Source organism: Phyllopteryx taeniolatus, unplaced genomic scaffold, assembly GCF_024500385.1.
Source record: "Phyllopteryx taeniolatus isolate TA_2022b unplaced genomic scaffold, UOR_Ptae_1.2 contig_60, whole genome shotgun sequence".
Taxonomy (NCBI): Eukaryota; Metazoa; Chordata; class Actinopteri; order Syngnathiformes; family Syngnathidae; genus Phyllopteryx; species Phyllopteryx taeniolatus.
Genome location: NW_026903558.1, coordinates 1 through 117,713, shown reverse-complemented (window position 1 = coordinate 117,713; position 117,713 = coordinate 1). Strand labels below are relative to the sequence as shown.

Below are 117,713 nucleotides of genomic sequence, written 5' to 3'. Positions count from 1 at the left end.
CTTTATTTGCCAAGTATGTCCAAAACACACAAGGAATTTGTCTCCGGTAGTTGGAGCCGCTCTAGTACAACAGACAGTCAATTTACAGAACACTTTGGAGACATAAAGACATTGACAAAAAACAACAACAAACAACAACTGTGCAAAAAGATGCAGAGTCCTCAGTTCGAATGGCTAATATCGCAATAGTCCGGTGCAATGACCATTGTGCAAAGGGCACTGAGACTTCAAGGAGTGTATGCGGTTTAAAGTGACGAGTAGTGCGATAATCTGGGACAATGGTTGTGCAAATGTTACAGATACTCCTCAATCAGTGTGCAAATGGAGCAGATGCTACTCTGGCATGAGTGGCCACTATATGCAAATAGTGCAGCACGCCGAGACCGATGACAGTGGTGTCATCTGCAAACTTCAGGAGTTTGACAGTCGGGTTCGCTGAGGTGCAGTCGTTCGTGTAGAGAGAGAAGAGCAGCGGAGAGAGGACACAACATTGGGGCGCCCCGGTGCTGATGCTGCGTGTGGATGAGGTGGCCTCCCCCAGCCTGACCTGCTGTGTCCTGCCCGTCAGAAAGCTGTAAATCCACTGGCAGATGGCAGGTGAGACGCTGAGCTGGAGAAGCTTGGATGAAAGGAGTTCAGGGATGATGGTGTTGAACGCTGAGCTGAAGTCCACGAACAGGATCCTCGCGTAGGTCCCTGCACTGTCGAGGTGTTCTAGGATGAAGTGCAGTCCCATGTTGACTGCATCATCCGCAGATCTGTTCGCTTGGTAGGCAAACTGCAGGGGGTCCAGCAGGGGACCTGTGACACTCTTGAGGTGGTCCAGCACAAGACATTCAAAGGACTTCATGACCACAGATGTCAAAGCGACAGGCCTGTAGTCATTCAGACCCGAGATTGCAGGTTTCTTGGGGACTGGGATGATGGTGGAGCGTTTGAAACATGATGGTACTTCGCACAGTTCCAGAGATCTGTTGAAGATCTGTGTGAAGACTGGCGCGAGCTGGTCCACGCAGACTTTGAGGCAGGATGGGGACACGTGGTCCGGGCCTGCCGCTTTGTTAATCTTTTGTTGTTTGAAGATGCGTCTCACATCCTGTTCATGGATGGTTAACGCAGAGGTCAGAGGTGTGATTGTGGTCGCGGGTGAGGCCGGGTTGGTGTGTGGTGTGAAACTGTCCTTTTCAAATCTGCAGTAGAAGGTATTCAAGTCGTTGGCTAGTGTGCTATTGTTCTCAGCTTGGGGGGATCGTCGCTTGTAATTAGTCAGCGACTGGAATGCATGCCAGACTGATTTAGAGTCGTTTGCGCTAAACTGTTTTTCCAACTTTGCTGTATAGATCCTCTTTGCAATGTTAATTTCTTTGGTCAGCTGGTTTCTAGCTCGATTATACAGGGCCCTGTCCCCGCTCTGATATGCGTCCTCCTTAGCTTGGCGAAGCTGCTTAAGTTTAGCAGTGAACCACGGCTTATTGTTGTTGAATGTGCGAAATGATTTTGTTGGTACACAGACCTCTTCACAGAAACTGATATAGGATGTGACAGTGTCCGTATATTCATCCAGGCTGCCAGCTGAATTTTCAAAGACACTCCAGTCTGTGCAGTCTAAGCAGCTTTGAAGTTCCATCTTGGCTTCATTTGTCCACTTTTTGACTGTTTTCACTGTAGGCTTCGCACATTTAAGTTCTTGCCTGTACGTCGGTATTAAGTGAATTAAGCAGTGATCAGACGAGCCCAAGGCTGCACGAGGTATAGCACGGTATGCGTTTTTTACCGTGGTGTAGCAGTGGTCTAAAGTATTATTTTCCCTGGTAGGACAGTCGATGTCCTGCTTGTATTTAGGGAGTTCGTGGTTGAGTTTAGCTTTGTTAAAGTCCCCGAGAATAATGAGGGGTGAGTCGGGGTGTTTTTTTTTCAATTTCGTTGACTTGATCGGCGAGCGTTAGCAATGCGGCGTTCGTGTTAGCTTGAGGCGGAATATAGACGCCAGCGAGAATGAATGATGCGAACTCACGTGGGGAGTAGAATGGTTTACAGTTTAAGAATAGCGACTCCAAATGCGGGCTGCAGTGTGTGCTGAGCACCGTGACGTCCGTACACCATTTTTCGTTGATATAGAGGCCTATCCCGCCGCCCTTTGTTTTCCCCGATGATTCCATGTCGCGGTCCGCTCGATGAATGTGGAAACCGGGAAGCATAACGGCGCCATCGGGTACAGCGTCGCCGAGCCAGGTCTCCGTGAAGCACATGGCCGCGGAACGTCCGATGTCTTTACTGGTCTTTAACAGAAGATGAAGCTCGTCCATTTTGTTGGGTAGGGAGCGTACATTCGCAAGGTGGATCGACGGGAACGCCAATCTGTGTCCTCTCTTGCGGAGTTTTTCCTGAATGCCGGCTCGCTTCCCTCTGTGGCGCCGCTTCCGTCTCCATGCGCCGAAAACCGCGGACGCCGCTCCGGTGAGTAACTCGGGGAAAAAACTGAGCGGATATTCGAAAGTTGGTGACAGAAAGTCCGGAGTAGACTCCTTGATGGTTAGCAGGTCTCCCCTTGTGTAAGTGAGTCGTGTAAGGTCTCCAAAGACGGACGAAAAACACACAAAACACAAAAACAAAGACTATACTAGAGAGCGCGTTACCGAGGTGACCACACTGGTAGGCGCCATGGTTTTGACGCCTACCAGTGTCAAGGATTGCTGATTGTCTACAGCACTAGACAGGATTCCTGTACTCGATGCGCATGGTGCAAACCATTGTGCAAGGGGGGGGGGGGGGGGGGGGGGGGTATTGAGGCGTCTCAGATCTGTGTGGTGGGCAACACTGTGTATAGTGGGGATGGGGAGCTGCTGACCTCGACTCGGGACGTTGTGCGTCAGTGTGGAGAATACTTTGAAGACCTCCTCATAAGGAAGGAGAGTTTGGAATCTCTGAGGTGGGCTCTCCGCTCTCTGGGGTTGAGGTCACCGATGTGGTTAAAAAGCTCCTTGGTGGCAAGGCCCCGGGGGTTGATGAGATTCACCCGGAGTACCTAAAGGCTCTGGATGTTGTGGGGCTGTCCTGGTTGAGACGCCTCTGCAACATCGCGTTGACATCGGGGATAGTGCCTCTGGATTGGCAGCCTGGGGTGGTGGTCCCCCTTTTTAAGAAGGGGTACCAGAGGGTGTGCTCCAACTACAGGAGGATCATACTCCTCAGCCTCCTTCGTAAGGTCTATTCAGGGGTGCTGGAGAGGAGGGTCCATCGGGAAGTCGAATCTCAGATTCTCACCAGATCACTGCTTAATTCACTTAATACCGACGTACAGGCCAGAACTTAAATGTGCAAAGCCTATAGTGAAAACAGTCAAAAAGTGGACAAATGAAGCCAATATGAAACTTCAAAGCTGTTTAGACTGCACAGACTGGAGTGTCTTTGAAAATTCAGCTGGCAGCCTGGATGAATATACGGACACTGTCACATCCTATATCAGTTTCAAGCTAAGGAGGACGCATATCAGAGCGGAGACAGGGCCCTGTATAATCGAGCTAGAAACCAGCTGACTAAAGATAATTTCTTTAGTCAGCTGCAAAGAGGATCTATACAGCAAAAGTTGGAAAATAAGTTTAGCGCAAACGACTCTAAATCAGTCTGGCATGCATTCCAATCGCTGACGAATTACAAGCGACGATCCCCCCAAGCTGAGAACAATAGCACACTAGCCAATGACTTGAATACCTTCTACTGCAGATTTGAAAAGGACAGTTTCACACCACACACCCACCCGGCCGCACCCGCGATCACAATAACACCTCTGACCTCTGCGTTAACCATCCATGAACAGGATGTGAGATGCATCTTCAAACAACAAAAGATTAACAAAGCGGCAGACCCGGACCACGTGTCCCCATCCTGCCTCAAAGTCTGCGCGGACTAGCTCGCTCCAGTCTTCACTCAGATCTTCAACAGATCTCTGGAAATGTGCGAAGTTCCATCCTGTTTCAAACGCTCCACCATCATTCCAGTCCCCAAGAAACCTGCAATCTCGGGTCTGAATGACTACAGGCCTGTCGCTTTGACATCTGTGGTCATGAAGTCCTTTGAACGTCTCGTGCTGGACCACCTCAAGAGTGTCACAGGTCCCCTGCTGGACCCCCTGCAGTTTGCCTACCAAGCGAACAGATCTGCGGATGATGCAGTCAACATGGGACTGCATTTCATCCTAGAACACCTCGACAGTGCAGGGACCTACGCGAGGATCCTGTTCGTGGACTTCAGCTCAGCGTTCAACACCATCATCCCTGAACTCCTTTCATCCAAGCTTCTCCAGCTCAGCGTCTCACCCGCCATCTGCCAGTGGATTTGACGGGCAGGACACAGCGGGTCAGGCTGGGGGAGGCCACCTCATCCACACGCAGCATCAGCACTGGGGCGCCCCAAGGTTGTGTCCTCTCTCCGCTGCTCTTCTCTCTCTACACTAACGACTGCACCTCAGCGAACCCGACTGTCAAACTCCTGAAGTTTGCAGATGACACCACTGTCATCGGCCTCATCAAGGACGGTGACGAGTCCGCATATCGACAGGAAGCGGAGCGGCTGGAGCTGTGGTGCGGCCGACACAACCTGGAGCTGAACACGCTCAAGACTGTAGAGATGATCGTGGACTTCAGGAGGCATCCTTCGCCACAGCTGCCCCTCACGTTGTCCAGCTGCCTTGTGTCAACCGTCGAGACCTTCAAGTTCCTGGGAATTACAATCTCCCAGGACCTGAAGTGGGTGACCAACATCAACTCCATCCTCAAAAAGGCCCAGCAGAGGATGTACTTCCTGTGGCTTCTGAGAAAGCAGGGCCTGCCACCGGACCTGCTGAGACAGTTCTACACAGCGGTCATCAAATCAGTCCTGTGTTCTTCCATCACAGTCTGGTTTGGTGCTGCTACAAAAAAGGACAAACTCTGACTGCAACGGACAATCAAAACTGCTGAAAGGATTGTCGATACCCCCCTACCCACCCTTGAGGACTTGCACGCTGCCAGAACTAAGACAAGGGCGTGCAAAATCCTCTCGGACCTCCCCACCCCGATCACCAGCTCTTCCAGCTCCTTCCCTCAGGTAGGCGCTACCGATCAATGCAAACTAGAACTAGTAGACATTCCAACAGCTTCTTCCCTCTTGCAATCAACTTCTTAAACAGCTAACTTATAATTCCATTACAACAAGCTGGCAATGTTTTGACTTGAGTTCGTTGTCACATTTCTGTGGGGCCAATTATGTATTACTCGTGCACTCGCTGTAGTTGTCTCGCCATGCTGCACTATTTACATATACTGGCCACTCATGCCAGAGTAGCATCTGCTCCATTTGCACACTGATTGAGGAGTACCTGTAACATTTGCACAACCATTGTCCCAGATTATCGCACTACTCGTCACTTTAAACCGCATACACTCCTTGAAGTCTCAGCGCCCTTTGCACAATGGTCATTGCACCGGACTATTGCGATATTAGTCATTCGAACTGCTCTAAGTGCTAGAGGACTCTGCATCTTTTTGCACAATTGTTTTTTGTCAATGTCTTTATGTCTCCAAAGTGTTCTGTAAATTGACTGTCTGTTGTACTAGAGCGGCTCCAACTACCGGAGACAAATTCCTTGTGTGTTTTGGACATACTTGGCAAATAAAGATGATTCTGATTCTGATTCTGATAATGATCCAAAACACAACAGAAAGTCAACTTCTGAATGGCTTAAAAAAATAAAAAAAATAATGAAGTTTTGGAGTGGCCTAGTGAAAGTCCAGACTTGAATATGATTGAAATGCAGTGGTATGACCTTGCAAGGCTGTTCGTGCTGGAAAACCCTAAATTTTTGCTGAATTCGAATGTGTCAGATTTCGCTTACCCGAGGCTCCCCCATACCTTAGCCACTAAGGGAGTCCTGAACAGCTCTTTGATGAATAGAATTTTGCAAGGGCATAAGCATCAAACAATAACATTAAAAATAATTAAATTCACAAAAAGGAACTGTATTTGAAACATCGACTCACTCACAAATGTGATAAAATTTGAGATCCATCCATCCATTTTCTAAACCGCTTATCCTCACTAGGGTTGCAGGTATGCTGTAGCCTATCCCAACTAACTGCAGGCAGGAGGCGGGGTACACCGTGAACTGGTTGCCAGCCAATCATTAGGGCGCATATAAACAAACAATCATTCACACTCACATTCACAACTACGGACAATTTAGAGTCTTCAATTAACCCACTGTGCATGTTTTTGGGATGTGGGAGGAAACCAGAGTGCCCGCAGAAAACCCACGCAAGCACGGGGAGAACATGCAAACTCCACACAGGCGAGGCCGGATTTGAGCCCGGGTCCTCAGAACTGTGAGGTAGATGTGCTAACCAGTCGTCCACTGTGCCGCCGTGGGTATTTTCAATTGGGAAAATGTGAAATGTGGGTGAAAACTGTGAAATTTGTGTAATGTGGGAATTAGGGGAATGTGGGAAAATATTTTGTTGGAATAATTTCAATCGGTCAAGAAATCTTGAGGTGGCATGGTGTCCGCCTGGTTAGAACGTCTGCCTCACGGTTCTGAGGACTGGGGTTCAAATCCCGGCCCCGCCTGTGTGGAGTTTGCATGTGCTCCCCATGCCTGCGTGGGTTTTCTCCGGGTATTGGCTGGCAACCAGTTCAGGGTGTACCCCGCCTCCTGCCCGAAGATAGCTGGGATAGGCTCCAGCACTCCCGCAACCCTTGTGAGGATAAGCGGCTTGGAATGTTGAAGGAAGGAATAATGCAGAATGTCTGAATGTGGGAAAAATGTGGGTGATTGAATGTGGAAAAATTTAGAATTTGGGTAATGTGGGAATGTGGGGAATGTGTAAACTATTTTGTGGTTGGAATGGTTTAAATCGGTCAAGAAGTGTTGAAGAAGGAGGGAAAAATGTAGAATATGATGGAATGTGGGAAATTGTGGGTATTTTAATGCAGACAAATGTGAAATGTAGGTGACAAATGTGGAATGTGTGTAACATGGGAATGTGGAGAATGTGGGAATGTGTAATAAAGATGATCTGAATGTGGAATGGGAATTATGTGGAACCATTTTGTCAAATGTCGCAATGGGAATGTATGGGAAATATTGGGGTATAAAATGTGGAATTGTGGGAAATGTGGGTAATTTGGGAATTGAAGAAAATGGTAGCCCGGAAGCGGAAGTCTTTGGATATGTTTTCAGCACTTTTCTTCAAATATGTTGTATTTTGAAACAAAACACAGCTAGCCGCTTAGAGCCTCTACAAATGTTGGCCTTTTATTTTCACATTCATAGCTACAGACAATTTAGAGCAGTACCACCTCAAAAAAACAACAACACGTGGCTCTCCAAGTACGACCATAGACTTAAATCCAGTGCAGTACTGCCTTGAGATACGCATGCCTTGATTTACCAGGCAAGAGTTGTGTTTTATGCTCACATTTCATACTTCAACACCATCCATCCATCCATCCATTTTCTGAGCCGCTTCTCCTCACTAGGGTCGCGGGCGTGCTGGAGCCTATCCCAGCTGTCATCGGGCAGGAGGCGGGGTACACCCTGAACTGGTTGCCAGCCAATCGCAGGGCACATAAGAACAAACAACCATTCGCACTCACAGTCACGCCTAGGGGCAATTTAGAGTCTCCAATTCATGCATGTTTTTGGGATGTGGGAGGAAACCGGAGTACCCGGAGAAAACCCACGCAGGCACGGGGAGAACATGCAAACTCCACACAGGCGGGGCCGGGGATTGAACCCGGGTCACAGAACTGTGAGGCTGACACTGTAACCAGTCGGTCACCGTGCCGCCACTTCAACACCAAACGAGTCTAATATTATCCATAACAAAGTCAGTAAAAAACGATGACTGAAGTTCATGAGTTATTCTACTGCTGACACTGGTCTTCTCACCACGTATTTCCTATTTACACTATTATTTAGTTATTCAAATGAGAAATAAATAAATCAATAAATACATATATACATCAATAAACAAATATATTTTGGGGGGCAGGAAACAGGAGTCGCCGGAGAAAACCCACGCACTCAAAACAGTGAGGCATAACAATTAAGTAAGAACCTTTTTGTTTTATTATTGATCATCTGTCACCGCTGTTAGGGTGACTATGGCATCCCGTGTCTTTCAGTAAATGTAGGGTGAGTCCATCACAGGGGATGACAGGGGGGTCTGGAAAGAGGAAGACAGAGTGGAATGGTCATTGTGTCCCCGGATATCTGGATGACCTTCATGTGTCCTTCAAAACGACTACGTCTGGATCTAAAAATGAAACCACCATTATATAAGCAGGGTTACTCAAATACAAATCGGGTTGCAAAACATTTTTCAATAAGGTCATTTAATTAATTTATTAATGAATCATGTTTATTAATCGTGATTTATAAATCAAACAAAATAATTGTGAATACTGTAAATTCTCATGTATAATACACAGTATAATACACTCTCAAGTATAATGCGCACCCCCAAATTTGCCCCCAGGAATCACGAAAAGCCTTCTGCCTATACATAATGCGCACAAAACTTTCTATCCAATCAAATGCTTAGAAAGTTAATAATTGTCCTCTCGACCTTTCAGTATCTAATGCAAATTTTGATAAGCATTCAGTTATGAATTTATTTCAATATGCTATGATTAATTTACACAAAATTATTGTGTCAACTATTCAGACTTTGGTGCACCCTAATTTTACCCTATTAGCAATTTTAGCTTTAAGGAGATATTTCAATCCTTCGACCCAGCCTATCATGGATACGAGCCACGAACTTGAGCATCAATCTCGATACCACTTTCACTCCTCGAGCAAAATGATTTTAAAAAAATAATAAATCGTAGGATGCAGAGCAGTGATAAAAAACATAAGGGCTATTAACATTAACATGATTAACTATTTAGGGGATAATTATTAACACTAACTGGCAGAACAGCATTTTTAACAAGCATTAAAACGACGCTTTGCATGCTGGGATATTCTCCGATGCTGCGCAGTGACATCATCGTTAAAACATGGCGGCTTGCTATTAGAGCTGGTATGTAGCGGAGATGTTGTTAACTTCTTCTTAACTTGCAGTGTCAAATTGGTCACATTTGTGACCTTTTTTGTGCAATTAAAAATGTCATTTTGTGCATGTTTTAATGGTTGAACGTCGCTTTTTTCCCCCCATTGCAATCTCCTCCTCCACACTCTTTGAGAGAGAGAGAGTGCACTCCGAATCGTTGTGTTATGAATTCCACTGAGTTAAAAACGACCTGCTGCCGTATGATAGGCTCCCTGTTGCAACATAATTGATTGCTTCTTTCAGATGGTACACGCACTATAATCCACAGCGCCGTCGTGAACATGTGTACCACATGTGCGCGTCATAGACAGGTCAGTATGCAGTTGTGTCTGCCCAGTGGCCACCAAGTACCTATATTGACACTGGTCTGGCCGCTATCTCAAGGTTCAAGGTGCTTTTATTGTCAATTCTTCTATAAGCGTAACACCATACAGAGGATTGAAATTATGGTACTCAAGGGCCTGCTGTGCTACAAAAGGCAGAACAAATAATAACATCAATATAAAAAGCTAAATAAAATACATAATAGCAAAGAAGTCATTTAGCTCATTTGGCAGGGTGGTGGAGCTGTCGCAGGTCTGTGGTGAGGGTTTATAGTCCGTAATGGTCTGAATACCACGCCACAGACTCCTGGTGTCACTGCTGTCACTGAAGCGGTGGGCGATCTTCCTGGAGTACTCCCTCTTGGCCTCCTTGATGCCACGGGAAAAATTGGCCCAGGCTGTCCTCAGGCCCTCCCAGATCTAAAAGCCGTTTTGCGGACCTTCAGTAGTCTGTAGACCTCCCCCAACAGCCATGGCTTCTGATTATCACGGACAGTGATGGACTTCGTGGTGGTGACATCATCCATGCACTTGCTGATGTGAGCAGTAAAAGTCTCTGTTTACCCCAAACTGCAAAGATTTTCTGCTTAATTTGTCTCTTGTTTTCATTTCAATTATTATAACAAACAGTTATATGCAAAGGTTAGCTAACTATGCGTCCGTCTGTCTATTTATCTTTTCATTAGCAAGCAAATCTATCCATCTCGCTGCCCATCTATCTTTAAAGTAACAGTTACCCTCCAAACCCTGTTTGTAGTGTAGACATATAAAGATATGTGCAAAAGTTAAAAAAACCAGACTCCTTCAAAGAGGATTGTATAGGAAAACAAACTATTATTAAAATGAAGTGTAGTAATTGGGTGAGTAATGATTTATCCATGCTCTGTTTGGGACTATAATTTTAAATAGGTAAATTGGTTTGTTTTGCTAGCAAACACATTGTAAAATAGTGTGCATAATCATAAACGATACTTTTATATAGTGGTAGTACACTTATGCAATCGTTTTAAAATGTATGTCAATAATATGGTTGTGGTAATGCTAAAATTAGGTGGTTTTCCCTGGGACATCCCTACTTTTCGGCCATACTACATCGACAATGCCCGATCTCGGCTGATCATGTAAGGGGCCTTAACAGATGGGGACCAGAAATAGGCCGCTGCCTTTTGAGTGGCCCCAATGTAGTCATTTATGAACTCACATTTATTTCAGTATGCTCTGTGCTGTTCATTGTCATCCCAAATGCATTCAAACTGGCACTCAGGTGAGTGAACTCAGTAAGCGCTGATTTGTAGATGGACTACTACTCGGCTTCTCTCCAGATTGCGAATTTTACTGACTTCATCCTGCAATAGTTACAAAAATACATATTAGTTCAGAATGCATGTTTGAAGCTGAACAATGAGTACAGTTGCGGAAAAAAACGTACATACCTTTAATAAAAACAGTTTGCATGGGCACAGGCCATGTCCCATGCAGCCGCACCATCCTAACTGCATGCATCTTATTTGGGCCAAATAGACATTAAAATAATACCTGTAATTGTACAGAATGTGTGTGCGTGTGTGTGTGTGTGTGTGTGTGCGCTTAACATAAGTACTAAACTGTGTTTAAGAAAAGGAAACCGCTGTGACAATATGCAGTTTGAATATTTTATTGGGATTTTTTTTCAGATACCAAAAGAGGCAACCCGCACCATTCCACACTTTGAGAACCACTGCTCTATGCTGTTCATTTATACTTAATTGTTGTCCATGTGACCCTCAAGGTACACTTATTGATGCATTTAAAATTGGGGAGGGATAAATCATCTCCATCATCTGTCTTTATGTCTGTTACATAGGACTTGCTTCTACTGCTGTTTAAATGTCCGATTACGATGTTTTGAGCAAAGGCCGTACTGAACCAAGTGACTTAAAATGATAAAGGATCAAGGATCAATCCACTGTGATTATATAGTGATTTTGACCGAGCAATAAACACACATTCATTTACACATTTCTGCATTGTACCTGTGTTGAGTCATGCATGTGAAAATGACGACTCCATGTGGACCATAATAATACTGCAATGCACTTCAAATATACACAATGGTAACAGTATTTATTCGTTACGTTATTTGAAAGCATATTTATCTAACTTAACAATCATGTGTCAACTTGTACACACACACAAAAAAAAAAACTGTAGTTATTTGAACCGGTGACCGATCACCGGATGGCACCGTACAACGGCCACAAATAGAATCACGAAGCAGTTGGTCCGTGACACTGATGCAAACTAAGTACAGTAGCGGTGCTTGTGACTGCGACTGGGACTGCCAGGACAGAACATTTTATCACAAAAAGTGTGACCAAAAAAGAAATAAAAGGAGTGTGACCTTAGTTGGGTGTTAGTATTTTTAAACACAAAAGACAAAAGTGTCTTCATTTTTACATGTTTTGTTATTTAATTTCCAGTATTCGTATCATATTCTTTGACCACCAACGATCGAATCAATTCGATCTCTTACTCTATGTACTAATTCCAAAATAGTCCAATAGTCTAGTCAGCTGAGATACCCGCGACCCCAGAGAAGATAAGCAGGTCAGAAAATAGACGGATGGATATTTATAATATATATGTATATATTATAACCATTTATCGAAGTGTTCTGAATAAAGAAATATATTTTTAAAAATTCTCTTGCAACCCTCCCAAAAATTATCACAGAATCTGTGATATGTACCGTATCGCTAACTTGGTGTATGGATACAGACCTTGTGTGTGTGTGTGTGTGTGTGTGTGTGTGTGTGTGTATATATATATATATATATATATATATACGGGAAGCATCCAGGTTGGAGAGGTGGAACCACTACCAGGTCTGGGAGGAGTTGCTGCCAACAACTCGACGAGAGAGACTGTCAGGTTTCGGCGGGCCTTTGCCCACTATATATCATCCATTTCCTGAGCCGCTTATCCTCACAAGGGTAGTGCTGGAGCCTATCCCAGCTATCTTTGGGCAGGAGGCGGGGTACACCCTGAACTGGTTGCCAGCCAATCGCAGGGCACATACAAACAAACAACCATCCGCACTCACATTCACACCGAGGGGCAATTTAGAGACTTCAATTAACCTACCGTGTTTTTGGGATGTGGGAGGAAACCGGAGTGCCCGGAGAAAACCCACGCAGGCACGGGGAGAACATGCAAACTCCACACTGGCGGGGACGGGGATTGAACCCCGGTCCTCAGAACTCATTTATATTAAGATGTATATTTAACATTTAGATTTAATATTATATCTAAATTACCCATAGGTGTGCATGTGAGCGCAAATGGTTGTTTGTTTGTATGTGCCCTGCGATTGGCTGGCAACCAGTTCAAGGTGTACCCCGCCTCCTGCCCGATGATAGCTGGGATAGGCTCCAGCACGCCCGTGACCCTAGTGAGGAGAAGCGGCTCAGAAAATGGATGGATGGATGTTTACATTTAACATTTGGATATAAATTAACATTTTGATTTAAGTTTTATATTTAGATATATATTTAACATTGAAAAGTAATAATTTCAATTTACATTTAACATTTAGGTTTATGATTTAGGTGTAACATTTAATAGTTGGATTTAACTATAAAAAAGGCCAACTCAGCCTTAGGTAAAGCGCGGCGCTGTGGCCCCCTCCAAAAGTAACTGCCGTTACCAGGAGCTGACCACTGAGGACCCCAGCCGCATGTCAAGGTTGGAGGTTCTCCTCGCAAGGAGGCTGGGCCTGAGACTTCCCCCCACCCCGGTGGCACGTGAGGCTGGTGATCATAATGTCGGGTTTTTCCTATTTGGTTTCTTCTCGACCAGCGATGCGGTTACTTCTGGCCATTGCTCGTCACACGGTCATCGTCACAAGGAATATATAGTTGCATGACAAGGGCACCGGCAATCATTGGGCGATCTACATGCCTGCTCTGTCAGCCGTTTTGTGGACTGTATAGCAAAAAACAATGGCCTTGTGAGTTTCGCGGAATGGTCACCTCACTTTTTATTTTTAGTTTTTTGATTACATTAGGCGGCACGGGGCGGCACGGTGGCCGACTGGTTAGAGCGTCAGCCTCACAGTTCTGAGGACTGGGTTCAATCCCCGGCACCGCCTGTGTGGATTTTGCATGTTCTCCCCGTGCCTGCGTGGGTTTTCTCCGGGCACTCCGGTTTCCTCCCACATCCCAAAAACATGCATTAAGTGGAGACTCTAAATTGCCCGTAGGTGTGACTGTGAGTGTGAATGGTTGTTTGTTTGTATGTGCCCTGTGATTGGCTGGCAACCAGTTCAGGGTGTACCCTGCCTCCTGCCCATGACAGCTGGGATAGGCTCCAGCACCCCCGCGACCCTAGTGAGGAGAAGCGGCTCAGAAAATGGATGGATGGATGGATAGGCGGCACGGTGTCGACTGGTTAGAGCGTCAGCCTCACAGTTCTGAGGACCGGCCCTGCCTGTGTGGAGTTTGCATGTTTGCACAAGTCTTAATTGCACAATTTTTCTGATGAAGAGTAAGACGTAAAATGATAGCAGTTCCACAGCATCCTATGGGCAGACAAAAGATAACAGAGAGCAAGCTCCAGATAGCAGAGGATGGTTTCGATCCATCGACCTCTGGGTTATGGGCCCAGCACGCTGTTCGGGTTGTCTCATGGCTGGATCAGGTGACAAGACACATTTGGTCTTTCTAGATGACACTATGTCAGACTACTGCCACCAAATCTTGCCGTTTCTCGGGCAGACACGACTCGACATTTTTTCCGATAGCACCCTATCCCGTCTTTTACCATCACTGGGCTTTTTCTTGTCAAATCAAACACTGTCCGAGAGGTGGAAGCAGAAAACGTGTCACCGGTCAATGCGACGCGACACACTCGTTACAATGGTGACGACAACAACAATGCGCCGCACCAATGTCTTGTTTCTGTGTGCGTGTGCATGTGAGTGACTGTGGGGAGACAAAATGAGGAAAAACCTGTTCGTCGCTGGTGCTCGGGAGAGAACGTTCATTGAAGGATTGCTTGAGGTATGTTCACGTACTTTTCATACAATACGGCTCGCAAGCAGGCAACAAAATGTTATGTACCCTAGCAAGCGCAAGCACATACGGTTGTACATAAAAATGGCGGCGTCACGTCGAATCATGCCCTAAAGCGACGGTAAACATTGGTTTGTGCATGAGAATAAATGTGAACAACGGCGCGGAAGTATGTTGACAATGGCAAGCACTGGAGGAGATGCGCCGGTTACAATACACAATCCTACTGGTCTCCATCAAGTTGCGCTGCCGGAGAGTTGTTGATATGTCACACTGCACGGAAGATATCCAAAGAAAACAATTTGCCAGATCATTTTGGCGTCGTAGGGCCAAATCGTTTGTCGTGGATTATATCACACAACAAGAATTTTTGTCGTTCCCGACATATGTCGGGACCCGATCTGGAAAATTGGCTGCGATAGCTAATCGGGCCAATATTGGATTTAAAATCATTTTGTTTGATCTAGGCATAAGAAGAATATTCTCTCAGCCAATGAATTGCAGTTGTAGTCTTAAGAGATTTAGGAGCTCTGCTTTCCACATATTTCATGTCAAGGTTGGCTGTGATTGGGAAGTCCGTTGATCCCATTATTTTACCTTGGTCTGGCTTACATTTACCAATAAAATTCCCCTTACAAAGATGGGGTTTTCAGGTAGTGTGGCTGAGCGGTCCAAGGCGCTGGGTTAAGGCTCCAGTCTCTCAGGAGGCGTGGGTTAAAATCACACCACTGCCAGTTCCTTGTCAATATAGTTGATGTCTTATTATTTTGTCATTGGCTCCGACAAGGGGCTTGGGACAATAGATATTTTTGGCCACAAAAAAGTCAACCTCTTTGCTGTTCTGTTTGGATTGTTTGCTTGTCGCCGTAAAATATTAGCTCCCCTGAAAGTGTTTGCCTTAAAGTCAATACCTTTGTCTTTCACGCTGAACTGTCGTGCCACCGATATGGGTACTGACAGAGTGATTTTAAATTGACAGAACAGTGAAAAAAATGACGATTTTATTTTATTCAGCAAGAAGTGAATTGAGGAAAGGTTCACGACCCGTGGGCCTCAGCCAATGAGTTGACAAGTCTTAATTGCACAATATTTCTAACTAAGAGTAAGACGTAAAATGATAGCAGTTCCACAGAATCCTATGAGCAGACACGAGATAACAGAGAGCAAGCTCCAGATAGAAGAGGATCGTTTCGATCAATCGACCTCTGGGTTATGGGCCCAGCACGCTTCCGCTGTACCACTCTGCTCTCTGGTCATTGCAGTTTGTATGTACTCTTTTACCGTCTGACAAATATTAGCCGCCAGCAACGGGGATGCTCGGGTTGTCTCATGGCTGGATCAGGCGACAAGACACATTTGGTCTTTCTAGATGACACTATGTCAGACTACTGCCTCCAAGTCTTGCCGTTTCTCGGGCAGACACGACTCGACATTTTTTCCGATAGCACCCTATCCCGTCTTTTACCATCACTGGGCTTTTTCTTGTCAAATCAAACACTGTCCGAGAGGTGGAAGCAGAAAACGTGTCACCGGTCAACGCGACGTGACACACTCGTTACGATAACAACAATGCGCCGCGCCAATGTCTTGTTTCTGTGTGTGCGTGTGCATGTGAGTGACTGTGGGGGGACAAAATGAGGAAAAACCTGTTCGTCACTGGTGCTCGGGAGAGAACGTTCATTGAAGAATTGCTTGATGTATGTTCACGTACTTTTCATACGATACGGCTCGCAAGCAGGCAACAAAATGTTATGTACCCTAGCAATCGCAAGCACATACGGTTGTACGTAAAAATGGCGGCGTCACGTCGAATCATGCCCTAAAGCTTCAATATTGGTTTGTGCATGAGAATAAATGTTAACAACGGCGCGCAAGTATGTTGACAATGGCAAGCACTGGAGGCGATGCGCCGGTTACAATACAAAATCCAACTGGTCTCCATCAAGTTGCGCTGCCGGAGAGTTGTTGATATGTCACACTGCACGGAAGATATCCCCCCCAAAAAATTTGCCAGATCATTTTGGCGTCGTAGGGCCAAATAATTTGTCGTGGATTATATCACACAACAAGAAGTTTTGTTGTTCCCGACATATGTCGGTACCCGATCTGGAAAATTGGCTGCGAAAGCTCATCGGGCCAATATTGGACGTAAAATCATTTTGTTTGATCTAGGCATAAGAAGAATATTCTCTCAGCCAATGAATTGCAGTTGTAGTCTTAAGTGATTTAGGAGCTCTGTTTTCCACATATTTCATGTCAATGTTGGCTATGATAGGGAAGTCCGGGGATCCCATCATTTTACTTACTTGGTCGGGCTTACATTTACCAATAAAATTCCCCTTACAAAGATGGGGTTTTCAGGTAGTGTGGCCGAGCGGTCCAAGGCGCTGGATTAAGGCTCCAGTCTCTCAGGAGGCGTGGGTTCAAATCCCACCACTGCCAGTTCCTTGTCAATATAGTTGATATCTTAATATTTTGTCATTGGCTCCGACAAGGCGCTTGGGACAATAGATATTTTTGGCCACAAAAAAGTAGAGCTCTTTGCCGTTCTGTTTGGATTATTTGCTTGTCGCCGTAAAATATTAGCTCCCCTGAAAGTGTTTGCCTTAAAGTCATTACCTTTGTCTTTCACGCTGAACTGTTGTGCCACCTCTATGGATACTGACAGAGTGATTTTAAATTGACAGAACAGTGAAAAAAATGACGATTTTTTATTTTTTTCAGTAAGAAGTGAATTAGGAAAGGTTCACGACCCGTGGGCCTCATCCAATGAGTTGACAAGTCTTAATTGCACAATATTTCTCACGAAGAGGAAGACGTAAAATGGTAGCAGTTCCACAGCATCCTATGAGCAGACACAAGATAACAGAGCGCAAGCTCCAGATAGCAGAGGATATCAGCCGCCAGCAACGGGGATGTTCGGGTTGTCTCTTGGCTGGATCAGGAGACAAGACACATTTGGTCTTTCCCGATGACACTATGTCAGACTACTGCCACCAAATCTTGCCGTTTCTCGGGCAGACACTCCTCGACATTTTTTCCGATAGCACCCTATCCCGTCTTTTACCATCACTGGGCTTTTTCTTGTCAAATCAAACACTGTCCGAGAGGTGGTAGCAGAAAACGTGTCACCGGTCAATGCGACGGGACACACTCGTTACGATGGTGACGACAACAACAATGCGCTGCACCAATGTCTTGTTTCTGTGTGCGTGTGCATTTGCATGTGAGTGACTGTGGGGAGACAAAATGAGGAAAAACCTGTTCGTCGCTGGTGCTCGGGAGAGAACGTTCATTGAAGGATTGCTTGAGGTATGTTCACGTACTTTTCATACAATACGGCTCGCAAGCAGGCAACAAAATGTTATGTACCCTAGCAAGCGCAAGCACATACGGTTGTACATAAAAATGGCGGCGTCACGTCGAATCATGCCCTAAAGCGACGGTAAACATTGGTTTGTGCATGAGAATAAATGTGAACAACGGCGCGGAAGTATGTTGACAATGGCAAGCACTGGAGGAGATGCGCCGGTTACAATACACAATCCTACTGGTCTCCATCAAGTTGCGCTGCCGGAGAGTTGTTGATATGTCACACTGCACGGAAGATATCCAAAGAAAACAATTTGCCAGATCATTTTGGGGTCGTAGGGCCAAATCGTTTGTCGTGGATTATATCACACAACAAGAAGTTTTGTCGTTCCCGACATATGTCGGGACCCGATCTGGAAAATTGGCTGCGATAGCTAATCGGGCCAATATTGGATTTAAAATCATTTTGTTTGATCTAGGCATAGGAAGAATATTCTCTCAGCCAATGAATTGCAGTTGTAGTCTTAAGAGATTTAGGAGCTCTGCTTTCCACATATTTCATGTCAAGGTTGGCTGTGATTGGGAAGTCCGTTGATCCCATTATTTTACCTTGGTCTGGCTTACATTTACCAATAAAATTCCCCTTACAAAGATGGGGTTTTCAGGTAGTGTGGCTGAGCGGTCCAAGGCGCTGGGTTAAGGCTCCAGTCTCTCAGGAGGCGTGGGTTAAAGTCACACCACTGCCAGTTCCTTGTCAATATAGTTGATGTCTTACTATTTTGTCATTGGCTCCGACAAGGGGCTTGGGACAATAGATATTTTTGGCCACAAAAAAGTCGACCTCTTTGCTGTTCTGTTTGGATTGCTTGCTTGTCGCCGTAAAATATTAGCTCCCCTGAAAGTGTTTGCCTTAAAGTCAATACCTTTGTCTTTCACGCTGAACTGTCGTGCCACCGATATGGGTACTGACAGAGTGATTTTAAATTGACAGAACAGTGAAAAAAATGACGATTTTATTTTATTCAGCAAGAAGTGAATTGAGGAAAGGTTCACGACCCGTGGGCCTCAGCCAATGAGTTGACAAGTCTTAATTGCACAATATTTCTAACTAAGAGTAAGACGTAAAATGATAGCAGTTCCACAGAATCCTATGAGCAGACACGAGATAACAGAGAGCAAGCTCCAGATAGCAGAGGATCGTTTCGATCAATCGACCTCTGGGTTATGGGCCCAGCACGCTTCCGCTGTACCACTCTGCTCTCTGGTCATTGCACTTTGTATGTACTCTTTTACCGTCTGACAAATATTAGCCGCCAGCAACGGGGATGCTCGGGTTGTCTCGTGGCTGGATCAGGCGACAAGACACATTTGGTCTTTCTAGATGACACTATGTCAGACTACTGCCTCCAAGTCTTGCCGTTTCTCGGGCAGACACGACTCGACATTTTTTCCGATAGCACCCTATCCCGTCTTTTACCATCACTGGGCTTTTTCTTGTCAAATCAAACACTGTCCGAGAGGTGGAAGCAGAAAACGTGTCACCGGTCAACGCGACGTGACACACTCGTTACGATAACAACAATGCGCCGCGCCAATGTCTTGTTTCTGTGTGTGCGTGTGCATGTGAGTGACTGTGGGGGGACAAAATGAGGAAAAACCTGTTCGTCACTGGTGCTCGGGAGAGAACGTTCATTGAAGAATTGCTTGATGTATGTTCACGTACTTTTCATACGATACGGCTCGCAAGCAGGCAACAAAATGTTATGTACCCTAGCAATCGCAAGTACATACGGTTGTACGTAAAAATGGCGGCGTCACGTCGAATCATGCCCTAAAGCTTCGATATTGGTTTGTGCATGAGAATAAATGTTAACGGCGCGCAAGTATGTTGACAACGGCAAGCACTGGAGGCGATGCGCCGGTTACAATACAAAATCCAACTGGTCTCCATCAAGTTGCGCTGCCGGAGAGTTGTTGATATGTCACACTGCACGGAAGATATCCCCCCAAAAAAATTTGCCAGATCATTTTGCCGTCGTAGGGCCAAATAATTTGTCGTGGATTATATCACACAACAAGAAGTTTTGTTGTTCCCGACATATGTCGGTACCCAATCTGGAAAATTGGCTGCGATAGCTCATCGGGCCAATATTGGACGTAAAATCATTTTGTTTGATCTAGGCATAAGAAGAATATTCTCTCAGCCAATGAATTGCAGTTGTAGTCTTAAGTGATTTAGGAGCTCTGTTTTCCACATATTTCATGTCAATGTTGGCTATGATAGGGAAGTCCGGGGATCCCATCATTTTACTTGGTCGGGCTTACATTTACCAATAAAATTCCCCTTACAAAGATGGGGTTTTCAGGTAGTGTGGCCGAGCGGCCCAAGGCGCTGGATTAAGGCTCCAGTCTCTCAGGAGGCGTGGGTTCAAATCCCACCACTGCCAGTTCCTTGTCAATATAGTTGATATCTTAATATTTTGTCATTGGCTCCGACAAGGCGCTTGGGACAATAGATATTTTTGGCCACAAAAAAGTAGAGCTCTTTGCCGTTCTGTTTGGATTATTTGCTTGTCGCCGTAAAATATTAGCTCCCCTGAAAGTGTTTGCCTTAAAGTCATTACCTTTGTCTTTCACGCTGAACTGTTGTGCCACCTCTATGGATACTGACAGAGTGATTTTAAATTGACAGAACAGTGAATAAATGATTTTTTTTTTTTCAGTAAGAAGTGAATTGAGGAAAGGTTCACGACCCGTGGGCCTCAGCCAATGAGTTGACAAGTCTTAATTGCACAAATTTTCTGATGAAGAGTAAGACGTAAAATGATAGCAGTTCCACAGCATCCTATGGGCAGACAAAAGATAACAGAGAGCAAGCTCCAGATAGCAGAGGTGGTTTCGATCCACCGACCTCTGGGTTATGGGCCCAGCACGCTTCCGCTGCGCCACTCTGCTCTCTGGTCATTGTAGTTTGTATGTACTCTTTTACCGTCTGACAAATAGCCGCCAGCAACGGGGATGTTCGGGTTGTCTCATGGCTGGATCAGGCGACAAGACACATTTGGTCTTTCTAGATGACACTATGTCAGACTACTGCCACCAAATCTTGCCGTTTCTCGGGCAGACACGACTCGACATTTTTTCCGATAGCACCCTATCCCGTCTTTTACCATCACTGGGCTTTTTCTTGTCAAATCAAACACTGTTCGAGAGGTGGAAGCAGAAAACGTGTCACCGGTCAATGCGACGGGACACACTCGTTACGATGGTGACGACAACAACAATGCGCCGCACCAATGTCTTGTTTCTGTGTGCGTGTGCATGTGAGTGACTGTGGGGAGACAAAATGAGGAAAAACCTGTTCGTCGCTGGTGCTCGGGAGAGAACGTTCATTGAAGGATTGCTTGAGGTATGTTCACGTACTTTTCATACAATACGGCTCGCAAGCAGGCAACAAAATGTTATGTACCCTAGCAAGCGCAAGCACATACGGTTGTACATAAAAATGGCGGCGTCATGTCGAATCATGCCCTAAAGCGACGGTAAACATTGGTTTGTGCATGAGAATAAATGTGAACAACGGCGCGGAAGTATGCTGACAATGGCAAGCACTGGAGGAGATGCGCCGGTTACAATACACAATCCTACTGGTCTCCATCAAGTTGCGCTGCCGGAGAGTTGTTGATATGTCACACTGCACGGAAGATATCAAAAAAAAACAATTTGCCAGATCATTTTGGCGTCGTAGGGCCAAATCGTTTGTCGTGGATTATATCACACAACAAGAAGTTTTGTCGTTCCCGACATATGTCGGCACCCGATCTGGAAAATTGGCTGCGATAGCTAATCGGGCCAATATTGGATTTAAAATCATTTTGTTTGATCTAGGCATAAGAAGAATATTCTCTCAGCCAATGAATTGCAGTTGTAGTCCTAAGAGATTTAGGAGCTCTGCTTTCCTCATATTTCATGTCAAGGTTGGCTGTGATTGGGAAGTCCGTTGATCCCATTTTTTTACCTTGGTCTGGCTTACATTTACCAATAAAATTCCCCTTACAAAGATGGGGTTTTCAGGTAGTGTGGCTGAGCGGTCCAAGGCGCTGGGTTAAGGCTCCAGTCTCTCAGGAGGCGTGGGTTAAAATCATACCAATGCCAGTTCCTTGTCAATATAGTTGATGTCTTACTATTTTGTCATTGGCTCCGACAAGGGGCTTGGGACAATAGATATTTTTGGCCACAAAAAAGTCGACCTCTTTGCTGTTTTGTTTGGATTGTTTGCTTGTCGCCGAAAAATATTAGCTCCCCTGAAAGTGTTTGCCTTAAAGTCAATACCTTTGTCTTTCACGCTGAACTGTCGTGCCACCGATATGGGTACTGACAGAGTGATTTTAAATTGACAGAACAGTGAAAAAAATGACGATTTTATTTTATTCAGCGAGAAGTGAATTGAGGAAAGGTTCACGACCCGTGGGCCTCAGCCAATGAGTTGACAAGTCTTAATTGCACAATATTTCTAACTGAGAGTAAGACGTAAAATGCTAGCAGTTCCACAGAATCCTATGAGCAGACACGAGATAACAGAGAGCAAGCTCCAGATAGCAGAGGATGGTTTCGATCCACCGACCTCTGGGTTATGGGCCCAGCACGCTTCCGCTGCGCCACTCTGCTCTCTGGTCATTGTAGTTTGTATGTACTCTTTTACCGTCTGACAAATAGCCGCCAGCAACGGGGATGTACGGGTTGTCTCATGGCTGGATCAGGCGACAAGACACATTTGGTCTTTCCCGATGACACTATGTCAGACTACTGCCACCAAATCTTGCCGTTTCTCGGGCAGACACGACTCGACATTTTTTCCGATAGCACCCTATCCCGTCTTTTACCATCACTGGGCTTTTTCTTGTCAAATCAAACACTGTCCGAGAGGTGGAAGCAGAAAACGTGTCACCGGTCAATGCGACGGGACACACTCGTTACGATGGTGACGACAACAACAATGCGCCGCACCAATGTCTTGTTTCTGTGTGTGCGTGTGCATGTGAGTGACTGTGGGGGGACAAAATGAGGAAAAACCTGTTCGTCACTGGTGCTCGGGAGAGAACGTTCATTGAAGAATTGCTTGATGTATGTTCACGTACTTTTCATACGATACGGCTCGCAAGCAGGCAACAAAATGTTATGTACCCTAGCAATCGCAAGCACATACGGTTGTACGTAAAAATGGCGGCGTCACGTCGAATCATGCCCTAAAGCTTCAATATTGGTTTGTGCATGAGAATAAATGTTAACAACGGCGCGCAAGTATGTTGACAATGGCAAGCACTGGAGGCGATGCGCCGGTTACAATACAAAATCCAACTGGTCTCCATCAAGTTGCGCTGCCGGAGAGTTGTTGATATGTCACACTGCACGGAAGATATCCCCCCCAAAAAATTTGCCAGATCATTTTGGCGTCGTAGGGCCAAATAATTTGTCGTGGATTATATCACACAACAAGAAGTTTTGTTGTTCCCGACATATGTCGGTACCCGATCTGGAAAATTGGCTGCGAAAGCTCATCGGGCCAATATTGGACGTAAAATCATTTTGTTTGATCTAGGCATAAGAAGAATATTCTCTCAGCCAATGAATTGCAGTTGTAGTCTTAAGTGATTTAGGAGCTCTGTTTTCCACATATTTCATGTCAATGTTGGCTATGATAGGGAAGTCCGGGGATCCCATCATTTTACTTACTTGGTCGGGCTTACATTTACCAATAAAATTCCCCTTACAAAGATGGGGTTTTCAGGTAGTGTGGCCGAGCGGTCCAAGGCGCTGGATTAAGGCTCCAGTCTCTCAGGAGGCGTGGGTTCAAATCCCACCACTGCCAGTTCCTTGTCAATATAGTTGATATCTTAATATTTTGTCATTGGCTCCGACAAGGCGCTTGGGACAATAGATATTTTTGGCCACAAAAAAGTAGAGCTCTTTGCCGTTCTGTTTGGATTATTTGCTTGTCGCCGTAAAATATTAGCTCCCCTGAAAGTGTTTGCCTTAAAGTCATTACCTTTGTCTTTCACGCTGAACTGTCGTGCCACCGATATGGGTACTGACAGAGTGATTTTAAATTCACAGAACAGTGAAAGAAATGACGATTTTTTTTTTTTTTTCAGTAAGAAGTGAATTAGGAAAGGTTCACGACCCGTGGGCCTCAGCCAATGAGTTGACAAGTCTTAATTGCACAATATTTCTCACGAAGAGGAAGACGTAAAATGGTAGCAGTTCCACAGCATCCTATGAGCAGACACAAGATAACAGAGCGCAAGCTCCAGATAGCAGAGGATATCAGCCGCCAGTAACGGGGATGTTCGGGTTGTCTCTTGGCTGGATCAGGAGACAAGACACATTTGGTCTTTCCCGATGACACTATGTCAGACTACTGCCACCAAATCTTGCCGTTTCTCGGGCAGACACTCCTCGACATTTTTTCCGATAGCACCCTATCCCGTCTTTTACCATCACTGGGCTTTTTCTTGTCAAATCAAACACTGTCCGAGAGGTGGAAGTAGAAAACGTGTCACCGGTCAACGCGACGCGACACACTCGTTACGATGGTGACGACAACAACAATGCGCCGCGCCAATGTCTTGTTTCTGTGTGTGCGTGTGCATGTGAGTGACTGGGGGGACAAAATGAGGAAAAACCTGTTCGTCACTGGTGCTCGGGAGAGAACGTTCATTGAAGAATTGCTTGATGTATGTTCACGTACTTTTCATACGATACGGCTCGCAAGCAGGCAACAAAATGTTATGTTCCCTAGCAAGCGCAAGCACATACGGTTGTACGTAAAAATGGAAAATTGGCTGCGATAGCTAATCGGGCCAATATTGGACAAAAAAGTTTAGCGCTTTGGCGTTCTGTTTGGATTATTTGCTTGTCGCCGTAAAATATTAGCTCCCCTGAAAGTGTTTGCCTTAAAGTCATTACCTTTGTCTTTCACGCTGAACTGTTGTGCCACCTCTATGGATACTGACAGAGTGATTTTAAATTGACAGAACAGTGAATAAATGATTTTTTTTTTTCAGTAAGAAGTGAATTGAGGAAAGGTTCACGACCCGTGGGCCTCAGCCAATGAGTTGACAAGTCTTAATTGCACAAATTTTCTGATGAAGAGTAAGACGTAAAATGATAGCAGTTCCACAGCATCCTATGGGCAGACAAAAGACAACAGAGAGCAAGCTCCAGATAGCAGAGGATGGTTTCGATCCACCGACCTCTGGGTTATGGGCCCAGCACGCTTCCGCTGCGCCACTCTGCTCTCTGGTCATTGTAGTTTGTATGTACTCTTTTACCGTCTGACAAATAGCCGCCAGCAACGGGGATGTTCGGGTTGTCTCATGGCTGGATCAGGCGACAAGACACATTTGGTCTTTCTAGATGACACTATGTCAGACTACTGCCACCAAATCTTGCCGTTTCTCGGGCAGACACGACTCGACATTTTTTCCGATAGCACCCTATCCCGTCTTTTACCATCACTGGGCTTTTTCTTGTCAAATCAAACACTGTTCGAGAGGTGGAAGCAGAAAACGTGTCACCGGTCAATGCGACGGGACACACTCGTTACGATGGTGACGACAACAACAATGCGCCGCACCAATGTCTTGTTTCTGTGTGCGTGTGCATGTGAGTGACTGTGGGGAGACAAAATGAGGAAAAACCTGTTCGTCGCTGGTGCTCGGGAGAGAACGTTTTTTGAAGGATTGCTTGAGGTATGTTCACGTACTTTTCATACAATACGGCTCGCAAGCAGGCAACAAAATGTTATGTACCCTAGCAAGCGCAAGCACATACGGTTGTACATAAAAATGGCGGCGTCATGTCGAATCATGCCCTAAAGCGACGGTAAACATTGGTTTGTGCATGAGAATAAATGTGAACAACGGCGCGGAAGTATGCTGACAATGGCAAGCACTGGAGGAGATGCGCCGGTTACAATACACAATCCTACTGGTCTCCATCAAGTTGCGCTGCCGGAGAGTTGTTGATATGTCACACTGCACGGAAGATATCAAAAAAAAACAATTTGCCAGATCATTTTGGCGTCGTAGGGCCAAATCGTTTGTCGTGGATTATATCACACAACAAGAAGTTTTGTCGTTCCCGACATATGTCGGCACCCGATCTGGAAAATTGGCTGCGATAGCTAATCGGGCCAATATTGGATTTAAAATCATTTTGTTTGATCTAGGCATAAGAAGAATATTCTCTCAGCCAATGAATTGCAGTTGTAGTCCTAAGAGATTTAGGAGCTCTGCTTTCCTCATATTTCATGTCAAGGTTGGCTGTGATTGGGAAGTCCGTTGATCCCATTTTTTTACCTTGGTCTGGCTTACATTTACCAATAAAATTCCCCTTACAAAGATGGGGTTTTCAGGTAGTGTGGCTGAGCGGTCCAAGGCGCTGGGTTAAGGCTCCAGTCTCTCAGGAGGCGTGGGTTAAAATCATACCAATGCCAGTTCCTTGTCAATATAGTTGATGTCTTACTATTTTGTCATTGGCTCCGACAAGGGGCTTGGGACAATAGATATTTTTGGCCACAAAAAAGTCGACCTCTTTGCTGTTTTGTTTGGATTGTTTGCTTGTCGCCGAAAAATATTAGCTCCCCTGAAAGTGTTTGCCTTAAAGTCAATACCTTTGTCTTTCACGCTGAACTGTCGTGCCACCGATATGGGTACTGACAGAGTGATTTTAAATTGACAGAACAGTGAAAAAAATGACGATTTTATTTTATTCAGCGAGAAGTGAATTGAGGAAAGGTTCACGACCCGTGGGCCTCAGCCAATGAGTTGACAAGTCTTAATTGCACAATATTTCTAACTGAGAGTAAGACGTAAAATGCTAGCAGTTCCACAGAATCCTATGAGCAGACACGAGATAACAGAGAGCAAGCTCCAGATAGCAGAGGATGGTTTCGATCCACCGACCTCTGGGTTATGGGCCCAGCACGCTTCCGCTGCGCCACTCTGCTCTCTGGTCATTGTAGTTTGTATGTACTCTTTTACCGTCTGACAAATAGCCGCCAGCAACGGGGATGTACGGGTTGTCTCATGGCTGGATCAGGCGACAAGACACATTTGGTCTTTCCCGATGACACTATGTCAGACTACTGCCACCAAATCTTGCCGTTTCTCGGGCAGACACGACTCGACATTTTTTCCGATAGCACCCTATCCCGTCTTTTACCATCACTGGGCTTTTTCTTGTCAAATCAAACACTGTCCGAGAGGTGGAAGCAGAAAACGTGTCACCGGTCAATGCGACGGGACACACTCGTTACGATGGTGACGACAACAACAATGCGCCGCACCAATGTCTTGTTTCTGTGTGTGCGTGTGCATGTGAGTGACTGTGGGGGGACAAAATGAGGAAAAACCTGTTCGTCACTGGTGCTCGGGAGAGAACGTTCATTGAAGAATTGCTTGATGTATGTTCACGTACTTTTCATACGATACGGCTCGCAAGCAGGCAACAAAATGTTATGTACCCTAGCAATCGCAAGCACATACGGTTGTACGTAAAAATGGCGGCGTCACGTCGAATCATGCCCTAAAGCTTCAATATTGGTTTGTGCATGAGAATAAATGTTAACAACGGCGCGCAAGTATGTTGACAATGGCAAGCACTGGAGGCGATGCGCCGGTTACAATACAAAATCCAACTGGTCTCCATCAAGTTGCGCTGCCGGAGAGTTGTTGATATGTCACACTGCACGGAAGATATCCCCCCCAAAAAATTTGCCAGATCATTTTGGCGTCGTAGGGCCAAATAATTTGTCGTGGATTATATCACACAACAAGAAGTTTTGTTGTTCCCGACATATGTCGGTACCCGATCTGGAAAATTGGCTGCGAAAGCTCATCGGGCCAATATTGGACGTAAAATCATTTTGTTTGATCTAGGCATAAGAAGAATATTCTCTCAGCCAATGAATTGCAGTTGTAGTCTTAAGTGATTTAGGAGCTCTGTTTTCCACATATTTCATGTCAATGTTGGCTATGATAGGGAAGTCCGGGGATCCCATCATTTTACTTACTTGGTCGGGCTTACATTTACCAATAAAATTCCCCTTACAAAGATGGGGTTTTCAGGTAGTGTGGCCGAGCGGTCCAAGGCGCTGGATTAAGGCTCCAGTCTCTCAGGAGGCGTGGGTTCAAATCCCACCACTGCCAGTTCCTTGTCAATATAGTTGATATCTTAATATTTTGTCATTGGCTCCGACAAGGCGCTTGGGACAATAGATATTTTTGGCCACAAAAAAGTAGAGCTCTTTGCCGTTCTGTTTGGATTATTTGCTTGTCGCCGTAAAATATTAGCTCCCCTGAAAGTGTTTGCCTTAAAGTCATTACCTTTGTCTTTCACGCTGAACTGTCGTGCCACCGATATGGGTACTGACAGAGTGATTTTAAATTCACAGAACAGTGAAAGAAATGACGATTTTTTTTTTTTTTTCAGTAAGAAGTGAATTAGGAAAGGTTCACGACCCGTGGGCCTCAGCCAATGAGTTGACAAGTCTTAATTGCACAATATTTCTCACGAAGAGGAAGACGTAAAATGGTAGCAGTTCCACAGCATCCTATGAGCAGACACAAGATAACAGAGCGCAAGCTCCAGATAGCAGAGGATATCAGCCGCCAGCAACGGGGATGTTCGGGTTGTCTCTTGGCTGGATCAGGAGACAAGACACATTTGGTCTTTCCCGATGACACTATGTCAGACTACTGCCACCAAATCTTGCCGTTTCTCGGGCAGACACTCCTCGACATTTTTTCCGATAGCACCCTATCCCGTCTTTTACCATCACTGGGCTTTTTCTTGTCAAATCAAACACTGTCCGAGAGGTGGAAGTAGAAAACGTGTCACCGGTCAACGCGACGCGACACACTCGTTACGATGGTGACGACAACAACAATGCGCCGCGCCAATGTCTTGTTTCTGTGTGTGCGTGTGCATGTGAGTGACTGGGGGGACAAAATGAGGAAAAACCTGTTCGTCACTGGTGCTCGGGAGAGAACGTTCATTGAAGAATTGCTTGATGTATGTTCACGTACTTTTCATACGATACGGCTCGCAAGCAGGCAACAAAATGTTATGTTCCCTAGCAAGCGCAAGCACATACGGTTGTACGTAAAAATGGAAAATTGGCTGCGATAGCTAATCGGGCCAATATTGGACAAAAAAGTTTAGCGCTTTGGCGTTCTGTTTGGATTATTTGCTTGTCGCCGTAAAATATTAGCTCCCCTGAAAGTGTTTGCCTTAAAGTCATTACCTTTGTCTTTCACGCTGAACTGTTGTGCCACCTCTATGGATACTGACAGAGTGATTTTAAATTGACAGAACAGTGAATAAATGATTTTTTTTTTTCAGTAAGAAGTGAATTGAGGAAAGGTTCACGACCCGTGGGCCTCAGCCAATGAGTTGACAAGTCTTAATTGCACAAATTTTCTGATGAAGAGTAAGACGTAAAATGATAGCAGTTCCACAGCATCCTATGGGCAGACAAAAGACAACAGAGAGCAAGCTCCAGATAGCAGAGGATGGTTTCGATCCACCGACCTCTGGGTTATGGGCCCAGCACGCTTCCGCTGCGCCACTCTGCTCTCTGGTCATTGTAGTTTGTATGTACTCTTTTACCGTCTGACAAATAGCCGCCAGCAACGGGGATGTTCGGGTTGTCTCATGGCTGGATCAGGCGACAAGACACATTTGGTCTTTCTAGATGACACTATGTCAGACTACTGCCACCAAATCTTGCCGTTTCTCGGGCAGACACGACTCGACATTTTTTCCGATAGCACCCTATCCCGTCTTTTACCATCACTGGGCTTTTTCTTGTCAAATCAAACACTGTTCGAGAGGTGGAAGCAGAAAACGTGTCACCGGTCAATGCGACGGGACACACTCGTTACGATGGTGACGACAACAACAATGCGCCGCACCAATGTCTTGTTTCTGTGTGCGTGTGCATGTGAGTGACTGTGGGGAGACAAAATGAGGAAAAACCTGTTCGTCGCTGGTGCTCGGGAGAGAACGTTTTTTGAAGGATTGCTTGAGGTATGTTCACGTACTTTTCATACAATACGGCTCGCAAGCAGGCAACAAAATGTTATGTACCCTAGCAAGCGCAAGCACATACGGTTGTACATAAAAATGGCGGCGTCATGTCGAATCATGCCCTAAAGCGACGGTAAACATTGGTTTGTGCATGAGAATAAATGTGAACAACGGCGCGGAAGTATGTTGACAATGGCAAGCACTGGAGGAGATGCGCCGGTTACAATACATAATCCTATTGGTCTCCATCAAGTTGCGCTGCCGGAGAGTTGTTGATATGTCACACTGCATGGAAGATATCCAAAAAAAACAATTTGCCAGATCATTTTGGCGTCGTAGGGCCAAATCGTTTGTCGTGGATTATATCACACAACAAGAAGTTTTGTCGTTCCCGACATATGTCGGGACCCGATCTGGAAAATTGGCTGCGATAGCTAATCGGGCCAATATTGGATTTAAAATCATTTTGTTTGATCTAGGCATAAGAAGAATATTCTCTCAGCCAATGAATTGCAGTTGTAGTCTTAAGAGATTTAGGAGCTCTGCTTTCCACATATTTCATGTCAAGGTTGGCTGTGATTGGGAAGTCCGTTGATCCCATTATTTTACCTTGGTCTGGCTTACATTTACCAATAAAATTCCCCTTACAAAGATGGGGTTTTCAGGTAGTGTGGCTGAGCGGTCCAAGGCGCTGGGTTAAGGCTCCAGTCTCTCAGGAGGCGTGGGTTAAAATCACACCACTGCCAGTTCCTTGTCAATATAGTTGATGTCTTACTATTTTGTCATTGGCTCCGACAAGGGGCTTGGGACAATAGATATTTTTGGCCACAAAAAAGTCGACCTCTTTGCTGTTTTGTTTGGATTGTTTGCTTGTCGCCGAAAAATATTAGCTCCCCTGAAAGTGTTTGCCTTAAAGTCAATACCTTTGTCTTTCACGCTGAACTGTCGTGCCACCGATATGGGTACTGACAGAGTGATTTTAAATTGACAGAACAGTGAAAAAAATGACGATTTTATTTTATTCAGCAAGAAGTGAATTGAGGAAAGGTTCACGACCCGTGGGCCTCAGCCAATGAGTTGACAAGTCTTAATTGCACAATATTTCTAACTAAGAGTAAGACGTAAAATGATAGCAGTTCCACAGAATCCTATGAGCAGACACGAGATAACAGAGAGCAAGCTCCAGATAGCAGAGGATGGTTTCGATCCACCGACCTCTGGGTTATGGGCCCAGCACGCTTCCGCTGCGCCACTCTGCTCTCTGGTCATTGTAGTTTGTATGTACTCTTTTACCGTCTGACAAATAGCCGCCAGCAACGGGGATGTTCGGGTTGTCTCATGGCTGGATCAGGCGACAAGACACATTTGGTCTTTCCCGATGACACTATGTCAGACTACTGTCACCAAATCTTGCCGTTTCTCGGGCAGACACGACTCGACATTTTTTCCGATAGCACCCTATCCCGTCTTTTACCATCACTGGGCTTTTTCTTGTCAAATCAAACACTGTCCGAGAGGTGGAAGCAGAAAACGTGTCACCGGTCAATGCGACGGGACACACTCGTTACGATGGTGACGACAACAACAATGCGCCGCACCAATGTCTTGTTTCTGTGTGTGCGTGTGCATGTGAGTGACTGTGGGGGGACAAAATGAGGAAAAACCTGTTCGTCACTGGTGCTCGGGAGAGAACGTTCATTGAAGAATTGCTTGATGTATGTTCACGTACTTTTCATACGATACGGCTCGCAAGCAGGCAACAAAATGTTATGTACCCTAGCAATCGCAAGCACATACGGTTGTACGTAAAAATGGCGGCGTCACGTCGAATCATGCCCTAAAGCTTCGATATTGGTTTGTGCATGAGAATAAATGTTAACAACGGCGCGCAAGTATGTTGACAACGGCAAGCACTGGAGGCGATGCGCCGGTTACAATACAAAATCCAACTGGTCTCCATCAAGTTGCGCTGCCGGAGAGTTGTTGATATGTCACTGCACGGAAGATATCCCCCCAAAAAAATTTGCCAGATCATTTTGGCGTCGTAGGGCCAAATAATTTGTCGTGGATTATATCACACAACAAGAAGTTTTGTTGTTCCCGACATATGTCGGTACCCAATCTGGAAAATTGGCTGCGATAGCTCATCGGGCCAATATTGGACGTAAAATCATTTTGTTTGATCTAGGCATAAGAAGAATATTCTCTCAGCCAATGAATTGCAGTTGTAGTCTTAAGTGATTTAGGAGCTCTGTTTTCCACATATTTCATGTCAATGTTGGCTATGATAGGGAAGTCCGGGGATCCCATCATTTTACTTGGTCGGGCTTACATTTACCAATAAAATTCCCCTTACAAAGATGGGGTTTTCAGGTAGTGTGGCCGAGCGGTCCAAGGCGCTGGATTAAGGCTCCAGTCTCTCAGGAGGCGTGGGTTCAAAACCCACCACTGCCAGTTCCTTGTCAATATAGTTGATATCTTAATATTTTGTCATTGGCTCCGACAAGGCGCTTGGGACAATAGATATTTTTGGCCACAAAAAAGTAGAGCTCTTTGCCGTTCTGTTTGGATTATTTGCTTGTCGCCGTAAAATATTAGCTCCCCTGAAAGTGTTTGCCTTAAAGTCATTACCTTTGTCTTTCACGCTGAACTGTCGTGCCACCGATATGGGTACTGACAGAGTGATTTTAAATTCACAGAACAGTGAAAAAAATGACGATTTTTTTTTTTTTTTTCAGTAAGAAGTGAATTAGGAAAGGTTCACGACCCGTGGGCCTCAGCCAATGAGTTGACAAGTCTTAATTGCACAATATTTCTCACGAAGAGGAAGACGTAAAATGGTAGCAGTTCCACAGCATCCTATGAGCAGACACAAGATAACAGAGCGCAAGCTCCAGATAGCAGAGGATATCAGCCGCCAGCAACGGGGATGTTCGGGTTGTCTCTTGGCTGGATCAGGAGACAAGACACATTTGGTCTTTCCCGATGACACTATGTCAGACTACTGCCACCAAATCTTGCCGTTTCTCGGGCAGGCACTACTCGGCATTTTTTCCGATAGCACCCTATCCCGTCTTTTACCATCACTGGGCTTTTTCTTGTCAAATCAAACACTGTCCGAGAGGTGGAAGTAGAAAACGTGTCACCGGTCAACGCGACGCGACACACTCGTTACGATGGTGACGACAACAACAATGCGCCGCGCCAATGTCTTGTTTCTGTGTGTGCGTGTGCATGTGAGTGACTGGGGGGACAAAATGAGGAAAAACCTGTTCGTCACTGGTGCTCGGGAGAGAACGTTCATTGAAGAATTGCTTGATGTATGTTCACGTACTTTTCATACGATACGGCTCGCAAGCAGGCAACAAAATGTTATGTTCCCTAGCAAGCGCAAGCACATACGGTTGTACGTAAAAATGGAAAATTGGCTGCGATAGCTAATCGGGCCAATATTGGACAAAAAAGTTGAGCTCTTTGCCGTTCTGTTTGGATTATTTGCTTGTCGCCGTAAAATATTAGCTCCCCTGAAAGTGTTTGCCTTAAAGTCATTACCTTTGTCTTTCACGCTGAACTGTTGTGCCACCTCTATGGATACTGACAGAGTGATTTTAAATTGACAGAACAGTGAATAAATGATTTTTTTTTTTCAGTAAAAAGTGAATTGAGGAAAGGTTCACGACCAGTGGGCCTCAGCCAATGAGTTGACAAGTCTTAATTGCACAAATTTTCTGATGAAGAGTAAGACGTAAAATGATAGCAGTTCCACAGCATCCTATGGGCAGACAAAAGATAACAGAGAGCAAGCTCCAGATAGCAGAGGATGGTTTCAATCCATCGACCTCTGGGTTATGGGCCCAGCACGCTTCCGCTGCCCCACTCTGCTCTCTGGTCATTGTAGTTTGTATGTACTCTTTTACCGTCTGACAAATAGCCGCCAGCAACGGGGATGTTCGGGTTGTCTCATGGCTGGATCAGGCGACAAGACACATTTGGTCTTTCTAGATGACACTATGTCAGACTACTGCCACCAAATCTTGCCGTTTCTCGGGCAGACACGACTCGACATTTTTTCCGATAGCACCCTATCCCGTCTTTTACCATCACTGGGCTTTTTCTTGTCAAATCAAACACTGTCCGAGAGGTGGAAGCAGAAAACGTGTCACCGGTCAATGCGACGGGACACACTCGTTACGATGGTGACGACAACAACAATGCGCCGCACCAATCTCTTGTTTCTGTGTGCGTGTGCATGTGAGTGACTGTGGGGAGACAAAATGAGGAAAAACCTGTTCGTCGTTGGTGCTCGGGAGAGAACGTTCATTGAAGGATTGCTTGAGGTATGTTCACGTACTTTTCATACAATACGGCTCGCAAGCAGGCAACAAAATGTTATGTACCCTAGCAAGCGCAAGCATATACGGTAGTACATAAAAATGGCGGCGTCACGTCGAATCATGCCCTAAAGCGACGGTAAACATTGGTTTGTGCATGAGAATAAATGTGAACAACGGCGCGGAAGTATGTTGACAATGGCAAGCACTGGAGGAGATGCGCCGGTTACAATACACAATCCTACTGGTCTCCATCAAGTTGCGCTGCCGGAGAGTTGTTGATATGTCACACTGCACGGAAGATATCCAAAGAAAACAATTTGCCAGATCATTTTGGCGTCGTAGGGCCAAATCGTTTGTCGTGGATTATATCACACAACAACAATTTTTGTCGTTCCCGACATATGTCGGGACCCGATCTGGAAAATTGGCTGCGATAGCTAATCAGGCCAATATTGGATTTAAAATCATTTTGTTTGATCTAGGCATAAGAAGAATATTCTCTCAGCCAATGAATTGCAGTTGTAGTCTTAAGAGATTTAGGAGCTCTGCTTTCCACATATTTCATGTTAAGGTTGGCTGTGATTGGGAAGTCCGTTGATCCCATTATTTTACCTTGGTCTGGCTTACATTTACCAATAAAATTCCCCTTACAAAGATGGGGTTTTCAGGTAGTGTGGCTGAGCGGTCCAAGGCGCTGGGTTAAGGCTCCAGTCTCTCAGGAGGCGTGGGTTAAAATCACACCACTGCCAGTTCCTTGTCAATATAGTTGATGTCTTACTATTTTGTCATTGGCTCCGACAAGGGGCTTGGGACAATAGATATTTTTGGCCACAAAAAAGTCGACCTCTTTGCTGTTCTGTTTGGATTGTTTGCTTGTCGCCGTAAAATATTAGCTCCCCTGAAAGTGTTTGCCTTAAAGTCAATACCTTTGTCTTTCACGCTGAACTGTCGTGCCACCGATATGGGTACTGACAGAGTGATTTTAAATTGACAGAACTGAAAAAAATGACGATTTTATTTATTTTATTCAGCAAGAAGTGAATTGAGGAAAGGTTCACGACCCGTGGGCCTCAGCCAATGAGTTGACAAGTCTTAATTGCACAATATTTCTAACTAAGAGTAAGACGTAAAATGATAGCAGTTCCACAGAATCCTATGAGCAGACACGAGATAACAGAGAGCAAGCTCCAGATAGCAGAGGATCGTTTCGATCAATCGACCTCTGGGTTATGGGCCCAGCACGCTTCCGCTGTACCACTCTGCTCTCTGGTCATTGCAGTTTGTATGTACTCTTTTACCGTCTGACAAATATTAGCCGCCAGCAACGGGGATGCTCGGGTTGTCTCATGGCTGGATCAGGCGACAAGACACATTTGGTCTTTCTGGATGACACTATGTCAGACTACTGCCTCCAAGTCTAGCCGTTTCTCGGGCAGACACGACTCGACATTTTTTCCGATAGCACCCTATCCCGTCTTTTACCATCACTGGCCTTTTTCTTGTCAAATCAAACACTGTCCGAGAGGTGGAAGCAGAAAACGTGTCACCGGTCAACGCGACGTGACACACTCGTTACGATAACAACAATGCGCCGCGCCAATGTCTTGTTTCTGTGTGTGCGTGTGCATGTGAGTGACTGTGGGGGGACAAAATGAGGAAAAACCTGTTCGTCACTGGTGTTCGGGAGAGAACGTTCATTGAAGAATTGCTTGATGTATGTTCACGTACTTTTCATACGATACGGCTCGCAAGCAGGCAACAAAATGTTATGTACCCTAGCAATCGCAAGCACATACGGTTGTACGTAAAAATGGCAGCGTCACGTCGAATCATGCCCTAAAGCTTCGATATTGGTTTGTGCATGAGAATAAATGTTAACAACGGCGCGCAAGTATGTTGACAACGGCAAGCACTGGAGGCGATGCGCCGGTTACAATACAAAATCCAACTGGTCTCCATCAAGTTGCGCTGCCGGAGAGTTGTTGATATGTCACACTGCACGGAAGATATCCCCCCCCAAAAAATTTGCCAGATCATTTTGGCGTCGTAGGGCCAAATAATTTGTCGTGGATTATATCACACAACAAGAAGTTTTGTTGTTCCCGACATATGTCGGTACCCGATCTGGAAAATTGGCTGCGATAGCTCATCGGGCCAATATTGGACGTAAAATCATTTTGTTTGATCTAGGCATAAGAAGAATATTCTCTCAGCCAATGAATTGCAGTTGTAGTCTTAAGTGATTTAGGAGCTCTGTTTTCCACATATTTCATGTCAATGTTGGCTATGATAGGGAAGTCCGGGGATCCCATCAGTTTACTTACTTGGTCGGGCTTACATTTACCAATAAAATTCCCCTTACAAAGATGGGGTTTTCAGGTAGTGTGGCCGAGCGATCCAAGGCGCTGGATTAAGGCTCCAGTCTCTCAGGAGGCGTGGGTACAAATCCCACCACTGCCAGTTCCTTGTCAATATAGTTGATGTCTTACTATTTTGTCATTGGCTCCGACAAGGGGCTTGGGACAATAGATATTTTTGGCAACAAAAAAGTCGACCTCTTTGCTGTTCTGTTTGGATTGTTTGCTTGTCGCCGTAAATTATTAGCTCCCCTGAAAGTGTTTGCCTTAAAGTCAATACCTTGGTCTTTCACGCTGAACTGTCGTGCCACCGATATGGGTACTGACAGAGTGATTTTAAATTGACAGAACAGTGAAAAAAATGACGATTTTATTTTATTCAGCAAGAAGTGAATTGAGGAAAGGTTCACGACCCGTGGGCCTCAGCCAATGAGTTGACAAGTCTTAATTGCACAATATTTCTAACTAAGAGTAAGACGTAAAATGATAGCAGTTCCACAGAATCCTATGAGCAGACACGAGATAACAGAGAGCAAGCTCCAGATAGCAGAGGATGGTTTCATTCCATCGACCTCTGGGTTATGGGCCCAGCACGCTTCCGCTGCGCCACTCTGCTCTCTGGTCATTGTAGTTTGTATGTACTCTTTTACCGTCTGACAAATAGCCGCCAGCAACGGGGATGTTCGGGTTGTCTCATGGCTGGATCAGGCGACAAGACACATTTGGTCTTTCTAGATGACACTATGTCAGACTACTGCCTCCAAGTCTTGCCGTTTCTCGGGCAGACACGACTCGACATTTTTTCCGATAGCACCCTATCCCGTCTTTTACCATCACTGGGCTTTTTCTTGTCAAATCAAACACTGTCCGAGAGGTGGAAGCAGAAAACGTGTCACCGGTCAACGCGACGTGACACACTCGTTACGATAACAACAATGCGCCGCGCCAATGTCTTGTTTCTGTGTGTGCGTGTGCATGTGAGTGACTGTGGGGGGACAAAATGAGGAAAAACCTGTTCGTCACTGGTGCTCGGGAGAGAACGTTCATTGAAGAATTGCTTGATGTATGTTCACATACTTTTCATACGATACGGCTCGCAAGCAGGCAACAAAATGTTATGTACCCTAGCAATCGCAAACACATACGGTTGTACGTAAAAATGGCGGCGTCACGTCGAATCATGCCCTAAAGCTTCGATATTGGTTTGTGCATGAGAATAAATGTTAACAACGGCGCGCAAGTATGTTGACAACGGCAAGCACTGGAGGCGATGCGCCGGTTACAATACAAAATCCAACTGGTCTCCATCAAGTTGCGCTGCCGGAGAGTTGTTGATATGTCACACTGCACGGAAGATATCCTCCCAAAAAAATTTGCCAGATCATTTTGGCGTCGTAGGGCCAAATAATTTGTCGTGGATTATATCACACAACAAGAAGTTTTGTTGTTCCCGACATATGTCGGTACCCGATCTGGAAAATTGGCTGCGATAGCTCATCGGGCCAATATTGGACGTAAAATCATTTTGTTTGATCTAGGCATAAGAAGAATATTCTCTCAGCCAATGAATTGCAGTTGTAGTCTTAAGTGATTTAGGAGCTCTGTTTTCCACATATTTCATGTCAATGTTGGCTATGATAGGGAAGTCCGGGGATCCCATCAGTTTACTTACTTGGTCGGGCTTACATTTACCAATAAAATTCCCCTTACAAAGATGGGGTTTTCAGGTAGTGTGGCCGAGCGATCCAAGGCGCTGGATTAAGGCTCCAGTCTCTCAGGAGGCGTGGGTACAAATCCCACCACTGCCAGTTCCTTGTCAATATAGTTGATGTCTTACTATTTTGTCATTGGCTCCGACAAGGGGCTTGGGACAATAGATATTTTTGGCAACAAAAAAGTCGACCTCTTTGCTGTTCTGTTTGGATTGTTTGCTTGTCGCCGTAAATTATTAGCTCCCCTGAAAGTGTTTGCCTTAAAGTCAATACCTTTGTCTTTCACGCTGAACTGTCGTGCCACCGATATGGGTACTGACAGAGTGATTTTAAATTGACAGAACAGTGAAAAAAATGACGATTTTATTTTATTCAGCAAGAAGTGAATTGAGGAAAGGTTCACGACCCGTGGGCCTCAGCCAATGAGTTGACAAGTCTTAATTGCACAATATTTCTAACTAAGAGTAAGACGTAAAATGATAGCAGTTCCACAGAATCCTATGAGCAGACACGAGATAACAGAGAGCAAGCTCCAGATAGCAGAGGATGGTTTCATTCCATCGACCTCTGGGTTATGGGCCCAGCACGCTTCCGCTGCGCCACTCTGCTCTCTGGTCATTGTAGTTTGTATGTACTCTTTTACCGTCTGACAAATAGCCGCCAGCAACGGGGATGTTCGGGTTGTCTCATGGCTGGATCAGGCGACAAGACACATTTGGTCTTTCTAGATCACACTATGTCAGACTACTGCCTCCAAGTCTTGCCGTTTCTCGGGCAGACACGACTCGACATTTTTTCCGATAGCACCCTATCCCGTCTTTTACCATCACTGGGCTTTTTCTTGTCAAATCAAACACTGTCCGAGAGGTGGAAGCAGAAAACGTGTCACCGGTCAACGCGACGTGACACACTCGTTACGATAACAACAATGCGCCGCGCCAATGTCTTGTTTCTGTGTGTGCGTGTGCATGTGAGTGACTGTGGGGGGACAAAATGAGGAAAAACCTGTTCGTCACTGGTGCTCGGGAGAGAACGTTCATTGAAGAATTGCTTGATGTATGTTCACGTACTTTTCATACGATACGGCTCGCAAGCAGGCAACAAAATGTTATGTACCCTAGCAAACGCAAACACATACGGTTGTACGTAAAAATGGCGGCGTCACGTCGAATCATGCCCTAAAGCTTCGATATTGGTTTGTGCATGAGAATAAATGTTAACAACGGCGCGCAAGTATGTTGACAACGGCAAGCACTGGAGGCGATGCGCCGGTTACAATACAAAATCCAACTGGTCTCCATCAAGTTGCGCTGCCGGAGAGTTGTTGATATGTCACACTGCACGGAAGATATCCTCCCAAAAAAATTTGCCAGATCATTTTGGCGTCGTAGGGCCAAATAATTTGTCGTGGATTATATCACACAACAAGAAGTTTTGTTGTTCCCGACATATGTCGGTACCCGATCTGGAAAATTGGCAGCGATAGCTCATCGGGCCAATATTGGACGTAAAATCATTTTGTTTGATCTAGGCATAAGAAGAATATTCTCTCAGCCAATGAATTGCAGTTGTAGTCTTAAGTGATTTAGGAGCTCTGTTTTCCACATATTTCATGTCAATGTTGGCTATGATAGGGAAGTCCGGGGATCCCATCATTTTACTTACTTGGTCGGGCATACATTTACCAATAAAATTCCCCTTACAAAGACGGGGTTTTCAGGTAGTGTGGCTGAGCGGTCCAAGGCGCTGGGTTAAGGCTCCAGTCTCTCAGGAGGCGTGGGTTCAAATCCCACCACCGCCAGTTCCTTGTCAATATAGTTGATATCTTAATATTTTGTCATTGGCTCCGACAAGGCGCTTGGGACAATAGATATTTTTGGCCACAAAAAAGTAGAGCTCTTTGCCGTTCTGTTTGGATTATTTGCTTGTCGCCGTAAAATATTAGCTCCCCTGAAAGTGTTTGCCTTAAAGTCATTACCTTTGTCTTTCACGCTGAACTGTCGTGCCACCGATATGGGTACTGACAGAGTGATTTTAAATTGACAGAACAGTGAAAAAAATGACGATTTATTTTTTTTTTTCAGTAAGAAGTGAATTAGGAAAGGTTCACGACCCGTGGGCCTCAGCCAATGAGTTGACAAGTCTTAATTGCACAATATTTCTCACGAAGAGGAAGACGTAAAATGGTAGCAGTTCCACAGCATCCTATGAGCAGACACAAGATAACAGAGCGCAAGCTCCAGATAGCAGAGGATATCAGCCGCCAGCAACGGGGATGTTCGGGTTGTCTCTTGGCTGGATCAGGAGACAAGACACATTTGGTCTTTCCCGATGACACTATGTCAGACTACTGCCACCAAATCTTGCCGTTTCTCGGGCAGACACTCCTCGACATTTTTTCCGATAGCACCCTATCCCGTCTTTTACCATCACTAGGCTTTTTCTTGTCAAATCAAACACTGTCCGAGAGGTGGAAGCAGAAAACGTGTCACCGGTCAATGCGACGGGACACACTCGTTACGATGGTGACGACAACAACAATGCGCCGCACCAATGTCTTGTTTCTGTGTGCGTGTGCATGTGTGTGACTGTGGGGAGACAAAATGAGGAAAAACCTGTTCGTCGCTGGTGCTCGGGAGAGAACGTTCATTGAAGGATTGCTTGAGGTATGTTCACGTACTTTTCATACAATACGGCTCGCAAGCAGGCAACAAAATGTTATGTACCCTAGCAAGCGCAAGCACATACGGTTGTACATAAAAATGGCGGCGTCACGTCGAATCATGCCCTAAAGTGACGGTAAACATTGGTTTGTGCATGAGAATAAATGTGAACAACGGCGCGGAAGTATGTTGACAATGGCAAGCACTGGAGGAGATGCGCCGGTTACAATACACAATCCTACTGGTCTCCATCAAGTTGCGCTGCCGGAGAGTTGTTGATATGTCACACTGCACGGAAGATATCCAAAGAAAACAATTTGCCAGATCATTTTGGCGTCGTAGGGCCAAATCGTTTGTCGTGGATTATATCACACAACAACAATTTTTGTCGTTCCCGACATATGTCGGGACCCGATCTGGAAAATTGGCTGCGATAGCTAATCAGGCCAATATTGGATTTAAAATCATTTTGTTTGATCTAGGCATAAGAAGAATATTCTCTCAGCCAATGAATTGCAGTTGTAGTCTTAAGAGATTTAGGAGCTCTGCTTTCCACATATTTCATGTTAAGGTTGGCTGTGATTGGGAAGTCCGTTGATCCCCTTATTTTACCTTGGTCTGGCTTACATTTACCAATAAAATTCCCCTTACAAAGATGGGGTTTTCAGGTAGTGTGGCTGAGCGGTCCAAGGCGCTGGTTTAAGGCTCCAGTCTCTCAGGAGGCGTGGGTTAAAATCACACCACTGCCAGTTCCTTGTCAATATAGTTGATGTCTTACTATTTTGTCATTGGCTCCGACAAGGGGCTTGGGACAATAGATATTTTTGGCCACAAAAAAGTCGACCTCTTTGCTGTTCTGTTTGGATTGTTTGCTTGTCGCCGTAAAATATTAGCTCCCCTGAAAGTGTTTGCCTTAAAGTCAATTCCTTTGTCTTTCACGCTGAACTGTCGTGCCACCGATATGGGTAATGACAGAGTGATTTTAAATTGACAGAACAGTGAAAAAAATGACGATTTTATTTTATTCAGCAAGAAGTGAATTGAGGAAAGGTTCACGACCCGTGGGCCTCAGCCAATGAGTTGACAAGTCTTAATTGCACAATATTTCTAACTAAGAGTAAGACGTAAAATGATAGCAGTTCCACAGAATCCTATGAGCAGACACGAGATAACAGAGAGCAAGCTCCAGATAGCAGAGGATCGTTTCTATCAATCGACCTCTGGGTTATGGGCCCAGCACGCTTCCGCTGTACCACTCTGCTCTCTGGTCATTGCAGTTTGTATGTACTCTTTTACCGTCTGACAAATATTAGCCGCCAGCAACGGGGATGCTCGGGTTGTCTCATGGCTGGATCAGGCGACAAGACACATTTGGTCTTTCTAGATGACACTATGTCAGACTACTGCCTCCAAGTCTTGCCGTTTCTCGGGCAGACACGACTCGACATTTTTTCCGATAGCACCCTATCCCGTCTTTTACCATCACTGGGCTTTTTCTTGTCAAATCAAACACTGTCCGAGAGGTGGAAGCAGAAAACGTGTCACCGGTCAACACGACGTGACACACTCGTTACGATAACAACAATGCGCCGCGCCAATGTCTTGTTTCTGTGTGTGCGTGTGCATGTGAGTGACTGTGGGGGGACAAAATGAGGAAAAACCTGTTCGTCACTGGTGCTCGGGAGAGAACGTTCATTGAAGAATTGCTTGATGTATGTTCACGTACTTTTCATACGATACGGCTCGCAAGCAGGCAACAAAATGTTATGTACCCTAGCAATCGCAAGCACATACGGTTGTACGTAAAAATGGCGGCGTCACGTCGAATCATGCCCTAAAGCTTCGATATTGGTTTGTGCATGAGAATAAATGTTAACAACGGCGCGCAAGTATGTTGACAACGGCAAGCACTGGAGGCGATGCGCCGGTTACAATACAAAATCCAACTGGTCTCCATCAAGTTGCGCTGCCGGAGAGTTGTTGATATGTCACACTGCACGGAAGATATCCCCCCAAAAAAATTTGCCAGATCATTTTGGCGTCGTAGGGCCAAATAATTTGTCGTGGATTATATCACACAACAAGAAGTTTTGTTGTTCCCGACATATGTCGGTACCCAATCTGGAAAATTGGCTGCGATAGCTCATCGGGCCAATATTGGACGTAAAATCATTTTGTTTGATCTAGGCATAAGAAGAATATTCTCTCAGCCAATGAATTGCAGTTGTAGTCTTAAGTGATTTAGGAGCTCTGTTTTCCACATATTTCATGTCAATGTTGGCTATGATAGGGAAGTCCGGGGATCCCATCATTTTACTTGGTCGGGCTTACATTTACCAATAAAATTCCCCTTACAAAGATGGGGTTTTCAGGTAGTGTGGCCGAGCGGTCCAAGGCGCTGGATTAAGGCTCCAGTCTCTCAGGAGGCGTGGGTTCAAATCCCACCACTGCCAGTTCCTTGTCAATATAGTTGATATCTTAATATTTTGTCATTGGCTCCGACAAGGCGCTTGGGACAATAGATATTTTTGGCCACAAAAAAGTAGAGCTCTTTGCCGTTCTGTTTGGATTATTTGCTTGTCGCCGTAAAATATTAGCTCCCCTGAAAGTGTTTGCCTTAAAGTCATTACCTTTGTCTTTCACGCTGAACTGTCGTGCCACCGATATGGGTACTGACAGAGTGATTTTAAATTCACAGAACAGTGAAAAAAATGACGATTTTTTTTTTTTTTTCAGTAAGAAGTGAATTAGGAAAGGTTCACGACCCGTGGGCCTCAGCCAATGAGTTGACAAGTCTTAATTGCACAATATTTCTCACGAAGAGGAAGACGTAAAATGGTAGCAGTTCCACAGCATCCTATGAGCAGACACAAGATAACAGAGCGCAAGCTCCAGATAGCAGAGGATATCAGCCGCCAGCAACGGGGATGTTCGGGTTGTCTCTTGGCTGGATCAGGAGACAAGACACATTTGGTCTTTCCCGATGACACTATGTCAGACTACTGCCACCAAATCTTGCCGTTTCTCGGGCAGGCACTACTCGGCATTTTTTCCGATAGCACCCTATCCCGTCTTTTACCATCACTGGGCTTTTTCTTGTCAAATCAAACACTGTCCGAGAGGTGGAAGTAGAAAACGTGTCACCGGTCAACGCGACGCGACACACTCGTTACGATGGTGACGACAACAACAATGCGCCGCGCCAATGTCTTGTTTCTGTGTGTGCGTGTGCATGTGAGTGACTGGGGGGACAAAATGAGGAAAAACCTGTTCGTCACTGGTGCTCGGGAGAGAACGTTCATTGAAGAATTGCTTGATGTATGTTCACGTACTTTTCATACGATACGGCTCGCAAGCAGGCAACAAAATGTTATGTTCCCTAGCAAGCGCAAGCACATACGGTTGTACGTAAAAATGGAAAATTGGCTGCGATAGCTAATCGGGCCAATATTGGACAAAAAAGTTGAGCTCTTTGCCGTTCTGTTTGGATTATTTGCTTGTCACCGTAAAATATTAGCTCCCCTGAAAGTGTTTGCCTTAAAGTCATTACCTTTGTCTTTCACGCTGAACTGTTGTACCACCTCTATGGATACTGACAGAGTGATTTTAAATTGACAGAACAGTGAATAAATGATTTTTTTTTTTCAGTAAGAAGAGAATTGAGGAAAGGTTCACGATGATAGCAGTTCCACAGCATCCTATGGGCAGACAAAAGATAACAGAGAGCAAGCTCCAGATAGCAGAGGATGGTTTCGATCCATCGACCTCTGGGTTATGGGCCCAGCACGCTTCCGCTGCGCCACTCTGCTCTCTGGTCATTGTAGTTTGTATGTACTCTTTTACCGTCTGACAAATAGCCGCCAGCAACGGGGATGTTCGGGTTGTCTCATGGCTGGATCAGGCGACAAGACACATTTGGTCTTTCCCGATGACAATATGTCAGACTACTGCCACCAAATCTTGCCGTTTCTCGGGCAGGCACTACTCGACATTTTTTCCGATAGCACCCTATCCCGTCTTTTACCATCACTGGGCTTTTTCTTGTCAAATCAAACACTGTCCGAGAGGTGGAAGTAGAAAACGTGTCACCGGTCAACGCGACGCGACACACTCGTTACGATGGTGACGACAACAACAATGCGCCGCGCCAATGTCTTGTTTCTGTGTGTGCGTGTGCATGTGAGTGACTGGGGGGACAAAATGAGGAAAAACCTGTTCGTCACTGGTGCTCGGGAGAGAACGTTCATTGAAGAATTGCTTGATGTATGTTCACGTACTTTTCATACGATACGGCTCGCAAGCAGGCAACAAAATGTTTTTTTCCCTAGCAAGCGCAAGCACATACGGTTGTACGTAAAAATGGAAAATTGGCTGCGATAGCTAATCGGGCCAATATTGGACAAAAAAGTTGAGCTCTTTGCCGTTCTGTTTGGATTATTTGCTTGTTGCCGTAAAATATTAGCTCCCCTGAAAGTGTTTGCCTTAAAGTCATTACCTTTGTCTTTCACGCTGAACTGTTGTGCCACCTCTATGGATACTGACAGAGTGATTTTAAATTGACAGAACAGTGAATAAATGATTTTTTTTTTTCAGTAAGAAGTGAATTGAGGAAAGGTTCACGACCCGTGGGCCTCAGCCAATGAGTTGACAAGTCTTAATTGCACAAATTTTCTGATGAAGAGTAAGATGTAAAATGATAGCAGTTCCACAGCATCCTATGGGCAGACAAAAGATAACAGAGAGCAAGCTCCAGATAGCAGAGGATGGTTTCGATCCACCGACCTCTGGGTTATGGGCCCAGCACGCTTCCGCTGCGCCACTCTGCTCTCTGGTCATTGTAGTTTGTATGTACTCTTTTACCGTCTGACAAATAGCCGCCAGCAATGGGGATGTTCGGGTTGTCTCATGGCTGGATCAGGCGACAAGACACATTTGGTCTTTCTAGATGACACTATGTCAGACTACTGCCACCAAATCTTGCCGTTTCTCGGGCAGACACGACTCGACATTTTTTCCGATAGCACCCTATCCCGTCTTTTACCATCACTGGGCTTTTTCTTGTCAAATCAAACACTGTCCGAGAGGTGGAAGCAGAAAACGTGTCACCGGTCAATGCGACGGGACACACTCGTTACGATGGTGACGACAACAACAATGCGCCGCACCAATGTCTTGTTTCTGTGTGCGTGTGCATGTGAGTGACTGTGGGGAGACAAAATGAGGAAAAACCTGTTCGTCGCTGGTGCTCGGGAGAGACCGTTTATTGTAGGATTGCTTGAGGTATGTTCACGTACTTTTCATACAATACGGCTCGCAAGCAGGCAACAAAATGTTATTTACCCTAGCAAGCGCAAGCACATACGGTTGTACATAAAAATGGCGGCGTCACGTCGAATCATGCCCTAAAGCTTCGATATTGGTTTGTGCATGAGAATAAATGTTAACAACGGCGCGCAAGTATGTTGACAACGGCAAGCACTGGAGGCGATGCGCCGGTTACAATACAAAATCCAACTGGTCTCCATCAAGTTGCACTGCCGGAGAGTTGTTAATATGTCACACTGCACGGAAGATATCCCCCCAAAAAAATTTGCCAGATCATTTTGGCGTCGTAGGGCCAAATAATTTGTCGTGGATTATATCACACAACAAGAAGTTTTGTTGTTCCCGACATATGTCGGTACCCGATCTGGAAAATTGGCTGCGATAGCTCATCGGGCCAATATTGGACGTAAAATCATTTTGTTTGATCTAGGCATAAGAAGAATATTCTCTCAGCCAATGAATTGCAGTTGTAGTCTTAAGTGATTTAGGAGCTCTGTTTTCCACATATTTCATGTCAATGTTGGCTATGATAGGGAAGTCCGGGGATCCCATCATTTTATTTACTTGGTCGGGCTTAGATTTACCAATAAAATTCCCCTTACAAAGATGGGGTTTTCAGGTAGTGTGGCCGAGCGGTCCAAGGCGCTGGATTAAGGCTCCAGTCTCTCAGGATGCGTGGGTTCAAATCCCACCACTGCCAGTTCCTTGTCAATATAGTTGATATCTTAATATTTTGTCATTGGCTCCGACAAGGCGCTTGGGACAATAGATATTTTTGGCCACAAAAAAGTAGAGGTCTTTGACGTTCTGTTTGGATTATTTGCTTGTCGCCGTAAAATATTAGCTCCCCTGAAAGTGTTTGCCTTAAAGTCATTACCTTTGTCTTTCACGCTGAACTGTCGTGCCACTGATATGGGTACTGACAGAGTGATTTTAAATTCACAGAACAGTGAAAAAAATGACGATTTATTTTTTTTTTTCAGTAAGAAGTGAATTAGGAAAGGTTCACGACCCGTGGGCCTCAGCCAATGAGTTGACAAGTCTTAATTGCACAATATTTCTCACGAAGAGGAAGACGTAAAATGGTAGCAGTTCCACAGCATCCTAGAGGTCTTTGACGTTCTGTTTGGATTATTTGCTTGTCGCCGTAAAATATTAGCTCCCCTGAAAGTGTTTGCCTTAAAGTCATTACCTTTGTCTTTCACGCTGAACTGTTGTGCCACCTCTATGGATACTGACAGAGTGATTTTAAATTGACAGAACAGTGAATAAATGATTTGTTTTTTTCAGTAAGAAGTGAATTGAGGAAAGGTTCACGACCCGTGGGCCTCAGCCAATGAGTTGACAAGTCTTAATTGCACAAATTTTCTGATGAAGAGTAAGATGTAAAATGATAGCAGTTCCACAGCATCCTATGGGCAGACAAAAGATAACAGATAGCAAGCTCCAGATAGCAGAGGATGGTTTCGATCCACCGACCTCTGGGTTATGGCCCCAGCACACTTCCGCTGCACCACTCTGCTCTCTGGTCATTGTAGTTTGTATGTACTCTTTTACCGTCTGACAAATAGCCGCCAGCAACGGGGATGTTCGGGTTGTCTCATGGCTGGATCAGGCGACAAGACACATTTGGTCTTTCTAGATGACACTATGTCAGACTACTGCCACCAAATCTTGCCGTTTCTCGGGCAGACACGACTCGACATTTTTTCCGATAGCACCCTATCCCGTCTTTTACCATCACTGGGCTTTTTCTTGTCAAATCAAACACTGTCCGAGAGGTGGAAGCAGAAAACGTGTCACCGGTCAATGCGACGGGACACACTCGTTACGATGGTGACGACAACAACAATGCGCCGCACCAATGTCTTGTTTCTGTGTGCGTGTGCATGTGAGTGACTGTGGGGAGACAAAATGAGGAAAAACCTGTTCGTCGCTGGTGCTCGGGAGAGACCGTTTATTGTAGGATTGCTTGAGGTATGTTCACGTACTTTTCATACAATACGGCTCGCAAGCAGGCAACAAAATGTTATGTACCCTAGCAAGCGCAAGCACATACGGTTGTACATAAAAATGGCGGCGTCACGTCGAATCATGCCCTAAAGCGACGGTAAACATTGGTTTGTGCATGAGAATAAATGTGAACAACGGCGCGGAAGTATGTTGACAATGGCAAGCACTGGAGGAGATGCGCCGGTTACAATACACAATCCTACTGGTCTCCATCAAGTTGCGCTGCCGGAGAGTTGTTGATATGTCACACTGCACGGAAGATATCCAAAGAAAACAATTTGCCAGATCTTTTGGCGTCGTAGGGCCAAATCGTTTGTCGTGGATTATATCACACAACAAGAAGTTTTGTCGTTCCCGACATATGTCGGGACCCGATCTGGAAAATTGGCTGCGATAGCTAATCGGGCCAATATTGGATTTAAAATCATTTTGTTTGATCTAGGCATAAGAAGAATATTCTCTCAGCCAATGAATTGCAGTTGTAGTCTTAAGAGATTTAGGAGCTCTGCTTTCCACATATTTCATGTTAAGGTTGGCTGTGATTGGGAAGTCCGTTGATCCCATTATTTTACCTTGGTCTGGCTTACATTTACCAATAAAATTCCCCTTACAAAGATGGGGTTTTCAGGTAGTGTGGCTGAGCGGTCCAAGGCGCTGGGTTATGGCTCCAGTCTCTCAGGAGGCGTGGGTTAAAATCATACCACTGCCAGTTCCTTGTCAATATAGTTGATGTCTTACTATTTTGTCATTGGCTCCGACAAGGGGCTTGGGACAATAGATATTTTTGGCCACAAAAAAGTCGACCTCTTTGCTGTTCTGTTTGGATTGTTTGCTTGTCGCCGTAAAATATTAGCTCCCCTGAAAGTGTTTGCCTTAAAGTCAATACCTTTGTCTTTCACGCTGAACTGTCGTGCCACCGATATGGGTACTGACAGAGTGATTTTAAATTGACAGAACAGTGAAAAAAATGACGATTTTATTTTATTCAGCAAGAAGTGAATTGAGGAAAGGTTCACGACCCGTGGGCCTCAGCCAATGAGTTGACAAGTCTTAATTGCACAATATTTCTAACTAAGAGTAAGACGTAAAATGATAGCAGTTCCACAGAATCCTATGAGCAGACACGAGATAACAGAGAGCAAGCTCCAGATAGCAGAGGATCGTTTCGATCAATCGACCTCTGGGTTATGGGCCCAGCACGCTTCCGCTGTACCACTCTGCTCTCTGGTCATTGCAGTTTGTATGTACTCTTTTACCGTCTGACAAATATTAGCCGCCAGCAACGGGGATGCTCGGGTTGTCTCATGGCTGGATCAGGCGACAAGACACATTTGGTCTTTCGAGATGACACTATGTCAGACTACTGCCTCCAAGTCTTGCCGTTTCTCGGGCAGACACGACTCGACATTTTTTCCGATAGCACCCTATCCCGTCTTTTACCATCACTGGGCTTTTTCTTGTCAAATCAAACACTGTCCGAGAGGTGGAAGCAGAAAACGTGTCACCGGTCAACGCGACGGGACACACTCGTTACGATGGTGACGACAACAACAATGCGCCGCGCCAATGTCTTGTTTCTGTGTGTGCGTGTGCATGTGAGTGACTGTGGGGGGACAAAATGAGGAAAAACCTGTTCGTCACTGGTGCTCGGGAGAGAACGTTCATTGAAGAATTGCTTGATGTATGTTCAGTACTTTTCATACGATACGGCTCGCAAGCAGGCAACAAAATGTTATGTACCCTAGCAATCGCAAGCACATACGGTTGTACGTAAAAATGGCGGCGTCACGTCGAATCATGCCCTAAAGCTTCGATATTGGTTTGTGCATGAGAATAAATGTTAACGGCGCGCAAGTATGTTGACAACGGCAAGCACTGGAGGCGATGCGCCGGTTACAATACAAAATCCAACTGGTCTCCATCAAGTTGCGCTGCCGGAGAGTTGTTGATATGTCACACTGCACGGAAGATATCCCGCCAAAAAAATTTGCCAGATCATTTTGGCGTCGTAGGGCCAAATAATTTGTCGTGGATTATATCACACAACAAGAAGTTTTGTTGTTCCCGACATATGTCGGTACCCGATCTGGAAAATTGGCTGCGATAGCTCATCGGGCCAATATTGGACGTAAAATCATTTTGTTTGATCTAGGCATAAGAAGAATATTCTCTCAGCCAATGAATTGCAGTTGTAGTCTTAAGTGATTTAGGAGCTCTGTTTTCCACATATTTCATGTCAATGTTGGCTATGATAGGGAAGTCCGGGGATCCCATCATTTTACTTACTTGGTCGGGCTTACATTTACCAATAAAATTCCCCTTAAAAAGATGGTGTTTTCAGGTAGTGTGGCCGAGCGGTCCAAGGTGCTGGATTAAGGCTCCAGTCTCTCAGGAGGCGTGGGTTCAAATCCCACCACTGCCAGTTCCTTGTCAATATAGTTGATATCTTAATATTTTGTCATTGGCTCCGACAAGGCGCTTGGGACAATAGATATTTTTGGCCACAAAAAAGTAGAGCTCTTTGCCGTTCTGTTTGGATTATTTGCTTGTCGCCGTAAAATATTAGCTCCCCTGAAAGTGTTTGCCTTAAAGTCATTACCTTTGTCTTTCACGCTGAACTGTCGTGCCACCGATATGGGTACTGACAGAGTGATTTTAAATTCACAGAACAGTGAAAAAAATGACGATTTATTTTTTTTTTTCAGTAAGAAGTGAATTAGGAAAGGTTCTCGACCCGTGGGCCTCAGCCAATGAGTTGACAAGTCTTAATTGCACAATATTTCTCACGAAGAGGAAGACGTAAAATGGTAGCAGTTCCACAGCATCCTATGAGCAGACACAAGATAACAGAGCGCAAGCTCCAGATAGCAGAGGATATCAGCCGCCAGCAACGGGGATGTTCGGGTTGTCTCTTGGCTGGATCAGGAGACAAGACACATTTGGTCTTTCCCGATGACACTATGTCAGACTACTGCCACCAAATCTTGCCGTTTCTCGGGCAGGCACTACTCGACATTTTTTCCGATAGCACCCTATCCCGTCTTTTACCATCACTGGGCTTTTTCTTGTCAAATCAAACACTGTCCGAGAGGTGGAAGTAGAAAACGTGTCACCGGTCAACGCGACGCGACACACTCGTTACGATGGTGACGACAACAACAATGCGCCGCGCCAATGTCTTGTTTCTGTGTATGCGTGTGCATGTGAGTGACTGGGGGGACAAAATGAGGAAAAACCTGTTCGTCACTGGTGCTCGGGAGAGAACGTTCATTGAAGAATTGCTTGATGTATGTTCATGTACTTTTCATACGATACGGCTCGCAAGCAGGCAACAAAATGTTATGTTCCCTAGCAAGCGCAAGCACATACGGTTGTACGTAAAAATGGAAAATTGGCTGCGATAGCTAATCGGGCCAATATTGGACAAAAAAGTAGAGCTCTTTGCCGTTCTGTTTGGATTATTTGCTTGTCGCCGTAAAATATTAGCTCCCCTGAAAGTGTTTGCCTTAAAGTCATTACCTTTGTCTTTCACGCTGAACTGTCGTGCCACCGATATGGATACTGACAGACTGATTTTAAATTGACAGAACAGTGAAAAAAATGACGATTTTTTTGTTTTTTTTCAGCAAGTGAATTGAGGAAAGGTCCACGAGCCGTGGGCCTGTCAATGAGTTGACAAGTCTTAATTGCACAATATTTCTCACTAAGAGGAAGACGTAAAATGATAGCAGTTCCACAGCATCCTATGAGCAGACACGAGATAACAGAGAGCAAACTCCAGATAGCAGAGGATCGTTTCGATCCATCGACCTCTGGGTTATGGGCCCAGCACGCTTCCGCTGTACCACTCTGCTCTCTGGTCATTGCAGTTCATATGTACTCTTTTACCGTCTGACAAATATCAGCCGCCAGCAACGGGGATGTTCGGGTTGTCTCATGGCTGGATCAGGCGACAAGACACATTTGGTCTTTCTAGATGACACTATGTCAGACTACTGCCTCCAAATCTTGCCGTTTCTCGGGCAGACACGACTCGACATTTTTTCCGATAGCACCCTATCCCGTCTTTTACCATCACTGGGCTTTTTCTTGTCAAATCAAACACTGTCCGAGAGGTGGAAGCAGAAAACGTGTCACCGGTCAACGCGACGGGACACACTCGTTACGATGGTGACGACAACAACAATGCGCCGCGCCAATGTCTTGTTTCTGTGTGTGCGTCTGCATGTGAGTGACTGTGGGGAGACAAAATGAGGAAAAACCTGTTCGTCACTGGTGCTCGGGAGAGAACGTTCATTGAAGCAGGCAACAAAATGTTATGTACCCTAGCAAGCGCAAGCACATACGGTTGTACGTAAAAATGGCGGCGTCACGTCGAATCATGCCCTAAAGCTTCGGTAAACATTGGTTTGTGCATGAGAATAAATGTAAACAACGGCGCGCAGGTATGTTGACAACGGCAAGCACTGGAGGCGATGCGCCGGTTACAATACAAAATCCAACTGGTCTCCATCAAGTTGCGCTGCCGGAGAGTTGTTGATATGTCACACTGCACGGAAGATATCCCCCCAAAAAAATTTGCCAGATCATTTTGGCAACCTAGCAAGCGCAAGCACATACGGTTGTACATAAAAATGGCGGCGTCACGTCGAATCATGCCCTAAAGCGACATTGGTTTGTCCATGAGAATAAATGTGAACAACGGCACGCAAGTATGTTGACAATGGCAAGCACTGGAGGAGATGCGCCGGTTACAATACACAATCCTACTGGTCTCCATCAAGTTGCGCTGCCGGAGAGTTGATATGTCACACTGCACGGAAGATATCCAAAGAAAACAATTTGCCAGATCATTTTGGCGTCGTAGGGCCAAATCGTTTGTCGTGGATTATATCACACAACAAGAAGTTTTGTCGTTCCCGACATATGTCGGGACCCGATCTGGAAAATTGGCTGCGATAGCTAATTGGGCCAATATTGGATTTAAAATCATTTTGTTTGATCTCGGCATAAGCAGAATATTCTCTCAGCCAATGAATTGCAGTTGTAGTCTTAAGTGATTTAGGAGCTCTGCTTTCCACATATTTCATGTCAAGGTTGGCTGTGATAGGGGTCCGTTGATCCCAGTTTTCCTTGGTCTGACTTACATTTACCAATATAATTCCCCTTACAAAGATGGGGATTTCAGGTAGTGTGGCCGAGCAGTCCAAGGCGCTGGATTAAGGCTCCAGTCTCTCAGGAGGCGTGGGTTCAAATCACAACACTGCCAGTTCCTTGTCAATATAGTTGATGTCTTGCTATTTTGTCATTGGCGCCGACAAGGCGCTTGGGACAATAGATATTCTTGGCCACAAAAAAGTTGACCTCTTTGCTGTTCTGTTTGGATTGTTTGCTTGTCGCCGTAAAATATTAGCTCCCCTGAAAGTGTTTGCCTTAAAGTCAATACCTTTGTCTTTCACGCTGAACTGTCGTGCCACCGATATGGGTACTGACAGAGTGATTTTAAATTGACAGAACAGTGAAAAAAATGACGATTTTATTTTATTTTTTCAGTAAGAAGTGAATTGAGGAAGGTTCACGACCCGTGGGCCTCAGCCAATTAGTTGACAAGTCTTAATTGCACAATTTTTCTGACGAAGAGTAAGACGTAAAATGATAGCAGTTCCACAGCATCCTATGGGCAGACAAAAGATAACAGAAAACGTGTCACCGGTCAACGCGACAAGACACACTCGTTACGATGGTGACGACAACAACAATGCGCCGCGCCAATGTCTTGTTTCTGTGTGTGCGTGTGCATGTGAGTGACTGTGGGTGGACAAAATGAAAAACCTGTTCGTCACTGGTGCTCGGGAGAGAACGTTAATTGAAGGATTGCTTGAGGTATGTTCACGTACTTTTCATACGATACGGCTCGCAAGCAGGCAACAAAATGTTCTATACCCTAGCAAGCGCAAGCACATACGGTTGTACGTAAAAATGGCTCCGTCATGTCGAATCATGCCCTAAAGCTTCGGTAAACATTGGTTTGTGCATGAGAATAAATGTTAACAACGGCGCGCAAGTATGTTGACAACGGCAAGCACTGGAGGCGATGCCAAAATTCAACTGGTCTCCATCAAGTTGCGCTGCCAGAGAGTTGTTGATATGTCACACTGCACGGAAGATATCCAAAAAAATACAATATGCCAGATCATTTTGGCTTCGTAGGGCCAAATCGTTTGTCGTGGATTATATCACACAACATGAAGTTTTGTCGTTCCCGACATATGTCGGGACCCGATCTGGAAAATTGGCTGCGATAGCTCATCGGGCCAACATTGGACTTAAAATCATTTTGTTTGATCTAGGCATAAGAAGAATATTCTCTCAGTCAATGAATTGCAGTTGTAGTCTTAAGTGATTTAGGAGCTCTGCTTTCCACATATTTCATGTCAAGGTTGGCTAGGATAGGGAAGTCCGGGGATCCCATCATTTTACTTCCTTGGTCGGGCTTACATTTACCAATACAATTCCTCTAACAAAGACAGGCTTTTCAGGTAGTGTGGCCGAGCGGTCCAAGGCGCTGGATTAAGGCTCCATTCTCTCAGGAGGCGTGAGTTCAAATCCCACCACTACCAGTTCCTTGTCAATATAGTAGATGTCTTAATATTTTGTCATTGGCTCCGACAAGGCACTTGGGACAATAGATATTTTTGGTCACAAAAAAGTCGAGCTCTTTGCCATTCTGTTTGGATTGTTTGCTTGTTGCCGTAATATATTAGCTCCCCTGAAAGTGTTTGACTTAAAGTCATTAACTTTGTCTTTCACGCTGAACTGTCATGCCACCTATAAGGGTACTGACAGAGTGATTTTAAATTGACAGAACAGTGAATCAATGACGATTTTTTTTTTTTTTCAGTAAGAAGTGAAAGGAAAGGCCCACGACCCGTGGGCCTCAGCCAATGATTTGACAAGTCTTAATTGCACAATATTTCTAACTCGGAGTAAGACGTAAAATGGTAGCAGTTCCACAGCATCCTATGAGCAGACACAGGATAACAGAGCGCAAGCTCCAGATAGCAGAGGATGGTTTCGATCTATCGACCTCGGGGTTATAGGCCCAGCACGCTTCCGCTGCGCCACTCTGCTCTCTGGTCATTGTAGTTGGTAGGTACTCTTTTACCGTCTGACAAATATCAGCCGCCAGCAACGGATGTTTTGGTTGTCTCATGGCTGGATCAGGCGACAAGACACATTTGGTCTTTCCCGATGACACTATGTCAGACTACTGCCACCAAATCTTGCCGTTTCTCGGGCAGACACTACTCGACATTTTTTCCGATAGCACTCTATCCCCTCTTTTACCATCACTGGGCTTTTTCTTGTCAAATCAAACACTGTCCGAGAGGTGGAAGCAGAAAACTTGTCACCGGTCAACGCGACGGGACACACTCGTTATGATGGTGACGACAACAACAATGCGGCGCGCCAATGTCTTGTATTCAAATTGTATTCAGCGGTGTAATTTGTCGCTCTTTTTTTCTTTTCGCTGAACAGCTGCCATGGCTCTCTGGTCATTGTAGTTGGTATGCACTCATGGCAGTGCACACCAGACAAATCTCATTAATTTTTTCTCCTCAATTTTTCATTGTCTTCTATTTTCTTATTCAAATCTCTTTTCTCTCTCCACCCTGCAGCATCCAACTTTTCCTTCATCTTTTTTCCTTTCAGAATAGCCTCTCTTTCTTCCTTCTGAAACTCATCTGTTACGTGAAACAACTTACATTCCTTTTTTTTCCACTTTGCCCACACACTTCTAAATCCTGCTTGTTTCTTTTTCTGACTTTCTATTTCAATCCACAAATCCTCCAATGACTTCTGGTAATCACTCCGACACATATCACATTCATTACCTCTACACTCGACTGTCCAATTCACAACCCAGGGTTTTGATGGCACACTCATCTTATTCTAAATCGGTTTTTGGGGGTCCCAAAATCCCCGTCTACCGAAACGTTACAATTTGAAACCGCGTCCAATTTCAAGTCAGTCTACGACGGGACAAGTAGGTACCTTGTTACCCTACTCTCTCCCAGGATTTTCTATTATCCTGGTTTGTCAGGAACTTTGTTACCCTGACGTCAGGTCCTCTGTTACTGTTGGATCTATCTTACCCAACACCTATAAAAAATAGACACAAAAGGAATGAAGACGCTGGTTTCTTTTTCTCATGAGGAGGGCGTATGGGAGATTGTTCAGATTACAGCCTCTCATCACACTCTAAACAATCTCTCCCGTCGCTTCAGTATTTATTTGAAATAGGGAGGTTTCTGAGTTTACAAGACATAACATACTAAGTTTACAAGACACAACACACTAAGGGGAGGTTCCAAGGTGAAGACATGAGACCAACACCTGCCACGTCCCCGGCCACGTCCTTGGTCAAGTCTCCCTTCTATCGGATGATTCCTGCTGAGTCATCTTCTTGAAGGCGAGACATCTTCCTTTCTCAAAATCGTCCATAATACTAATGCAAGCTAAGCAAATAAATGATAACTTCTCCAATATATTTAACATTTCCCTCCTGTTTATCATGTATTTGCACAAATTCTCATATCATTTTACAGTCACTTCATTTCGATTTTTAACTGTAGAATCATTTTTTGAAACAAATACATTTACACTCAGAGTAAACTTGTCATACATTAATGTTGTTGTTTAAACATCGTAATCACCTGGATCAGGAAACAAATCAGGTAAAACAACATCATCATCATCATCATCGTCATCATTATCAACATCCAATAAAGGATACATCTGCTCCATAGGTTATCCACGGGGGTTAATTGCTGTGGTGATTAATCTACTGATTAAAGCCCGAATGCATGGGATACAACAACATCCACACAATGTCAGAATGGCTGCAAAAACAGCAATTGATATCAATATTGGTGAAATTATGGTTTTGTATTTACCAAAAACATCCATCCAGCTGTCCCACAAGGAATGTTGATTGAGGGTCCGTAGACCATCGATGGCTCTGGTTAAGCTGCCATCTGAAGCACTATTCTTTGTTCTCCAAACATACCGCAAACACCTCCCTCTCTTGCGAGGAGCATGTCGACAGCTATGCGGTTTTGGAACGTCCTTGAGCTGCTCATGCACAGCTTCCAACCCACTCTGAGTCCAATTTCCTAATCTCTGTACATTGAAGTGGATATAGTTTATCCCATCAACATTTTTATTAATCGTACACCACCAGCATATGAAGTATTCAAATCCTCCTGCAACTTGGTCAGCTAATTTGTATTGATTAGGAACCCCACGAGGAATACCTATGGCGTCGATGTATGTTTTATGTTGAATAATTTTGCCTCTGCCAGGATAAATCTCTTTTTTGTCTATGTTCTAGATTTGACAACAACATTGGTGCTTTTTCCATTCAATCTTGAACAGGCATAGGGTATACAGTGGTCCTAATTTCTTGCCTTTACTAATCATGTTTATAGAAGTAAAATTACTCGGTGTTACAAAAGTAGAAAACATTGGTTTGTGTTTGTCTGCTTTTATTACGGGATATATAGGATCCCATGATTTAGACCTCTCAGTTGGTATCATTCAGGGTGGGACGTCCCATATACCACATAAACAAAACCAACACCATAGTAGCCAAAGTTGCTACGTAACAACCTATCGAATCTCATAACCAACGCGGGTGTGCCTTTCTGCTGAGTTCTCACTAAAAGGGCTGGTGTCTTTTCTTCACTGATCAGCAAGCGTTTTCAGAATCTACACATCTGCTCCCGCTCCGTTATCAGACTTTTGCTCACCTTCCCTATTTGAGTACTCAGCTGAAATGACTCTTTTACAGTGTGTTAAATGAACCCACGTGTTTCTTTCTGCTATTTTTTAGGGCTGTAAAGTGTCAATGTATCTGTGCCACCATCCCTCCGGTTCAGACACGTGACACACCATGGCTCAATATAGCAGCCCATTTGAAAAGGTTTTTCTTTTTTTTTGGAAGTGTTTGTTTCATTTTGTAGTTTTGCACTTTGTTTTTCCCAATAATTGCCTTCTTGTTGTGGAATACGCATATTGGCTATCAGTATAGATTGTACCATCTTTATTTATCATTAGTTTGCATGCCTCGGTTAATGCTACTAATTCAGCAGCTTGTTCAGCCAATTCCTGACAATCATGCTGCGTGCCTTCATCAAGTAAGGGTATTAGTGTGGCTGAATTTAAGGTCGTGCATCGCTCAACAGTCAAATGTGGTTGTGACAGCAAGATGGCCATGCAAGATAAATGTCTTGCAGGTGATAAAAACGCCATATTTGTTTGCAATAGGAGAGCAGACACTGTATGTGGGACCTTAAGAGTTAATGGATGAAATAACACAATTGTGGAACTGCTCTCGACTGCCATCAAGGCTGCCACAACTGCTCTGACACAATGCGGTAATGCACACGCTGTCCAATTTAGTCGAAAAATAAGCTATTGGTGTTAGCTTATCACCGTATTGTTGTGTAAGTACGGAGGTCATGTAATAGCTTTTACAATCTACCATTTGAATGAATATTTTGTCATTAAATTTGGAAGGGCCAGCGCAGTACTGGACACCAAATGTTGTTTAATGTCACAGAAGGCCTTTTCTGCCTCTGTATTCCATTAAACAGGTGATGTCATTTTAAGGTTTTCTTCATACATTAATTTTGACAATGGTGCAACAATTTCTGCATAGTTTGGAATCCATGCTCTACAATAATTTGTCAGACCTAAAAATGATTATTATATGTTTCTTCATCTGTGGTTTAGGATTTTTTAAGACTGTAGCTTTCCTGTCTTCTAATATAGTCCTTCCTCCGACACTTAAATTATGGCCTAGATATTTGATTTGCCTTTTACACAATTGCAATTTATTTTTGTTAACTGTATGTCCCTCTTCTGCAAGATGATGCAGTAAGGCCAATGAATCTTTGCATGTCTCTCCATCTGGAGATGCCAGGAGAACATCATCTACATATAGTAAAATTTGACTCCCTCCTCAGGGAGTGAATTTAGACATGCTTGTTGTCATTACTTTTGAATAAATGGTTGGACTTTCACATTAACCTTGTGGTAATCTAGTAAATGTATATTTTTTGCCCTCAAATCTGAATGCAAACCAAAATTGACTGTTCTTTTCTACTGGTACAGAAAAGAATGCATTACTTATGTCCACTACTGTAAACACAGTAGCGTCTGGTCCTAATGAATTTAACAATGTGTGTGGATCTGGTACGCATGCTGCTTTCTGTATTACTGCAGAATTTATTGCCTTTAACTCTTGTACCATTCTCCAACCCACTGAAGGTGGGGCCTTTTTTACGGGTAAAATGGGTGTGTTACATGGTGATTCTGGACACTCCACTATAACTCCTGCCTTAATTAGTGCTTCAATTACCGGTTTGATTCCTTCACGTGCATCTGGTTTTAATGGCTATCGACGAATGCATAGTCTATATTCTGTTTTGGGTCTAGTTTGTACTGGTGAAATAATTCCTGCCGTGACTTTTGCTTCTTTGTCTGAGTACAGATAATCTACAGTAATTTTGCAGGTGTCGCATGTCGTAACGTTTTCTCATATCAATGTCGACTTTGTAGGGTGTGATGCCAGGTACGGCCTTTTTCACATCCTCATTAGTCTAGGTCCTATAGACCAAAATAGTTTCTTTTTTTTTCCTCTTGGACGTTTGAATTTGCCACCTCAATCATTCTTTTCACACTTATTTCTCAACCATCTTTTTCCTCATTTACTCTTACCACTGGTCCTGTCTCGTCATCTTTCTGTTTTTGAAAGAACATTTCTTTATCCCTACCTGCCTGCCCTTTCTGTTCACTTGCTAAGTCATTCTTTTTCTTACTTCCCTTTTCTCTTTTAGACACCATGTTTAGCCAGAAGAATAAGTCGTCATATCCCCCTTTTTCTATTTTTTATATATTATTTTTGTGTCGACATTTTATTTTGTCTCGAAGGTGTCCAGCGAAACCGTATTTGGTTATCCACGTGTTTAAATGTTTTATTTTGGAAGTGTTTTCCAGTCTTTACACATTAGGCGTTCTTTTGGATCCGTTTTACTGTTATTTTTTTCCATTTTGTGAATTTGGAAGTCAGTTTATTTGCACCTAGAGTGACCTAAATACTGACTTTATTCAAAATGACGGTGACAATGAATGTCTGAGTTTTGGTAATCCTAAAGCTTCTACCCACACGAGGCGGAGGATTCTTGCATCTGCTTCCAAACCCAGTTGTCACTTACAATCCCATCTTATACATTCATACTTTTACACATTCACACAATACTAGTAACGTTTTTACAAACACACGAAAACACGGAAACATAGAAACACGGAATTTAAGTATGTACAGGACTCCGCCGTCCTCGCGGAATTTGTCGGACTCCGCCGTCCCTCTTTTACTTGCCAGTGACTAGTATTATACAAGGTTTATTCTGCCGCAGACTTCTTTGTCGCGCAATTCACTCACTCTTTAATCCTTTTTCCTAAAAAATGTTTTTTAAATTTAACTCACCAAAGTCATCTTCAATCCTGTGGATTGTCGTCAACCTTCAGATCCCAGTTGAAGAGAACGAAGACCAGTCCCGGAAAGGGTCTTACTTGCCGTGGCCACGGTCTCTTAACTGGAAGTCGGCTCCACAACTGGAATCCTCGGGTGTGTTGACGTCCGTCTCGAAGGACCAATTTAATGTTGGCTCTATCTTACCCAACACCTATAAAAAATAGACACAAAAGGAAGGAAGACGCTGGTTTCTTTTTCTCATGAGGAGGGCGTATGGGAGATTGTTCAGATTACAGCCTCTCATCATGCTCTAAACAATCTCTTCCGTTGCTCCTGTATTTATTTGGAATAGGGAGGTTTCTGAGTTTACAAGACATAACATACTAAGCTTACAAGACACAACACACTCAGGGGAGGGTTCCAAGGTGAAGACATGAGACCAACGCCTGCCACGTCCCCGGGCACGTCCTTGGTCAAGTCTCCCTTCTATCAGATGATTCCTGCTGAGTCATCTTCTTGAAGGCGAGACATCTTCCTTTCTCAAAATCGTCCATAATACTAATGCTAGCAAAGCAAATAAATGATAATTTCTACAATATATTTAACAGTTACCCTGACTTCTGATTATGCAATTTTAACAACACAACGTCTTATTAACTATTGACAACAAAACAACTGTACCACAAGTCTCCCAAATTCCGCAATTTCCAATGTGCAGAATTCGTGATATAATCAAACAGGCTTCTGATCACCTTTTTTATTTCGGTACACCGGGGAGATTTGCAGTCCAACTGAATTTCTGTCAGCTCCTCTGTCCTTTTATCTGATGTTCTTTCATGATCACGTCGGGGTCACCATTTGAAGGAACCTGTGTTTAAAATCTCCTATTTCTCTCGTGGTTCCCAGCATGCTCGTTTTCGTGAAAGAACTACGTTCATAACAATGTATTAAAAAAAACAACCAATTTATTCCTGACAGATGAGTCTATACATTTTGCAGAGCTCTGGGTTCGTAACTATCCCTATCTTATCCTTAGCAGATAGAGTAGTCGAACAAAAAACTATCTGATTCTACCCCAGACTTATACAATGTTTAAAAGTGGAAGTATGGAATCGCTGTCGTCTGATTGGTCCATGGTCCCATCTGACGTCATCGTTGCTCTGCAGAATGATGACCATTTGCCGCTGGCTCCAGATGCCGTCTCCACATACACCCTGGTGGGGGTGGCTTTCCTGCAATAAACTCCTACCCCCTTATCTGATTACACTGCAATAAACATCCTTGCTTACCTTCCAAACCAGTTACACCATGAAACTATATTATATTATATTACATATAGAATTACATATTAGAATATTATAAAGTATTCTATATTACCTTGACCCTGAAATTGTTTGCCTTAAAGTCATTACCTTTGTCTTTCACGCTGAACTGTCGTGCCACCGATATGGGTACTGACAGAGTGATTTTAAATTGACAGAACAGTGAATAAATGATGATTTTATTTTTTTTCAGTAAAAAGTGAATTGAGGAAAGGCTCACGACCCGTGGGCCTCAGCCAATGAGTTGACAAGTCTTAATTGCACAATATTTCTCACTAAGAGTAAGATGTAAAATGATAGCAGTTCCACAGCATCTTATGAGCAGACATAAAATAACAGAGAGCAAGCTCCTGATAGCAGAGGATGGTTTCGATCCATCGACCTCTGGGTTATGGGCCCAGCACGCTTCCGCTGCGCCACTCTGCTCTCTGGTCATTGTAGTTGGTATGTACTCTTTTACCGTCTGACAAATATCAGCCGCCAGCAACAGTGCTGTTCGGGTTGTCTCATGGCTGGGTCAGGCAACAAGGAACATTTGGTCTTTCCCAATGACACTATGTCAGACTACTGCCTCCAAATCTTGCCGTTTCTCGGGCAGATACTACTCGACATTTTTTCCGAGCTCGACTTTTTTTGTGGCCATAAATATCGATTGTCACAAGCGCCTTGTCGGAGCCAATGACAAAATACTAAGACATCAACTACATTGACAAGGAACTGGCAGTGGTGGGGTGGGAACCCACACCTCCTGAGAGACTGGATACTTAATTCAGCACCTTGGACCGCTCGGCCACACTACCTGAAAAGCCCATCTTTGTAAGGGGAATTTAATTGGTAAATGTAAGCCCGACCAAGCAAAGGATCCCCGGCCTTCCCTATCATCGCCAACCTTGACATGAAATATGTGGAAAGCAGAGCTCCTAAATCACTTAAGACTACAACTGCAATTCATTGTCTGAGAGAATATTCTTCTTATGCCTTAATCAAACAAAAGGATTTTAAGTCCAATATTGGCCCGATTAGCTATCGCAGCCAATTTTCCAGATCGGGTCCCGACATATGTCAGGAACGACAAAACTTCTTTGGCCCTACGCCAAAATTATCTGGCAAGTTTTTTTTTTTTTTATATCTTCCGTGCAGTGTGACATATCAACAACTCTCCGGCAGCGCAACTTGATGGAGACCAGTACATGGGTACTGACAGAGTGATTTGAAATTGACAGAACAGTGAATAAATTCTGATTTTTTTTTTTTTCAGTAAGAAGTGAATTGAGGAAAGGCTCACGACCCGTGGGCCTCAGCCAATGAGTTGACAAGTCTGAATTGCACAATATTTCTCACTAAGAGTAAGACGTTAAATGATAGCAGTTCCACAACATCCTATGAGCAGACATACGATAATGGAGAACCAGCTCCAGATAGCAGAGGAGGGTTTCGATTCATTGACCTCTGGATTATGGGCCCAGTACGCTTCTGCTGCCCCACTCTTCTGTCAAGTCGTCCTAGTTTGTATGAACTCTCTTACCGTCTGACAAGTAGGCGGTCCAGCAACGGGGCTGTTCGGTTTGTCTCATGGCTGGATCAGGCTACAAGACACATTTGGTCTTTCCCGATGACATGTCAGACTACTGCCATCAAATCTTGCCGTTTCTCGGGCAGACAGTGGCAACACTACTCGACATTTATTCCGATAGCACCTATCCCGTCTTTTTTCAAGCTGCCTTGTGTCAACCGTCGAGGCCTTCAAGTTCCTGGGAATTACAGTCTCTCAGGACCTGAAGTGGGCGACCAACATCAACTCCATCCTCAAAAAGGCCCAGCAGAGGATGTACTTCCTGCAGCTTCTGAGAAAGCACACCCTGCCACAGGAGCTGCTGAGGCAGTTCTACACAGCGGTCATCGAATCCGTCCTGTGTTCTTCTGTCACAGTCTGGTTTGGTGCTGCTACAAAAAAGGACAAACTCCGACTGCAACGGACAATCAAAACTGCTGAAAGGATTGTCGGTACCCCCCTACCCACCCTTGAGGACTTGCACGCTGCCAGAACTAAGAGAAGAGCGTGCAAAATCCTCTCGGACCCTCCACATTCCGGTCACCAGCTCTTCAAGCTCCTTCCCTCAGGTAGGCGCTACCGATCAATGCAAACTAGAACTAGCAGACATTCCAACAGCTTCTTCCCTCTTGCAATCAACTTCTTAAACACCTAACCTACAATTCCATTACAACATGCTGGCAATTTTTGGACTTGAGTTCGTTGTCACATTTCTGTGGGGCCAATTATACATTACTGGTGCACTCACTGTTGTTGTCTCGCCACGCTGCACTATTTGCATATCTGTTGTTGACCAATACTGGCCACTCATGCCAGAGTATCATCTGCTCCATTTGCACACTGATTGAGGAGTATCTGCAATATTTGCACAACCAACATTGTCCCAGATTATCGCACTACTCGTCACTTTAAACCGCATACACTCTTTGAAGTCTCGGCGCCCTTTGCACAATGGTCAAACTCCTCTAAGTGCTAGAGGACTCTGCATCTTTTTGCACAATTGTCAAAAAAATAAATAAATAAAATGTACCGGCATTACCAGATAACTAGCAACCCTTTACTGCTCAGTGACTGTTGTTTTTGTCAATGTCTTTATGTCTCAAAAGTGTTCTCTGTCAATTAACTGTCTATTGTCATACTTGAGCGGCTCCAACAACCGGAGACAAATTCCTTGTGTTTTTTGGACATACTTGGCAAATAAAGATGATTTTGATTTTACCATCACTGGGCTTTATCTTGTCAAATCAAACACTGTCCGAGAGGTGGAAGCAGAAAACGTGTCACCGGTCAACGCGACGGGACACACTCGTTACGATGGTGACGACAACAACAATGCGCCGCGCCAACGTCTTGTTTCTGTGTGAGCGTGTGCATGTGAGTGACTGTGGGGGGACAAAATGAGGAAAAACCTGTTCGTCACTGGTGCTCGGGAGAGAACGTTCATTGAAGGATTGCTTGAGGTATGTTCACGTACTTTTCATACGATACGCTCGCAAGCAGGCAACAAAATGTTATTTACCCTAGCAAGCGCAAGCACATACGGTTGTACGTAAACATGCCGGCGTTCCGTCGAATCATGCCGTAACGCTTCTGTATGTCAGGTTAGGGTTAGAACACCATGGGGAAAACCAACGGCGTCAATGTATGTTGGATCATTTTGGCCCTGCCAGTCTGCTTCTCTTTTCTGACGTCGCCAATGTTCTGGCATGACAGTGGATAACCCAGCTGTTAATTCTTGTACAGACAGACATGGGAAGTGCCGATAACAATTAACAACAAAGTCAGGAGGGCACAAATACCTGTTACATTCTTTGGCAATTTATCAAATAGTCTAGCATTTCCACACCACCACCAGATGTCCCCTCTTGGCTACGGATTGACGTTAATTTCTACCACTATTGATACTGTAGGAACCTGAATTTTATAATCACCTATTACTCTCGAGGTTCCATGCGTGTTCGTTTTCGTGAAAGAGCTACAATTATAACGACGTCTTAAAAGTCAACCAATTTATACCTGACAGAGGAGTCTACATTTTACAGAGCTCTGGGTCAGTAGCTACGCTTATCCTAGCCTCAGCAGAGACAGCGCAGACTGAACAAAGCTATCTGTTCTTGCCCCCGACTTATACAATGTTTCAAAAAGGAAGTATAGAATCGCTGTCATCTCAGAATCAGAATCAGAATCATCTTTATTTGCCAAGTATGTCCAAAACACACAAGGAATTTGTCTCCGGTAGTTGGAGCCGCTCTAGTACAACAGACAGTCAATTTACAGAACACTTTGGAGACAGAGACATTGACAAAAAACAATTGTGCAAAAAGATGCAGAGTCCTCTAGCACTTAGAGCAGTTCGAATGACTAATATTGCAATAGACCGGTGCAATGACCATTGTGCAAGGGGCGCTGAGACTTCAAGGAGTGTATGCAGTTTAAAGTGACGAGTAGTGCGATAATCTGGGACGTTGGTTGTGCAAATGTTACAGATACTCTTCAATCAGTGTGCAAATGGAGCAGATGCTACTCTGGCATGAGTGGCTAGTATATGCAAATAGTGCAGCATGGCGAGACAACTACAGTGACTGCACGAGTAATACATAATTGGCCCCACAGAAATGTGACAATGAAATCAAGTCAAAAAAATTGCCACCTTGTTGTAATGGAATTATAGGTTAGGTGTTTAAGAAGTTGATCTGATTGGTCCAACGCCCACTGACGTCCTCATTGTCCTGCAAAATGATGGCCATTTTCCGCTGGCTTTAGATGCCGTCTCCAGAGTCTGTTTTTTATTGTTCCATTCATCCTTTCCACTAATCCAGCGCTTTGAGGGTGGCAAGCACAATGATTCTTTAGATCAATGTGAAACATCACTCCTATCTTTTTCACAATTTGGTTAACAAAATGGGCACCGTTATCACTGTATATTTTTTCAGGAATACCATATTGAGGAATGATATCCTTACAAAGTGCCTTTCACATATCAAACATGCCCTACAACATTTTTTGGGAATAAGAATTAAAGCCATAAATTGTATAATGTTGATGTATCTGATCCACCATCCCTCCTGTTGGGATGTGTTACACCATGACTCAATATAGCAGCCCATTTGTCGAGATTTTTTGGTAGGATAGGTTTTTTGTTTGGTTTTACATAGATGTCATCTTGTAATGTTGAAATGGCCCATTTACATCTCCATCCTCCTGCAGCCCGCTGTAAGTCTTGAATACAGTTGTCATTCTTACTCTGTATTCCTCAAAAGGCTCATCCTTTTGTTTTACTCTTCCTATTTCAGTGTAATTTGCTCTCTGTCTGAAACGCTGGGTTGCTCTGTTAATTAATCCTTGCACCCAGTGTCCCAATTCGCAACTATCATGGGCCAAAAATCCCATTTGCATCTCTTGGATTCCATGGTTCTCTAATATTATGCCAATCTGGACCCATGGCCGCCATCCACACTTGTTGGATTTCTGCACCATTTAAGTAATATGATCGTCTTAAATTTTCCATTTCCTCAACAAACTGGTTTATGACTGCTTTATGTGGTGTCAGTTCTTCTACGGTCTTTTTGACGTCGTCCATAGTCCAGGTCCTATAAACTAAAATAGTCAGGTCGGCACCATCTTGGGTGTTTGGGTTGGCTACCTGAATCATTGGATACAGGTCTCCTTGGTCAGGTGACATATTAGTTATTTGTGGAGTAGTCGGTGCGGGAGATAGCAATCCTCCCAGTTGTTTTGACCATTTCAACTCAGTTCCGTCTGATCTAGTCATTCTGTGTGGTGTTGCCTCATAATGTGGAGGCGGTGGTAATTTAGGATAAAGGGGGGGGGGGGGCAGTTACACCTGCCCCTTTTTCACTTTCTTCAACAACTCTCTCTCTTCTCCTCGACACTGGTCCTGTTTCATCATCCTCCTTTCTCTGGAACATTAATTGTTCTTTTTCCTTCTCTACACATTCCCTGTCTTTCTTTTCACATTATTTTTCCTTTCTTATTTTGTCCACATTCTCTTTCCGTTCTCTGTCTCCCTCTTCTCTATTTGAGGCTAGTCTCATCCAGTATTCTGTTTCCTCAAAACCATTTTCCTTCATTTTTTTAGGGTTTTTCTTTTTCTTTTGCACAAGAAATTTGTAGGGCCCGATCTGGGAAATCGGCTGCGATAGCTAATCAGACCAATTTCGGGGCTAAAATCCTTTTGTTTGATCTAGTCAGAAGATTATTCTCTCAACGAATGAATTGCAGTTGTTGGCTTAAATGATTTCAGAGCTCTGCTTACCACATTTTTCATGTCAAGGTTGGCTATGATAGGGAATGGCGGGGATCCCATCATTTTACTTCTTGGTCAGGCTTACATTTACCAATAAAATTCCCCATACAAAGATGGGCTTTTCAGGTAGTGTGGCCGAGCGGTCTAAGGTGCTGGATTCAGCCTGCATTCTCTCAGGAGGTGTGGCTTCAAATCCCACCACTGCCAGTTCCTTGTCAATATAGTTGATGTCTTACTATTTTGTCATTGGCTCCGACAAGGCTTTTGGGACTAGATATTTTTGTCCACAAAAAAGTCGAGCTCTTTGCCGTTCTGTTTGGACTGTTTGCTTGTCGCCGTAAATTATTAGCTCCCCTGAAAGTGTTTGCCTTAATGCCTTAACAGGCATTACCTTTGTCTTTCACGCTGAACTGTCGTGCCACCTTTATGGGTACTTACACAGTGATTTTAAATTGACAGAACAGTGAATAAAGGACAATTTTTTTTTGTCAGTACGAAGTGAATTGAGGAAAGGGTCACTACCTGTGGGCTTCAGCCAATGAGTTGAATAGTCCATCCATCCATCCATTTTCTGAGCCGCTTCTCCTCACTTGGGTTGCGGGCGTGCTGGAGCCTATCCCAGCCATCATCGGGCAGGAGGCGGGGTACACCCTGAACTGGTTGCCAGCCAATCGCAGGGCACATACAAACAAACAACCATTCGCACTCACAGTCACACCAACGGGCAATTTTAGAGTCTCCAATTAATGCATGTTTTTGGGATGTGGGAGGAAACCGGAGTGCCCGGAGAAAACCCACGCAGGCACGGGGAGAACATGCAAACTCCACACAGGCGGGGCCGGGGATTGAACCCAGATCCTCAGAACTGTGAGGCTGACACTCTAACCAGTCGTCTACCGTGCCGCGAGTTGAATAGTCTTAATCGCAAAATATTTCTCACGAAGAGTAAAACGTTAAATGATAGCAGTTCCACAACATTCTATGAGCAGACATACGATTACGGAGAACCAGCTCCAGATAGCAGAGGAGGGTATCGATCCATCGACCTCTGGGTTATGGGCCCTAGCACGCATCCGCTGTACTAGTCATCCTAGGTTGTATGTACTCTCTTACCATCTGACAAGTAGGTGGTCAGCAACAGGGTACGGGTTATCTCGTGCCTGGATCAGACGACAAGACACATTTGTTCTTGTCAGACACTATGGCACTATGTCAGACTACTGCCATCAAATCTTTCCGTTTCTCGGGCAGACAGGGGCAACACTACTCGACATTTATTCCGATGGCACCCTATCCCGTCTTTTACCATCACTGGTCTTTATCTTGTCAAATAAAACACTGTCCGAGAGGTGGAAGCAGAAAATGTGTCACCGGTCAACGCGACGGGACACACTCGTTACGATGGTGACGACGACAACAACAATGCGCCGCGCCAATGTCTTGTTTCTGTGTGTGCGTGTGAGTGACTGTGGGGGGACAAAATGAGGAAAACCATGTTCGTCACTGGTGCTCGGGAAAGAATGTTCATTGAAGGATTGCTTGAGGTATCTTCACGTACTTTTCATACGATACGGCTCGCAAGCAGGCAACAAAACGTTATGTACCCTAGCAAGCGCAAGCACAAGCACATAAGGTTGCACGTAAACATGCCGGCGTTCCGTCAAATCATGCCCTAAAGCTTCGGTAAACATTGGTTTGTGCGTGAGAAGAAATGTTAATGTCAGGTTCAAACAACCTGGAACATTTAATAAACAATAAACGAAGACAAGATGGTTTATATACTCACGAGGAGAACGATTAGAGTTGTTTGCAGTTACAATCTCCTACCGCTCTGAACAAACTGTGCCGATTCCATCCATCCATCCATTTTAACACCACTTATCCTGGTTAGGGTCGCGGGACGCTGGAGCCTACCCCAGTTGACTTCGGGCGAAAGGCGGACTACACCCTGAACTGGTCACCAGTCAGTCACAGGGCAGATATAGACACGGACAACCATTCGCACTCACATTCACACATCACTGAGTGGGAACTGAACCCACGCTGCCTGCACCAAAGTCAGGCGAGTGCACCACTACACCATCAGTGACCTCTGCCGATTCCTCTCTTTTTATTTTCTTAGGGCGGTTCCTAGTTACACAGACTGCTTCTATCTTGAGATAAGGGCACACACAGCAGCAACGTAAAACAATCACATATATGACTCATTGCGCAGATGTGTTCTTCATCAGCGCTGATTGCTTCAATCTTTGACCTTCAACCGCAAAATGTTCCAGCCGCTATCTTTTGATGAGGGCACAGTCCTCTTCACAGACAACGGCAACTTTTATGATACAATCAACATTCTAGTGCTAAATACATGCTTTGAAAATACTATAAGAGTAAATATGGGACAACAAATGTACATTTATTCTAACATTTCCCTCCTGTTTATCACATATTTCCTCAAATTCTCATATCACCGTACATCAGTAACTTCAGTTAGATTTTTGACTGTGAAATCATTTTTATGAAAACACATACATTTACTCTCAGAGGCAATGTTAATCTTTATTCATAGCCACCTGGATCTGGAAACAAATCCGGCAGGTCATAATGCACGTCATTATCATCATTACTGTCACTACCTTCAGAGTCAGGACCAAGTAAAGGATACATTTGAGCCATCCGGTTCTCCATGGGTGAGATTGCTGTCGTTATCAATCTATTAATGAGAGAACGCAGACAAGGAATACAGCACCATCCAGGTCAAAATTGCTGTAAAAACAGCGATCCATCCATCCATCCATTTTCTACCGCTTATCCGGGTCGGGTCGCGGGGGCAGTAGCTTCAGCAGGGACGCCCAGACTTCCCTCTCCCCAGCCACTTCATCCAGCTCTTCCGGGGGGATCCCGAGGGGTTCCCAGGCCAGCCGAAGGATGTAGTCTCTCCAGCGTGTCCTGGGTCGTCCCCGGGGTCTCCTCCCGGAACACCTCACCAGGGAGGCGTCCGGGAGGCATCCGAATCAGATGCCCCAGCCACCTCATCTGGCTCCTCTCAATGCAGAGGAGCAGCGGCTCTACTCTGAGATCCTCCCGGATGACCGAGCTTCTCACCCTATCTCTAAGGGAGACCCCGGACACCCTGCGGAGGAAACTCATTTCGGCCGCTTGTATCCGGGATCTTGTTCTTTCGGTCACGACCCACAGCTCATGACCATAGGTGAGGGTAGGAACGAAGATCGGCTTAGCTCTTTCTTTACCACAACGGACCGATACAAAGTCCGCATCACTGCAGATGTTGCACCGATCCGTCTGTCGATCTCCCGTTCCATTCTTCTCAGACCATGGTCTCAGATTTGGAGGTGCTGATTCTCATCCCAGCCGCTTCACACTCGGCTGTGAACTGCTCCAATGAGAGTTGGAGGTCACGACTTGATGAAGCCAACAGAACCACATCATCTGCAAAAAGCAGAGATGCAATACCGGGACCACCAAACCGGACCCCCTCTACGCCTCGGCTGCGCCTAGAAATTCTGTCCATAAAAGTTATGAACAGAATCGGCGACAAAGGGCAGCCTTGGCGGAGTCCAACCCTCACCGGGAACGAGTCCGACTTACTGCCGGATATGCGGACCAAACTCTGACTCCGGTCGTACAGGGACCGAACAGCCCGTATCAGGGGGTTCGGTACCCCATACTCCCGAAGCACTCTCCACATGACTCCCCGAGGGACACGGTCGAACAGCGATTGATACCAAAATTGTGGACATCACGGCTTTGTATTTTCCAAAGGCATTCATCCCGGAATTCCACATGGAGGTGTCAACACCATTTTACCATTAATGGTTCGGAGTCCCTCTATGGCCTCGGTGAGACTGCCATCCGCAGCTGTGTTGATGGGAATGAATGTGCAGCATTGTTCTCCTGAACATAGCACATACTCCTCCTCTCAGCGAACAACAGCTATCCTGTTTTGGAATGCCATAAGTGATGTGGCTGATAGCTGTTCACGTACAGCTTCAAACCGACTCTGTGTCCAATTGCTCAGTTTTTGCACGTTGTAATGGATGTAGTTGATTCTGTCCACGTTTTTGTTGGTTGTACACCACCAACAGATCGAGGACTCAAATCCTCCAGCTATTTGATCCACTAATTTGTACCCACTTAAAACACCATGGGGAAAACCAACGGCGTCAATGTATGTTGGATCATTTTGGCCCTGCCAGTCTGCTACTCTTTTCTGACGTCGCCAATGTTCTGGCATGACAGTGGATAACCTAGCTGTTAACTCTTATACAGAGATAGGTTGTGCGGATACCGGTAACAACAAGGTTACGAGAGCACAGAGACCTGTTATATTCTTTGGCAATTTATCAAATAGTCTAGCATTTCCACACCACCACCAGATGTCCCCTCTTGGCTACGGATTGAAGTTAATTTCTACCACTATTGATACTGTAGGAACCTGAATTTTATAATCACCTATTACTCTTGAGGTTCCATGCATGTTCGTTTTCGTAAAAGAGCTACAATTATAACGACGTGTTAAAAGTCAACCAATTTATACCTGACAGAGGAGTCTTATACATTTTACAGAGCTCTGGGTCAGTAGCTACGCTTAACTTAGCCTCAGCAGGGACAGCGCAGACTGAACAAAGCTATCTGTTCTTGCCCCTGACTTATACAATGTTTGACAGAGGAAGTATGAAATCGCTGTCGTCTGATTGGGCCATGGTCCAATCTGACGTCCTCATTGTCCTGCAGAATGATGACCATTTGCCGCTGGCTCCAGGCGCGGTCTTGCATCTTATGTCCACAGTGGCTCCCCGCAGCCACCTCCTCTCCGACATCTGTTCGCCGTGGCCTCCACATGCACCCTGGTGGGATCTTTCCTGCAATAAACTCCCACACCCTTATCTGAGTTACACTTTATACTATACTGCAATTAACACCCTTGTTTACTCCCAGACATTTGTGGAAAACATAGGTTTGTGCTTATCAACTCTAGTCACCGGAAATACGCTGTCCCAACTCATACATGTAATTCCAACTCAAATCTCATACATTTCCTGTAAGGTACTACCAATACGTCTCATAACCTTTTCCAGTTATCTATTTGGTGTTTGCAAATCCCTTTAAATTAGTAATTGGGAGCCTCAATTTAGTCGTTGTGTTTGGTGCTGTGGTTACCCTTATTGAATTATTATATGCCCATGAGACTATCCAGGGAATGACAGGAATTGGTGTTCCTGACTGTCCACTACTATGTCTAACCCTGTGTAAGAGTAAGGGTTGAGTGGTTACTTTATGGTCCGTTCGTTTAACCTTGGGTGGTTCCCGCAAATACCATACTAACAAAAAAAATCAAAATAACAGATAGCGTTGACATCCCACACCCCATAGCTGATTTTAAACACTTAGGGGTCATTCTGGTTGAAATATCCCCTCTACTTTAGTTGGGTCTCTTATAAAATCTTCACTGACTTTCGGGTCTTCCCAGATTCTAAATGTCTGAGACCACCCTATTATCAGACTTTTGCTCACCTCCCTTGTCTGAGTTTTCAACCGAAATGATCTTTTTACAATGTGTCAAATAAATCCAAGTTGACCTTTCTGTTATCTTTACAGCTGTGGGGGTTGTCAAAAATACTTGAAATGGGCCTCAATTTAGTCGTTGTTTTTCTAACATTTTCAGCTAAATTAGCTTCTTCATTGGTTTCCCATTCCTTCTTTAATTGAGGTAGCCTTCCAAACAATGTTTCATAGGGTGTTAGCCCTGAAGTACTTTACTAATTCCAAACACTGTGTCCACGGCCTTCCTGTTTCTTCCTTGCACTTTTTAAGTCTGTTTTTTATTGTTCCATTCATCCTTTCCACTAATCCAGCGCTTTGAGGGTGGTAAGCACAATGATTTAGATCAATGTGAAACATCACTCCTATCTTTTTCACAATTTGGTTAACAAAATGGCGGCACGGTGAACGACTGGTTAGAGCGTCAGCCTCACAGTTCTGAGGACCTGCGTTCAATCCCTGGCCCCGCCTGTGTCGAGTTAGCATGTTCTCGCCGTGCCTGTGTGGGTTTTCTCCGAGCACTCCGGTTTCCTCCCACATCCCCAAAACATCCATGAATTGGAGACTCTAAATTGCCCGTAGGTGTGACTGAGTGCGAATGGTTGTTTGTTTGCATGTGCCCTGCAATTGGCTGGCAACCAGTTCAGGGTGTACCCTGCCTCCTGCCCGATGACATAGGGCTCCAGCATGGGATAGGCTCCAGCACGCCCGCGACCCTAGTGAGGAGAAGCGGCTCAGAAAATTGATGGATGGATGGTTAACAAAATGGGCACCATTATCACTGTATATATTTTTCAGAAATACCATATCTTGGAATTATATCCTTACAAAGTGATTTTTCCACTGTCAATGCATCTGGATATTTGGTTGGGAAGCTTTCTATCCATTTTGACCAAACAATATTTTTTTTCCCTTCACTTTGGTTTAATTCAATAAAGTCCATATGGATAATTTGAAATGGGTATTGTGGTGTCGGGAAGCGTCCTCTACGTAGTCTCAAATTACCTTGTGGATTGTGCCTTGCACATGTCAAACATGCCCTACAAAATGTATTATTTTTCTTTTTAAAATAAGAATTAAAACCAGAAGTTGTATAATATTGATCTATGTGCCCCACCATCCCTCCTGTTGAGACGTGTTACACCATGACTGAATATAGCAGCCGATTTGTATAGATTTTTTGGTAGGATAGTTTTTTTTTTTGTCATACATAGATGTCTTTTGTAATGTTGATCAGAATTCTGCATGTGTAACCAATTTGCCTGTTGATGATATCATGCCTCTATTCTTCCAATATTGTGCAAATATGTGTATTGTGGCAAATGCATATTGACCATCTGTGTAAATAGTAACATCCTTTCCTCTCATTATTTTACACGCTTCTGTTAACGCTGCTAATTCTGCTGCCTGAGCGGAGTAATTTGATGGCTCAGCTTTTGTTAGTGTCTTTAGTCACTATTGCATAACCTGTTTGTGTTTTCCCTAGTTCATTTTTCTTAGATGAGCCATCTCCAAATAGGACCTCTCCTTTTTCTAAAGGCTGATCTTTCAGGTCACTTCTGCTTTTGGCTGTTTCTGCTAACTCTTGACAATCATGTTTTATTTCACAAAAAGCTTTTTCTGCTTCATCAATCCACTTTCAGGGTGATGCCATTTTGAGGTCTTCCTCATACATCATTTTACTCAGGGGCGCAGTGATTTCCGCATAATCTGGAACCCAGATTTTACAATAATTTATTATCTTCTACTGCTAACACGTGTCTGTCCTGCAGCTGCTTCTTTTTATTAAGGCTTGAGTAGGTGGTATCACATTCCATGACCTTTTAAGGATGTGGTCAATGCCTGGAGGTGTGGGGGCTTTATTGCCTTGTGAAATGTGCATTATAGCACTTCTCCAAGCTGCTCTTGCTTCCAATGAAAAAGGGTGCTGTCATCTCAATACAGTTACAGCAAAAATTATTATTATTTTTTTTACATGTTTCCCTGTCTGGTGATGCCAGCAATACATCATCTACATAAAGTAAGATTTGACTTCCTCCTGGTGGTTGAAATTTAGCCATACTAGTGCTCATTACTTGGGAATAAATAGTTGGACTTTCACAGTAGCCTTGTGGCAATCTAGTAAAAGTGTATCTTTATCCTCCAAATGTAAATGCAAACCAAAACTGACTATCCTTATCTATGGGTATAGAAAATAATGCATTGCTGATATCTACTACAGTAAAGACTGTAGCATCTAGCCTGAGTGTATTCAACAAAGTGTAAGGGTCAGGCACACATGGAGCTCTTTGAATGACTGCATTATTTACCGCTTGTAAATCTTGCACCATGCGGCATCCTACAGATTGTGGCGCTTTCTTTAGTGGGAATATTGGAGTGTTGCATGGCGAGTTATCACCTTTTACTATTACTCCAGCAGCAATCAAATCTTCAATTACTGGTTTGATGCCTTTGTATGCATACTGTTTCAATGGATATTATCTCACACATGGTCTGTATTCAGTTTTCGGCCTGATTTGTACTGGTAAGGTTCCTTTTATTAACCCAACATCTGTAGGTCCTTTAGACCATAATTTCTCTGACACTTCCTTCAACAAATCTTCCTCATCCTCAGTGAGCATTAAGTCTCATTTTTGCTGAGAATGTAGGTGTATCCCTTCTTGTGCCTGAATTGTCCAAAATAGTGCCTTTCTTTCTATTCCTGGTGAGACACTTATTTCTGTATTGGTTGATAAGGTAACCCAATCAGTTGCTTTCTCACCTTGTTCAACTATTCTCCCAAAGTCTTTCCATTTTTTATGTCTATTTTTGTACAAAAAGATGTGGGTTGGAGTCCACATTCTAAACAGTGCTTCCGTCTCTTCATTTAATGTCACTTCTGCAATTGCTGTACTTTCTGTATCAGTGTACAAATAAGTCACAGTGACTCTGGCTGGTGTTATTTTTGCCAATTTTCTCTCATATTCCACATCTGGACCAAGTGTACCTTTGTACCAGAGTGTAATATGCAAATAATTCTGTGACATTTTGTCTTGTAATTTGGGGATGACCTTTTTCCCTTCAGTCATTACTGCTGTATTTTTTCTTTCAGCATGGAGGGCGTGATTTACATACTCCTCCAAGGTGCCTGTAGGCAGGCCAATGTAATGTTTGTTAACCCAGCTGCGAATTGCGTCTTTTAAACCTGCATGGAGAGCATTCTTCAACTGCTGTTGAAATGGCTCATTTACATCTCCATCCTCCTGCAGGCCACTTTGAGTCTTGAATACAGTTGTCATTCTTACTCTGTATTCCTCAAAAGGCTCATCCTTTTGTTTTACTCTGCCTATTTCAGTGTAATTTGCTCTCTGTCTGAAACGCTGGGTTGCTCTGTTAATTAATCCTTGCACCCGGTGTCCCAATTTGCAACTATCATGGGCCAAAATCCCATTTGCATCTCTTGGATTCCATGGTCCTCTAATATTATGCCAATCTGGACCCATGGCCGCCATCCAACTTGTTGGACTTCTGCACCATTTAAGTTATATGATTGCCTAAAATTTTCCAGTTCCTCAACAAACTGGTTTATGTCTGCTTTTTGTGGTGTCAGTCCTTCTAATGTAGAGGAGGTGGTAATTTAGGATAAAGGGCGGGGCAGTTGCACCTCCCCCGTTTTCACTTACTTCAACAACTCTCTCTTCTCCTCGACACTGATCCTGTCTCATCATCCTCCTTTCTATGGAACATTAATTGTTCTTTTTCCTTCTCTACACATTATCTGTCTTTCTTTTCACATTCTTTTTCCTTTCTTATTTTGTGTACATTCTCTTTCCGTTCTCTGTCTCCCTCTCAAATTGTCATCCAGTATTCTGTTTCCTCAAAACCATTTTCCTTCATTTTTTTTAAGGTTTTCTTTTTTTCTTTCCTTTTTATGATTGATTCCTGCAACGCTGCTATTTTTTTGTGAATTTAACTAACCATTAAAGCCGTGTTCAGTTATCCATGTGTCTAAATATTGAATTTTATCAGGATCCTGTCTTTTTTTTTTTTTTAATGAACTTCCAATCTTTACACTGCAGTGTATCCCTGGGTTTTATTTTACTACTTCCTTTCCCCATTTTAGAGAATTTGGTCCAGTTTGTCAACACCTAGGATGTTCTAAAAACTGGTTTCTTATCAGTAGGACAGCAACTCAAATTTTCTGCTGTGGTAATTCTCACTTCAACCTTTTCAGGTGGAGGATTCTTGCCTTTGCATCCACACCAGTCTGCTGTTTACAATCCCACTGTTTTATATGAGATAAATACTTAGTGGTGTTTTTATCTCCATTCATTCACTTCTCAGTCACACAAGCGCTTTATTACTGCGATTTTCACGGAATTTAAGCGTACACAGGACTCCGCCGTCCCTCATTTACCTGCCATTTACTAGTATTCACAGGGTTTTCTAACACGCAATGACTTCCAGTCATTAACGCACAATGACATCCAGTCATTCCCTTCCCCCCTTTAAGGAAGTTTAACTCACCACTGTTATCTTCCCTCCATCGGAATGCCGTCAACCGTCAGATCCCAGCTGGTGGGTCGAGGTCCAGTCCTGGAAAAGGATCTCAGGCTCATCTAGGGAGCCTGCCGTGGCCACGGTCTTTCTGGAGTCCACCACACCCACTGTAATCCTTAGGTATTTTGGCATCCGGCTCGAAGGACCAAGTTAATGTCAGGTTCAAACAACCTGGAATATTTAATAAACAATAAACAAGGAAGGAAGACAAGAGATGGTTTATATACTCACGAGGAGAACGATTAGAGTTGTTCGGAGTTACAATCTCCTACCGCTCTGAACAAACTCTGCCGATTCCTCTCTTTTTATTTCCTTAGGGTGGTTCCTAGTTACACAGACGTTGCTGCTATCTTGAGATAAGGGCACACACAGCAAGGTAAAACAAACACATATATGACTCATTGCGCAGATGTGTTCTTCATCAGCGCTGATTGCTTCAACCTTTGACCTTCGACCGCAAAATGGTCCAGCCGCTATCTTTTGATGAGGGCACAGTCCTCTTCACAGACAACGTCAACTTTTATGATACAATCAACATTATACTGCTAAATACATGCTTTGACAATACTATAAGAGTAAATATGGGATAACAAATGTACATTTATTCTAACAGTTAACAACAGGGTGCAAGTATGTTGACAACGGTAAGCACGGGAGGTGATGCGGTCAGAATACGCAATCCTACTGTTCTCTGTTAAGTTGCGCTGTCGAAAAGTTGTCGTTGATATGTCACACTACACGGAAGATATAAAAAAAAATGCAATTTGCCAGACTTCATTTTGGCGTCGCAGGGTCAAATCGTTTGCCGTGGCTTATGTCACACACAAGAAGTTTTGTCTTTCCCGACAATATATGTCGGGCCCTGTCTGGGAAATCAGTTACGATAGCTAATCGGGCCAATATCGGGGCTAAAATTGTTTTGTTTGATCTTGGCATGAGAAGATTAATCTCTCATCCAATGAATTGAAGTTGTTGGCCTAAATGATTTCAGAGCTCTCCTTTCCACATTTTTCATGTCAAGGTTGGCTATGATATGGAATGCCGGGGATCCCATACTTCCCGTTCGGTCGGGCTTACATTTGCCCAAAAATTCCCCTTACATCAATGGGGTTTGCAGGTTGTGTGGCAGAGCGGTCCAAGGTGCTGGATTTAAGCTCCAGCCTCTCAGGAGGTGTGGGTTCAAACCCCACTAATACCAGTACTTTGTTAATTTCCTACCATTTTATCATTGGCTCCGACAAGGCGGTTGGGACAATACGTATTTTTGGACACAAAAAAGTCGAGCTCTTTGCCGTTCTGTTTGGATTGTTTGCTTGTCGCCATAAAATATTAGCTCCCCTGAAAGAGTTTGCCTTAATGTCATTCCCTTTGTCTTTCACGCTGAACTGTCGTGCCACCTTTATGGGTACTGACACAGTGATTTTAAATTGACAGAACAGTGAATAAAGGACACATTTTTTTTGTCAGTACGAAGTGAATTGAGGAAAGTGTCACTACCCGTGGGCCTCAGCCAATGAGTTGACAAGTCTGAATTGCAAAATATTTCTCACTAAGAGTAAGACGTTAAATGGTAGCAGTTCCACAACATCCTATGAGCAAACATCCAATAATGGCGAACCAGCTCCAGATAGCAGAGAAGGGTTTCAATCCATGGACCTCTGGGTTACGGGTCCAGCACGCTTCCGCTGCGCCACTCTGCTGTCTTGCCATCCTAGTTTGAATGTACTCTCTTACCGTCTGACAAGTAAGCGGTCCAGCAACGGGGCTGTTCGGGTAATCTCATGCCTGGATCAGGCATGATGGCACCCTATTCCGATAGCACCCTATCCCGTCACTGAGCTTTATCTTGTCAAATCAAACACTGCCCAAGAGGTAGGTGCAGAAAACGTGTCACTGGTCAACGCGATGGGACACACTCGTTACAACAATGCGCCGTGCCAATGTCTTGTTTCTGTGTGTGCGTGTGAGTGACTGTGGGGGGGGGGGACAAAATGAGGAAAAATGTTTTTTTTTTTTTTTTTTTCACCCTTTTCATGCCTTTGGTGTTTGCATGTCTGAAATCTAATAACAGTTTCATGGCCTTGACTTTGGTTTCCAAAAGCAATAGTTTTGAACGGGGTATCCAGGACTGTGGCCATGGCCAATAGTCAAATATTTTCAACACCGCACCTCGTCAGTAAAAGATGGACGTTCTGAACTAAATCTATTGCAGTCAGGGTTTTTAATCCTGAGTACTTGAGTACTGAGTACTGAGTACTTGTTTGCGTTGTAGCTTTCTGGTGATTGGTGTAAGAGCCATAACTTATGTTAAGCTTGTGTTCATTATTGTTTGAGTCAGCACCTGTTGTTGTACTGATGGTCATTTTTGTTATTGGCACAGGGGGGGTGCAGTTTTCAATGACTGATAATTTTATAAACCTGTTCACAGACGGAGGAGCTCACTATGACAAAGAGGTTTAGAGAGGCTCCGATATTTTCTGTTGACCATTACATAACATTTAGATGTACTGTGTCCATCCATCCATCCATTTTCTGAGCCGCTTCTCCTCACTTGGGTCGCGGGCGTGCTGGAGCCTATCCCAGCTGTCATCGGGCAGGAGGCGGGGTACACCCTGAACTGGTTGCCAGCCAATCTCAGGGCACATAGAAACTTACAGTCATGCCTACGGGCAATTTAGAGTCTCCAATTAATGCATGTTTTTGGGATGTGGGAGGAAACCGGAGTGCCCGGAGAAAACCCACGCAGGCACGGGGAGAACATGCAAACTCCACACAGGTGGGGCTGCGGATTGAACCCGGGTCCTCAGAACTGTGAGGCTGACGCTCTAACCAGTCGGCCACCGTACCACCATGTACTGTGTCATTTAACAAAATTTTGTTACATTCTGTTGGGTACATTGAGTTACCTTGTGTATGAAATCCACTATATAAATAAATTTGCTTTGCTGCTTTGCTTTTCTCTACATCATTATGTTAAATAATATATCGTGAACTGCAATATTTGCACAATCAACACTGTCCCAGATTATCGCGCTACTCGTCACTTTAAACTGCATAAACTCTTTTGAAGTCTCGGCGCCCTTTGCACATTGGTCATTGCACCGGACTATTGCAATATTCGAACTGCTCTAAGTGCTAGAGGACTCTGCATCTTTTGCACAATTGTCAAAATTTTAAAAAATGTACCGGCATTACCAGATAACTAGCAACCATTTATTGCTCAGTGACTGTTTTTGTCAATGTCTTTATGTCTCAAAAGTGTTCTCTGTCTATTGACTGTCTGTTGTCATACTAGAGCGGAGACAAATTCTTTGTGTGTTTTTTGTACATACTTGGCAAATAAAGATGATTCTGATTCTGATTCTGATATTAAACCATATGGATTTAGACTGGGATATCACCTAAAGGTCCCGTATTTTACCAAACCAACTTTTTCAAGTATTTGGGATGTAATATTGGCTCTATGGTGCTTCAGTGAACATGTGAAGTATGAATTAAAGTTGTCCATGCATTCCTAAGCTCCAGACATTTCCCTGCCGAGAGGCCGTCAAATCAGGTCAATTGAATTTCCTGAGCTGATCTACGTCACTAGCGAAGATCTCCGCCCACATTGCCGCTCCTAACAAACACGTGTGGTCTCACAAGTGGGTCTTCTACACGAAGGCAACCAATTAGAGGACAAAGCAGATACATAACTGGGTCAAACAGAAGTAGCTGCCAGACCGGCGTTATTAGGATTCCCACATAGTTTCCAGGTAGGACACGTGCTTCTGCAACATAATTGGCTCCTGCGTCGTGGGAAGGGCAGGCTACACAGACGTCATGAGATGACCATCCCAAACATGTATCACATTTAAACAAAAAACAAACAAACAAACAAAAACAAAGAACTTTGTTATGGCTAGGTTTAGGGCAAGGGTTGGGGTTTAAGGGGGATTAGGATGGGTTAAGGTTAGGATTAGGGGGTGGGATAGGATTAGTGAGAAACATTGACACCGCCACACTTAAGTCACATACTACTTTTCCTGTCTGGAAGCAGTAGTGCGTGATCCGCCGGGATACAGCAGCCAATCATAGTGCAGCAGCACGTTCCTTAGAGCCTGTAATATTGGAGCAGGTTGTGTCCTGCCTGGAAACTGTGTGGGAATCTTAATAATGCGTCAGAGGGGCCTTTCCTGGATACTTCTATGACAAAACCAAGGTGTTTTTTTTATTTATTAAATTGACACTTTTGTCAAGTCCATGTTAGAGAGTCACTCTTTGGAGGTCTTTAAAATCATATGAGTCAAGGTAGGTGAGCAAATACTTTTGGAAAAATAGGGTATTTCCACACCCGATAGTGTCACATATGTGTCAAAAATTAGTTGCCTAGCTCCTCAGCTATAGGATCAGTTATCACAATCCCGAGTTTATTTATGAGTTCCTCTTGCATGTTGTGACAGATGTGGCATTACACGGGATCATCTGTACAACATCAGTTCAGGGTCGTTTTTAACGTTATAACCCAGTACTGACAAAAAAACAACAACAACACTCTCTTCCTTTATATTTTCCCGTCAAGGCAACTGAGTTTCCACCAGAAGTCCAGGTACTGTACATCAACAAGAGACAAACTATGTCTGTTCATTCTTAATTGCCCGGTATTGGCAAGAGTCCAGATTTCCCTTAACCTGACACCCTCCTTTCACAATGTGTGACAGTTCGAATGTTACTTTAACTAATTGTTTGTGAAAACCCCTATCACCCTATCAAGTCTGATAACGCCTCTTCCATTGCCAAAGGAGGCCTTGAAGAAGCAGCGTCATGACCTCATTGTCACTTTCTTATATTAGTTCTATTTTCAAATTTGCTAGGTGCAGCAAAGTTAAAGTATATCTACTTACTGCTAGCTCTATGCATGCTTGTTTTGACATAATGAGAAAAACGTCATGCATTCCAGTCCCTGACAAATGAGCATGCTACTTTCTGAATATATACAAATGATCTACACTGTTTAAAATCTTTATTTAGTTTGCATTATTTTTAAAATATTTGTCTCACTGTAATTAGACTTTTTAATCAGTGAACATTTATTAAAATTGGCACAAAAAGGCTACCCTCCAAGGGGCAGGGGCAGGCGGGTACAGTAAATCATTTGTAATCAAATTCCCACATGACACCAAAATTGCTGAGAATCTCTGTGAATGCGGTATGACGTGTACTACCCTTTTTGACCACTGAATGGTGCAAGAGGTTTATTAATATCATGACAGTGATGTTTGTACTGTGAGTCGCCTGTCATTTATGTATCTAAAAATGTGATGCACAGTATGCTTATTCATTACTTACTTCACTTAATCTGTGAAATATTTAACTTGAAGTATTTTGCTTTTTTATGCAACTTGTTCCATTAATCAATTATAAAGTACAGACAGACACACACAGACACACCCTGAACACTTGTGCTGGCACATATCAGATTTTAAAATACAAAAATAATGAGAATAAATGTTTTTATAATAGGAAAAATTACATTAATTACTTGTAAATTACTTAAAATTCAAATACACACAATTACTGTTATCAAATGTCAGCGACTCAGAGTTGTGGTTAATTCCACAGTGATAATTCTCTTCTCTTTGCTCATAACTATGATCGATAGCTTTGGCATTAAACTGTGTCACTCCAACCATTGTTCCATCCATCCATCCATTTTCTGTACCGCTTATCCTCACTAGGGTTGCGGGTGTGCTGGAGCCAGCCCCAGCTGTCCTCGGGCGAGAGGCGGGGTACACCCTGAACTGGTTGCCAGCCAATCACGGGGCACATATAAACAAACAATCATTCCTACTCACATACACACCTACGGGCAATTTAGAGTCTTCAATCAACCTACCACGCATGTTTTTGGGATGTGGGAGGAAACCGGAGTAGCCGGAGAAAACCCACCCAGGCACGGGGAAAACATGCAAACTCCACACAGGCGAGGCCGGAATTTGAACACCAGTCCTCAGAACTGTGAGGCAGATGTGCTAACCACTTGTTGACCGTGGCACCTCGAACCATTGTTATTTGAAAAATATTGATTATAGTTTCTCCAATTTCATCTTGCATTGCAAGTCCAACATCTGGCCTGCTCTTGAGCCTTAGTTCCTAATGCTACATTTACATTATGATCCTGGTGGCCATGGCAAAGACACTTCTGGCCCCCGTGGACATAACAGGATGAAAGTGACAGAATGTGGCGGGACATGACGGGCAAAAATGACAAGCCGTGATTGCCGTGAATGCTGGACTGAGACTTGGGAGGACAGAACAACTGACTGCAGCAGATGGAGCAGTATGATCCAAAAAACATTAAGGAAGGGGAGGAAAGGATTCTGTACCTAGCAGAAGAAGAGTGAGCCAGGAGGAAAGCACGAACACAGGAAGGTAAACCTGCATCACTCACACCCACTCTCATCTGCATCAGATGCGCCAGAGACTACCATTCTCAAATTGGACTCTTCAGCAAAAGTCGATTCTGTTCCAACCAGGGAAGCACCACGACTACATCTCGGGCACAATACCCAAGGTTGTCACTGCTTGACGGAGGCCTAGTACGTCAGACTGTGAACGAAAGAAAAAAATAAATCCCTTGTTATCCTTGAAAACTTTTGATGTTATTTGCCCTGTTATGATTAGTTGGACTGTAAATATCCATCCATCCATCCATTTTCTGAGCCGCTTATCCTCACAAGGGTCGCAGGAGTGCTGGAGCCTATCCCAGCTATCATCGGGCAGGAGGCGGGGCACACCCTGAACTGGTTGCCAGCCAATCGCAGGGCACATACAAACAAACAACCATTCGCACTCACATTCACACCTTCGGGTAATTTAGAGTCTTCAATTAACCTACCATGCATGTTTTTGGGATGTGGGAGGAAACCGGAGTGCCCGGAGAAAACCCACGCAGGCACGGGGAGAACATGCAAACTCCACACAGAACTGTGAGGCAGACGCTCTAACCAGTCGTCCAACGTGCCGCTCCCATCATTTCCAAATATATATATATATATATATATATATATATATATATATATATATATATATATATATATATATATATATATATATATATATATATATATATATATATTTTACTTTCACTGGGAATAATAGCTGTACCATGGCCAAAGGTTGAACCTGGGCATGCTTTTGCGGTAGGCTCTCGCTGGTTGGGACCACTACCCCCTTTTCGTGTGAGCTGGCTACCGAGCTCCCTCAGCTCACTGGCTAGCTCATCTACAGGTACGTCCACTCTGATTGGTCTGCCATGCTGTGGTTGTCCTGTGCCACCGTCGACTCTTTCGATCTGTTGTTCCTGTACCACTTTCTCCAATTCCTCTGTCATGGCCGATGGCCATGCTCAATGGGTGACATGTCCGATGGCCATCTCCAGTATTGGCTCCTTCGGCTTTGGTTGTGGCGCTGCCCTGTGCATCTGTGCAGCTCCTCGGGCTTGGCGATTGGCAATCTCGCGCGAGTGTTCTTCCCCTTTGTCTTCCCTGCTGCACCTGATGAGGCTGGAAACTTTGTCCACAATTTCGCCAGGCTGGGGTCCCGTCTGTTGTCTTTTGACTGCGGCATGGAAAGACTCCTACACGCTCACTCTTACTCTTATTATTTCTGTGTTGTATAAACTGTACTGTAAAGTGTCTTTGAGTCCTGTGAAAAGCGCCATATAAAGGTAAATTATTATTATTAATATATTATGCACACACAAAAAATCTAATGAAGGAACAAACACAAATTAGCAGGAATATATGTGATTTGGCACTTGTCCAGACAGCTGATGTGGTTTGTCAGTATTTGACCTTTACAGCTGAGCTTCATACATTTTCGACAAAGTCCTTTTAAATTATATTTGGTCCTTGGTGTTTGAGTATAGCTATGGTCAAAGTTTATATTAGAATACATTTCATATTTGTTAGGACTCTATTTATTTGTACTGATATTTGTGACAGTTATTAATTGTCTTTTGGGAAGCAAATGCAGCACCTGTCATAACAACTAGAACAGAAGAAATGAATACATCCTTGGAGGGCACTTGATGTACTTTGGAAGAATTGAGTTAAGACCGTTTTATATTCTGGCAAGGCAAAGTGGAACCAAATTGTCAGGGGTTTATTTAAAGTCAGAGGCAGCTTTTGACAAGAGGGAGCAAAGAACTTGCACCCAGTGACGTAGACTAAGTCCAAATCATCTGTCATTGCACACACGCTGGTGTCAGAGCAGCACATGTTCTTTCTGATCGCAAGTCTTTAAGCCTATAGTTAAATCCCTTTTTAATTCGCCTAGATTTACCCCTTCAGAATTGACGAGGCAATGATTTCCCATCATGACGAGGGTCTCATTGCTTCACTGAGACTGTGGGCTAATTAATCAAAAATCTGCCTCAGTGGTGTCATTGTTCTTGACAAATACAAAAAAAACAACATAAAATACAAATGAAAAAGTAGAGGCTATTGTTGTGTGTTTAAAGGTCCTGTTTTAATGGGTACAGTTGTTAACACAATAGTTCAAGAAATTGTGCAGTACCTGCAGTGTTGAGTATGACCAAATCCAATTCTTAGTTTCTACAGAATTTAACATTGGTTGTTGTATCCATGGCATTTTGAGTGTTGGTGATAATTCAATAATTAACACTTTCATTTTGGAAAATCTAATTTCAGGCTTTTTAAGGATCCACAGACACTCTGTATATCCCCTTACAAAAATGACCAGGAATCTGAATTGTAGAACACAGAATCCATACCACTGACACATTTCCAATGATATTGTTTAATATAAGCAAACAAACCACAGACAGCAAAATAAAAAGTAATCATGATAGTCTTCCACTAGGGTCCCAGCTAAGACTTGAACCCACACCACAGTCCCCATATTGGTTACAGTGTAAAGCAGCAATAACCGCTCAGCCAGACAAATCATAGCCCATGTGGCTTTTGAGGCTAATGAGCAAAGTGCGAGCTGGCCACCATTGATAAAACAGGACTGCTTCACAACACTCACAAAAAAATACATGACTAACATTTTGCAATATTTGAACAAGAGCAAGGACTAGGGTTGCCACCTGTCCAGTAAAATAGATAATTGTCCCTTATTTGGCCATTAAATGTCACGTTCCGTATTGAACTAATACGGGATGCGATTTGTTCCGTATTTTGACTCATGTCCAATAAAAATGTTCATCACACACTAATCTGAAGATAGAGCAAAACATAAAACTATACTCAGGGAAGCAACATTGTCATGGTGAGATATGCAGGACTCTAGCTCCGCTCAAGTGTGTATGCCTGGAGAGATGTCACATAGTGGCGCTGCTCACATGTGGTTTTTAAAAATGTCCAGTGCACCCATCCATTTTCCGTACCGCTTATCCTCACTAGGGGCGCGGGCGTGCTGGAGCCTATTCCAGCTTTCTTTGGGTGAGGGGGGGGTGTACACCCTGAAATGGTCGCCGGACAATTGCAGGCCACTGTGTCACAGTTTTCGTTTATTCAATCATCTCATGATGCTGACATGGTCGGCACATTATATTATGATTGATTCCGATTCCTATGTGGTTGTCCTTTCGCCACAAGATGTAAGTGTCTGGAAACAGCTTATTTTAGCAGACTAATATCGTTTGATTGATTGTATAGGATGAGGTTTTAAAATATGATCACCTGTTCAATACACTGAACAAAAATATAAACGTAACACTATTGTTTTTGCTCCCATTTTTCGTGAGCTGGACTCAAAGATCTAAAACTTCTTCTAAATGCACAAAAGGCCATTTCCCTCAAATATGTCATGAACGGAACAGAGGATAGGACCCAAAAATGCACGACTCCAAAACAAATGGACAGTTTCAAAAAAGAGAGGTTTAATATACGGGCATAGGTCGGTACACAGGCAGGCAATCCAAAAAAGGCAACAGTATCCAAAAACATGAGGCAAAAAGGCGAGGTCGATAATCGGAACAGGGTCTAATCTTGCTGTGAGTCTGTGACATGGAAACAAGGAATGCGAGAACGCGACGACAAGGTACAACGAACTGGCGACGAGAAAGAATGAGACACGAGGTTAAATGCAAGGTAATTAGGGTGAACGAGGCACAGGTGGTGAACATGCTCTCAGGAGCAGGTGTGTGTGAAACAGGGGGAAGACAAAAACCGAAACACACACCCATGACAAAATATTGTTCACAAATCTGTCTAAATCTGTGTTAGTGAGCATGCGTGATGGTGATTAGAGAGCATTATTATTGCACAGGTGTGCCTTAGGCTGGCCACAATAAAAGGCCACTCTGAAATGTGCAGTTTTGCTTTATTGTGGGGGCCTGGGGGGGTCAGAAAACCAGTCAGTATCTGGTGTGACCACCATTTGTCTCACGCAATGCAACACATCTCCTTCGCATAGAGTTGATCAGGTAGTTGATTGTGGCCTGTGGAATGTTGGTCCAGGCCTCTTCAATGGCTGTGCGAAGTTGCTGGATATTGGCAGGAACTGGAACACGCTGTCGTATATGCCGATCCAGAGCCTCGCAAACATGCTCAATGGGTGACATGTCCAGGGAGTATGCTAGCCATGCAAGAACTGGGATGTTTTCAGCTTCCTGGAATGGTGTATAGATCCTTGCAACATGGGGCCGTGCATTATCACGCTGGAACATGAGGTGATGGTCGTGGATGAATGGCACAACAATGGGTCTCAGGATCTTGTTAGAGTATCTCTGTGCATTCAAAATGCCATCAATAAACTGCACCTGTGTTCATTGCCCATAAAATACACCTGCCCATACCATAACCGCACCGCCACTATGGGCCACTCAATCCAACACGTTGACATCAGCAAACCGCTCACCCACACAACGCCACACACGCTGTCTGCCATCTGCCCTGAACAGTGAAAACCGGGATTAATCCGTGAAGAGAACAACTTTCCAACGTGCCAGACGCCATCGAATGTGAGCATTCACCCACTTAAGTCGGTTACGACGCGAACTGCAGTCAGGTTGAGACCCTAATGAGGACTACGAGCATGCAGATGAGCTTCCCTGAGACGGTTTCTGACAGTTTGTGTAGAAATTCTTTGGTTATGGAAACCGATTGTTGCAGCAGCTGACCAGGTGGCTGGTCTCAGACCATCTTGGAGGTGAACATGCTGGATGGGGAGGTCCTGGGCTGTTGTGGATACACGTGGTCTGCGGTTGTGAGGCTGGTTGGATGTACTGCCAAATTGTCTGAAACGCCTTTGTTGGTGGCTGATGGTAGAGAAATGAACATTCAGTTCACGGGCAACAGCTCTGGTGGACATTCATGCAGTCAGCATGCCAATTGCACGCTCCCTCAGAACTTGCGACATCTGTGGCACTCTGCTGTGTGATAAAACTGCACATTTCAGAGTGGGCTTTTATTTTGACCAGCCTATGGCACACCTGTGCAATAATCATGCTGTCTCATCAGCATCTTGATATGCCACACCTGTGAGGTGGGATGGATTATCTCGACAAAGGAGAAATGCTCACTGACACAGATTTAGACAGATTTGTGAACAATACTTGAGGGAAATGGGCTTTTGTGTATGTAGAAAAAGTTTTAGATCTTGGAGTCCAGCTCACGAAAAATGGGAGCAAAAACAAAAGTGTTGTGTTAAAATTTTTGTTCAGTGTATACAGTAGTATTATCAAATATATTGTACATTTTATATACTGTATGGGCATTTAGGTACAAGTTATTCTTATTCTTATTATTATTTATGAAAAAAGAAAAACTGAAATATCACACAGCCATATCACACTTATATAGAGTATAGCCTATGCACATTCCTGTGATTAAAAATGTCTCTGCATTCCATGCCAAAACGTTTATAATTTGGAGGTCTTAGTGTTCAGTGGCAGTGATCATAAATTCTTGACTTTTAAGTCATAAGAGCGGCAGCAGACAAATACTGTTTAATTAAATAAACAATTTTTTCAATGGTGGGACCCTCTTCTCCCTCTAGATGACTATTAGATGTGACAAGTTTACCACACAGTCAAACATAACTGTCATGGGTGTGTGTTCCGGGTTTTGTCTTCCCCCCTGTTTCACACACACCTGCTCCTGTGAGCATCTTCACCACCTGTGCCTCGTTCACCCAAATTACCTATTGTATTTAACCTCGTGTCTCATTCCCTCTCGTTGCCAGTTGTACCTTGTCGTCGCGTTCCAGCATTCCTTGTTTCCACGTCACAGACTCACAGTAAGATTTGACCCTGTTCCGATTATCGACCTTGCCTCTTTGCCTCATATTTTTGGATACTGTTGCCTTTCTTGGATTGCCTGCCTGTGTACCGACCTATGCCCGTCTATTAAATCTCTCTTTTTGGAAACTGTCCATTTGTTTTGGAGTCGTGCATTTTTGTTTTGTTTGTTTATCAGTTTATTTTTGAAAGGGGACAATGCAATTTCATAAAACACATGAAGTACACATGGTTAAATAAGCCAGAATTAGCCAGAAGGCTAGTTTTCATCTGTAGTCCCCTGGCCATGATGTAAAAAAGCAGTAAAATACATCTACAAGACAATATAATACAGGATACATAATCAAACTATACTATTAAGAGAGAATAAAACCATAATTTTTTTGATCATAACAAAAAGACAACATAACATACTTGTCTTTTAGTGTTGGCAGCTATAGGTGTTAACTAGCCACATTTTCAGTTTTTTTGTGAAGGCCTTGTATGTTGTAAGCAGTTTAACCTCCTCAGGTACTGAGTTCCACTCACCAGCGCTCCTCACTGACCAGGCTGACTTACTGAAAGTGCTCCTGCGCAGAGGAATGAGACAGTCACCTCTGACAGAGCCTCGAGTGACACGCTCAGAGCTGTTTCTTTGGCTGATGAACTCAGCCAGAGGAGCTGGGGCCAAATCATGCAGTACTTTATAAATTTTGGGTCCTATCCTCTGTTCCGTTCATGACAGAACTAACTGGCCATAACATGGACCCAGCAGACTCAGACCCGGTGCGCAAAGCCCTTCAAGCGCAGGGTCAACGCCTCTCGAAGCAGGATGAGCAGCTTGCTGCCCTCCACCTTCATCTAGAGGGACTGTCAAGGCATCAGGACAATATGATGAGACAGGTGGCCTCGCAGTTTGAAATTCTTATGAAAATTATTCAAGAGAAGGAACCAGTTGGCAACACACCCGATACCGCCACGGTACCAACATTTCCATGTGAAGCAGTCACCATGCAGCCACCTGCCACCTCCGCTGCTGTCTGCCCACAGCTCTCTCGACCGGAGAGGTTCTCTGGAGATTCTGGGAACATTAAGCCGTTCATCACGCAGTGCGAACTCCACTTTGAGCTGCAGGCAGCTGCATTCCCCACCAAGCGGTCAAAAATCGCTTTCGTCATTTCCCACCTGACTGGTCGTGCAGAGGCGTGGGCTACTGCTGAATGGAGCCGCAATTCCGCCGCGTGTCATTCATGGGTTTTTTTTTGTAAAGACTGTGGAGCAAATTTTTCAATTTTCCACACCAGATGGTGAGGCAGCTCGCTCCCTTGTCACCTTACAACAAGGCATGCGCAGGGTGTCAGATTACGTGATTGAGTTTCGCATTCTAGCAGCTGAGAGTCATTGGAATAATCGGGCGCTACTCGATGCCTTTTTTCAAGGACTATCCCCCGCCGTCAAGGATCATTTAGTCCCGCTAGACCTGCCGACCAACTTGGACACTCTCATCGCTTTCGCCGTAAAAATCGACAAGAGGCTTTTGGATCGCGAGCTGGATGGAGATCGGCAGAGGGCTGCGTCACCACACACTTGGAGGACGAGCCTCGGTGACAAGCCAAACCAAGGTAGATCCCCTGTTTCCGGTCTCAACCCACTGGCTAGCGTCCCCACGGATGAACCCATGCAACTGGGCAGGTTCCGTCTCTCCCCTGAGGAACGTCAACGCCGGCTGAGGGAAGGGCGGTGCTTCTACTGCGGTCAGTTGGGTCATTCCGTGAGCAACTGTCACGTCAAAGTTGCCGGTGCCGGTAGCAAGGGCACGGGGGAGGTGAGTCTGAATTTCATTAAGGAAGACCCTACACGGGCTCTTCCTAAAGTGACACTATGTTCTCCTGATCAAGAAATTCATACACCTGTATTAATTGACTCTGGTTCTGACGCTAACTTACTTAACTCCCTCCTCGTTAGACGTATGCACCTTAGAACCTTTCAAATAAAACGCCACCGCAACACCTATGCTGCAGACGGCAGTTTTATGGGCAAGATCACTCACCGCACCCAAACACTCACATTGACATTTCCTGATTCTCACTCGGAACACATTAGTTTTCATGTTTTTGACGCCATGAATCATGACCTTATCTTAGGGAACCCATGGTTGAAATTACATAACCCCCACATTGACTGGTCCTCTGGGCAGGTTATGTCATGGGGCAGCAATTTCGCCCAGAACTGTTTCAAGCCGCCATGTGATGTTCAGGGTCATGTTTCTCAAGACAATCCACAGACCCCATCTGGGGATCCTGATTTATCTCAAGTGCCCACCTGTTACCAGGATATTAAAGATGTTTTTTCCAAGTCCAAGGCCAAATCCCTTCCACCCCACAGACCCTATGACTGTGCTGTTGACTTGCTGCCTGGAACCACACCCCCACGAGGGAGGTTGTTCTCTCTTTCAGGGCCGGAACACAAGGCCATGAAAGAGTACGTGGAAGAATCACTGGCAGCCGGGATCATTCTGCGGGAGCAGGATTTTTCTTTGTGGACAAAAAGGACAGGACCCTGCGACCCTGTATCGATTACCGGGGTCTCAACGAGATAACTGTAAAAAACAGGTACCCTCTTCCTCTCATCTCCACCGCCTTTGAGTTCCTGGAGGGAGCCAAGATTTTCACCAAACTGGACTTAAGAAATGCGTATCATCTAGTCAGGATAAGGGAGGGGGATGAATGGAAAACAGCATTCAACACATCAACGGGACATTATGAGTATTTGGTAATGCCTTTTGGACTTACTAACACTCAAGCTCTTTTCCAAAACCTTGTCAATGATGTCCTGCGTGACATGTTGAATGTTTATGTTTTTGTCTATTTGGATGACATTCTGATATTCTCCCCGGATGAGGAGACTCACATTTTTCATGTCCGCTCTGTATTGCAGTGGTTACTGCAGAATCAACTATATGTCAAGGCTGAGAAATGTGAGTTCCACAAGGCGTCCGTTTCTTTTCTGGGTTTCGTCCTGGCTCAAGGTGAAGTCAAAATGGACCCTTGCAAAGTTGATGTGGTTATTAATTGGCCTACTCCCACTTCACGCAAAGATGTACAAAGGTTCTTAGGGTTCGCAAACTTCTACAGAAAATTCATCCGAAATTTTAGCCTCTCCTTTGCATGATCTTACCTCGCCACACAAACCTTTTGTATGGAACCCGCTTTGTCAGGCAGCTTTTCAAAAACTTAAATCGAGCTTTACCTTCGCTCCCATCCTTACTTTGCCAAATCTCAAACAGCAGTTTGTGGTAGAAGTTGATGCGTCTGATGCCGGAATAGGAGCAGTGCTCTCCCAGAAATCTCTCATGGATGATAAATTACATCCTTGTGCTTTTCTCTCCAAAAAACTGACCCCAGCTGAAAAAAATTATGACATTGGTGACTGTGAACTGCTGGCAGTCAAGGTGGCTTTGATAGAGTGGAGGCACTGGCTAGAGGGGGCACAGACTCCGTTTTTAGATCACAAGAACCTTGAGTATATTAAAACTGCTAAAAGATTAAATGCGAGGCAGGCTAGATGGGCTCTGTTCTTCAATAGATTTAATTTCATGTTATCCTACCGACCTGGTTCTCAAAATGGTAAGCCAGATGCTTTGTCACGTATTTTCTCCGAAGAGAATTCTTTGTCCGACCCTAAGACTATTTTGCCCAAGTCATGTTTCATTTCCGCTTTTGTTTGGGACATTGAAACTGCGGTTAAAGGGGCTCTGAAAGACACTCCTAGCCCTGAAGATTGCCCTGAAAACAGGCTTTATGTGGTTCCGACCTTAAGAGGAAGAGTCATCCACTGGGCTCACATGAACCGAACTGTATGTCACCCAGGCATTGCCAAGACGCAATCAGTGGTCGAACAGCGCTTTTGGTGGCCTAATGTTAGGAGGGATGTTATCGATTACGTCAATACTTGCCAGGTATGTGCTGCTAACAAGCCCTCTCATCAACGTCCTTCTGGGGAGTTGCGACCCCTGCCAATACCACAACGTCCTTGGTCAGACATTTCCGTAGACTTTGTGACAGGATTACCGGCCTCTAAAGGCAATACCACCATTCTTACAGTTGTTGACAGGTTCTCTAAGATGGCACACTTCATTGCACTTCCAAAACTCCCCTCAGCTTAAGACACTGCCGAGTTGATGATTAATCAGGTTTTCAAGTTCCATGGTTTCCCCAAGAATGTGGTGTCTGATAGGGGTCCCTAATTCATTTCGCAATTTTGGAAGGAGTTTTGCTATCTCATAGGTGCTACCGTCAGTCTGTCATCTGGGTTTCATCCTGAAACCAACGGCCAAACCGAGAGGCTAACCCAGGACCTGGAGACTGGGCTCCGATGTCTCGCTTCACAGGAGCCGCGATCCTGGTCTCAGAAACTGGTTTGGGTCGAATTCTCCCACAATTCCCTCCCCTCTGCATCCACTGGTCTATCGCCTTTTCATGTTGTGCATGGTTACCAACCATCTCTGTTTCCTGCCATAGCCCCAGAGTCCACAGTTCCAGCGGCATTGACCTTGGTGAGACGTGTCTCATTCCCTCTCGTTGCCAGTTCGTTGTACCTTGTCGTCGCGTTCCAGCATTCCTTGTTTCCACGTCACAGACTCACAGTAAGATTTGACCCTGTTCCGATTATCGACCTTGCCTCTTTGCCTCATGTTTTTGGATACTGTTGCCTTTCTTGGATTCCCTGCCTGTGTACCGACCTATGCCCGTCTATTAAACCTCTCTTTTTGGAAACTGTCCATTTGTTTTGGAGTCGTGCATTTTTGGGTCCTATCCTCTGACAATAACCAGTGCTGACTGTGCATATAAACGTAATCAAAAGAATCTACCGTATTCAAGCATTCTTTAAAAACGACTATAGACAGAGGCAGTGATTACAGATGTCCTTGCTCCAAAAGCAGTGGTACAATGTAATTGCTCAGTGGTAGACCGTACTGTATTTCCTTGATTATCGTAACTGATTGTGCAATTACTGTTTTGTGAGCATGTGGCACTTTTTTTTTTTTTTTTTATTTTCCTCATTGTGCAGTACGTTAAATAGTAATGCTAATTGCCTTTATGCGCACCCCTTTATTGAAAACATTGACAAAATCAAAATAATAATAATGTATTACACTTATATAGCATTTTCAAGGCAGTCAAGGACACTTTAGAATTGCACACAAATTATTCATTCAGTCCACAGTTACAGCCTAGTGGTGGTAAGCTACTTGTGTAGCTACAGCTGCCATGGGGCAGTCTGAGAGAAGCTTTTATGGCCCTGCCGACCACCACCAAACATCCAACCACAGTCATTCATAACACTGCTATGGGCGCCTGATCCCACAGGGGTCCGGAGATCCTTTCTGAAAGGTGGCAACCCTAGCGATGACTGACTTTTCACTCTTTCCGGAGCATGACCACACAAAGTTACGAGAGTCAGCTAGGAGCCAATGTTAGCAAGCATACCATCAAATCAAATTGTATTTATCGAGCACTTTTCATACAATAATATGCATCTCAAAGTGCTTTACATAGTTAAAATCCATCGACTCCCACCATTCATCCACACAGAGAAGAAGGCCCAAAACCATTTAGACCCTTAAAAACCACCCCAAAAAACTTAAAATCTATCCTGAAACACACGGGGAGCCAGTGCAGTGATTTTAAAATTGGTGTAATATGTGCCCGCCTTCTGGACTTCGTCAGGACACCTGCTGCTGAGTTCTGTAGTAATTGTAGAGGTGATATTGTTTCTTTTGGGAAGACCAGAAAGCAGGGCATTAACATAGTCAGTCTGACTGGAAATAAAAGCATGAATAAACGTCTCCATGTTGGCAGCGAACTCTGGCTAAATTGTTTAACATCCATCCATCCATCCATTTTCTGAGCCGCTTCTCCTCACTTGTTTAACATTAAAAAAAAAAAAAAAAGTATGTTATATTTTTGATGTGTGGATTAAAAGTGAGCCCAGAGATCTAAGCCCTAAGATCATCACCTGCCACCGTGGCGGACCTAGGTTCAAGACCCTGACTGGACCATCCGCCAACATCAGAATCAGAATCAGAATCAGAATCAGAATCAGAATCATCTTTATTTGCCAAGTATGTCCAAAACACACAAGGAATTTGTCTCCGGTAGTTGGAGCCGCTCTAGTACAACAGACAGTCAATTTAAAGAACACTTTGGAGACATAAAGATATTGACAAAAAACAACAACAAACAACAATTGTGCAAAAAGATGCAGAGTCCTCAGTTCGAATGGCTAATATCGCAATAGTCCGGTGCAATGACCATTGTGCAAAGGGCACTGAGACTTCAAGGAGTGTATGCGGTTTAAAGTGACGAGTAGTGCGATAATCTGGGACAATGGTTGTGCAAATGTTACAGATACTCCTCAATCAGTGTGCAAATGGAGCAGATGCTACTCTGGCATGAGTGGCCACTATATGCAAATAGTGCAGCACGGCGAGACAACTACAGTGAGTGCACGAGTAATACGTAATTGGCCCCACAGAAATGTGACAACGAACTCAAGTAAAAAAATTGTCAGCTTGTTGTAATGGAATTGTAAGTTAGCTGTTTAAGAAGTTGATTGCAAGAGGGAAGAAGCTGTTGGAATGTCTACTAGTTCTAGTTTGCATTGATCGGTAGCGCCATCCCCCGGACTCATGGCTGTGGTGTCCTTGAGCAAGACACTGATACCCCAAAATGCTCCCCGGGTGCTTCAGCTGCCCCCTGCTCCAGTGTGTTCCACTAACATGTGTATGTGTTCAATGTGATGGGTAAAATGCAGAGAACAAATTTCGTGTGCATGCATGCATGTTCATGACAATAAAGGTGATTCTTCTTCTTCTTCTTCTTCTTTGAGTTCCTGGATGGGGCCAAGGTTTTCACCAAACTAGACTTAAGAAATGTGTATCATCTCATCAGGATAACAGAGGGGGACAAATGGAAAACAGTATTCAACCACCCACGGGACATTATGAGTATTTGGTAATGCCTTTTGGATTAACTAACGCTCCAGCTGTTTTCCAAAACTTTGTCAATGATGTCTTGCGTGACACGTTGAATGTGTATGTTTTTGTATATTTGGACGATATTCTGATATTCTCCCCGGACGAGGAGACTCACATTATTCATGTCCGCTCTGTGTTGCAGTGGTTACTGCAGAATGAACTCTGGCTCAAGGTGAAATCAAAATGGACCTTTGTAAAGTTGATGCCGTGACTAATTGGGCCACCCCCACGTCATGCAAGGATGTACAAAGGTTCTTTGGGTTTGCAAATTTCTACAGAAAATTCATTAGAAACTTCAGTTCAGTAGCCTCGCCTTTGCATGATCTTACCTCGCCACACAGACCCTTTGTATGGAACTCGGCTTGTCAGTCAGCTTTTCAGAAACTAAAATCTAGCTTTACCTCTGCCCCAGTACTCACTCTGCCAGACCCCAAACAGCAGTTTGTTGTGGAAATTGATGTGTCTGATGCTGGAATAGGAGCAGTGCTCTCCCAGGAATGCCTCAAGGATGGTAAGTTACATCCTTGTGCTTATCGTTCTAAGAAAACTACTCCAGCCGAGAGAAATTATGACATAGGTGACCGTGAACTGCTGGCTGTCAAGGTGGCTTTGGTGGAGTGGAGGCATTGGCTAGAAGGGGCTCACACCCCAATTTTGATATGGACAGATCACAAGAACCTTGAGTATCTTAAGTCTGCTAGAAGATTAAATGCTAGGCAGGCAAGATGGGCTCTATTCTTCACCAGATTTAATTTGATGTTATCCTACAGACCTGGTTCTAGAAATGGTAAACCAGATGCTCTATCACGTATTTTCTGTGAGGAAAGATCTGTGTCTGACCCTAAAACTATTTTTCCCAAGTCATGTTTTATTTCTGCTTTTGTTTGGGAAATAGAAACTGTGGTCAAAGGGCTCTCAATAATAACCCTAGCCCTGCAGATTGCCCTGAAAACAGGCTTCATGTGGACCCTTCCTTAAGCGGAAGTGTTATCCACTGGGCTCATACTAACAGGACTGTATGTCACCCAGGCATTGCCAAAACGCAATCAGTCGTCGAACAGCGCTTTTGGTGGCCCAATGTTAGAAGGGATGTTATCAATTATGTCAATGCTTGCCAGGTATGCGCTGCTAACAAGCCCTCTCGTCAACGTCATTCTGGGGAGTTGCGGACCCAGGCCAATACCACAACGTCCTTGGTCAGCCATTTCCATAGACTTTGTGGTTCTCTAAGATGGCACACGTCATTGCACTGCCTAAACTCCCCTCAGCAAAAGAAACTGCCGAGTTGCTGATAAACCATGTGTTCAAGTTTCATGGTTTTCCCAAGAATGTGGTATCAGATAGGGGCCCCCAATTTGTTTCACAATTTTGGAAGGAGTTTTGCAGCTTAATCGGTGCTACCGACAGTCTGTCATCTGGGTTTCATCCCGAAACCAATGGACAAACGGAAAGGGTGAACCAGGACCTGCAGACTGGGCTCCGATGTCTCGCTTCACAGGAGCCACAATCCTGGACTCAGAAGCCGGTTTGGGTCGAGTTCTCTCACAATTCTCTCCCCTCTGCACACCGTAGTTTTGTAGGTGTTCGGTGTAAAGTGTTCAGCGTTTGGACAATTCAAGACACAGAATAAGTCGACGTGGTGGTAACTAGCTCACTTCGCCTTTGTCCAGCTTCTGCACCCAGACAAGCCTGAAACAGACAGCATGTCTAAGGTATAGCTTTGGATGTAAAAGAGACTTTGGGTGCCAAACGGCTAAAACGGTTGAAAAAAGGGCTTCCCTACTCATGCATATGATTGGTGACTATTTCAAGGTACTGTATCTGTCTATATGTAAAGGTCTGAAGGTTGAAATGTTTCAGATTGTAATGTTTACAACGTTGATTTGTGACGTTTTTGTTGTTACTCTTTATGCTTAAAATTCTTTTGATGTCCATAATTGGTGAATGCTTGGCAGAAATATTACTCTGTGCTAAAAGATATCTACAGCTTACTAGTGTAAATTCAAGCATAGGACAATCAAAGTCTATACTCGATTTGAAATAGCTGAACAAACAAATAAAATGTCACTCCCGACAGAAAAGACCGACAATCCTAAGAACACAGCATTAAGATCCAGCTCACGTGAAAGAAAGTTAACTGAGAAAGGCCAAGAAATGCATGATCAAGATGCTAAAAAACGTGAGAAAACATTTAACAAGACCTATGACTCTTGAAACTGGTAGCAAGGGAGACACGAACAAAACTAAAAACCCTCTGCTCATTGGAAGACCTTAATAAATTACAACACATTGAAGCAAAACATGATGATGTTAGCCAGCAATATGAACCTATCCTGCATAATAGCAACACCACATCACACATTGTCAAAAAAAAGGGACGCCTGTGTTACACTGACAAAGGAAATTTGTGTCCTCATTAGTAACCGATTAAGCTATCAGTCAAGTTTATAATGAACAACTTCAGAAGGAAAGAGTAAGAGAAGTGTTAAACAAAGATGAATTATGGGTCTGTCTTTGGCCACACTGAAACTGAAACAGGTGGCTCATCAGAGTCATCTAAGAGCTCAAGTAACCACTCCAGTTCTGCCAGTACCCATAGTAATCGAGTTGATGCACAAGCAGAACTTGCTGCCAAGTTGGAAAAAGCAAAGGCCATGGAAGGAATCCAAGCACAGCAAGCACATCTCCACAAACTGGAGGATGAATGGAAACTTAAAGAGGGAAAAATGTTATCAGAAATGAAGCAAAAGGAGGTAGAAATGCAAGGACAGTTGGAATGAGAGAGAGCAAAATTGCTGCAGTTACAAGCAGAAAAGGATGTACAAGCAGAAAAGGATGTTGCTATAGCAGCAGCTCGTGTGAAAACATATGATGATTTTGAAGGTTTAGTGAACCATGAGGCAGAACTTGAGGACCAAACTAGCTCTGCTTGCTACAAAATGGAAACCAAACCTCGATTTAATCCTTATGCAGCATCATTCCAACTTCACCAAGTTGCTTCTCCAAACGTGACAATGACACAAGAATCTGTCGGTCGAGCATAAGCAATCACCAGTTCATTAAGCATGAACCGGTTCCAGAACTAACTACGTTCAGTGGTGACCCTTTAAGGTTTACTGAGTGGAAGATGTCATTCATGGCACTTATTGACAGCAAACTCATCTCACCAAGTGAGAAGATGTTTTATCTAAAAAATTATCTTACTGGAGAGGCACGCAAAGCTGTGGAAAGCTTATTTTATCGAGATTCAGAAAATGCATACAATGGAGCATGGAAGGTCTTACAGAACAGATATGGGAACCCATTCATTATACAAATGGCATTCAGAGATAAGCTAACAAGATGGCCTAAGATCAACACAAATGACCCACTACCGTTACGAGAGTTCGCGGACTTCCTGCAAGGTTGTGCTGAGGCGATCCCGCATATCAAAGGACTAGACATCCTTAATGATTGTGAGGAAAACCACAAGCTGCTCAAAAAACTGCCAGAATGGGTTATGCATAAGTGGAGTCGAATTGTTGTTGAGCAACTTGAAACGTCCGGAAACTATCCAAATCTTGCATGCCTCTCGTAGTTCCTGAACAAAGAGGAAAGAATTGCTTGTAATCCTATAGCTTCTCCATTTTTGATGAATTTTAAAGCCACGGATGACAGACCACCAAAAAGAGCCAAAGCCATCAACACAAACATGCGAGAAAATAGTTTTGTTCACGAGAAACAAGAAACGAACAATAGTAAACCAAAGTCACCTTGCTTTGTCTGTAGAAGTGAAGCTCATGGCATAAAAAAGTGTCCCGCCTTCGTAGCGAAGAGTAGTGATTGAAAAAGAGCATTCATTCATGAAAATTGTCTCTGCTTTGGGTACCTGAGAAAGGGTCACATGACCAAAGACTGTAAAAGGTGAAATGAAGCCGACCTGTTTGCATGAAGACAAGAAATTAAGATCTGTGGAAGTAACGAATAGCTCCACTTCCATGGAAGAAACGCACAAGGCGGTATCACATACCTCAACACAACGTGCTTCTGCGACTTCAAGTATCGTACCAGTTTTTGTTTCTTCAGTGCAAGAACCACATAGAGAAGTGTTCACCTATGCAATACTGGACACACAGAGTGATTCAACATTTGTCCTAGAAGATTTACTGGAGAAGCTGAATGTTGATGCCAAAACAGTAAAACTGAAACTTAGCACTATGACGGCTATTGACACAATCATATCCAGCAAGAATGTTGTCTTCAAGTGCGAGGACTACACTCAAAAAACCACATTCAAGTGCAACAGGCCTATAGCCGTGACTTTATCCCTGTTGACACATCCTACATTCCAACAAAAGAGACAGCATTAGAGTGGCCTCATCTTAAACCCTTAGCAGATAAGCTGCCACCACTTCAAGAATGTGATGTAGGGCTCCTGATTGGATACGATTGACTTCGTTGTCACATTTCGGTCGGGCCAAATATATATTACTCGTGCACTCACTGTAGTAGTCTCGCCACGCTGCACTATTTGCATATCTGTTGTTGACCAATACTGGCCACTCATGCCAGAGTAGCATCTGCTCCATTTGCAAACTGATTGAGGAGTATCTGCAATATTTGCACAATCAACATTGTCCCAGATTATCGCACTGCTCGTCACTTTAAACTGCATACACTCCTTGAAGTCTCGGCGCCCTTTGCACAATGGTCATTGCACCGGACTATTGCAATATGAGTCATTCGAACTGCTCTAAGTGCTAGAGGACTCTGCATCTTTTGCACAATTGTCAAAAAAACAAACAAGCAAAAAAAAATGTACCGGCATTACCAGACAACTAGCAACCCTTTATTGCTCAGTTTTTTTTCTTTTTGTCAATGTCTTTATGTCACAAAAGTGTTCTCTGTCAATTGACTGTCTGTTGTCGTACTAGAGCGGCTCCAACTACCGGAGACAAATTCCTTGTGTGTTTTTTTGTACATACTTGGCAAAAATAGATGATTCTGATTCTGATTGTCCTACAGCACTAGCTCCTCTTGAAGTTGTAATTGGCGACAAAAATCAGAACTAGGATGGTGTATCGCTGGCTCATCAAACCCCCACCTAGACAGACAAGGAAGTCAGAGCTTTGTGCATTCCTCACAGTAAAGGAATTGCCAATTCTATCAGCAACATACGTTCTGAAGGTCCTGGAATCAGACTTCACAGAGAGAACTTATGAAAATAAGTGTGTGTCACAAGATGATGTTCAATTCATACAGTTCCTTACTGACCATATCACACAAAGGGAAGACAAACATTACGAGATGCCCCTCCCTTTCAAGGGCAACAGTCCTCTCAGTCTCCCAAACAACAAGAGACAAGCCACAGGTCGCCTACAGTGTCCCAATAAGAACTTAAAGGCTAATAAACAGTACCGTGATCAGTATGTTACATTTATGGAAGAAACAATTAACAAAGCTGATGCAGAGCTTGCCCCTATGACATGTGAAGGAGAGACAGAATGATACATTCCACATCATGGCATTTTTCACCCCAGAAAACCGGACAAGTTAAGGGTTGTATTCGATTGTTTGGCCAAATTCCAAGGTGTTTCTCGAAACCACACTGTGCTAACTCGGCCTGATTTAATGAATCCTCTGGTAGGAGTTCTTTGCCGCTTCAGAAAAGAGGCTTTGGCAATTTTCTGTAATATCGAGAGGATGTTTTATCAGTTTTCTGTCACTTCTCAGTCCCGAAACTATCTCAAATTCCTATGGTGGAAAGGTGGAGATTTGGAGAAGGAACCACAGGAGTACAGGATGACGGTTCATCTCTTTGGAGCCACCTTCTCTCCAGGATGTGCCCTTTTTGAATTAAAACATCTGGCACAGCAGCACAAAGCTATTTATTCACAAGCATCAACATTTGTGGAGAAAAACTTTTACATTGATGACGGATTAGTCAGTGATAATGCCCGCAGATTCCACATATTTGTTGCAAACTGCATTCAGCTGATAAGGGATAACAGTGATTCTAGTCAGTGGCATTATGTGGACAGTGCAGAAAACCCACCCGATCATGCATCCCGAGGTCTTTGTGCCTCAGACATTCACTCAACAAGCTGGTTGCGAGAGCCGAAATTTCTCTGGGAGTGTGAATTACATCTAACCCCCAGCACTCCAACAGCGTTACTCGGTGATCCTGAAGTTAAAGTGATTCAGGTGCAACTGAGACCAAACACTACAAAGTGTTTGCAAGAATCAAGAGACTGGGGTCAAAACAGAAACAGCATAGTGAGCATGTGACTGTTGAAAAGTGTGAGAAGGCTGCAAAGTTAGTGATTGAGAATTTACAGCAGCAAGACTTCCCTCATGAAATAAAGATGCTTCAGAGTGAATACAATCTTCCAAACTCGAGTTCTCCTTTCAGTCTCGACCCCATCTGGTCTGAAGGACTTCTCTGTGTTGGTTGGAGATTGAAACAGTCATCGCTCTGTCACAAAGTCAAGCATCCAGTCATCCTACCATCTAAAAGTCACATCACCAAGCTGATTGTGTCACACTTCCCCGCCATGCCATCAGGGTCGAAGCCAGACTTAAATGGAGCTTCGGGCAAACGGCTTCTGGGTTATTGGTGGGAGTAAGCTGGTTGCTAAGTTGACACATGCTTGTGTGTTTTGCAGAAAACTTAGACAGCCGACAGAGAGTCAACAAATGGCTGACCTACCTAAAGAACGTGTTGAAGCCTCAGCACCTTTCACGTGCAGCGGCATGGACTGTTTTGGTCCTTTCACTGTAAAAAAAGCCCACAAAAAATACAAAAGATACAGTTTGATTTTCACGTCTGTACTCTCGAGCTGTTCATATTGAAATGCTCAAAGATTTGTCAACAGATTCGTTCAACAACTCATTGAGATGCTTCATCAGCTGGAGACGAACTATTCGACAACTACACTGTGATCAAGGTTCCAATTATGTCGGTGCTAGAAACAAGTTCAAAGAAGCACTCAAACAATGTGACAATAAACGACTGGAAATCTTCCTGACTGAGAAGCAGTGCGAATTTGTCTTCAATTCACTTTCTGCCAGTCATGCACGTGGGCTCTGGGAACGCCAAATTAGGACCGTCAAGAATGTGCTGAACGCCACCTTTGCACAGTGTCCAGGTCAACTTGATGATGCCTCTCTAAGAACACTGCTATATGAAGCCATGGCTATTGTTAACAGCCGACCATTAACAGTGGATGCAATCAGTGATCCTCAGGCACAGGAGCCTATCACACCAAATCATCTCATCGTGATGAAATCGAAACTTGCTCTCCCTCCCCCTGGAGTTTTTGTCAAGGAGGACCTGTATGCGACAGAGATGGAGAAGAGTCCAGTATCTTATTGAACAGTTCTCGAGCCTCTGGAAGAGAGAATACTTGCTGAATATATATAAAAGACAGAAGTGGCACATACCTCGACGCAACCTCAAGGGGAATGATATTGTCATTATTAAGGATGAGAACCTCCCCAGGAATCAGTGACGAGTGATTGAGACTGTTCAAAGTAATGATGGTTTAGTTCGCCGAGTTAAAGTGCAAGTTGGGGAACGAAACCCGCATAGAAAAGAAGACCTTCCCTATAAGGCTTCAGTTAATGAGAGACCAATTCAAAACTTGGTGCTCCTTCTTGAAAACTAGAAAGAAAAAGAGAGGCTGATGATACTGCATACACTGTATTATGCATGATGTTATATCCACACAACTAAAGATTAATACTTTTGTTTCTTGGTCAAGAAATCCTGTACACGTCATTCACTTTCTGTCCAGAACACAGGGGGGAATAAAAGGAGGGAAAATGGTCGCATTGATTTGCACCCCGGTCCTCAGAACTGTGAGGCAGATGTGCTAACCTGTAGTCCGCTGTGCCGCACACTTTTTAATATTTTTAAAATATATTTTAAATTTTGTGACATTATAAACTGAAGACAATAATTAATTTATTTTTTTTAAAAGCTAATCTATAACTTTTGTAAGCATATGTAAATTGCTGATGGGGGTGAGGGGGGCTCTATAAAAAATCTTGCATAGACCGCCCCATTGGGTAGGGCTTGCCTTGTATATGGACATCCATAGACATAGATGTCTACGCATAGACATCTATGGAGACTGAAATGCATTGCAAATGCACAGTTGGATGCGACGTCCTGGAGTTAGGGCGCTGGAATGTTGGTCCTATCTCTCACTCACTCAAACTTTTAATGAGTGTCAATGCGCCCCAGAACGGATGTTACGTTACTAAAACAGACAACAGAGATGAATGCACTTTAAGCATCATTTGCTATACACTATCTAGAAATCATCTAATATATATATATATATATATACATTCATTCTAAAGTTTGTATTTTACCAATATTTTTATTGTTTTTGTCTTCAAGTAAAGTAATATGGTGACAACTATGCGTGATGGGTGTGTAGTGGGGTGTAGCCCTAGTGTCCTCTTTTGACCAGCAGCCACTGATTCAGACCCAAATTATTATTTTTTCTTCTTCTTTAAGTTAATAAGGGAGGCCTTTGCTACCAGAGTATACTAGACAATTAAATTGAAGGCCAAATAATATACAGTGTTGACCGAACGTTTTATTTAGTAAGAGTTCTCTTTTGCATATGCAGTGTTTGTGTTTTTACACTGATTTGCCACTGTACTTCAAGGTGTTATCGTCATATTTATTGTTGCTTTTACAGTACCTCTAAAATTTATTTTGAGGTGAGGCAATTTCATTAACTTTTTCCTTCACACTCACTCAGAAGATAGCTATTAAGAATTTGGCTGTGGGTAGCCTCCTCATTTTTAAAACTGTTCCAGAAACCTCTTCTACAAGGGTGTAAAACATTGCCAACATAATCTTTTTGGGCTACTTTACACCCTTAATATTTCCTATCCAAAAATACTAAGTACACCTTTGACACATTTCAAATCGTGTTCATTGAGATGGGCTCGAATTGCACTCAACGTGTGTGAATGCCAAAGAGATTAATCTTGGGACAAATATGCACACTAGGATATTAGGTTCTGTGGACAATGTGTTTGAACTGTGATTATAAAAAATGCTTGCAGAGTTCCGTTAGACCATTTTATTCTTGAATGACAGATGTTACTTTAACTGCTCTTTTGAAAACAAATCTTGCAACCCATGTATGAGCCTGTGAGATGACTTTGAGCAGGAATGTCCTTAATTTTAACTTTTTAATTATTTATTTGAAGTTATCAGTTATTTTTCCTAAGGTGGAATGATTATTCAACAATCTTCATCATCAATGATTTTTAAAAACAAATTGGGGGAGTTAGATTTTAGATTTTCTCTAATCCCAACAGGTTCAAAAATAGACATATAAACTAAACAATGTGCATACATAGTAATGCATACTAATGTCCCTTTAACAAGTATACATTTTACCCTGATCAGATGCTTTTTGTAGCAGGTTTCTAGATATATGACCAACTTTTTGGCAGAATTGTGCATTAATTAAAATGTATTCGTTTCCTGGAACAGACAATTTTTAAGCATAGTCCAGAAATGCAATACAGTGTGACTTAACAAAAACTGTATTTTTGATAAGGATTATTGTCCTGTTGGGCCACCCAATTGTGCCCAAGTTTCAGTCATCTAACTGTTCACTTGAGGTGAATTAAGAATTTCGAGGTACCGTAATTTCTTGTGTATAATGCACATTTCCCCCCACCCCCCCCCAAAAAAAATTGTCATAAGTCAATAGTGTGCATTATACATAGGTATAGGGGAAAATGGAAAAAACTTTCACATTTCATTAATCTACTGTATGCCGCCATATAGAGGTTATGAAAAAGCTGTACGTCATGATACAGAATCGTATCAAATTGGACTGGACCCAAAAGCAGACTGAAGCGGAGGGAGTAGATGAGAATGGTTTATTGAGAAGTGTCATGGGTGTGTGTTAGGGTTGTTGTCTTCCCCCTGTCTCGTACACACCTGCTCCTGAGAGCATCTTCCCCACCTGTGCCTCGTTTACAGTAATTACTCCATGCATTTAACCTCCTGTCTCATTCTTTCTGGTCGCCAGTTCATTGTACCTTGTTGTCACATTCCAGCATTCCTTGTTTCCATGTCACCGACTCATAGTGAGACTAGACTCTGTTCTGATTGCCTGCCTGTGTACCGACCTGTGCTCATTTATTAAACCTCTCTTCTTTGAAACTGTCCATTTGTATTAGAGTCGTGCATTTTGGGTCCTGTCCTCTGTTCTGTTCATGACAAGAAGGAGCAAGAATTTGGGTATCCAAGATGGGGTTGTTGTTTGTAGGACCAAGGACGGGTCAGAAAGTGGGAACATGAGGAGGGAAGAGCATGAAGAGCTTGACGGCGTGGTTGGAGCGGGCAGCGAAGTGGGAGGCACGAAAGGAGCACTGGAAGCGGGAGAGAATACAACAGGTTGAGTACAGTTGCGGGTCGTCGGATAGGAACTTGCTTACAAGGATGTGAATCTCAGCCTGTGTACCGCAATAGAGTATTAATACTCTGGCGATTAATTCCTGCATATGGGAGGCTTATACGCAGGCAGTGATGAGTGCTGATTGAAGACAGGTGCACGGCCAAGGTGGTCCAAGGTGGTGCTGATTGCTGGGGAGAGCGAGAGAGAAAGAGAGAGAGAGAGAGAGAGAGAGAGAGAGAGAGAGAGAGAGAGGCAAGGCACAAAGCGCCCCCCAAGCTCCAAAAACGGGACTCCAGGACACTGACCATGACAGTACACTTTCATTCCAATATGCCACCGCCACCTAGAGGTTATGAGAAAGGTGTATACGTTAATTCTAATATGCCACTGCCACCTAGAGGTTGTCAACTTCAGTAATCTGTAATTTGGAATTAATTTTCTCTTCTGCTGTATTTTCAACATTTACTCGACTCATGAAAATAATCCAATACTGGAGCCCCTCAATGCCTTGCCTGCGCCTTGAACAGAATCACTGACAAAGTACAGCCTTGGAGTCCAACTCTCACTGGAAACAAATCTGACTTATTGCCAGCAATGCGGACCAAGCTCTGACACTGGTCGTACAGGGACTGAACAGCCCGTATCAGGGGGTGGGGGTGGGGGAGGGGGAGGTCCGGTACCCCATACTCCTGGAGCACCCCCTGAAGGACTCCCCGAGGGAAACGTTTGAACGCCTTCTCCAAGTCCACAAAACACATGTAGACTAGTGGCAGAACTCCCACACAGCCTTGAAGACCCTGCTGAGGGTGTAGAGCTTGTCCACTGTTCACGGCAAGGACGAAAACCAAACTGCTCCTCCTGAAGCTGAGATTTGACTTCCTGATGGACCCTCATCTCCAAAACCCCTAAATAGACCTTACCAGGGAGGCTGAGGAGTGTGGTCCCCGTACAGTTGGAACACACCCTCCAGTCCCCCTTCTTAAACAGAGAGGACCACCACCCCGTTCTGCCAATCCACATTGGTACACTGTTTCCGATGTCCACGCGATGTTGCAGAGACGTGTCAACCAGGACAGCCCCACAACATCCACAGCCTTCAGAAACTCTCATCGAACTCTGGGGCCCTGCCATCGAGGAGCTTTTTAACCACCTCAATGACCTCAACCCCAGAGATAGGAGAACCCACCTCGGAGTCCCCAGACCCTGCTTCATCATGGGAAGGCGTGTCAGTGGAATTGAGGAGGTCTTTGAAGTATTTAGCCCACCGACTCACAACGTCCCGATTTGAGGTCAGCAGTGCCCCATCCCCACCATACACAGTGTTGACGATGTACTGCGTTCACCTCCTGAGAGGCCGTATGGTGAACCAGAATTTCCTTGAAGCCATCCAGAAGTGTTTCTCCATGTCCTTACCAAACTCCTCCAGCTCCGGTCAGCCACCTCAGCAATGCAGGCGCGGAACATGGTCCACTCGGACTCAATGTGCCCCGCCTCTCCCGAAACATGAGCAAAGTTCTGTCGGAGGTGGGAGTTGAAGCTCTTTCTGACAGCCCGACTATATCTAGTCAGAACTTCTCAGCCTCGCACACCTGCTCGGGTACCTTCCCTGCCAGAGAGGTGACATTGCACGTCCTTAGAGCCAGCTTATGTAGCCGGGGTTGTACTGCCAAGGTACGCCTTTGGCTGCCCCCCAGCTCACTATGCACCTGACCCTTTTGGTCCCCAGATGTCAATTAACATCATCACCAAATTGGTGACATACCGTATAATGGATGGAGCTATCAAGTGTTTATTCTTGAATTAAACATTTTCCCAAATACCATTGCACTCAGTTCCACCATTAAAGTTAAATAATTAAATAGTGGGCTTAGAAGATCATTTTATAGTTCAGTTTCCTTGCCATTACTATTACAGTGTGAAAGCTGGTGAGTGAATGGCTGTCCAGTGACAGATTAATGACCTGAAGGCATAGAGAACACATTTATTGTAAATCCATTTTATTGCTGGAAAGAACATAGAATAAATCATATGTGCAAACAGTTTGTTCAACACCGTAAATAACCATGTTGTTATGTAAATAGTTAAACTTGGAATGGAACTACCCCTTCTGGAGCCGTTACCTTATCGTGGTGGAGGGGTTTGTGTGTCCCAATGATACCAGGAGCTAACTTGTCTGGGGTTTCAGGACCCTTGTAAACAGGTCCTAGGTGAGGGACCAGACAAAGCATGGCTAAAAGACCCCTATGTTGAACAAAACAAATGGATGAAAGTTTCCCTTGTCCCGGACGGGGGTCACCGGGGCCACCCTCTGGAGCTAGGCCTGGAGATGGGGCTCAAAAGTGAGCGCCTGGTGGCCGGGCCTGCACCCATGGGGAGTCCTGGGAGGGGATGCTGGAGAGCGCTCCTGCTGGGGACTCCATCGTTCTGCTGGGGGACTTCAACGCTCATGTGGGCAATGACAGTGAGACCTGCAAAGGCGTGATTGGGAGGAACGGCCCCCCGATCAGAACCTGAGTGGTGTTCTGTTATTGGACTTCTATGCTCATCACGGATTGTCCATAACGAACACCATGGCATCAGGACACCCTAGTTCGCAGTTCAATGATCGACTTTGTGGTTGTGTCATCGGACTTGCGGCCGCATGTCTTGGACACTCGGGTGATGAGAGGGGCAGAGCTGTCAACTGATCACCACCTGGTGGTGAGTTGGCTCCGATGGTGGGGGAAGATGCCGGTCCGACCTAGCAGGCCCAAACATATTGTGAGGGTCTGCTGGGAACGTCTGGCAGAATCCCCTGTCAGAAGGTGTTTCAACTCCCACTTCCGACAGAACTTTGCTCATGTTCCGGGTGAGGCAGGGGACATTGAGTCCGAGTGGACCATGTTTCGCACCTCCATTGCTGAGGCAGCTGACCGGAGCTGCGGCCGTAATTTGCTCGGTGCCTCTCCTAGCGGCAACCCCCGAACCTGTTGGTGGACACCAACAGTGAGGGATGCCGTCAAGCAGAAGAAGTAGTCTGATCGGGACTTTTTGCCTTGTGGGAAGGAGGGGGAAGCAGTGCACCATCAACACTGTGTATAGTGGGGATGGGGTGCTGCTTGACCTCGACTCGCGATGTTGTGAGTCGGTGGGGAGAATATTTCGAAGACCCTAAAGGCTCTCGCTTAGAGATAGTGTGAGAAGCTCGGTCATTCAGGAGGGGCTCGGTGTAGATCCGCTGCTCCTCCAGATCGAGAGGAGCCAGATGAGGTGGCTCGGGCATCTGATTAGGATGCCTCCTGGACGCCTCCCTGGTGATGTGTTTCGGGAATGTCCCACCGGGAGGATACCCCGGGGACAACCCAGGACACGCTAGCGAAACTACGTCTCTCGGCTGGCCTGGGACGCCTCGACATCCACTCGGAAGAGCTCGAGGAAGTGGTTGGGGAGAGGGCTTCCCTGCTAAAGCTACTGCCCCCGCAACCCGACCTCGGATCAGCGAAAGAAAATTAATGGATCGATGGATGGATGGAATCGAACAAATGGAGTTTGTCAACACAAGTGTCTCAGTAACACCCAAATGTCTGACCAAAGTCATAGTGGACTGTGCATTCGGAATCTGGGCCTTCACTGGCGATTTAGTCCACCTCTCAATACCACCACTATCATTTCACAATTATAGAAACTTTCATTATTATTCAAACTAAATGCAGTATAACAGCTCGCAACTTTTCCATGAACATCATCTGAAGCAGTGAGCGTCAATATTTATCTAATCACATGACAAACACAAAAAAATTAAATAATTTTACAAGTCAGTTAATTTTAAGAACTGTTTTTAAAAATGTTATTTAGGTTTTTAGGTTAGTTTTTATTTAACTCATCTGCAATATATTTTAATTGAATCCCTATTTTAGTGCAGTTTATTTTTCTTCCGATATTCAAGCGCAGTGTTAATGTTCAAACTGCATAATGTTACAGTGGCTTATAATATGAAATGTACTTTTTAGGAATAAGAAAATATATCTCATTTTTATAAACACTTAGGCCTATTACAATACTGTATTTGAATGTTGTCCATTTTGGTGGTAATTGGAAAGCAAAGTTTTTTTTAGATGGTACTTGGTGTTAAAAGTTTGAGAACCACTTATTTATAGTATGAGATCTTGAAACAGGGCATTGATTACTTTGAGGGTAGAGTACCATATTTCATAGAAGCCCCGTTAAAATATACGTGCACGCATATTAAACCATTTTTTTCAGTTATTACACTATCATATCATGGAACACAAACCCAGTATCTTTGTTCGTTTACGTAATATGATAATATACAGAGCCAAACAAACAAAGTTAGGTAATAATCATTTAAAGAAAAACACAAATACTATGTATGTAATATAGTATGTATGTAATATATATGTAATATATATGTAATATAATAGTATAATAATAGTATATAATATATGTTTCTGTATGTTTCTGCTTTATGTTGCTGAAAGTTAATTAGTAAAAGTTGATCGTCAATCGATAGTTGATTGATAGTTTTGCAGTTTGGGTCCTGTCTTTCCACAACACTGGGTGGCACTTGTGCTTTGAAAACTAGCAAACGAAGAGTGGTAAAGGCAAACGCAAGCAATCAGTGCAACAATGCAGACTAAAACAGAGATGTTATGAGCAAACAGATCAGGAAAAAGACGACAGCTCAAAGGCAGATGAAACAGGAAAACAAGAGCCTTTGTCAAAATGTATATTCATAGGCTGCACTGATGCCCTGCAAATTTGAAGAGACAAAAGTGCGTGTCATATGTGTGTGTGTGTGTGTTCTGGGTTTTGTCTTCCCCCCCTGTTTCACACACACCTGCTCATGTGAGCATCTTCATCACCTGTGCCTCGTTCACCCTAATTACCCCTTGTATATAACCTCGTGTCTCATTTCCTCTCGTTGCCAGTTCGTTGTACCTTGTCGTCGCGTTCCAGCATTCCTTGTTTCCACGTCATAGATTCACAGTAAGACCTGACCCTGTTCCGATTATCGACCTTGTCTCTTTGCCTCATGTTTTTGGATACTGTTGCCTCTCTTGGATTGCCTGCCTGTGTACCGACCTATGCCCGTCTATTAAACCTCTCTTTTTGGAAACTGTCAATTTGTTTTGGAGTCGTGCATTTTTGGGTCCTATCCTCTGTTCCGTTCATGACAGAACGAACTGGCCAGAACATGGACCCAGCAGACTCAGACCCGGTGCGCAAAGCCCTTCAAGCGCAGGGTCAACGCCTCGCGAAGCAGGATGAGCAGATTGCCGCCCTCCACCTTCATCTAGAGGGACTGTCAAGGAATCAGGACAATATGATGAGACAGGTGGCCTCGCAGTTTGAACTTCTTTTGAAATTTTTTCAAGAGAAGGAACCAGTGGGCACCACACCCAGTACTGCCACGGTATTTCCGTGTGAGGTAGTCACCATGCAGCCACCTGCCACCTCCGCTGCTGTCTGCCCACAGCTCTCTCGACCAGAGAGGTTCTCTGGAGAATCTGGGAACATTAAGCCGTTCATCACGCAGTGCGAACTCCACTTTGAACTGCAGGGAGACGCCTTCCCCACCGAGCGGGCAAAGATCGCATTCGTCATTTCCCACCTGACTGGTCGTGCGGAGGCGTGGGCTACTGCTGAATGGAGCCGCAATTCCGCCGCGTGTCATTCATGGGCTTTTTTCGTCAAGACTATGGAGCAAATTTTTCAATTTTCCACTCCTGATCGTGAGGCAGCTCGCTCCCTTGTCACCTTACAACAAGGCAAGCGCAGGGTGTCAGATTACGCGATTGAGTTTCGCATTCTAGCAGCTGAGACTCATTGGAATAATCGGGCGCTACTCGATGCCTTTTTTCAAGGACTATCCCCCGCCGTCAAGGATCATTTAGTCCCGCTAGACCTGCCACCCGACTTGGACACTCTCATCGCTCTCGCCCTCAAGATCGACAGAAGGCTTTTGGATCGCGAGCTGGATGGAGATCGGCGGAGGGATGCTTCACCGCGCACTTGGAGGACGAGCCTCGGTGACAAGCCAAACCAAGGCAGATTCCCTGCTGCCAGTCTCAATCCACTGGCTAGCGTCACCACGGAAGAGCCCATGCAACGGGGCAGGTTCCGTCTCTCCTCTGAGGAACGTCAACGCCGGCTGAGGGAAGGGCGGTGCTTCTACTGCGGTCAGTTGGGTCATTCCGTGAGCAACTGTCACGTCAAAGTTGCCGGTGCCGGTAGCCAGGGCACGGGAGAGGTGAGTCTGAATTTCATTAAGGAAGACCCTACACTGGTTCTTCCTAAAGTGACACTATGCTCTCCTGATCAAGAAATTCATACACCTGTTTTAATTGACTCTGGTTCTGATGCAAATTTACTCAACTCCATCCTTGTTAGACGTATGGACCTTAGAACCTTTGGAATAAAACGCCACCGCAACACCTATGCTGGAGACGGCAGTTTTATGGGCAAGATCACTCACCGCACCCAAACACTCACATTGACATTCCCTGATTCTCACTCGGAACGTATTAGTTTTCATGTTTTTGACGCCATGAATCATGACGTTATCTTAGGGAACCCATGGTTGAAATTACATAACCCCCACATTGACTGGTCCTCTGGGCAGGTTATGTCATGGGGCAGCAATTGCGCCCGGAACTGTTTCAAGCCGCCACGTGATGTTCAGGGTCATGTTTCTAAGGACACTCCACAGACCCCATCTGCGGATCCTGATTTATCTCAAGTGCCCACCTGTTATCAGGATATTAAAGATGTTTTTTCCAAGTCCAAGGCCAAATCCCTTCCACCCCACAGACCTTATGACTGTGCTATTGACTTGCTGCCTGGAACCACACCCCCACGAGGGAGGTTGTTCTCTCTTTCAGGGCCGGAACACAAGGCCATGAAGGAATACGTAGAAGAATCACTGGCAGCCGGGATCATTCGCCCATCTTCATCCCCTGCGGGAGCAGGATTTTTCTTCGTGGACAAGAAAGACAAGACCCTGCGACCCTGTATCGATTACCGGGGTCTCAATGAGATCACGGTAAAAAACAGGTACCCTCTTCCTCTCATCTCCACCGCCTTTGAGTTCCTGGAGGGAGCCAAAATTTTCACAAAACTGGACTTAAGAAATGCATATCATCTAGTCAGGATAAGGGAGGGGGATGAATGGAAAACAGCATTCAACACACCAACGGGACATTATGAATATTTGGTAATGCCTTTTGGGCTTACTAACGCTCCAGCTGTTTTCCAGAACCTTGTCAACGATGTCCTGCGCGACATGTTGAATGTTTATGTTTTTGTTTATTTAGATGATATTCTGATATTCTCCCCGGATGAGGAGACTCACATTATTCATGTCCGCTCTGTTTTGCAGCAGTTACTGCAGAATCAACTCTATGTCAAGGCTGAGAAATGTGAGTTCCACCAGGCGTCCGTTTCTTTTCTGGGTTTCGTCCTGGCTCAAGGTGAAGTCAAGATGGACCCTTGCAAAGTCGATGCCGTTATTAATTGGCCTACTCCCACGTCACGCAAAGATGTACAAAGGTTCTTAGGGTTCGCAAACTTCTACAGGAAATTCATCAGGAATTTCAGTTCTATAGCCTCTCCTTTGCATGATCTTACCTCGCCACACAAACCTTTTGTATGGAACCCGCTTTGTCATGCAGCTTTTCAAAAACTTAAGTCGAGCTTTACCTCCGCTCCCATCCTTACTTTGCCAGATCTCAAACAGCAGTTTGTGGTAGAAGTCGATGCGTCTGATGCCGGAATAGGAGCAGTGCTCTCCCAGAAGTCTCTCAAGGATGAGAAGTTACATCCTTGTGCGTTTCTCTCCAAAAAATTGACCCCAGCTGAAAAAAATTATGACATTGGCGACCGTGAACTGTTGGCAGTCAAGGTGGCTTTGATGGAGTGGAGGCACTGGCTAGAGGGGGCACATACTCCGTTTTTAGTATGGACAGATCACAAGAACCTTGAATATATTAAAACTGCCAAAAGATTAAATGCGAGGCAGGCTAGATGGGCTCTTTTCTTCTCTAGATTTAATTTTACGTTATCATACCGACCGGGTTCTAAAAATGGTAAGCCAGATGCTTTGTCACGCATTTTCTCCGAGGAGAGTTCTTTGTCCGACCCTAAGACTATTTTGCCTAAGTCATGCTTCATTTCCGCTTTTGTTTGGGACATTGAGACTGCGGTTGAAGGGGCTCTGAAAGACACTCCTAGCCCTGAAGATTGCCCCGAGAACAGGCTTTATGTGGTTCCGACCTTAAGGGGAAAAGTCATCCACTGGGCTCACACGAACCGAACGGTATGTCACCCAGGCATTGCCAAGACGCTATCAGTGGTCGAACAGCGCTTTTGGTGGCCTAATGTTAGGAGGGATGTTAGCGATTACGTCAATGCTTGCCAGGTATGTGCTGCTAACAAGGCCTCTCATCAACGTCCTTCTGGGGAGTTGCGACCCCTGCCAATACCACAACGTCCTTGGTCAGACATTTCCGTAGACTTTGTTACAGGATTACCGGCCTCTAAAGGCAATACCACCATTCTTACAGTTGTTGACAGGTTCTCTAAGATGGCGCACTTCATTGCACTTCCAAAACTCCCCTCAGCTAAAGACACTGCCGAGCTAATGATTAATCAGGTTTTTAAGTTCCATGGTTTCCCCAAGAATGTGGTGTCTGATAGGGGTCCCCAATTCATTTCGCAATTTTGGAAGGAGTTTTGTAAACTCATAGGTGCTACCGTCAGTCTGTCATCCGGGTTTCATCCTGAAACCAACGGCCAAACCGAGAGGCTGAACCAGGACCTGGAGACGGGGCTCCGATGTCTCGCTTCACAGGAGCCGCGATCCTGGTCTCAGAAACTGGTTTGGGTCGAATTCTCCCACAATTCCCTCCCCTCTGCATCCACTGGTCTATCGCCTTTTCACGTTGTGCATGGTTACCAACCATCTCTGTTTCCTGCCATAGCCCCAGAATCCACAGTTCCAGCGGCATTAACCTTGGTGAGACGCTGTAGGAGGACCTGGGAGCGAGCCCGCCAGATGCTGCTGCGCCAGGGACGGTCCTACAAAGCCGCTGCTGACCGTCGGAGGACACCGGCCCCGAACTACAAAGTGGGTCAGCGAGTTTGGCTTTCGACCAAACATATTCCACTCCGGGTGGAGTCCAAGAAGCTCGCTCCCAGGTTCGTTGGGCCCTTCCCCATCACAAAAATAATCAACCCTGTCACCGTGAAGCTGAGGCTCCCAAGGTCTATGCGGGTCCACCCTACTTTTCACGTCAGCCTACTCAAGCCAGCCCGGGAGTCCCCTCTGGTCCCGCCTTCCAGGCCCCCTCCTCCCCCCCGGTTTGTGGATGGGGGCCCTGTCTTCTCTGTGAAGCGGCTGTTGTCATCTCGTCGGAGGGGCAGGGGGTTTCAATATCTGGTGGACTGGGAGGGCTATGGGCCTGAGGAGCGTTCCTGGGTACCGTCTGCGTTTATCGTGGATGATTCGCTCATTCGGGACTTCCACGTTGCGCATCCAGGGGCCCCAGGGCCGTCTGGGGCCGGCCGTTAAGGGGGGGGTACTGTCATATGTGTGTGTGTGTGTGTTCTGGGTTTTGTCTTCCCCCCCTGTTTCACACACACCTGCTCATGTGAGCATCTTCATCACCTGTGCCTCGTTCACCCTAATTACCCCTTGTATATAACCTCGTGTCTCATTTCCTCTCGTTGCCAGTTCGTTGTACCTTGTCGTCGCGTTCCAGCATTCCTTGTTTCCACGTCATAGATTCACAGTAAGACCTGACCCTATTCCGATTATCGACCTTGTCTCTTTGCCTCATGTTTTTGGATACTGTTGCCTCTCTTGGATTGCCTGCCTGTGTACTGACCTATGCCCGTCTATTAAACCTCTCTTTTTGGAAACTGTCAATTTGTTTTGGAGTCGTGCATTTTTGGGTCCTATCCTCTGTTCCGTTCATGACA

General features: G+C 44.5%; 19 non-coding genes across 19 annotated transcripts; 12 read left to right on the top strand and 7 right to left on the bottom strand.

The window, feature by feature from the left end:
* The first annotated feature begins 16,826 nt into the window (after window positions 1-16,826).
* On the top strand, window positions 16,827-16,908 carry trnal-aag (transfer RNA leucine (anticodon AAG)). The gene has a single exon. It is a non-coding gene; the product is annotated as a tRNA-Leu (tRNA).
* A 3,235-nt stretch (window positions 16,909-20,143) lies between these two features.
* trnal-aag (transfer RNA leucine (anticodon AAG)) lies at window positions 20,144-20,225 on the top strand. Its single transcript has one exon. It is a non-coding gene; the product is annotated as a tRNA-Leu (tRNA).
* Window positions 20,226-22,374: 2,149 nt separating this feature from the next.
* On the bottom strand, window positions 22,375-22,446 carry trnam-cau (transfer RNA methionine (anticodon CAU)). The gene has a single exon. It is a non-coding gene; the product is annotated as a tRNA-Met (tRNA).
* A 1,119-nt stretch (window positions 22,447-23,565) lies between these two features.
* trnal-aag (transfer RNA leucine (anticodon AAG)) lies at window positions 23,566-23,647 on the top strand. Its single transcript has one exon. It is a non-coding gene; the product is annotated as a tRNA-Leu (tRNA).
* Window positions 23,648-25,003: 1,356 nt separating this feature from the next.
* Window positions 25,004-25,075, bottom strand: trnam-cau (transfer RNA methionine (anticodon CAU)). Its single transcript has one exon. It is a non-coding gene; the product is annotated as a tRNA-Met (tRNA).
* A 1,641-nt stretch (window positions 25,076-26,716) lies between these two features.
* trnam-cau (transfer RNA methionine (anticodon CAU)) lies at window positions 26,717-26,788 on the bottom strand. The gene has a single exon. It is a non-coding gene; the product is annotated as a tRNA-Met (tRNA).
* A 1,119-nt stretch (window positions 26,789-27,907) lies between these two features.
* Window positions 27,908-27,989, top strand: trnal-aag (transfer RNA leucine (anticodon AAG)). Its single transcript has one exon. It is a non-coding gene; the product is annotated as a tRNA-Leu (tRNA).
* Window positions 27,990-29,345: 1,356 nt separating this feature from the next.
* trnam-cau (transfer RNA methionine (anticodon CAU)) lies at window positions 29,346-29,417 on the bottom strand. Its single transcript has one exon. It is a non-coding gene; the product is annotated as a tRNA-Met (tRNA).
* Window positions 29,418-31,058: 1,641 nt separating this feature from the next.
* Window positions 31,059-31,130, bottom strand: trnam-cau (transfer RNA methionine (anticodon CAU)). The gene has a single exon. It is a non-coding gene; the product is annotated as a tRNA-Met (tRNA).
* Window positions 31,131-32,243: 1,113 nt separating this feature from the next.
* On the top strand, window positions 32,244-32,325 carry trnal-aag (transfer RNA leucine (anticodon AAG)). The gene has a single exon. It is a non-coding gene; the product is annotated as a tRNA-Leu (tRNA).
* A 4,258-nt stretch (window positions 32,326-36,583) lies between these two features.
* On the top strand, window positions 36,584-36,665 carry trnal-aag (transfer RNA leucine (anticodon AAG)). The gene has a single exon. It is a non-coding gene; the product is annotated as a tRNA-Leu (tRNA).
* A 1,623-nt stretch (window positions 36,666-38,288) lies between these two features.
* On the top strand, window positions 38,289-38,370 carry trnal-aag (transfer RNA leucine (anticodon AAG)). Its single transcript has one exon. It is a non-coding gene; the product is annotated as a tRNA-Leu (tRNA).
* Window positions 38,371-39,993: 1,623 nt separating this feature from the next.
* On the top strand, window positions 39,994-40,075 carry trnal-aag (transfer RNA leucine (anticodon AAG)). The gene has a single exon. It is a non-coding gene; the product is annotated as a tRNA-Leu (tRNA).
* Window positions 40,076-43,308: 3,233 nt separating this feature from the next.
* On the top strand, window positions 43,309-43,390 carry trnal-aag (transfer RNA leucine (anticodon AAG)). Its single transcript has one exon. It is a non-coding gene; the product is annotated as a tRNA-Leu (tRNA).
* A 1,284-nt stretch (window positions 43,391-44,674) lies between these two features.
* Window positions 44,675-44,746, bottom strand: trnam-cau (transfer RNA methionine (anticodon CAU)). The gene has a single exon. It is a non-coding gene; the product is annotated as a tRNA-Met (tRNA).
* A 2,134-nt stretch (window positions 44,747-46,880) lies between these two features.
* trnal-aag (transfer RNA leucine (anticodon AAG)) lies at window positions 46,881-46,962 on the top strand. The gene has a single exon. It is a non-coding gene; the product is annotated as a tRNA-Leu (tRNA).
* A 3,653-nt stretch (window positions 46,963-50,615) lies between these two features.
* On the top strand, window positions 50,616-50,697 carry trnal-aag (transfer RNA leucine (anticodon AAG)). Its single transcript has one exon. It is a non-coding gene; the product is annotated as a tRNA-Leu (tRNA).
* Window positions 50,698-54,813: 4,116 nt separating this feature from the next.
* On the top strand, window positions 54,814-54,895 carry trnal-aag (transfer RNA leucine (anticodon AAG)). The gene has a single exon. It is a non-coding gene; the product is annotated as a tRNA-Leu (tRNA).
* Window positions 54,896-62,492: 7,597 nt separating this feature from the next.
* On the bottom strand, window positions 62,493-62,564 carry trnam-cau (transfer RNA methionine (anticodon CAU)). Its single transcript has one exon. It is a non-coding gene; the product is annotated as a tRNA-Met (tRNA).
* Window positions 62,565-117,713: the final 55,149 nt, after the last annotated feature.